Source organism: Delphinapterus leucas, chromosome 4 (assembly GCF_059928025.1).
Source record: "Delphinapterus leucas isolate spDelLeu-1000000601 "Yukka" chromosome 4, BTC_Dleu_Yukka2, whole genome shotgun sequence".
NCBI classification, from domain to species: Eukaryota; Metazoa; Chordata; class Mammalia; order Artiodactyla; family Monodontidae; genus Delphinapterus; species Delphinapterus leucas.
In genome coordinates this window covers 128033427-128142780 of record NC_143132.1, presented here as the reverse complement: position 1 = coordinate 128142780, position 109354 = coordinate 128033427, and the positions used below count along the sequence as shown (strand labels likewise).

General features: G+C 44.3%; 1 protein-coding gene across 9 annotated transcripts; it reads left to right on the top strand.

The window, feature by feature from the left end:
- The first annotated feature begins 44787 nt into the window (after nucleotides 1–44787).
- Nucleotides 44788–100678, top strand: ZBTB38 (zinc finger and BTB domain containing 38). 9 transcript variants are annotated; one of them, XM_022582636.3, is made up of 3 exons: nucleotides 44788–45002; nucleotides 58689–58793; nucleotides 94101–100678. In XM_022582636.3, exon 3 carries the CDS (start codon nucleotides 94101–94103, stop codon nucleotides 97692–97694), a length of 3594 nt encoding a protein of 1197 aa, XP_022438344.2. In that variant the 5' UTR covers nucleotides 44788–45002; nucleotides 58689–58793; the 3' UTR covers nucleotides 97695–100678. The 9 variants fall into 9 exon arrangements, with proteins under 9 accessions (XP_022438344.2, XP_022438343.2, XP_022438345.2 ...); XM_022582635.3 differs by lacking the exon at nucleotides 44788–45002 and adding an exon at nucleotides 57110–57267; XM_022582637.2 differs by lacking the exon at nucleotides 44788–45002 and adding an exon at nucleotides 57384–57915.
- Nucleotides 100679–109354: the final 8676 nt, after the last annotated feature.

Here is a 109354-nt window from a genome sequence, read left to right as displayed (position 1 = left end):
CCTTTTCCCCCTTCTACCCATTTTTATTATAATTACTTAGAATTCATTGTACAGTTGCCTTTTGTTCATCCAAGCTGTTGTTCCATCGCAACAAAGGGGGAGGATGAAAAAAGGCAGTACAGTCTACAGCTTCTTAACGTTTTTATTTCCTCTTGGCTTGAAAGTCTTGCTGAAGGAGCAGAGGGGAGTTGGGGTGAGACGCTCAGACTCAGGGTAAATAGGAAATGAGTCAATGTCCAGTCTGGCCCAGCCTGGTCTGCTCCATGTAGCCAACCATCGACTTTCTAGAAAGCACAGGCCAAGGGCATGTCTCAAACTCTCGGGGTTTCCTTTATGGCGTAGTGCTCAGGTCTGAAGGAGACTAAGGCTCAAGGCTCCTACACATACCCGGTAGATTTCACAATCTCTGAAAGAAGGCACTGTCTACTGTGAATGTTTTATTTTGCTGTCTGCCAGGAGGAAATTAGTGTGGGAAAACAGCCAGCTCAGCACTTCAACTACTAGCTTTTATAAGGGAAGAATCAAAGAATTATTCTTCATTTTTGTTGCAAAGCCTGGGTTTCAGAATATTATTCTTTCATAGTCTCATGACATTTACCGAAGAAGCTTTTTAAAAAAAAATTAATTAATTAATTAATTAATTTTTGGCTGCGTTGGGTCTTTGTTGCTGAGCGTGGGATTTTTCTAGTTGCAATGAGCAGGGGCCCCTCTTCGTTGGGGTGCGCGGGCTTCACAGTGCAGTGGCTTCTCTTGTTGCGGAGCATGGGCTCTAGGCACATGGGCTTCAGTAGTTGTGGCACGCGGGCTCAGTAGTTGTGGCTCACGGGTTCTAGAGCGCAGGCTCAGTAGTTGTGCACAGGCTTAGTTGCTCTGTGGCATGTGGGATCTTCCCGGACCAGGGATCGAGCCCATGCCCCCTGCATTGACAGGTGGATTCTTAACCATTGCGCCACCAGGGAAGCCCCAAGAATCTTAAACTTGGTGGTGCTGGTTTGGAAGTCATACGGTGTGTGCATTCTGTGTGGGTGGGCATTTATGCCATCACGGAAACTGTAGTTGTGCATCTTAGATTATATGCTCCTAGAATTAGGATTAGAGATAAAATGAGAGGAAAGAAATTGTTTCCATGTCCAAAGGCTGGTTGATATGTTTTCTGATTTAAAAAATAAAAGTGTCAATTAATTGGCAATAGTTATTATATTAGCAATAGTTTATGGCTCATTTGAACCTGATCTTAACCCATTAAGATAACTCTGGCTCAACTGGCCAAGACTATGGCTCCAATTTAATCTGAGTGCAAACAGAGCTGCAGAGGTATACACATATATATTCATATTATACACAGACACATATATTTAACCTAAAGAATGTCCATACTATGTATAATGCTATGTACATGTTGCTCGCGTCATGGGCCCATTGGTTTCAGATCCATTCCTTACCTTCCCTTGCTCTGCTCTGTGTCTCAGGGGGACTGGACACTGCGGCTTTTCCAGGCTGCCAGGTCACCTGTGTTCCAGCTGGGCTCAGCCAATGAGAAACACTGGGCTGGGGGAAGGGAAAGGCCAGGGTGTTTCTCTCCCAGGAAGCCTCTGGCCCTTCTATGACATTTCTGACAGTAGCTGTAGCAAGGCTCCAGCTCCGGCCAGGAGGGCTAGCTGTGCTTCCAGCCGACATCAGTGACCCCAGTCGCTGGGCTCTGGTAACAACACCTCCTCTGATTTTCCCTCTGGCCCAAGCTTGGCAGTGACTCCAACGGTCACTAATCTAAACTTCTCAGATTGTCCATCAACTGTGTAACCAATTACCTGCATTAAATTCCCTCTGTTATAAATATGTGTGGTAATTTCTGTTGTTCCAGGTAGACCCTGACTGATAACATATGTCATGGTTAAAAGGTATTTTTAACACAACATTGTAAATCAACTATACTTCAATTAAAAAAAAAGTATTTTTCTTTAACGTAAGTTAGCCACTAGCAAATTCTTTAATTAGAGTTGTGGTTACCAATGTATTATTATCTGTAATTATTTGTTTGAAGAGCAGTTCAGAATCTATTGAAGTTATTATTGCCAGTAATAAGCATTTGCCAGTAATAAGCATTTTAAAATGCTTAAATAAACAAATGGTTGTGAATTCTACCATCTTGAGCTTCAAAGCAGTGACCTAATTTTACTCAGTACATTCATAGGATAAATGTAATGGAAATAGTGTATCATGAGCCCATGAATGATTGTTTTTCAAAATAGAACTACCACTATTTTGTATTTTGCAAAAATAGCTCACATTCATTCTTGAGCTAATGTACATACTGACTTCCAGCAATAATATCACAGAGGAATGATCTGGTAGTAGTCACAGTAAAAGAAATACTCATAATAACTACATTGAAACTGGGAAGTAATTTATATCTCCCTCTCTAAGTGATTTCCGTTTATCACTACTTGCAATATCTTTCCTGAACCTTTGCCTAAAACCCTCTCTGCTGCTGACTGCAAATTCAGATCGACTGTATCATTCCAGGAGGGGAACGCATTAGTAGACTATCTTCTAAGAGCCTTCAACTATAGCAAGTCACTTTGGCTACCACTTCCTGTCTTCCCTCCCTTCTGCATCCTGCCCAAGTTTTTTTTGTTTGGTTGGTTTTTATAAATTTATTTATTTATTTATATTATATTTTTGGCTGTGTTGGGTCTTCATTGCTGTGCACAGGCTTTCTCTAGTTGCAGCAAGCAGGGGCTACTCTCCGTTGCAGTGCACGGGGCTTCTCGTTGCAGTGGCTTCTCTTGTTGCGGAGCACAGGCTCTAGGCGTGCAGGCTTCAGCAGTTATGGCATGCAGGCTCAGTAGCTGTGGCTCGCAGGCTCTAGAGTGCAGGCCCAGTAGTTGCGGCACATGGGCTTAGTTGCTCGGCGGCATGTGGGACCTTCCCGGACCAGGGCTTGAGCCCTTGTCCCCTGCATTGGCAGATGGATTCTTAACCACTGCGCCACCAGAGAAGCCCCTTGCCCAAGTTTAAATGACCCTACAAGTGAAAGAAACGCATGTAAAAGAGCCAGGATTTCAAACACAGAAACTGGCACTGTATCTATCAAGAGCGAGTATGGATGTCTGATTAAAGATGGCAGATGAAGCATGCTTGATTTTATCCTCACCAAAACCCCCACTAAAATGATAATAATGACATTTAAAATAGTGATAAGTACTCAGTAATGGCAAAGGGACTCTCAGCAGATAAGAGATTTCAAAGAATTTCTGGAGGGTAGATAGTTTATAGAGGAGTGATGGCAGAAGAAAGAGAATAGAGGAAGCTAAACTTATATTATGTGAGTGGGAATTTGAAGGCAGATAGAACAGAGAAGGAAATCTTTTGCAAGACAGAACCTGGGATACTAGGCAATTCATAAACAGAAGCTGTAAGAGTGATGGGGCTGAAACTATGGTGACTGATAAAATGGCACAAAGGAGCAGTTGGCCTCTCACCCCACTTGGCAGCCAGATAGGCCGCCCCTGACATATTCCCCCTTCCAATAAAAAACAACAACCTTGTTCTTCTCTCTACAAAATGTAATGGCCTCAGAGATAAGACCCTGACATGCTGGGATTTAGGAGTTCCCTAGCTGGGTCTTTGCCAGGTAATTATAGTAAAAGTAATAGAAGCAGTAAATAATTATATAACAGTGTAATGAATACATTACATATGAATTCATTTAATGTTCACAACAACTCTAGGAGAAACTGAAGAACAGAGTGGTTAGATAACTTGCCTAAGGTCGCACAGCAAGTAACTGGCAGAGCTAGATCACCACAATGTAAACGCGCAACTAATAAGCCCCATCCATGTGCAAAAAAAAAGTACCAATGAGCATCTTATTGCCTCATTCTGAAGTAAAGACAACTGAGGATGTTGTGAAGAGAGGTCACAACATGAAAGCTAGATGGAAATAAACACAGGAGTGATCCAGAGGAAAGAGTAAAGACACGAAACACAAAGGAAGAAAGAAACCTCCAATTAGTGTCCTCAGAGAAATCTGAAAAGATATTTCATCGTAAAAGAACAGGATACAATTAATGAAAAAGAAATAATCAGAGAAGTGTAAATAGCCCCTTCAAATTAAAAACCACATTTATATTAAAAAATTCAACAGAAGCATTAGAATATAAATTCAAAGAAATCTCCCAGAGAAAGGACAAAGGGATCGAAATCGTAAGAGAAAAAAGTCTTAGAGGCTAATCCAGGATGTCCTACATCTGACCAACAGAAGTTGCAGAAAGAAAAATTAGATAATGTGAAATATGTTTCCCAGAGGTGAAGGGCATGAGACTTCTAGACATATAATCATAAATTTTACACATCGAGGATGTAGAAGAGGTCCTCTATGATGTTTATAATCTGTTCTGAGACCAAAACTAAGTCTTTCATGCTCCCTCAATAGTCTAGAAGTTGAAAATGAGTAACAGGGTCTACATTACTGTGACCATGAAAATATTGTGTGCCACTGGGCTAGTAATCACTCTGATTATATGTCTTTTCCTGTATAGCTTTTTGGTTTTTTCCCTCCCTGGAGTTTGTATTTGCCTTTGTGAGAATCTTTGCCATTATTTAATTCTCAAGTCTACCTAATCTCCTTACCTGATCAGGCATTCTTTCAAATCCCCTTCTTTGCTCCTGAGACACTCCTATTTGGACAGTTTGCTCTCCAGTCTCCTACACCAGAATCACTTGGTATCTTCCCTGGATTCAATTGCTTCCTGGACCCCACATCTTGTTCTTTATGGTCTTACTCCCTTGGTTTACTGAAGCAGATCCTCAGGTAACTTCTTTAGAAAGGATGTGTAGGCAATCAATTTTCTTCCACCTTGTATTCAATTTTCACATTTAATTGATACCTTGGCTAGGAGGAGATTTTTACGTTGAAATCTTTTTTCTGGGAATGTTGAAAAATTGCTCCCATGTCTTTTAGCATCCAGTGTTGCTAATGACAGGTCAGATATAATTCAAATTTTTGTTCTGTTGGTAAGCTCACTTCTCTCCTCTACTCTCACCCTCTTAAAATGGGTACATCATGCAATAACAACATAAGCATACTGTTAAAAGATATGGAGATGTCTACCAGAAGAAATGTCTTGGAAGGTAAGAAGTGGTTGCCTCTGCAGAGTGGGACTGGGAAAGACAGAAAACCATGGCTTTTATTTTTTTCTTAACAATGTGCATGATTATTTGGACAAAGCTTTAAAAATTATAAGACATGGGTTGCAAAACTATAAAGAAAAGCAGGTGAAAGATGATCACACAAGTCAGAATTGTGTTACCTTTGGGTCAGGGAGAGAGCTGTGCCCAGGACTCAGGAAGGGGATGCTGGGGGCTCCTGCAGAGCTGACCTCACTGCCATTTGACTTGGGGGGGGACGATTAACCAGTTGCTTGCCTTACACTTATCCTTTATAAGTATAAAGTCTTTGCTTTATATTTACACTTACATGTTTCATGAATCCTTCTGACAAATGAGTCACACTTTTTTTTAAAAAGGCATATGACATACTTTCATTCCAAAGGCCAATTTAAATACATAGTCCAAGTCCAATATACAAAACAAAACAATTAGAAAAAATTATAAATAACATCCATCTCCCTTTTTGTTTCTCTCAGATTCAATATCATAAACTGAAAATATTAAGTATTAAGTGTAATCTTCATCTAACGATTATCTTTATCTGAGTTAAGCTGATACTTTTTGAGGGTTTTAAAAATCTCCATGGAAAAGAAAGAGAAGATGCAGTTTGAGCCTCAGGTTGCTCAAGATTTCAACACAAAGTGAAAGTCTCGTTTTATGAGGTCATATTTCAAGAAGTAGACTTCTAATTCTTTAATTCAGTTCCACATTGACTGTGTACCTGAAACTACCAGGAATTCGTATACTCCTAGGCCTGAGGTACAGATGGGGTCCTTGCCCTCACAGAGCTTACATTCTAGGGGAGCAGGGAAGACAGATATTCAGCAATTTAATAAATCAATGTATAATATATCAGATGATAAAGCAAAATTAAGCAGGAAAATGAGCTGGGGAGTGGGCAGGAGGGCTGCTTTTCCCTGTAAGACCGGAATGCAGTGAGGGAAGAGCCATGTGGTCATCTTGGGGAAGGAGAATCATCCCAGCACCTTGCCTGCTTCTGGGGACACACAAACGTCTATATTTCTGTCCTCAAGGTGTGTACAGGCTATGAAAGAACCAGGTGATCTTTTGACCTCTCAGAATCCAAATTTCATGGAATCCTAGGAGGATTCAAAGTATGTTGTAGAGTGAAGATATATAGATGAGGAGAAGGTCAGTGGAAGGGCTTTGAGTTGAAAGAAAGATGAGGAAGGAAACAGAAGTGGAAGAAACATTCATCAAGGGATGGCTGGCTAGACTGAGCAGAGGGAAGGGATAAAAAAAAAAATGGCAGAAACAACAGTACTGGTGTGTGAGGGGCCTGGGGAAGAACTTCAAGCCATGCTGTCGTCATAAAGGTCATATCTGTAATCATTACAGGCCCACAGGCCAATGGGCTCAGACATCGAACATGCACAGAGAACGCTGAGGAAACTTGACCACATAATTGAAGCAGGAATACCCCCAAATAAGACTGAGCTGCCTTCAGTCTTAGTACTGATTTGCAGCCCCCCCAAAACCCCCCAAACAATAGGAAAACCTTCCTCCCCACCCAAGAGCCTTGAAAAGTAGCCCAGTGCAGGCCACGGTGGGAGCGCAACACAGCATAACACAGCAAAGCTTCCTCCAGAGAGACAGCAGTCCCTTCCCCCACCCTTCTGCTCACTCACCAGGACTACTCAGACCCTCTCTCTCTTCCTCTCCCCACCAAGCTCTCTGTCTCCATCACCCTCACTGTTTCTCATCCTCCCTCCTTCCTCTCCCTCTTTGACTCAACCCTAATCCTCTCTTCTTTCAGGGAGATCTGACCCCGTTCCCCCAAGGGTGATTCCCCCTTCTCCAGCCTGTTCCATTTTGCATCCCTTACCTCAGCTCAGACAAACCAAAGACCCTTCCTCCAACCCACACCCCTTAGAAGGAACAGAGAAGGAAGGAATTCTAGAACCTTCTTGTTGAATGTCTTCACTTATGTTACTAGACAGAAAGCAAGAGTTGACATTGGAACTCATGGAAGAAAACTGGGAACCAATCACCTACCAATACAAGAGCGATTTCAGTTTTCCAGTGGGTGGGGATGGTGAGGAAGGGAGAGGGGGAAGAAGGAAAGAGAGAACAGTGGCTCTGAGCTACCATCATTCCTGTGCATGTCTGTCTCATTCTTGGAGTCTGCACCTTCCATAACGCCTTAGTGCATATAAATACCTAAATGAAGGAGTGCATTTGAGTGAATGAGTGAATGAGCAAGGTCACATGGCAAAATCAGACACTGAGTGCAGTGAGGTTGCTCCCAGGTGCCATTTATTCACCTTTAGCTGGGGTGGTTTCTCGGAAGCTGTGCTGGACTCCAGCAGTTGTCTCCAGGGACACTCTCTTTATTCCTCCTTCAAGTGTGGTCTTGCAGAACAAGATGGTCATCAGCCAACTTCTGCAGTTTCTCATGACCACCTTATGAAGTTAACACTTGGGCACTTGGTCTTAGGCTAGTCCTCAGGTTTCTCCAACCCAGACCCTCCTGATTGGAATTGTTGATTTCCTAAATCAACAATCCCTTTACTCTCCTTTACTAATAGTACGGATTAAGTCACATCAAGGAATAAACCTCTTTAGAAGTTCTATGCACAACACACACAATGCTTGCATCTCAAAGTCAACTTTTTTTTTTGAACACCAGAGGCATCATTACAAAAAAATCGTTACTAACCCAGAGAACCTCTAACACTCGGCATCTCTCATGAGAGCTGCCTGCTAATCCACCTTAAACTCTGCTTTCATCATATACTTCTCGTGCTGGAAACTTAACCACCTCATGTCTGAACTCTGCTGCCCAGCATTGAAAGCCATCCACGATCTCGTCGCACCCTCCAGATCGAACTCCTGTGTTCCCCTGTTACTCCCAACATCACCATCTATCTCACAACCAAGCAGTGAGCATTCTCACCTCTGTCCCTTTTTCAAGTCCCTGGAAACTTCTCCTTCCCTTTCACCTCTCTCTTCCAGCCAATTGAAATCAGGAAACTGGATGGGACAAGGGTTTCCTCCCAGGATGCCTCCTCCAGGGAGACTTCCCTGACTCATCTAGTCTTTGTGGCTTCCCTGGGCTCCCTGTGTTTTACCTATCACCTCGGCCCCATTCTGCATTTCATGGCCCATAGTCTTATATCTCCAGTGAGCTGGTGCTTTCTTCCTGGAAGGACCATATCTTTTACTTCTCTGTATCTGCAGAGCGCGTACCACATTGCCTTTTTGTGCAGTGAGTGTTAATTTAAAACTCTGACTCAAAGGAACTAAATCCCTTTGTGTAGGGACTTGCAGTTCATCCAGTTGTCCCCAGCTGTACCTCCTGGGCAGTGGGAGAGTTACTAGTGTCATCAAGATCTAGGTCTAGGCTGGTGTCCCCAATTCCAGACCCCATTTTCATGATTCTTCTCACTCTCTTTTTATTTTTTTTGACCGAGCTGCGCAGCATGTGGGATTTTAGTTCCTGACCAGGGATAGAACCCAGACCCCCTGCATTGGGAGCATGGAGTCTTACCCAATGGACCACCAGGGAAGTCCCCTGCATGCTGTTTAGACAAGAGAGAATTTCTAAGAGGTGAAGATTATGATCAGAGGAAGGAGTTTAGGAAGCTCTGGTCAAAACATAGGATCCCCTCTCATTCCAAGGGGAAATTCCATAGATTACATTATAGAGAGAAATGCGGGTGACAGGTAAGAATTGCTCCACCATACCCAGGTGCAAAGGATGCTACATTTTTCTATTTCTCTAAAATCAAATTAAACTTGGCTTCAAATTTCTTACTCACCAAGGTTGGGGAAGAGTCCAATATCATGGTTATTGGGTCTCCCTGTCCCTGGCTCCCAGGCTCTCACAGGCCCAGGAAAGAGGGGATAACCTGATTCATAGGCCATGGTGGGCGCCATGGTTACCACTGCTTCTTCTGCTACCCCATGTGCTGGCCTTTTCTGGCTTGGAGGACCATGGAGAGGCTTCTTGTTGCTATGTTCCTCTTGCCACTGGCCACAGGTATCCATGGAAACCCCCATCCAGGTTCTCAAAGCAGGAGTGTGTGGTGTCCAGCCCCCGCTGGCTTTCAGGTAGCCTCTCACCTGAGTTCCTGCAGGGATGGTGGGACACAGACCCCCCTGCCACCCTGGAAACCTGCACCCACTACCTCTACACATGCACACGCACACACACACACACACACACACACACACACACACACAATTCTCCATCTCAGGGAAGCCACCAATAAGCCTGGGCCAAATATCCCTCCTTTCAAAACAGCAACTGTTTCCGCCATCCTGAAAAATTCTTCTTAATATGACTGGTTTCCAACCAAAGATCTGAGTGAAGGACCTTCACCTGGGACCTAGAAATGTCTCTGTTTAAGATTCCGAAGCACAAAGGACTATTTCTTTTCCCCTGAGGAAGACAAGCCCAGAACTTAAAACCGAAGGCCGAGATGAAAATTACCTTATCATTCTTTTTTACTGATAAGGGCACAACAGTAAAAAGGATAAGACACCGATTGACTTCTCCGTCACTCTCTGTTTCATGGGTGAACACTGAGCCTGTGGGGGGGGTGTTTGTGTGTGTGCTGGGGGGAGCCGTGAAGTGGCTAAAAGCATTAACGCAGGAGATTTGGACTCCTAATGAAATCTCAAAGGGCAGCTTAGCAGGAGCAGCCAGGAAAGAAACCTAAGCCACGTGTCTGCAGCATTAACTGTAGCAGGTGCCACTGTGTCCTGTGACCATTCGAAATGAGGAAACGGCAATTTGCAAAGATTTCCTGTGCAGCCGTTGGTCTAGGGCTGGTGTGAGGAAAAGGGCTGCTAGTATAGTGGCCCGGGGATCAGGAGGGCCTGAAGACCCCCTGTGCTCCACTCACAGAGCCCTGCAGCCTGGCAGGGGGCTGTGCCTGAGGGGACACCCTTTTCTAGCTCATCAAATGTGTTATAGGACTGATATGGCCCTATTTAGGAAGGACAGTGGGATAAAGGAATATACCAGGCTCAGGAAAAGTCGGCGTACTTGGTGGACTGTAAAGATTATAAACCTCTTTACTGAGACCCAACCTTATATTAAAGCAGGGAAACCAACAGCAGGGAAATGAAAAGCATCCATACAACTGACCCTTGATCAAGGGAAGCCAGGCAGAAGGAAATTGGGACACAGTAGCTACCCCATCCTCTACTCCCTCTCTTCCCCGGTCCCTCCCCCACCCTTGCCCCTCCCCATAGAGTCAGTCAGTTTGTTGTGCACCATATTAAGAAGCCAGGTAATATGGCTAATATCAGTTCAGGCAAACAAAGGAGAATTTTAAAATTAAATTCTCACTTAAAGAAATAGAGTAGGGCTTTTCAAGACGATTAATCCTGCCAGGTTTCCTTATTCAGTATTGTAAGCAACCTGAAAATTATCTTTAAAAGTGTACTTAGGGGCTTCCCTGGTGGCGCAGCGGTTAAGAATCCGCCTGCCAATGCAGGAGACACGGGTTCGAGCCCTGGTCCAGGAAGATCCCACATGCCGCAAAGCAGCTAAGCCCATGAGCCACAACTACTGAGCCTGCGCTCTAGAGCCTTTGAGCCACAGCTACTGAAGCCCATGCTCCTAGAGCCCGTGCTCTGCAACAAGAGAAGCCACCGCAATGAGAAGCCCGTGCACCACAACGAAGAGTAGCCCCCCCCCCACGCCACAACTAGAGAAAGCCCGCACACAGCAACAGAGACCCAACGCAGAAAGAAAGAAAGAAAGAAAGGGAGAAAGGAAAAAGCGTACTCAGTATAAGCCTCTTAGAATGGGGAAGTTGGGATAGGAAGGATTTGAGATTCCCTTCATTAACCGTCAAGAATGGTTTTTTAAAAGTTGATTTGGGAATTATGAATGTAATACCTGTTCGTGGCGGAAAATAATTAGATCCTACGAAATTGCTCTTTAAAATTTATACATATTAGGGGCTTCCCTAGTGGCGCAGTGGTTGAGAGTCTGCCTGCCGATGCAGGGGACACGGGTTCGTGCCCCGGTCCGGGAAGATCCCACATGCCGCGGAGCGGCTGGGCCCGTGAGCCATGGCCGCTGAGCCTGCGCGTCCGGAGCCTGTGCTCCGCAACGGGAGAGGCCACAACAGTGAGAGGCCTGCGTACCGCAAAAAAATATATATATATATACATATTAAAATATATATGCAACACTACTATATGTTTGATCTTTTCCCCATATGCTTGACAGTTATGGATAGTCTCAATCTTTTCCATGGTGGTCCTTCTGACAAGCAAAAGACCTTCATTGCATTGTCTCCATTTCCCTGATGCTAACGATGTTGAACATCTTTCATACACTGTCATTTCTATTTTTTCTATGAATCACCTGTTCATATTATTTGCCCTTTTTAATGTGTTGTTTTTTAGTTAGTACTGATATTCATCTTTAATTATTATAAGTCTTAAAAATATCTTCTCAGAGTCTGTCATTTGTCCTTTAACTTTGTTTATGGTATATTTTGCCATCCAGAAGGCTTAGGTTTTTTTTTTTTTTTTTTTTTTTTTTGCGGTACGCGGGCCTCTCACTGTCGTGGCCTCTCCCGCTCCGGAGCACAGGCTCCGGACGCGCAGGCTCAGCGGCCATGGCTCACGGCCCAGCCGCTCCGCGGCATGTGGGATCTTCCCGGACCGGGGCACGAACCCGTGTCCCCTGCATTGGCAGGTGGACTCTCAACCACTGCGCCACCAGGGAAACCCAAGGCTTAGGTTTTTATGGAGAGAAATCCATCACTGACTTTTTTTCCCCAATATTTATTTATTATTTATTTATTTTATTTATTTTGACTGCGTCGGGTCTTAGATGTGGCATGCAGGATCTTCATGGAGGCATGCCGGACCTTTCGTTGCAGCATGTGAGCTTCTCTCTAGTTGTGGCCCACAGGCTCCAGGGCACATGGGCTCTGTAGTTGTGGCGTACGGGTTCCAGAGTGCGTGGGCTCTGTAGTTTGTGGCACGCCGGCTCTAGTTGAGGCACGCGAGCTCAGTAGTTGTGGCACACGGGCTTAGCTGCCCCGCAGCATGTGGGATCTTACTTCCCTGACCAGGGATCGAGCCCTTTTCCCCCGCATTGGAAGGCAGATTCTTTACCGCTGGACCACCAGGGAAGCCCCCATCACTGACTTTCTTCATGGCACCTGGGATTTTGTGATTTATTTAGGAAGGTCTCCTCCATCATAGGATTATAAAAAATATTCTCTTTTATTTTTTTAAAGGCTTTAAAAATGTGTGTATAATCAACCTAGCTTTTACTTATGTGGCATATAACACAGGGGTTCATTAACCACCAGACCATTCATTAACACAGACCATTCATTAAAAGCACCTAAGCCCATTTTTCCATGCATCCTGGAGAAAAAGGGAAACGAAGCTCTTTCATCCACCTGAGAGACAGTGGTGAACACTCTGCGAGGGAGGAAAGGATACGTAGCACTAGTCTATGTCTGACAGAGATGGTCCGCTCTCGTGGGAAGACTATTAAGGCAACCGCATAACTTAAACTCTCTGAAATGGTCTTGATTTGCAATATTCTTTCTTCCTGACACATTGTTACCACCCAACTTTTGATTTGGAAACTGTGGAGCTAATACAGTCAATGAGGTTGTGTGTCCATAAGCCTGTAAAAGGGACAGATAAACATGAAGTATGTTGAATTCTGTGAATTCAGAGGAGCAAGGGACAATTCTGCCTCGGAAGATGAGGGAGAACATTTGAACTGGACCTTGAAGGCAAGTTAAATTTTGAGAGACCAAGGTGGTGGGAGAGGTTCTAGGCCTCTAGGCCAAGAGAACATAGCATCAAAGGCAGAGAAGCAGAAAGGCATGGGTTGTATTTCTGGAACCACTCGTGATCTGTTTGATTGTCTGCCTTATAGGGAAGTAGCGAAGGATTAAGTTAGATGGTGGTTTGAGGCTGGAGGATGGTAAGCCTTGAATACCAAGGTAATGAATTCATGCTTTATTCTCTAGGTAATGGATGACCACTGAAGGTTTTATTTTTTTAAATAGCTTTACTGAGATATAATTCATATACCATACACTTTACCCACTTAAAGTATACAGTTCAATGTTTTTTAGTGTATTCACAAATATGTACAACCATCATCACAGTCAATTTTAGAACATTTTCATCACCTCAGAAAGAAATCTTATACCCTTTGTCTGTCGCCCCCTAACCCTCCATTCCCATCCTAGACCTAAGAAACTACTAATCTATTTCTGTCCCTATAGATTTCCCTGTTCTGGACATTTCATATGAAAGGAATCATATAATATGTGGTCTTCTGTAACTAGCTTCTTTTGCTTGGTATAATATTACCAATGATGGTGTAAGCAACAGAATTCTCCAATCAAAGTGGCTCTAGAGAGAATGTTCTAGATGCAGGATGGTGGAAGGGGGCTGGAAGGCCAAGGAGAGCCATTATGAGGCCATAAAAGTAAGTAGCTGTTATGGGGTCATGTGAGTGCTCACTAAGGAAGCTTTGGGCTGCAAGTAAGAAGACACTGAACTATAAATGGCTTAAGTAACGGGGACATATTATCTTACTCACAGGAAATCTGGAGATGGGAGTTTCTAGATTTGATCCACAGCTTACCAGTGTTGCCAAGGACCCACGTTCTTCCATCTTTCTCTCTATCATCTTAGTGTAGTGGCTTTTGTGCTCTGACTTTTCTCCTCATTGTTGCAAGATGCCTTGTTGCTCTTTAAGGTATCACCTCTTCATATAGTTGCTTATAAAATATGCATCTTTGTTTTATAAGAGAGCAAACTTTTTCCCTGTAGCCCACCCAGAAGACTTTCCCTCATGGACCACGGGTCAAGACCACAGCATATACCTGTGCCTTAGCTTAGGTAGGCCGAAGATGTGCCTATGTGACATTATCATCTTCTGTGATGGGTCGTGGTCTCTGCCAGCAAGAAGGAAGGGAGATGGAGGTGCTCTTGGGTAGGCAAACAATGATGTTTGCTATAAGGGCCAAAGAAGAGTCAGGATAGACCAGCATCTTTAGTCCAACAAAGGACAGTGGAGATGGGAGTGACCAGTAGGGTCAAATGCCACAGTGAGGGCAAGAAGGATCAAACCAAGAAAAAGGTGATGGAATTGGTTAGTAGTTGGTTACTGGTAACCTTTAATTACTACCTTCCAGTAACAGGAAAGAGGAAGATAGTAAATTAGAGTTTTGAGAAGACAGGAGATAAATGGCAAAAAAGAATGGGACCTTTTAAAGAGAAAGCAGGAGAGAAATCGGGCAACAGGATCAAATGAAAAGTGTTTTTCAAGATGGGAAGATTCCTGTGGATAACAAGATAACTTATTGAGACGCTAATTTGTGGTTTTTGTTCTCACTACCATAGGTCATGATCATGGAGATTTAAATAGTGGAGTAAAATAAATAATTAAAAATATATTTCCAAATTAGGAGTACATTTGTTTAACATTAAAAGCAAAAGGGATCTTAGGCAAGACATGAAACACAGAAGCCATAAAGGAAAGTGTTTGACTACATACAGATTTAAATGTGTTGTATATGTAAATATATACAACACACAAAGTCAAAACACCAATGATAGGGCTTCCCTGGTGGCACAGTGGTTGAGAGTCTGCCTGCCGATGCAGGGGACACGGGTTCGTGCCCCGGTGCGGGAAGATCCCACATGCCGCGGAGCGGCTGGGCCCGTGAGCCATGGCCACTGAGCCTGCACGTCCAGAGCCTGTGCTCCGCAACGGGAGAGGCCACAACAGTGAGAGGCCCGCGTACTGCAAAAAAAAAAAAAAAAATACCAATGATAGAAAAAAGTGCGTATTTGCAACACACAGCTAATATGTGCCTAAAGATACCTATATTAGGTATCAAAGAGCACCTACAAATTGATAAGAAAATGACAAACAAATCAATAGAAAAATAGGCAAAGCATATGAAAGGCAATTCACAAAAGAGACATAAAATTGGTCAATAAACTTACTATAAATTATTCAAACTCACCCATAATACTAACCCCTATACAGTGCTCATTATAAGCCAGGCACTTTTCAGAGAGCTTTACATATATTTACTCACGTAATCCTCATAGCAACCCTGTAAGGGGGTACTTTGATTATCTCCATTTGACAGATGTGAAAAGTATCTTAAGACTCTTGATTAAGGAAATACAGCCATTAAGTGTCAATATTTGGGCTTCAGACTCTGCTTTCAACCACTATACTTAGAGTCAGGGAAATGCAAATTAAAACAAAAGCAAGATGCCAATTTTTACCCATCAGATTGGTAAAACTTAAAAAGAGTGATAATACACAGTGATGGCAAAGATGTGAGAGAATGTTCAGTCTCATATACTGCTGGTAGGAGTATGACTTGCTTCGGCTTTTTTGAAAACCATCTGGAAATATCTATAAAATTAAAAATACACACAAAAAAATTGAGTCAACAATCTCACTTTGGACAATCTATTCCGTAGGAATAAAATATGAAAGTATAAGTGCAAGGATATTTATTGCAGCATTACTCTAATGGCAAAACAAACAAATGAACAAAAATATCTGGAAAAAAAACCTCTTTGTCTATCAGAATGAGTGAGCAACATATGATTGGCCATACCAAGAGTTAGATCACTGTTTCCCAAACTTGAATCAACCTTATACCATTAAAACATTCTTATTTGAGTTGGCTTCAGAGTTCTCCAGAGGAACGGAACTAAAAGGAGTTATATTATCATATATATATATATATATATATAGAGAGAGAGAGAGAGAGAGAGAGAGAGGCAGAGAGAGAGGCAGAGAGACACAGAGAGAGAGAGAATTTATTATAAGGAATTGGTCACAGAATTATGGGGGCTGAGAAGTCCCATGTTCCACCATCTGCAAGGTGTAGCCCCAGGAAAGCCAGTGGTATAGACCTGAGAACCAGGAAAGCCCATAGTATAGGTCTCAGTCCAAGGGCAGGAGAATATCGATGACCCGGCTCAAGCAGAAAGTCAGAGAGAGGCCAGATTCTCCCTGCCTCTGCCTTTGTGCGCTATTCAGGCCCTCAACAGATTGTCTGACACTCACCCACACTGGGGAAGGCCGTCTGCTTCACTCAGTCTACCAATTCAAATGCTAATGCTCATTTCATCCGGAAACGTTCTCACAGACACACCCAGAAATAATGTTTAGCCAGATATCTGGGCACCCTGTGATCTAGTGAAGCTGACACATAAAATTGACCAGTACGTGGGAATTTGTTATGAAATGAAGTTTTTATAGCACCATAGTCAATAGAAAACCAATATTACTTGCTGTAACTGGAAAGTATCTATAATAATTAATACGACAACAACAAAAGGATGTTATTCATCTCTAGTTAGATAGCATGGCCTACAGAAGGTCTTAATCCTGAGCCAAGCTCTCTACAAAACAGTGAACTCTCAAGTGTCAGAGAGATAGTAAAGACACACACCACGTGATGCAGTGTCATTTAATGCCTTTTTATAGGCCATCTAATCTCCTTGGAGCCCACAGTAGCGAGCAGCCCCAACTTCTGGAAACATACAGGGGATCCTTATCTGAAGGATCTGAAGAGAGATTCACAATTTACTAAATTTAAAAAAAAAAGCAAGTTGTTGTCAATTCCAGCTTTTGTACAACAAGCAAAGTTAAAAGAACCCTCCGCATATGGATTGAAGTTTGTCGTGGTAAGCACATGGAGAAGTGGATGAATATCATTTTTTTAAATATGATTTTTTAAAAGAGCTTTTATTTTTTTATTTATTTTGGCCTCTCAGCATGCGGGATCTTAGTTCCCTGATCAGGGATCAAACCTGTGCCCCCTGCAGTGCCCCCTGTGCCCCTGGAGGCACAGAGTCTTAACCACTGGACCGCCAGGGAAGTCCCATGAATATCTTAAGTATTACCACAGGACATTGCCATTTTTGTAAGTCAAAAATGATCTAAAGTTGGCACTTTAATATAGTCCCACCTAATAAACCACTAAGGATGTTAACATTGATTATGTGCAGTGATGGAAAATCTTTTATTACATTTGCTTTTAATTATAAGCATGTATTGCTTTTGAATTTTTCTCAATTCTAATAAAAACGCTTTAAAAGGAATGAATGAGAGCACTTAGCCTGAGCTGTCAAAAGCTGTGAATAAGCTGCAAGTCTTTGTTTATGTGTCAATTATATCTCAATACAGCTGGGGCGGGGCGGCGGGTGGGGGGAGGAAAAAATGCACGTTCTTGGGAGGGTCACACCATTTCTCTAATCCACCTCAGCACTATTGACATTTGGGGCTGGATAATTCTTTATTGGGGGTATGGGGGAGCTGTCCTGCATATTGTAGGGTGTTTAGCAGCATCCCTGGCTTCTACCTATCCCTGACAGTAACATCCCCCCAGCCCCAACCAAAAAACAGCCAAAAATGTCTACAGACGTTGCCAAATGTCCCCTGGGGGCAGAATGACCCTGGATGAGAATCACTGCTCTAGTCCTCAATTTCTCATCAGTGACGGGAGACCTTGAACCAAGTGCTCTCCACGCTCCCTTGAAGCACCAGCATTCCCTGATGGCATCAACTTGGATGGAATCTAGAAATGTGCTTTCCAGAAGCTGTTTTCCTCCAGAGCCACTAGGGGGAGCACTCTGCAATACAAAGGCCAAAACAGAGCCCTGGGGGAACTTGTTTGCCCCTCCTCCTTGGACTTTGCTGTCGGTTCCCAACGCCCCAGCCTTTAATAAATAGCCTTTGATGTTGAGCGTGATAACCCTTAACCACGAGGCATGAAGAGCTATTTGTCTTGTGATTTGAGCCATAAAAGTCGCTGTTTTAGATATGGTGGAAGAGTGCAAAATGTTCTTTACTTTTTCAACATTCTTTGTAAGGCAGTTAGATGAATCATACCACAAAAAAGAAGCTGTGCCTCTCCATGAGGAGAGTCTGTGGAACAACGAGGCTAAAAGGTGAAAGATCTAGTTCTCTTCCTGGTCCTGCCACTTCCAGGCTGTGTGATGTTGGCCAAGTCTCTTAACCTTTCTGGTTATATATAAGAGAGCTGAGGAGATAGGCTGAGAAGTTACTTACTTAAGGTTAAATACTGAGTTAAATGGTCAAGCATGGATTTGGATCTGACCTGTCGACTTCATGGAATAGTGGTGAGAATCAAATGAGATGGAGTAGGTGAAAGAGTTCTGAAAAATAGAAACCACCATGCAAGTTCAGGGTGTGGATTTGCAGATACTGTCGGAGTGAGAAGAGGTGATAGCTAAGAGATAGCCTGGTGGGGGTGGAGGATGGGGGGAGGGAACTGGGTGAAGGTAGGTCCAAACAGGTTACAGAAGATATTCCTCCATCAAAGTGTTATAAATGACAGGAAAAGGCCTCAATGTCCCCAAATCTTTTACTACTGACAGGACATAAGGTTTCAATCCCCATCAAAATGAACAGGCCACTTGGAGGGGTGTTACTTTACGCTCTTATGAGATATTTAAACACCTTAATGAAAGTGAAAAATCTATTCCAGGGGACTTCCCTGGTGGCGCAGTGGTTAAGAATCCGCCTGCCAATGCAGGGGACACGGGTTCGAGCCCTGGTCCGGGAAGATCCCACATGCCGCGGAGCAACTAAGCCCACGTGCCACAACTACTGAAGCCCGCGCACCTAGAGCCCGTGCTCCACAACAAGAGAAGCCACCACCATGAGAAGCCCGTGAACCACAACAAAGAGTAGCCCCCGCTCCCCGCAACTAGGGAAAGCCCGCGCGCAGCAACAAAGACCCAATGCAGCCAAAAATTACTTAATTAATTAATTAAAAAAGAAATCTACTCCAACACTGATTTTTAAACTTTGTAAAAACCCTGAACCACAGTAAGAAATAGGTTTCACAGAGAGACCCAGCTCACACACGTTATAAAACTGAAACAGAAGTCTTACGTGTAATGCACTTGGAAATTTTCTGTTCTGTTTTGTTTTATTCTGTCACTGGAAACCAATGCTCATTTTGACACAATAGACAGTGGGTCTTGACTTCCAGTTTTAAAAGCATTGTACCAGAAGTTTTCATGGGAGAAGAGGAGGAAACATAGGGTCCTGGTGCTGGGTAAGGGAAGAAATAGAGATATGGCCCCCAAACATGACCCAGGGAGCCTCAAAGATGAACTTTTTACCTTTTTCTAGGGCCTGATTCTTTGAGGAGGAAGAAAAAAGAGCAAAAATCCCAAATTCACCTAAATGAGTGAGGATGGGCCACTGAGCAGTAGCCTCCAGGCTCGATTCTCAGAGGTCCTGATCTAAACCCCACACCATTAACGTAAAGTCTGGATGGGCATGGTGTAATCACCACCACAATAAAAACTAAAAACCCTACCTTTACTGAGCCCTTCTTATACATCAGACATTGCACTAAACACTCTATATAAGTGATGGGACAAAAATTAAGCTTGAGCTCTCCCTGATTTTCCTTTCTTCCTGCTCACTAAGAAGAGTTCTGGCTTTGCCTGTTCAGTTTGTTTTCCTGCCCCATCAGAAGAAGAACTGGACAGAAGTAGAGGGACTGGAAGAACACTGGTTAGGGCTGGAGAAAAAGCTTTGTAGGGAGCTTGGGAGAAAGAAGGGGAGGCTAATGCTGTGGGGTATAAAAGGCTTGGATATGAGGGGGAAAAGGCTGTTAAGAAGAATTGCAAGGGCCTCTGTATGATGTTTGAGAAATGCAAGTATTGAATATAAGTTAACTTGAAGTTACTTTTTGGTGACTGGGCTGGATTTCTCAGACTATAACATCATCCTGACACTGGCCCAGGTGGGTCATGGACTTAATAGGGTTACATAAGCACTATCTTATTTAATCTGCATTACAAACCCATGAGGTGGTGTTGTTTTTTGGTTTTGGGGTTTTTTTTTTTTCAGACTAGAAAAGGAGGCTGGTATAGGCTAAGTAACATTAAACTCATATAGCTAATAAATTTGGGAAAATACTCCCCAAGTTGATCTATAGGTAGAATACGATCTCCATCAAAATCCTAGCTGGATTTTTTGCAGAAATTGAAAAGATAATCCTGAAAATCATATGGAAATGCAAGGGATCCAGAATAGCCAAAACAACTGTGAAAAAGAATAAAGTTGGTAGACTCATACTTCTGAATTTCCAAACTTTTTATGAAGCTACAGTAATCAAAACAGTGTGGTGCTGGTGTAAGAACAGACATCTAGATCAGTGGAACAGAATTAAGAGTCCAGAAATAAACTAATATTTGTGGTCAGTTGAGATTTGACAAAGGGGTCAAGACAATTCATTGGGGGAAAGAATAGACTATATTTAAATAACTTTTAAAATTCTAGATCTGTTTTAGATATACAGAATTCTTGTGAGAATAGTCTTTTCAACAAATGGTTCTGGAACAACTGGATATCCATGTGCAAAGAATGAATTTGGATCCCTACCTTACATAAAAATTAACTTCAAGTGAATCATAGACCTAAATGTAAGAACTAAAACTATAAAACTCTTAGAAGACTCAGGTGTAAATCTTTATGACCTTGGGTTAGACAACAGTTTCTCAGATGTGACACCAAAAGCACAAATGATAAAAGAGAGGATAGATAAGTTGGACTTCATCAAAGTTAAAATTTTTTTCTCCGTCAAAGACTACCATAAAGAAAATGAAATACCTACAGACAGGGAGATGTATTTGTAAAACATATAACTGACAAAGGCTTTGTATCCAGAATATATAAAGAACCCCTACAAGTAAAAAATAAAAAGACAAATAATTAAAAAATTAATAAAGGATTTGAATTGTCTAATTCTCCAAGGAAGGTATACAAATGGCCAATAAGTTCATGGAAAGGTACTCAACATCATTAGTCATTAGGGTAATGCAAATCGAAACCTAAATGAGATACTACATCACACCTAGTAGGATGGCTAGAATCTAAAACACAGACAATAAGATTGTTGGTGAGGATGTGAAGAAATCAGAGCTCTCACACATCACTGATGGGAATGTGAAATGGTACAGCTCTTTGGAAAACAGTTTGACAGTTTTTCAAAATGTTAAACATAGAGTTACCTTGTGACCCAGCAATTCCACTCCTTGGTATCCACCCAAGAGACATGAAAACATATGTCCACACAAAAACTTGTATTCAAATGTTCATGGCAACACTATTTGTAACAGCCAAAAATGAAAACAATGTGTTCATCATTGAACACTGATGTGTGGATAAACAAAATGTGGTTATAGCTACACAATGGAATATCATTTAGGCATAAAAAGGAATGAAGTACTGATATACTCTACAACATGGGCAAACCTTAAGAACATTATGCTGAATGAAAGAAGCCAGACACAAAAGGCCACATATTGCATGATTCCATTTATGCGAAGTGTCCAGAAGAGGCAAATCTACAGAGACAGAAAGAAGATTAATGTTTGCCCAGGACTGCGGGGAGGTGTAGGCAAATGAGGAATGACTGCTGGTGGGCACAAGGGTTCTTTTTGGGGTGATAAAAATGTTCCAACATGAGGTTATGGATCACACACTTCTACAAATAGACTAAAATCCATTGACTTGTACACTGTAAGTAGGTTAACTTTAGGGCATATAAATTATACCATAATAATAAATTGTTTTTTAAAAAGTGATTGAGATGAGAAATATTGGAGGCAGCAAGTACAGACAAGTCTTCTAAGTCTTTCTTGTTGTTTTTTAACTTTCCAGTATATAACTGCATTTGTTGTACCCAAGAGGAGGGTTCTCCAGATGGCGTAGAGGTTAGGGGTGTCACTGTACTTACATCTCTGTGTCCTCAAATAGATGTTTTGCCCAGTTCTCTGATTTTATCCTCACTGTTAGAATCAACCCCAGAGCATACAATGCAAGGAGCTGCATCTCACTTAAGCTTTTTCGTCATTTCTCCTTTGCTTTATCTTTCTCCTCACATTATCCTGGTCCCACAAGGTAGACTGAAAAAGAATCAGACTCCGTTCTTCTAATGAGAGAAATAAATACCCGTGTATATGAAGCAAGCAAGGCCATGGAGCCTTTGGGGAAACAGCAGGGAGGTGCCCAGGGGCATTTTCTGCAGAGAGAAGAAAAGCATCAACGAGCCTTTGCCAGAAATGCCTGGCACTTAAAGCGCTCTCCTCAGCCCAAGGTCAGGCTCTGTGCGGACGTTGACAGTGATCCGGGTTGCTGCTGCCTTGATCCGAAGCACGTGGCTTTCTCTCTTCTGAAAGTCACCTCTGCTAATTCCTCCTGCCTGGGGAGTCAGACCCCACAGCACAAGTGTAAGTCCTCAGAGTGGCAACTGGCAGCAGTTCCAGGAACAGAGTAACGACGTCCCCAATGATCAGAGGGATTGATTTCCTGAGCCCAGGAGAGGGATCCCGTGACCAGACACCCTGCCCCACAGCGGAAAGGAGAGCCGCGGAGTGGCATCACTGAGGAGGCCAGAACCTCTCTGCCCACTGCCACAAGGAGCTGGAAAGTCCTGGCTTTTAACTTCCTCTTGGAATCATGGAAAAGTACAAACCACAGAATCATGAACCATAGGGGGAGAAGGTACCTCCAAGGTCATTCTTATCCAGGGCCCAGATACCCCCATAAATGGCTGTTCTCTTCTTGCCAGCCCTCCTCGCCTTGGCTTGAGTACAGCCGCTGATGGGACTCTCACTCCGTCCCAGAAAGGCAGCTGATTCTTGGTAGGGCGGCGCTCAGGGCAGTGATTGCCGTTGTCAGGTCCAGCTCCGTTTCCTGTCACTTCCAGCCCCTCCTGGTGCTTTGAAACCACATGGCAGTTCCAGCTCTTTCTCCAAGTCTCGGGGTCTTTGAGAACGCTCTCGTGTCTTTCTTCCCCGTTGTCTTCATGTCTGCCGCAGGCTTGTACCTTTAGCTGCACTCACCCTCCCACCCACACCCCTGAGGCCAGGGGGCAATAAAGACAAGTCTGGGCCTGGCTCCTCTGAGCTTCTCTGTCCACTGTGCTCTCAGACACTGCATTCACCACGCACCACCGGACCTCCCTAGCTTTGTCTTCTGGTTCTAGCTCCTAACCGCCGCTTGAACCCGACCAGATTTGCCCGCCCCCTGCTCCATCCCCCTGGCCACTCTGAGTATCCAAGCTTCAGACACCGTGTTGACCCATCAAAAGAGCTTGAGGCCTACTACCCTAAACAGATCATCCCTAATTGCTCCGCTATTTCCTCATAGGATTTGGTTTCAAGCCCCATCATTACCCTCATTTCCCCTCACCTGGACAGGCTACTTCTGGTCAATATTCATTCGTTCGCTCAGCCACTCAGCATCATGGTTGAGAACACAGGATTTGAGATCAGATGATGCAGACTCCGCCACTAACCAGCTATGAGACTTTAGAGAAGTGTCTTAATCTCTCTGAGCACCTCATCTGTAGAACTAGGAATAATAATAGTACCTACCTCATAGCTTTGTCATGATAAAAATAAACGAAATAATCTCTAAAGCACTTAGCACAGAGGCTCCAACATTCACTGCAAGTATTCGATACCTGTTCTTTACTATTTTATTTTAAAATGATCATTCACTTATACATCATGTGTTTACTGTGCCCCGTGGCAGGCACTGGGATATAAATACCCCTCTTAAAGAGAGGGCCCCCCTTCAGTCCAGGATGTGCAAGCTCACACTGCTAGCCAGGGAGCAGAGAGCGGAGGCCCAGGGCCATGGTGCGAAGGCAGAGAATAGACACTGAGCTCTGCTTGCTGCCCAGGGTGGGTGACAAGAGCACTTGCTACCTTTCCAGATCTCTTTGAGTACCACGGCAACTCCCTGCGTAAGGTGGCACCACAGGGAAGCGGGGTGGGGGGGGGATGCTGGAGGGTGAGGTGAGAAATCCCCAGAGAAATACCCTCCCCTGCTTCTTCTTTGGCAGAGAGCGGCCATGCCTCTGCCATGCAGGAGGGCGATGTCCCCTGGGGAGGCCTTGCTGAATCTGCCTGGGATGGTTCCGGAAGTAGGAAGGGCGGCCGGGGGTGGGGAGGCGGCAGGAATGTTCTGGCCTGCTGCTCGTCCAGGCGAGTGTCCCGAGAGGAGGGCCTCTGGACATCAAAGATTCCTTTTGTCCCCTTCCGAGTGGCAGGGCAGACCGGCCACTGGCAGTGACTCAGGCCTGGCCCTGACGTCACCCACGCCCGGCCACTGGCCTCCCTCTGCAGCCAGGAAACTGGCTGGGGAGTGGCACTCGCAGGCTGCAGCAAATCTCAAAATAAGGAGGTAACTGCCTCTCTCCTCCTCCTCTCCATCGCCCCACAGCACACCTTTCTTTTCTTTTCTGCTGCTGCTTTTTTTTTTTTTTTTTTTGAAGCCTCACGGAAGGTTTTACTTATAGATCAACTTTCAAAATGTAGGAAGTCAGAATGGGTGACATCATCAGAAAGATATGTGGAGCTGATCTCGACAAGAAGTGAAGAACCCAGAGCAAGAAGGCGGTTATAACTCCTGAGTCCAGGCAGTTGGCAGCGTCTGGGTTTCAGAGGAGCCAGCGCCTCCGAGTAAGTGAAGGCCACCCCCAGACCCCCTCACTCAGCACCCTTCACTGTGGGGCGCCATCTTGTTCCCTGACACCTGTGTCTGGCAGGCCCCAGCCCGGAGGGGGGGAATGAGGGCTGCATCTGGGAGACCCTCCGAATATGGCACCAAAGGGATCTCTCTGATCTTTTTCTTCTCCACAGGACCAGACAAGAATGCGTTTCCTCTCAGAAAAAAAAAAAAAAAAAAATATATATATATATATATATACACACACACACATATATATATATCTGTGTGTGTGTGTATCTGTGTACACACACACACACACACACACACACACACACACTAAGGCTGAATTCTGGGGAAAATGGCCCACGTCGTGCCTTCCACCCCGTCACTGCTCTTGTTTTGTTTCCTCTTCCTCCTTCTGCCCTAGTGCTCTGTTTTGGACAGCCAGAATGTTTGTTCAGTTCTGAACTATTTGCTTCCTGGATCTTATACCAAGTAATCAGACACAAAAATAAACCCTGTTCTAGGCAAATACGTGCCCTATGCCGTCAAATGGTATTTTCCCACCTAACCTGTTAAAAGATGGCAGCTCTGGTAAGAAAACGACCACAACCAGCTGCCTTTACCCAGCGTGTTTCTGGTTACCTGTGGTTGTTCTGGTGTGTACACCTCCACTGTCTCACTGCCCTGTTTACAGAGAGCTTATTTTCATTCCTAGGTGTGCCATCACATCTGGGATGATATTAAGCACAAAGACAGATTATATTGTATCTTTGGTGTCTGTTTTAATTTCACCTAAAGAAATCTTACGTTTTTGCATAGCCTATAATTTTACAAGCTCTGGAAGTTTCTACCCAAGAGAGTTAAATTCCCGAGAGAAAAGTTTTAACGTGTACATAAGACTGCAGAGCACACAGACATAGGAATCATACCCAGTTCTGGCTTCCAAAGTCATCTCCTGAGTCATTATCTATCTAGTCTTTGTACAGCTTACTTAGCAGAGGAGAATTGTTCTTTATAAATTCAGTTTTATAATGATGGGGTGGGAGGGTATTTTAAAATATGTCTTATGTTATGAATGCAATAGGGAAGCTCGTTGCTTACTGAAAAAGAGTGGCAGATTCCTTTATAAACTGAAAACACTCTTTGGAAATTAACCACGGCACACCAATATATCTGTTTTGTAGGTCTTACATTTTACTTTTTGTTTTATTTTCATATATCAGGTTGTCCTGAAGTGAGGCTCTGCTAAACCACTCTTCTTCTGGCTGTAAGAGCTGAATGCTGTGACCATTAATTTGGTGAGTGTCATTTGTCCCTAATGGCTGCTTAGTTTACTAAATATATTCTTTTGCTTTGCAGTAAGGTTTAAGGAAGGGGGAGAAGGCACAGGGACTTCTGCACACAATGATAACAGCTGTATCAAAGAGGGTAACAGGAATAGTTAAGATAGGCTAATTGCTGTAATAGACCGAAAAATGTATAATGACTCAAACATAATAGTTTATTTCTTGGTCTTGCAACAGTAGAGGTTAGTGGGGCAACTCTCTTTCATGCATTCATTCAGAGACATGGGTTGAGAGAGGCTCCACCTTCTGCAGTATGTGGTTTCCAAGGTCACCTGGGACTGTTTCCACTTCCCAGTGGAGGAAGAAAAAAAGAGTGTGAAAAGGTGCACATGGAGACTTTCATGGCCCCTGCCTAGAAGTGGTGCACAACACTTCTACTCATACTCTATTGGCTAAAATGCCAGTCACATGACCACATCTGACTGCAAAGAGGTCTGGGAAATGTAGTCCCTGGGGTGGGGAGCAGCCACTTGCCAGTGACAGCTCAGGAGAACTTCTGGAGAAAAGAGGTAGTCCTCTCTGGCAGAGCATAATAAGGAACTTAGAGATGCTCAAGGATAGGACAGCAGAATGAAGCAGTGGGAGAAATAAACAGTGATCAGGTATTTAGAATTCTCTAACAGACACTCTTAGGTAAAGAGTGGGCAAGGAGCAGTGGGTGAGATTTTTCAAGATGCCTCGGTCCATTCTGACCCTAAGCATTTACATAAGTACCATCAGGCCACCAGTGGCCAGTGAACCACGAAGCACATTCTTCCCCCCCCCCCCAAGGTCCTCTTGGTCTAGGACCATTCTGGCTCAGTTTCCTGGTCCTGGGTCTAGTCATGGTTGTTCGAATTGTCCAACTGAATTCTGTTCCACCAGTGGTCACTAGGAAAGCTCATGGTTTCTTTAACTCATGGTTCTGTCTGCTCTTGGGGGTGTTGGGAAGCTACCCTCCTCCAGATCTTGGCATACTTTTTAATATTGGGAGGTAGTGGAGGGAATTCCTGACAAGATGGGATCTTCAACTCAAGTTATTAGAGAAACATGTAAAAGCAGACTAAAATGGCTCTGGCTGGGGAGATTAATGCTCCCCAAAGGATTTGATATATAATTCTAGCTTTTTCTTTTCAGGAAAAGTTGCAAAACATTTACTGAAATAATGAGTGGTAAGGTTATAAGCCCTGTCTGAAGAACCCTGAACTAATTTGATATTTTATGTAGCCTTTTCACCACTGTTGGTCTTAGTGCAGTATCCCCCTCACTGGTAAATATCAGAAACCATATGGTGGTGCCTTTATGATGTTCCCAAGGCATCATAAAGACCTCCAATAAAAATAGACTATATGTGCTCACTTCAACAGCACACACACTATAAAAATGGACTCCAGTCCTTGCCTGAGCTGCCTGGTACCTACTTCTCTAGTTTTGTTGTCAATATCTGACTGGACAGTCCGGTTTCTGATTATGTTTTACCCCTGGACTTGACATTTCTGGCACTCACACCCACACCCTGAAGAATATACATTGTCCATTGTGTGGGAAGACCAGCTACTGGCTGGTTTAACACAGCTCTCAGGCTCTCATGCAGCCTAACGTCTGGCCTCATCTCCTATTACTGCTGCCTCGCCTCTGCCCAGCCCCCTCACATCTGGAGCAGGCTAAGGAGGAGTGGAATAGAAAAACAAGTTACGTATTGCAAAAGTGCTTCAACCTTTGAAAGTCCATTTTCTTGGTTTGGTGGGTCCCAGAAGTGTCTACTGAGCAGAGAGAGCTGGCTGGGCCAGCGGAGTAAACTAAAGATAAGACCAGCTTGAACAGGAGAGCACAGTGCCTGTAACAAGGGAGCAGCCAGGAGGAGTAAGTTGAGAACAAGTACCAGGTTTCAAAAGCTGGAGCCAAGTGGGGACGAACTGTTGCTGCATGTACAAGCCTAAAGGAGTCTGCTAGGAAGGGCAGGGCCAAAGGCCATGGTCAAGGAGGAAAAGGAGTCAGGGTCCATTCACTGGGGAGACTCTTTAGTCATCGCTTGTTAATTTCAACTGCCACGTGATAATGACTCCTCAAAGCACTAAGTATGCAGGAATTGACAAACAACCTGCTGATTTTTAATGTCTAGCTGCCTAGCATGGCAGAGAGAGGAGTGCGGCCGCCAAATCAAAATTTCACTGCCGCCAACACGAACCCTCCACAGGGAACTGGTACAGCACACTGGGTGACACCACGGACCCGCCAGCAAGGCAGGGGTAACAAATACACACTTTGTAAATATTTTGATCTTTGACATTTTCAAAAAAGCATCAAAGTAGACATTATGGGGAAAGTTAGACTTTCTTGAGCTTCCTTAACTTATAATTTTATATTTTATTTTATTAAAAAATATTTTTGTTGAAGTATAATTAATTTACAGTGTTGGGTTAGTTTCTGGTGTATAGAAAAGTGATTCAGTTTTATCTATATAAAAATTTTTTTTTTCCGTTCTTAATTCCATTTGAGGGGTAGAATTCAAATCTGGGGCCTCATAGTCTTTTAGGAGCTTAGGTCATCCCTGTTGATTTGTGATACGCAGATGTGGTCTGGGCACAACTGGCTGACGTAGGCAGTGCCTGGACCAGTTGGTTGTTTTTAACCCCAGAGGTTTTATACTTTTCATGGCACAGAAGTACAAGCTCCCCTCTTGCTCTGGGTCAGCACTATGAATGTCCTGTTACTCCCTTTGGAGGATTTTGCAATCAGGCCACGTCACAGACACCAAAGCTAAGAATTCACGGTAATGGGGCTTCGTAATTTCTCATGCTGAAATCCCCTGACTTCTTGTCAAGAACACAGTTGGAAAACACCACACTGAAGACTTCAGGGTTTTGTTTTTAACTCAAGCCTCTGGTTTTCATCAGAACTTTACAGCTTCCTCCCGCTTCCGAAATGGTATTTTTAAAAAATGTAAAACTGAGATTCTGTCAGAATAAGTAAGGTAATATATGTGAAATGGTTTGGGCAACTTAGGAAAATGTGTGGCAAGTCAAGATGTTGATGAAAACAAGTACCATAGTTATGGTCAGCATTGGCGTTTGGCTTTTGATATTGCTATTAATATTGTAAGTATCATCATTTTTATTTATTTATTTTTTTGGTCTCTCTAAACTGACTTTCATCTGAAATCCTTAGCACCACTTCCTTTATATATATATATATATATATATATATATATATATATATATATATGTTATTTATTTATGTTTGGCTGCGTTGGGTCTTCGTTGCTGCACGTGGGCTTTCTCTAGTTGCGGTGAGTGGGGGCTACTCTTCGTTACGGTGTGTGGGCTTCCCATTGCAGTGGCTTCTCTTGTTGCGGAGCACGGGCTCTAGGCTCGCGGGATTCAGTAGTTGTGGCACGCGGGCTCAGCAACTGTGGCTCACAGGCTCTAGAGCGCAGTCTCAGTAATTGTGGCGCACGGGCTTAGTTGCTCCACGGCATGTGGGATCTTCCCAGACCAGGGACCAAACCCATGTCCCTGCACTGGCAGGCAGATTCGGATTCTTAACCACTGCACCACCAGGGAAGTCCCCACACCACTTCCTAACTAGCCAAAGCATGTGGTGTAAAAATTTCAAGGACATTTGAAAAGCTTTGACTCTAGGCCAGAGGCCTAACCGCGAAGCTTCTAATCTTATTCAGAGACATTTGACCTGGGACTCACTAAGATCCATGAGGGAGGGTAGATTTGAGCCATCTCTCTGCCAAAAAAAAAGATGCTTCCTGGCATTCGATGGGGCTCCCAGTGCATTGGCCAGAGGAGATTTTGAAAGCACTCCACAGAAGCACTGGCACTGGGTGGCGTCTCCCAAGCCGGAATAGAGCCCATCATCTGTCCAGAAGCCCCTAAGCAGAGTGCAGTCTCTCTGCTTGGTGTTCTGGGTAGGGGCCAGGGGGATTACACACAGAGGCAACAAGCATGAGATCAACCCAAGAGCAGTAAAGATGTTGTGGACACTGAATTCCCGTCCACGTTCCAGTTCCTATAGTCTGTTATCTTCAAATGCAGCAGGAAAGTAGTATCTAGTGAAAAGGACTTTCTCATTGACCCAAATTCCTTGGCATCGACTATATCAAGGTACTTTGCAAAAGAGAATGTAGCTTAAAATTCACCCCAGCACCGGACTCAGTCTATCTGTCTTCCAAGTCCTCTTGCAGCAGCGAGGCCATGGCTGGGCTGGGCTCCTAAGAGGCCTCTCTTCCCTCTCTTTTCACTCTACATGAGGCAAATTCCTTTTCTTTACTTTTAAAAAATGTGTAAAAAGACCCATAGCATAGTCACTATACAAAATCTAAATCTGGAAAATACAGAAAAATATCAGGAAGCAACCAACAATCTCTAGTAATCCAACAACCAAGCAACAATTCAATATTAACATGTCAATGTATTTCTTTTCAATTTTTCATATATATTCTTTTCTTCTTTTAAACATTACTGAAATGGTATTTTATATGCTTTTTTTCACCCCACTTAACGTTATGTTGTAAACATTTTTTCAAGTCACTAAATGATTTTGAAAATTTGATTTTTTTTTTTTTTTTTTTTGCGTTACGCAGGCCTCTCACTGTTGTGGCCTCTCCTGTTGCGGAGCACAGGCTCCGGACGCGCAGACTCAGCGGCCATGGCTCATGGGTCCAGCTGCTCCGCAGCATGTGGGATCTTCCCGGACCGGGGCACGAACCCATGTCCCCTGCATCGGCAGGCGGACTCTCAACCACTGCGCCACCAGGGAAGCCCGAAAATTTGATTTTTAATGGCTGTGTTTCCATTGCGTGGATATATCTTAATTTATCCATTCTTTTTTTATGTACATTTTTATTGCCTCTAGTGTTCTGCTATTATAAACACAAAAGCATTCTTGTAGATAAATCTTGGTGGACACCTTAGGCAAAATTCCGAGAATTGAATCAGTAAGTCAAATGACCTATTTTTAAAGTTCCTAATGCATATTGATAAATTAGCCTCTAAAAAATTACCAATGTCTATTTCAAAACCTAAGTCCCCTTCAGTTTCTCACATTAAAATGCATGCTCCTAGGCCCCAGTGGCATCAAAAGCTCTGAGGAGGCGGCCTAGGAATATGCATTTTAATATACCCTCCCAATCCTTATGCACATTAAGGCCTGAGAATTATTGTTAATGCTGCATTCAATTCAATAAACATTCATTTTCAGCAACACTTATTAGACAGAAAATAGATAACCCTACCTAAGCTAATATATCTAAACCAGAACTTAACTTAAAGGCTCTTTTTGGCTTCTGAATTTTAATTTCTCCTTAATCGTGGTTTGGTATAGTTGAAAGATTATCAGCTAGGGAGTTAGGAAACCTTACCGTAAATATGAGGTAACTGAGCCCCAGAATGGTTAATTTACTCACTTATGGTTGTTACCCAAAGATTTAGTGGCAAAGGTAGAACTAGAACTTGAATAAACAAAGGGCCCGGATCCACCCAACCTCTGGGTAGTGTTACCAAGTCCAAGCTCAGTAGTAGTAGCAGTAGCTTGCCACACGACAGGCCAGTAAATCGAGAGACGAGGTTCTGGGGCAAAGGGATAGTGACTTTATTCAGAAAGCCAGCAGACTGAGAAGATGGTGGACTAGTGTCCCAAACAACCAGCCTACCAGAGTTAGAATTCAGGCATCTTTTATACTAAAAGGGGAGGAGATGTGGCTAGTTGTTGCAAACTTCTTGGTGCCGCAATCCTTTGGTCCTGCAGCTGTCCACGTAGGTCTGGTCACAATGTTCCCATAAACCTCCAACAAGACAAATGTTATTCTCTGTTCTGCAACTTTTTATCTCTATGTGAATGGAGAAGTGTTATACCTTTAAAGGTCAGAGCCTTGAGAATGGGCTCTCACATATATTCCAGGCTATCGGCAACATTGTTTTACAAAAGGTGCAGAGCCAGCATGACTAAGCGCAGGCCACAGAGCACAAAGGTTAGAGCTAAAGGAATAGATCCACTATGGAGTCAGGTCTGTTCTTCTCTGTTACAATAATAGAGACAAGGCGCCGAGAGAAGACTGACTCCTGAAGTGAGCACCTGCTTCCACCAGGGAATTTTTATCTGCCTTCTGATAGGCAGGGCATACCTCAGGACATGTGTGGGCAGCCCAGATCCTGCAAGGGTCACCTCATGAGACCACTCTGGGCCCTGAACCCTGAGGTGGTAACACTTAGACCAAGGAGGACATAGGATAGCCACACGGATCCAGACCATGAGGGCTGAGTATGAGGTCGGGTCCAGAATCAGAAGCCAAGAGAACAGAGCAGGGGCGGGCAAGGGCAAGACTCATACTGTGGCAAAAGTTAGGTCTCAGCAGTGTGAGTTGAAAAGACCAAGCCAGAGCTGGGGGGAGCTGCTGTGCGTTCAGCCTGGAGGATAGAGTCTCATTACCCAACTTCACAGTCAGGCAAGGTACTGCCCCAGTCTGCTCCTGCCTCATTATATCCGAAAGGTGCTGTGGGCTGGGCTGCCTTCTGACAGCAGATAAGTAAGGGCACCTGGGTGAACGAGGACAATGGGCCACAGAAGAGGTACCCAGGAATGGAAACTTGGAAAATTCTCTGTTACACCAGAGAACATAGTGAACAAACAAAAACCAAATTTAAAATTCTCACCACCTTCTGAGAGGAAGTGTGACCATCCATCCTGTCTGTGTAACTCTGTTCAAAGCCATCAGACCATACCCACTGGTCACCTGATGGTATCTGGCTGCCCTTCCACTCATTTTATCAATACTACGTCAACTTCTGGAGGGCCACTATCGTATCATTTGACTTTTGGGTTCAGCCTCCACAGTCTGCTCAGCCCCCAACAGTCCCCGGTTCACGGGCAGGTTCTATATATCACCATTTAGGTTCTTCCATGCCCAAGTTCACGTCCACGTCCTGTGAATGCACCAGGTAAAGCACAAGAGACAAAAGCCACAGGAGAACCTTCGTTCACGGCACCCACCCTGCACACAGAAGCATGAAGGAATTTGCCTAGGATCACAGAGCTTCCCTGCTTCTGTGCATGATCTCCATTATCTCTTGGCTGTCCCCATGCAGGATCACTGCCCTCCTGATTCTTGGCCTCCTGGTCCAAACCTGTGGAGCCAAGGTCATGATGGGTATGGATTCTGGGAAGGTCCACAGCCTCCCTTGAATCCAGGGTACAGCAGATGGAAGGTGACTTTCCAGACATGGCTGGGCCAACTCGAGTCATCACTATGAGGTCGGCCCTTTACAAAGCCCATTTCCCTGGTGTCCTGAACAACTTCCTTGGCTGAGACACCTTCTGCTATGCACATGGAATTCTAATTGCTGGCAAGACCTGGATCCCTAGGCTAGGTAGATCCATGGGGTGGTGACAGCAGTGCCTCCAGATCTAACTCCCAGGAGGTGGAAGTCAGAGTTCCATGACATCCAGACAAAGTGTCCACATGCTGCTGGAGAGTCTTGAGTGGTCAACAGAGTAGGAGGTCCAAGGGCAAGAAGTATTCAGTGTGGCCTGTGACATCTGACAAGTGCCACTGGTGGCCCCATCCTTACCTGTCTGTGCTAACTCCATGTCCCCCCCGGCCAGCCGGAACAAACACACATCCTGCTAATAAGTTACCAACTTTAGGAATAAAAAGCATTTATACAGTCTCTGGCCAAAGCTGCAGGAGGACGCCAGCCCAGGCAAGGTCCGTCACTGCCCCTTGACCGTCATATCATGGCCTTCATATTACCCCATGGGAGCGAGTATCACTGATCTCAAGTCTGCCTGCTGGGCCAAGAGGTACTGCCTCAAAGAAGCCCAGCATTCCCAGATGGTAATGTCCCACTACTGCCGTCAAGAGGAACCAGACAAACCTGAAACCTCACCCCATATCAAGAGCCCCATTTTCCATCATCGAAATGCCAGACAGCCCACATTGCTGGCATCGAAATGCCAGACAGCCCACCATCAAAAGGAGCCCCTGTGCATCTGTCAGGATGGCTAAAATAAAACATACTGATGTTACCAAATGCTGGCGAGGATGTAGAGAAACCGGATTGCACATACACTGCTGGTGGGAGTATAAATGGTTCAGCCACTCTGGAAAACAGTTTGATCGTTTTTAATAAAGTTACACATACACTTACCATACATTCCCACTCCTGGGTATTTACAGACGAGAAATGAAAACTTAGGTTCACACAAAAACCTGTACATGAATATTCATAGCAGTTTTATTTGTTATAGCTTAAAACTGGACACCTATCAAGTGTCCTTCAGTGGATAACAAACTGTGGTACCTCCATACCATGGATTGCTATTCAGCAGTAAAAAGGCACATCTTCCCATCCAACGTGAATGGATCATAAGGGCATTCTGCTGGGTGAAAGAAAGCCAGTTCCAAAGGGTTACAGACTGCATGATTGCACTTACATAACATTCTTAAAGGGACAAGATTACAGTGTTGGAGAACAGATCAGTGCCAGGGGTTAGGGTTGGTGGAAGGTGTGACTATGGTGCGGTAGCACAGGAGTTTCTTTGTGGTGATGGAATAGTTTTGTATCTTGATTGTGTTGATGGCTTCTCTAATCTCCACATGTGATAAAATTTCATAGAGCTCTAGACACACAGACACACACACACACAGAGAATGCATGTAAAAACTGGTGAAATCTGAAGTAGTAGTCTGTACCTGAGTTAACTGTGTCGTACCAATATTACTTTCTTGGTTTAGAGAATGTACTACAGCAGTATAAGATAATACCATTCTGGGAAGACAGATGACATCATACAGTTACTGTTCTATTTTTGCAACTTCTTGTGAATCTTCAACTCTTTCCCCAAAAATTATTAAAAGCAACTTTTTAAAAGTTTTATTTTAGGTTTAAAAAAAGGGGGAGGTTGTTCCTCACCCCAAGGAAGGGGGATTCAGCCACTCCACTGGCTTCTCTTTCATGAGCAACTCCTATTGTTTATTTTGCCGCTTTCTAATTTATGGTTAGGCGTCTACAGCGGCATCCTGGTGGCTTTGGCCTCACCCTCTGCTTCTCAGAGTTAATCAGAGTCAGCCCATCTCAGACCCAATCACAGCTCGTCTTCCAGCACTGAGTGTGAATATTCTCCCCTCCTCCACCCTGAGACTGTAACTTCAAAGACTCAGATCTAAGAAATGGTCTCACAGTGAAAAATCTAGGACAAATCATCATTCTCACCCTTGCACGGTAATTTCTTCTCTGGAATGGCTCTTTGTCTTGCCTGCTCTTCATACCGATTATTCTCTTCACCTTCACCAAATGGCCCCTCCTCTAATGGAAGGAGATTAACCCTTCTCTGCCCCCTCTCAATCTCATTCCGCTGAGGGCTTTCTCTCACCAGCTCTGCTCTCTCCGGGCCCCATGCTGCAGCTGAACGCTCCAATGTGAGACGGCTGCCTTCCCTTTGAAGCATTTAGGCCTCTGTCAAACACCTTTTTGCCGGACTTGGCCCTGGGAAGACAGTTTTGAAATTAAACGTATCATGAGCCCCCTGGGTTTGCAGTATGGAATCGCACGAGGCCCTGGGCATTTAGGTCGAGGGGTAGCCGCTGTGCTCACTACCTTCAGGGCCTCATCCTAGTGAAATTCTAGCATTATTTATCCCCTTGTTTTGTGGGGGGGTCCCCAGCACCACCTAAGGTTGAGGCTGTGCGCATGGGGCTGCTGTCTATGCGGCATCCTGTCCAGATATGACAAGACACACACACACACACACCACTGTCCCCCAGGACTGGCCTCAGTCCCTAATTTCCTGCCATGCCTTATTCATTAGGGGCAGCCATCTCAAGAGACCATGGTGAGAGGGACATAGGTGTATGTGTCTTAGGCCTGGTTGTGAGCTGTCATCAGGTTGCTGTTCCAGAAAGCGGACTTATTCGAATTGTTGCTCTTCAGTGGGCGTTGGTGAATCTCCTAGTTTTGCACCTTCTGGTTTCAAAACCATACTGAACAACAGAAAATGAAACCTGCAACTTATTTTTAGCCGCTTATGCTAACTCATGAGATTTTTCTTTGCAAACCAAATAGGATAAAAGCCTACTTCAGCCAGCTGAACTTAATCTGATCGACTTAATATAGCAATCAAGCCCATCACCTCTGATACTTCTCAAATAACACTTGGTCCCAGGTGGTATGTTGCCTAATATTTACTATTTTGCTAAAAATTATATTTAGCTGAGCTTTAAAAAAATTAAGTATTCTATAACATTTTCTTCTGAGAGGAACTGGGAAAGAAGTTATAAACCCTCTATACTGGAATCTATTCATTAGTTCACTTATTCTATAACCATTTGTCAGGCATCTATTTAGGTGAAAAGTGGATTTTTCTTTTTTTAATTGAGCCAGTGTGTTGAATCACAAAGAGCAGAATACTAGGAATTGAGGAAGACGGCTTTTATCCTGGTTGCTGAGGTCTTCAGATATCACACTCTCTTTGAATCTGATGTTCTCCTCCCTCAGAGAAAGGGTTCAGGGGCTTCCCTGGTGGCGCAGTGGTTAAGAATCCGCCTGCCAATGCAGGGGACATGGGTTCGAGCCCTGGTCCGGGAAGAAGATCCCACATGCCACGGAGCAACTAAGCCCGTGCGTCACAACTACTGAGCCTGTGCTCTAGAGCGCGCAAGCCACAACTACTGAAGCCCACGTGCCTAAAGCCCATGCTCTGCAACAAGAGAAGCCACCGCAATGAGAAGCCCGCGCACCGCAACGAAGAGTAGCCCCCGCTCACCGCAACTAGAGGAAGCCTGCGTGCAGCAATGAAGACCCAACGCAGCCAAAAATAAATAAATAAATGAAATTTATTTTAAAAAAGAAAAAGAAAGAAGGGGTTCAGATGACATCATCTGAAGTGCCTTGCCTATCCTATGGTTCTGTGAAATGGGCTATGCCATTGAGAGCCCGAGGAAACGTTGAGGCACATTTTAGAGGCAGTGGTGTGGTCGTCGAGCCACCCTTATTTCTGTGTCCCCTTTCCCTGTTCTAGGAGGGACAGATGTAAACAAAGCCTGTGGTCTGCTTGCCAGACAACTTGTCCCCCCACCCCACCCCCCAACTTGGTAAACAAGTGATTAAGAACTTGAAAGACTTCCATAGGTATTTTTAGTCTCCAGATCCGTTCCTTAACTCATGGAACAAGTTCTCTAATTTTAGGAAGTGGTTTCAAAGGACAAAGCTGAAGATTCCACTGGTAGTGGTGGGAGCAGAGAAAGGACCCCTAATCTGGTGTTGGTTAATCAAGATCCTGCCCATATAAGCCCCTCCATTGCACCTGGCAATGCTCTAGGTGCTGTGGGAGATACAGAGATCTCACAGGATGCCAGCCAGAGACGTGAGTAAAGGCAGGTAATTCAACACAACAAAAACATATTGTGCTTTTGTCTTTAGTCCAAAGGAAGTGAAGATTCACTGAGGTTTGTTAGGCTGCTCTGGTGAGAAGAGGTTCATGGTTGTGACCTTTCCGAACTACAAATTCATTCATCTGAGAGAAGAGAAAGCAAATGAATTTGTTCCCAGGTTGTCTTGGAATTATCTGCTGCCCAGGATGAAGAAAGATATGAGGAGAGGATTATGTTCTCACATGGGGTAGATTTTACCCATCTGTAAGAATTCTTCCTTCTCCACTTTCATTGACGTCACCACCTTCCCTCTTCAACCTAGTTGCCTGCTAATCTCTCTAGAAAGAAGAAACTCAGCCTTCTTGCTGAATGTCTTTTGCCAATTCAGGATCTAGAAGACCCTGCTGTTTCATTTGCTCTCCATCTGGGGAGTGGCAAACAGTGATGGCTGCAAATGAACGTGTGACTAGAGATGCAGGAATGCTCTTGATCTCCGTGGGCACGCAAGGTCTTTATTAGTGCCACATTTCCAATGCACTGCAAAATGAAAGCAGGGGCTATTCTGCTGCTAAAGCTGAGGTAGTGACATCGAAAATGGTGGTGAGCCATGCTGAGGATGTTCCCATGGGAGAGTCTGAGCTGAATTAGCTTGGGGTGGGATGTTGTCCACCACAGTCTCCCGGGCAACCCTAAGTCACATACCACTTTTTCTCGGTTGAAAACCACATGGTTCACATTTCCCTTCTCCCTCCAACTCTTTCCTCGAGGGTAACCTCAGTTTGGTCCCCAAGGCTTGCTGCCCGGCCCTTGCCGTCAAGTGTGTACTCCTTGCCCTCATCTTACACAAGTGCTAATGGATGGAAGTGAGAAACCTCATGTCTAAGAATTGGAGCAGGCTTCCTGGAGCTCAAACTCCACACCCATGATCATTCACCCAAGCCTTTGTTCTACTGCCTCAGGGCCACCGAGAGAGATAATCCTCCTCTCATATTCTGAGCAGGGTGGAGCTGATGGAGTTGATTTGAAAGCCCCCTTTGCAAGCCATCTGGCTGGCATTTAAAATTACTGCCAATGAGCGAGACAGTCATCTGGTCACCTAGCCAGGAGGCAGGAGACTTGGAGTCCAGCTCTTGGCCTAACCAACCTAAAAAGCAAGCAAGCGGGGCTGGATTGTTTAGAATCACAAACCTTCAGAGCTGGAAGGGATCTTAAATGGGGGCAGAATGTACAGATGTTCACATAGAGAGGCAATCATTAAAATGATGCATTTGAAACACTAAGCTTGGAAAATCTCTTACTCAAAAGTTAGGCTTTTCAAAAGTCCATTTTTAAAATATGTTGGGGAAGGAACTCATCATACGGACTTAAGTTGTCTGTTCAGGACAGAAATACTATTTGTGAGTGGAAACCAGGTCAGTCTTTTTTTTTTTTAATTTATTTTTTTAACATCTTTATTGGAGTATAATTGCTTTACAATGGTGTGTTAGTTTCTGCTTTATAACAAAGTGAATCAGCTATACATATACATATATCCCCATATCTCCTCCCTCTTGTATCTCCCTCCCTCCCACCCTCCCTATCTCACCCCTCTAGGTGGCCACAAAGCACCCAGCTGATCTCCCTGTGCCATGCGGCTGCTTCCCACTAGCTATCAGTTTTACGTTTGGTAGTGTATATATGTCCATGCCACTCTCTCACTTTGTTCCAGCTTACCCTTCCCCCTCCCCGTGTCCTCAAGTCCATTCTCTAGTAGGTCTGCGTCTTTATTCCCGTCCTGCCCCCAGTTTCTTCATGGCCATTTTTTTTTTAGATTCCATATATATGTTAGCATACAGTACTTGAAGCCAGGTCAGTCTTGATTGTTATACTGAGTTTTCTTTGATTATTTATTTATTTTTTGTTTGTTTATTTATTTATTTTTTGGCCGCACGGCATGTAGGATCTTAGTTCCCCGACCAGGTATCAAACCCGTGCCCCCTGAAATAGTAGCTCAGAGTCTTAACCACTGGACCACCAGGGAAATCCCTCTTTGATAATTTAGATTAGAATAATCTAACAACTGGATAACAAATTTATTCACAAATGCAGGCTTGTAGAAGAATTTTAATACAGCAAATGGGTAAACTCACTAAGTGTGTGATCTTGGGCAAATATCTAGATCTCTCATAGTCTCAAGTTTCCTCATCTGTACCATGAAAAGACTGGACTTCATTAGGTGAAGTAGTTTGCTCAGATGGATGTGTAAGCTTTTCCACTTATTTCGCCTGATAAAACATTTCCAAATTATGACAAATCTCTGACCAAAACTGTTATCCTGCTTTCTATCCTTAACTTTCCAACATGGTCTAGTTAATTCCTCTTCTCTTATTCTTTTCCACCTGCTGGTCCAAACTGTCTCCAGTTGGTACCCACAATTCCCAGGGCTGGGAGAGTTGAGGCCGGTTCATCTAAACAGGGGTAGTCCTGGCTCCAGGGAGTAGGGGTCCCCTCTACCAGGAGTCTGCACAATCAGAAGATTCCTATCGATACATCAGGACAATGTGGATGGAGGAGGTTTTATCCTTTTAGGATTGGTGGAAAGACCCAGACTTTGGAATCAATTGGACTGGGTTTGAATCCTAGCTCTGCTATGTGTGACTGGTAATCTCAGTTAGTTCCTCACTTAAAGTTGATGATAACTAATACCCACCTTGCAGGATTATTGGGTTAGAATTAAATAATATAGCTAAAATATTGAGTACATAGTAGGTTTTCAATAAATGGCAGCTACTATAGACTTAGCTCTGATCAAAGTAGAAAGCAGAAGCCCCTGCCCTGATATCTAGGCAAAATGTAGATGTTCAAAGTAGCATTGGACTTTCCTAAAACTTTAGGCTAAAATATCATTCAGAGGCATTTTTAGTCATTGATAAATTAAGTCACCACATTGTTTCCATGAATATCCTACAAACAAATGTAATAACCAACCTCATAAAAATGTTTAAACTTTTTAAATTCTAAGAACTTAAACAAAAATGTTACATCTGGTAAACACTTTATTTTTAAAAGTTGAGATTAGGAAAAAAAAAAATCAAGATTATAGTAGCCGAACCTGATAACAAATTTTACCCACAAATGTTGAATATCTGTATTAGGTATAAACGGAAACCAGCTGTAGTTTTTAATGCAGTGAATGGAGCAAAGAAATGTGCCAACCAATCCAAATGTTTATAAACCAAGGACTCCTCGGGGACTCAGTGCCCTGACTTTATGTTTTTTTTTAAACAGAGAGTCAAGCTTTGTTCATACTTGAATTATGTACTTTGCATAAGTCATGCAATTTAACTTTAACCCACAGGACTGAAAAGAGAATGAGCTCAGACCGACTGCAGAAGGAGACTGTAAGCAAGTAAGGGCATTAATCAAAGTGAAAGAGGCAGCCCTTACTGCTAGCTCTGTCCTTCTCCAGCCTGCTCCTGCCGATTATTTTGGGCTCCTTGTGCTTGACTCATCAAAGAGGCAAAAACAGGTTAACATTTTCATCGCGGAAAAGGCATCTGTCTGTTAAGCGCAGCTTTGTGCCTATGCCCTGAGGAGGCTGATGAGCATACAATTTTTAAAAATCCTAAGTGAGTGCATACCCTTGCCACTTGTAATCGTGACAAAGCTTAAGTAATTCGGGCATGAGCATGGTTGTTTGTTTGTTTTTTTTTATGTGCAAAACAGGATTTACTAGTCGAGAATGTCTGTCTAAACAAGCTCATCCATCTAAATGCTTTCAGCTACAGCTCAAATTTGTTTAATACAAGCAGGTTCGGTAAACAAGCCACATTGGCTTGTTGAATGTTTTGGAACATCACAGAATAAACCGATACGTGGCTTTCAGGCTCGATTTGACAGACGGTAGACAGAGAACCCCACTGGGAGGTTTGGAAACCACTTGCCCTGGCATCCGGCTTACAAGCACCAGTAAGGGACCTGACCACATTCACCATCCTGCCCCTGTAAAGCGGACATAACACTCTTCACTCATTTTGTGGGAGCCTGATCTGGATTACTGTCCTTGTCACTGTCATTTATTATCTCAGGCAGAGGAGGCAGCGGCTTCATTCTATGTGGTCAGAGTAGATTCCGTATCATGTATATTTAGCTTGCGTGATAATAATTTGTGAGTATTTTAATACGAATGTCTAACTTTCAAGTGTTACTAATGAGGACTATCTGGACAGGCACCAAGGGCATCAAATGTCTAAGTGTTCACTTCAACCTCCTCCAACCCCGCTTTAAGGACCCTGCTTTATAGATGACCGTATATTAAATTGGTACCTTGCAACTGAGCGTTATAGGCTCACTAATTCTCAACCTCCATGGTGAAGGAGGAATTAGCCTAGGGATACTCCATCCTAATTTTCCGTCGCTGTCAATGCTAACCAGAGCTCATAGAGCAATGATGGTGGGGGCGGGGAAGATGGGTCCACCATCAGGGTTAGACCAGGAGCTACTGTTTCCGTTAAAGCCACGTTTATTTCTGGAATAGTTGTGGGAGAGAGATGTGCTCCAAAGCGAAGAGGGCTCGGAGTGGTTCAGGTATGACCGACCATCTGGACAACCCAGCTCAGAGACTCTAAAGTGTACGGGATAGAGGTGGGCTGGATACTTTCCACACATTGAGCTAAAAAATCACTTGGGTTCGGTGGAAGGAGACAGAATGAGAGCTAGAAACAAAAGATCCGGCTATGAAACCTAGTACTTAAGTTCAGATGTTCAAATACATTTTCTCCTTTAAAAAAATTCTGGGCAACTTAAATGTTTTGCTAACCTGATTATTTGCGGCCAGTTCTTATAGAAGAGAGAGGCAACCCCAGAAAAGATTAATTCATTTTTGCACGTGTTAAAGTTAATTAACATTAGCATATTTAGTGATGCAATAGGCAATTAAAGACTTTTGGAGAAATAAGAAGAAGAAAAATGTACGTATTATATATTCAAAATCAGTCTCATAACATTTTCTAAAAATGTTGGCTTATGTCCAGGATCTAAGGCTGGGGGTGGGTACGGTTTCTTTGTAGCTGAAGAAAGAGTAGAAAAGAATCTGTTCCATTTCCTTAAAAATAAAAGACTTCGTGTTTTATACAGCATGGTAAATGAAATGCTTTTCTGATTTTTACCTGCCGGCAGGATCTGGAGGAAATTTTGCTAGCAGGCTATTCTGTTTTCCTCTCTTTGGCAACATGGTGACACTGGTTTTGTAGCAAAACAGTCTTTGCTTATTAGGCATTTCTTCAAAATCCTGAATAAGCAGCTCTTTCCACATTTTTTTGTTCCACATGTTAAACATTTCATTGCAATTTGAGCTTTGTCTGTGTGTGTGTGTGTGTGCATGTGTGTGCGTGTGTGTGTGTGTGTGTGTGTTGATAGGAAAGATTGAAAGGGGATGTATAAGAATTCTTGAAGGTTTTTTGTTTAAAAAATTAATTCCTACGATTATGTATTGGAGCCTCTACAGAAGGTGATTCCAATTTATTACATACAGCCAAAGTAAAGCCCATCCATCTTGAGCAGCGGCAGTAGGGAGGGGATATTGAAGAAGACATGAAATTCGGTGTTTGAGTAGATGAGATTTAATTTTCGGAAAACATTTCACTCATAAAACAGATAGCACCCCAGTGTCAGCCCTGACCTCCGTGATGTCAATGTCGTCGTGGGAGCGTAGCTAAGCCTCAAAGTAAAACAAAGAAACATTGCATGTCAGCTCAACACCATTTCTTCCCTTACACTATGTACAATATATATACACAAAGCCTTATGGTATTCCTGTTAACGGCTTGTTACTTTACGTTCTAGCTTTTGGAGGGGGAGGAAGGAGAAAAATCATTTTGCATTTCCTAGGTTCTGAGCAAGTACAGTATGCTGTTGCAAGACTTAACATTATTTAGGTCAGCGTCCTAAGGACAGCTTTTATTTTATCGTTCGTGATGGTCAGCTATACATCGAAAGGAACTCAGCATCAGTTTATTTTTCTGTAAGTGCTTTTATTCTGCTTTTAAGTTTAAGCAAATTCATTCACATTTTAATACCATTCCGACTGGGGAGGTATCTGCCATTCTGTACCGCAGATACATTTAGCAGAATACATTTACACGGCTTGTGGTTAGAGGTTATAGCACGGATACAGACAGCTGATCATGCATTCTTCTACAAGCCTGCCGGCACCATTTAGGATTCTGAAAAATAATCTAGAAATGCTACACCCTTTATAATATTATTCTTTACTTTGCAGTAGCTTAAAAGGTTTGTGTTTGTCATTGTTGCTAGCCATTCTATGAAATTAACAGTCTATAAAATGCATCCCGAAACAGATACATACTGTATTGAAAGCTTTCTTCAAGAAGAAGATGTGACAGTATTCGTTCCAGCTTATTTTCTTCCTTAGCAAAAGGATTGTCTGATTCTCAGAAGCAGAAGGGCACATTCATTGTGCAGCAGCTCTGCTGAACTGTATGAAATGCCTTCTACTGTCTGGTTGCAGAATTTGGAGTTTGCTAAACAGTGTTTAGTGATTGGGCTCATCTTGCATCACCAGTTGATGACATTTTTCTTTGTTCCCTCCTACCCAGTTGAACCAAGACTCTGAGGCTGATATGCAATGTCACTTACAACATTAATCAGACACTGCATTTAAGGTGAGCTGTCCTTTGCCTCCTCCTTCCCCAGTGCTCGTGTGCTGCCTGCAGTGCGTATCTTGCTTCTGCGAGCCTAAGATGGCAGGCAGGATTAGCCGTGCTTGTGCTGTGTGTGTGCATGCTGTGTATAGAATTCATTACACGTTGCCTAGTATTTCAGATGTGAGTATGTAAATGCTCGGGATGCCATATCATCTGGTAGCGAAGACTTGTTTTTGCCTCATTACAGCCTTAGCTATTTCAGCATCACCTTTCAGCTCCGATTCATTTGCTTCCGGATGTTTGCTTTTCATCACATTCAAAATAGAATTTTACCTTTTTTTTTTTTAACAAAGGCAAAAAAAAAAAAAACCCTAAAAACAAAAACAACAACAAAACTCTGCTACCAGATGGTGTCTCCCCTTTCTTCTTGCATTTGCTGTCTTTTAAATAATGTATGTTGTATTGTTAATTAATGTGAATATCAAATTAAACACTTGAAACTTACATGTTTATTATGCGGGTAGGAGGCAAGGTGGAATCTATTTTTAACTCTTATGCACTCCATGGCGTACAAACAACTTGGTTCTCAAATTTGTATTTTCAGTACTGGTATCAGTGGTTTGATTTTCAGCAGATGTGACAGTGGCCTTTGCAATGGTCAGCTCCAGGCTTTGAACTCTCAGAGGAGGAAGGGAAAAAAATTCAACACGCTACTTCCTTGGTTGCAGCCTCAGAGAAACCTTGGATGAGAAACTTCTTTTTTCAAACCTGTTTTCCTGTTGATAAATTCAGTTCTCGTGATCACAGTACATTCAAGCTGTTCTGCGTATGGTTTTGTGTGTGTGTGACAATTGCATCTAAAACTTGAGAGCAAGAAGACGGAGAAATCAGTTGGTCTCCATCGCTTTACATAAAAATGGCTGAATGTCTTGTGATGCTAGCACTGCATTAAGTGATACATACAGGTAGGTTGAAATTTGCATGTTTTATAGATTTTTTTTGAGCCATGTAGCAAGAACATTAAATAGATTAAAATATGACTTTTAAAACAAATTAAATAAGACAGTTGTGATTGGGAGGGGAGGGTATTCAGTTGGATGGCCTTTCCTATTCAGATACTATACAGATATATAGCTTTTATAAACTTGTAAAATGATTCTGCTATAAAAGTGAGATGATTCCTCCTAAAAAATCATATATATGATAGGTGTGGCGCCATTAGACCACAAAAGAATTTTTTGAAAAGTCTGTGGATTCAGCTCCATTTTAGCTTGAAACTAAAAATAAATGGGTTTCTGGAGATAATTTTGAACAGCGCAAATAAGCTTAATAAGAAACATTTAAAATATTTAAATTTTAAGAAGCGGTCTTTAAACGTGTTATATGAGAGATGAAAATAAAAACTTAGAGGCTTCCAAAATCAATTTTAGATAATGTACAAGAATAAATGTATTATTTGTATATCTATTATTTGGGGAGATGAGGAATCACAATTTTAAAGGGGGAAATATTAAATATAGATGGCTCTGTTAGAAGAAAAATAGCCTCACTGGATGAAACAGAGTCCCTAGAATGGTTCATTGCAAACCATACAGCTGTGGTTCTGTAAGCACCAAATTCTAGCACTTTTCAAAATAAATTCATGGGTCCTTTCCTTTGAGCTTAACTTCTCAAATATATTTTAGTTTCAAATTAACACTGGGCCGGAACCTGTTTCTTTAGTAACCACATCTTATTTTAAAATGCAGTAACAGATATGCAAAAGATAGTCTTTAAAAAAAAATGTTTCATGAAAATTTTGCAGTTCTTTTTCCTCTCATGTAGAGTCTGAACTGGTTTTAGACGTTTATAAATGCGGTCTTCAAGCCTTAAGAATTAAGCCATATTTCTATACATAGAAACCTTGCACAGTAAGAGCCTTTTCTTTTCCCCTTTGTGCTCAGCACTTTCAAAATTAAGGTTTTCTTTGTCATGTGCTCCAGAATGCTGGTCAAGGCTTGTGTGCAAAGGTGTAGTTTCATTATCACGAGTTCACCAGCGCCACTGAAACAATAGATATCTCAGAAATTCTGAGAATCAGGAAATGCTTATGCTATTGTTTTTGCCTGATTCCTCCATTGGTAACCTCCGAGCTCTCAGTAGAGAAGGACCCAAACCCAAGCCCACCCCAGCCCCAACTATAAGTGCACATGGAGCCTCTGTGCAACCATCTTTGTAGGTGTGTTAGGAGGGAGATGCTGCCAAACCCAAAACCTCCCTGAGGTTTGCTCCAGTATGTAGAACACTGAGCTGCAGAACCATCTGTGTAAAAAGTTGCTTTATCTTAGCAGTCTGTCTAATATTCCAAAGCACTGTCTATCAAATCAAACCTCTCATGGACTAAAGATTTGTTGTTGTTGTTGTATTGTTGTTTTGAGGCCAACTTAAATATTTTGCTTGGAGTTTTTTCTCTGGTTCAGTATATTAGAACATGATTCATCTCACAGTGATTTTGTTCTCTGGGCTTGCCATGAAATATCCTTCCTGCAATACCTTTTTTTTTTTTTTTTTTGCTGTTTGGGAGCCATTTTCCTTCTTGCCTGTGACTTAAAAAGACTAAGTACATTTTGCACATAGCATCAATCAGAGGATCGTAAACTGAAGGGAAATGTCGGAACCCTGATTCAGCATTGCCTGTTTATTTCAGTATCAGTAGCATTAACAGTTGCAGTAGGATCAAGCTAATTGTCACTCGTTCTTGAGCAAATAATGAGCCCAGCATTTGTAATTAAAACACTGTTGCTGTTCGGAAAGATTACAACTCAATGTCTTCTATTTTGATAGGCCGGTACAAATTAATCATTTTGAACCCATTTGAATCTTAATCACAAGATTAGATGGATTCAATGGAATTGTTTTACCCTACAATTGAATGCCTGAGAGATTCAACAGTGTATTTCTTCTCTGTAAAATGTCGATCCTTTTGTTTTTAACTCAAGCGTGGTTGTGTTACCTTATAGGTTTTCATACCTCATGATTTTTTGTGGCATTATTCATTTATGTTGCTCTTGGCCTCTCCTAAAAGAATTTTAAACACAAGTCAAGGAGCTTGAAAGCCAAATAAGACTGTTGGGAAGTATACTGTACCACTGTCATTGTAATTAATAGACCAGTGAATGGAAGAATAATTATTATTTATTACTTTGTTGTGTTTCGCCTTAATGCTTTGCCTTCATATTTCACCAGGCACAAAGCTTTTCTAAACTTACCCATTTACAATTATCATTGGATTTCCTGCCGGTTGTAGAGGATGGCACTTATCCCTTCTCATTGTTGGAAAGACAGTGCTTAACCCATTTATACTTTTTGGCTAAGGTGTTTACACTGGGCAGGCCAGAGCAGGTGCGACAGGAAGAACGTGCAAACAACTGCCTTGTTCCCACCAAAACAAAATGGGCAAATCTGTGGTTTTCTGCCTGAATGATTTGTAGTCTAAAATTCTCAACTCTTTTTTCGGAGAATAGGAATTGTTTTTCCAAGCCTTAACTCAGTGAGATTACCAAGATGGCATCTCTTGCTACTAGAGGGATGTTGATCTACCTCAGCAATTTCCATGGATCCCCCATAGAGGAAATGGGTACCCAGACCACATCTTAGGGCTGGTTGATATGGGGAGATGGATCTAGAAAGACGATCTTCTCTTTAATACGCTAAGCCTTTGAGTTCCTTGGTACCATATGGTTCATTCTAGCAGCTCCCTTCCAAGGGAAATGCTGTTCTTAATGGCTTTCTTGGTAATTCAACAAATATATTGAGTACGTACTACATACCAGGCATATTCCAGAGGCTAGAAATATAGTAATGAGCAGGAGAGACCAGGGCCTGCCTCTCATAGACCCACCCTTAGTGTGGTGGAGTGGTAGGGGCCAGGGGCACAAAAATAAATATGTAAACAATTAATTGGAGAAGACAAGTGCAAAGGAGAAAGAAGATACAATTTAAAAAAACACGGGTGTGTTGTTGGGAGGCGAAGAGCCACTTTATTTTATTTTATTTTTTTTGCGGTACGCGGGCCTCTCACCGCTGTGGCCTCTCCCATCGCGGAGCACAGGCTCCGGACGTGCAGGCTCAGCGGCCATGGCTCACGGGCCCAGCCGCTCCGCGGCACGTGGGATCTTCCCGGACCGGGGCACGAACCTGCGTCCCCTGCATCAGCAGGCGGACTCTCAACCACTGCGCCACCAGGGAAGCCCGAAGAGCAACTTTAGAATGGTTGGCCAGGGAACTCCTTCCGGAGGAGTGGTATTTAGGTGGAGACCTGGATGGTGACATGGATGCAGACAGGGGAAGGGCTGATGGAGAGCGTTACCAGGAAGCGGGGTGCTCGTGCTCAGACCACAAACTCCTTTCTACGAGTAACTGCCGTTATATCAGAGCCAGCTCTGAGGACTTGGTGCGTTGAGCCTGACTTAGGTAAGCTGCCCCCGAAGCGAGACGGTGGGCCAGGCCCGCATGGCTGGTTTTAGTCAAATTCCCAGGACTCAGTGCCAGCAGAGTCATTGCCTTTGACCCAGACCCACCGCAACACGGCCTCAGAAGGTACAGTGAAGTTCTGGACTTTGCAGTCCTAGGTGGTATTGAAATTTGGGCACAGATTCAGTGCTAGCCCAAGAAATCCACAGAAGAAAGGAATCCTGGAGCAAGGAAATTTCTGGGAAGCCTGTTGCTTTATTTTTCTTAAGAACTCCAGAACTTCAATTCGTGGCAAAACATTGAGAGAGCGACTTCCTTTAATTTTTGTTTTCAAAGGCAAGAGGTGGAAGGGTCTGTCCCACCTTGCCAGTAAATTGTCTTTGACCTCTGACACCTCAAACGCTTCAGTTTCTGCAGAACTCTGTTGGTGGCTTTCTAAAGACCTCACTGCTTGGAGCGTTCTTGCGCTATTTGAACAAATAATACTAAGGAAATTCTTCAGAACCAGAACTCCTTCATGCCTTTTAGGTTCGTCTGCTAATGAAGCTCCAAGAACAAAGGGATAGGTTTGCTCTACACCTTAGAAACCATAAGACCCTTCAAAGTCTACTCAATGTTTCAGAAGCACCTTCTAACACTGATTCACAATTTAGTGGGCTTTGCTTATCACAAGTTAGAAGTGGCCTGGCTGACTCCCTACACTTTGTTTGGTTTTGACTAGCCATAAAACATTCCGCTGCATGAAGAATGTTCTAGTTCTTTGTAGTAGAATATTGCCCATCAGTGGGGAAGGGCGGTCTTCAACTGTTCAGTTCACTTCTTCAAATATTTGTTGAGCATCTACTGTGTGACAAGCACCACTACAACCCAGGCAGGATGGAAATGTGACACGAAATTCCCTGTGAAGCTCATGTCCACTTTCACAAGGCTAGGGGGTTGTATGGACAGGTACAATTGTATATCCTCTCTGTTCCAGAAAGAGATGAATGGCATGCTGCTCTCTTAGTGGCCTTTTATACTGTTTCCTGAAGGCTAGCCTTCAGTTTGGGGGCATCTCAACCAATGGAAAAGATGGTTCTTCCCTGGGACTCTGGGTCTCATCCTCAATCACCTTCCCAAAATGTCCTGGTTCCTAATAAGCCACCGTATGTCTGGCTGCCCTTCTCCAAGCTGGTCTGCCTGGCCTAGCAGGTGACCTCCAAAACGGTTGCCACTCTTTCGCATTCATGAGCAGATGTTAAGTTGAGAAGGCCTTGAATGCAAAAATTTGAATTCGTGATGCAGGCAAGATGCTTCTGCTTTTTCACCTTCCCTGACAGACAGTGGGGGTCTCCCTGCTGGCTGTTCTGCTTCTGTGGGAAGCAGGTAAATCAAAGACCAATTGCCAAAGCCCTTGTCTTTGTTAGGTGATCCCAGCATGGCACTGCCATGGCCCAAACATCTCATTGACCAGAAAATGGCTCTTTTGATCTTGTCATTCATTTTGCATCTTTTCCTTTAATGACTTTCTTGCTTCTGCAGCTATTCCTGTTCAGGGTTTGAGACTAGCATTTGGCTCTACAGTCACTATATTTGGCCTGTGGAGGAAGTTTGTTTTCTGGTTCGGTTTTGTTTTTAAAATGCCAGTATAAATATTTTTTCTGCGTTCATAGAATGCTGTGAAGACTTTCATGATTTTTTTTTATATGATTAAACAAACCTCTTACTTTACCCCGTGGTTATTGCTGCCAAATAGATATTTTGAAATTCTTTTTTTTTTTTCCCTGCTCAAATCTTCTACCCTGTCTGAGGCCTTACTCTAATTAAGGCCTCACAGTCCTGCCCATCTTCCCCAGCACTGAGCATGACGTAGAGTCCCTGCCCCGAGGGCCTTACAAGTCAGTGAGAGGAGAAAACAAAAGCCACCAGCTGAGAATGTGGTTAAATCCCAGAAGGGCAGTGCCCTTGTAATTTTTTCCCCTTTTCTCTTGTTTCTTGAGCTGTGGAAGGGAAGCGGGGGACCTTTAGTAGGGAAAGAGAGGGGCATCACTGAAAGATCAGAAAATGCAGGATATTCGGGGAACACTGTGGAAGGGCCATCTAGGAGGCAAAGTGGGGAGAGGGCAGCAAGGAGGCAGGGAGGGGTGTGTGGAAAATCAGAAGGAGGGAACAAAGCGGGCAGTCAGGAGGCAGGCTGCTGTGCTGCACCCTGAAGCTGGGGGCGTGGGGTACAAGGGAGGAGTGGGAGGGGTTGCAACGAGTAAAAGGAGGCTGGGAGAGCCCCCAAGATGCAGGCTGCGGGCCTGCTGTGTAGGGACTGGGTGCTCTCATGTTCTGTCTGGTTCGGCCGCAATGTTGGCCTTAGGGCTTAACTGTCCCACGTTGACTGTTATGAAAAGCCCACAGACTGGCATCCTTAAGGGTGATTTATCCCAGAAGCTTATGAAGTCTCTATCCCAAGGCTCCTATTCTACATGCTGAGGATGCCAGAGACCACCCCCCAGCCCTGCTGCCATCACTTGACTAGAACTGGGTTAAACTTTAAATGAGCAGATTTTTACATGGGTTGTGACCAAATGCTTTTGGTTTTCCACAAAGCTCAGCCTGGAGATAGACCCCAAATACCCATTTTAAGCAGCAGACTTTAGAAACTCTTTTGCCCAAAGTCATGTTGCCCTCACAGGTGTGCTGCTCTGCTTTTGGAGCCCCCAAAGCCTGTCTTCCTTGCTCTTCACCCACCTTTCCAGGCCCTGGTCTGAGTGCCCGGCAAACCATCCCCAGTGGATATTCTGATGGTTTGAATTCCTTGGTCTCCAGGAGCACCGCCCCTGCTGGCACACCAGCACGTAATGCCGCCATCATCTGGCACTTCTTTTTTTTTTTTACATCTTTATTGGAGTATAATTGCTTTACAATGGTGTGTTAGTTTCTGCTTTATAACAAAGTGAATCGGTTATACATGTACATATGTTCCCATATCTCTTCCCTCTTGCGTCTCCCTCCCTCCCACCCTCCTTATCCCACCCCTCTAGGTGGTCACAAAGCACCGAGCTGATCTCCCTGTGCTATGCGGCTGCTTCCCACTAGCTATCTATTTTACGTTTGGTAGTGTATATATGTCCATGCCACTCTCTCACTTTGTCACAGCTTACCCTTCCCCCTCCCCATATCCTCAAGTCCATTCTCTACTAGGTCTGTGTCCTTATTCCCGTCTTACCCCTAGGTTCTTCATGCCCTTTTTTTTTTTTCTTAGATTCCATATATTTGTGTCAGCATACGGTATTTGTTTTTCTCTTTCTGATTTACTTCACTCTGTATGACAGACTCTAGGTCCATCCACCTCACTGCAAATAACTCAGTTTCGTTTCTTTTTATGGCTGAGTCACATATATACAATGGAATATTACTCAGCCGGTACTTCTTGCTTGGCTCTTACGGGAACGTGAAGCACAGACTTCAGTTGCTGTGTGAAACTTAGACTCACTTTATTCTGTCATTGAGGGAACTGTGGCCCGGAGAAGTTCTGATTTCTCCAGGTCACTCAGAGAGTTAAGTGGCCACGCCTAACTCCCAGTCCAGTGCACTTTCTGCTAAACCAAGGTGCTTTTAGGTCACGTGGGAAGCCCAGTTCTAAGCCAGAGGTTGGCAGACTTTTTCCGTAAAGGGCCAGATAGTAAATATTTTAGGCTCTGTGGATCAAGGCAAAACTGAGGATGATATGTAGGTATTTATATAACAACAAAGAAAATAAATTTCTATGAACTCTTTATTGATGAAATTAAAAACATACTAATATATAATATGAAGTATAATAATAATTATATATATTTTATATATATACACACATAGTGCCATAGATACAGAAATGATTGGCTGTGCCTGTGTCCCAGTAAAATTTCACTTATGGACAATGAAATTTGAATTTCATTTAATTTTCATGTCATGAAATATTATTTTACTATTGATTTATTTTTTCAGTCATTTAAAGATGTCAAAACCATCCTCAGCTTGAAGGTTGTACAAAAACAGGTGGCAAGCGAAATTGGCCTGTAGGACGTAGTTTGTGGACCCATTTTCTAAGACAAAAGCTGCAAACTGGGGGCCCATTGGTCAGTCCAACCCATATATGTACTTTGACTTCTATCAAGAATTTTAATTGAATCCATTGCCAACTTTCTGTTTTCTATTTTTTGAATTGTATTTTTTACTTCTAATTATAAAAGTAATATATATCTACTTTGAATTAATTTGGAATGTTAACATTTTGGCGTGCATTCCTTCAGTCTTTTATCTATGCCTGGCGATTTTTTTAATAGTTGAGATAATATAGACAATTTTGTATCTTCTTTTTATTTACTTAATATCATATCATAAGCATTTTATATCATTTTAAAGTCTTTCATTAACATAATCTTTTAAAACTTTATCGTGAAAATCTTAAACAGGCGTACAATATGAAAAAGCTAGTCTAATGAACCCCTGTACAGTCCTCGCCCAGCTTCAACAGTTCTCAATGGCTGGCCAATCTTGTTTCATGTAAATCCTCTCCTGTATTATTTTAAAGCAAATCCCAGATCATATCGCTTTATTGCTAAATATTTTAGTATGATTCTCTAAAAGACAAGGATACTAAGAGAAGACGCTTTTTTTTTTTTTTTTGAGGAAATAAATGCTAAAGTATTTAGGTGTGGAAGAGAATGTTTGCAACTTACAAATGATTCAAGAATAAAAATAGCTAAAAAGATATGACTGGAGTGTATATAGTTTTTTGGTACTATTCTTGCAACTCTTCTATAACTTTGAAATAGTTCTAAATAAAAAGTTCTAAAAATATGGAATCCTAAAAAAAATGTTGATTAGTAAGAAAGAAAAATAACCACATGATATCGCTTTACAAATGAACTTATTTACAAAACAGAAACAGACTCACAGAGAACTTACAGTTACCAGGGAGGAAGGGTTGGGGTAGGGAGAGTTACGGAGTTTGGGATTGACATGTACACACTTGCTATATAAAAAAAAAAAAAAAAAGGAAGAAAAAGAAGAAGAACCACAGCATCATTATCACACCAACAAATAACAATAATTCTTTAATAACTTCAAATATCATAGTCAGCATTCAGATTTGTCCAGTTAGGTCATTTAAAAAAAAAAAAAACTAGTTCAAAGCACAATTCCAAATGAGGTCCATACAGTCCAATTAATGTTCCCTTACATTTCACTTAATCTATAGGTTTCCTTCCCTCTCTTTCTTTCATCCTTGCTATTGTCATAAAAATTTTGTTGAAGAAACAATTTGACTCATAGGGTTTCCCCAAATCGGAAATTTCAGATTACATTCCTTGGTGCTGTTTTTTTTGTTTTTAAATTTAATTTTATTTGTTTATTTTTTATACAGCAGGTTCTTATTAGTTATCTATTTTATACATATTAGTGTGTATATGTCAATCCCAATCTGCCATTTCATCCCACCACCCGTCCCCCAACTGCTTTACATGTTCCTCTGTCTCAGAGACTTTCTGTAAAGTGGTCATTACAGCTAGAGACCTGATCAAGACACAGAATATATTTTATATAAAAATCCTGATTTGGGCTTCATTGGAAAATTCTGCAGATCTGGCATTACCACCTGGCAACAATTGGTCTGGGGCTGGGTAGTGACAACCCCATCCCCCATTTAGGTGGGACATGAATGATCCTGTAGGCCCCAGTTCCTACTACTTCCTGCCTGGCTTCCAGGGGCGGGAAGCTGCCACCTGCATTCTACACACTGCCCTGCAAGGCCGTTGGTAGACTTCTCAACACGACATCACAGGAGGCTTTTCAGGAATGTAGTGGAGATTAGAGAAGATGATTTGGACGGGGACTTTCTTAAAATGCTTAAAGGGAAAGAGAGAAGCAGGCATATAAGAGGGAGCCAAGTGACAGAACTTGGTGAGTACCCAGGATGAGGGGAAGAGAGAAGTAAAACAATAAATTAAATTAATAGTGCGTGAAGAATGGGAGGCAGAACGAGTTACAGATTCCTAACCCATGGTGGGAAACAAAGGAAGCAAGTGGGTTTCAAAGGGACACACTTTAGATTTTTTCCTATGTAATGATAACATTGAAACCTTAAAAAAGAGAAAGAAGGGGGGCAGTAAATAAATTGGCCAAGAGTCAAATCAGAAAGCTGAAACAGGCAGTTGTAACATAACAGAAATCATGTGGGGATTAAATGAAATGAGGTACAAATCAAGGACAGCTTCCTAGAAAAGGCCGCTAGAAAAGGATCAGGGGCCATGCTGTGGAGATGTTGAAGAATTAGTAGAAATTTAAGAGAGGAGAGAATCTTAAAAGTCTTAGGATATTTTTTTCTTATTTGCAAATGCATTGAAATGACAAATATTATAAGGATATAAAAATATATCACATTTAGTTGTTTTGAAAGGAATAAATTTTTACAGAAAAGAATAAAATTATGACAAGTTGGGACGTTCTTGGAAATTTCCAGATAATTCCCCATACTAAGAAGAATGATTAAGAGAGAGAATCTGTGACCGGTTATGAGGAAGGGTGGAAAATTTTGAAGGACAGTCTGATTATGTAAGTTTTAGGCTGTGGTGTTTAAAACTGTTGCCGTGATATTTTAGTTATTAATAACAATTTAGGGGAAATCTACTCACTTTTGGAGAAACATTTGGCCCTAGTGAGAAAGAAATGCCACTGTTTATGAATTCCAAAGTGGGTGTAAGGAGCCATTCACTTGCTAAGCCTCTTAGGAGAGCCAGAGCCGATTTCACCCTTAGCAAGCTGTTGACAGCATCTGATCAAGGTACCACCTGAAACATGTTAGCAGCACAGAAAGTGAAGTCAGACCTATATTTAAAATCCCTTTATGTCACTCCCCATGTGACCCTGGCGGCCTACCCATGGAAAATTTCCATGGTATAAAAGTTGCTTTACATATGGGAACTACGGTTCTTACTGCTTGGATGGTAGGAACTTAGAACTCTGAATACTTGACCTCGAGCACCGACAGCCGTATGCAGATGCTTCACACGTGTTATCCCATTTAACTGTCAAAAAGCCCTACGAGGTAAGCGTAATACGAAAATCAGCTCCATTTTGCAGATGAGCAAGCCAAGGCTCAGGGAGGTTAAATAACTTGCCTAAAGTCACACAGTGTGTAGCTTTGTAATTGACGAAGCTGGGCTTTAAACCCAGGCAGGCAGAATCCAAAGGCCAAATTGCCTCACTCTACCACCTCCCACCTTCCAATCGCTGGGCAGCACAGAGAACAGCACCTCATACTGGCACTTCCCAACTAGAAGTTCCTAATCCCCATGCCTTAGTTTTCCCAAAAGCCTCAGTGGAAACACATAAACTTGCAGTCAGACCACAGATTTCCTTAGTTTGGAATCCATGATTAACAACGTGTTCGCTCAGGTTTTGTAGCTGATTGGCAATTACGTATACAAAAACATTGCAGGATTGTTGTTTTTTTTTAAGTACGAAGATGAATCCTCAGTTAATAAGTGCAGTTTAGTGGAATAGCTCTTTCTGAACGTGGCCCATGGAGAAAGAATAAAGGGCACTGGCTTTGAGGAGGTTGTAACCTGCTAGTGTACGTGTGTGTGCAGGTTGCCCAGTCTATCAACCTTCAAAACCCTGTCTTTATTTTTAAATTACATGATGCTTTGACTTTAAGTCAGTATATTTCTCTGTGATTATTAAAATGTTTTAACTGCTTTGTATGCAATATTGGAATCTCCTTTATTCATCAGAATGATCACAATCTTAAAACGTGATCAGGAACTAGGAAGCAGAATTGTGTACGCTGTATTCCAAGCTAAAAACAGGATGTAAGGCGTGCAAAGAACCTACTTCTTATCCTTTATAAATTGTAACCTGGGAATGAATCTTTTCAAAAGAAAATTTTAAAATAAGACTCATACTACCAAAAGGCAGGGAACATGGATGGTTTTGTAGAAAACAAGCAAACAAAACCTGTACATTAGAGCACTAGGCTGTTAGCTCCTCCGCAGGGCGAGTTTGTGGCAGGCCTCAGTAAATACTTTCTCAATGAGCAGTCCCTGAATCTTGGACGAGAGATCCTAGCAGGCAGTCAGTGCGCTTTATTTCAGGAAGAGGCCCGGGTCTTTTGCGTGAACTAGCTTTTATAGCACGTTAGGAAAATCAATCTAGGCCTCTCCTGTCAGCCGTGGGAAAGCGCAGGTGACACTCGATTCCTGAGAATTTAAATTAAAACTGCAGTTGACTTCTCTGAAGCCTGCCTCTTAAATGTGCAAGGGTTGGATGTTCTCTGGGATCTGGGTGCGGAACCCAGGGACCCCCTCTGCGGACCCAGGCCTGGTTCTGATAGTGACTAGGCTCTGTGGCCGTAAAGCCCCTAACTCGGCTGCCCTCGCGGCAGGTTCTGAATTGTGTTCTCCCCCATGAGAGGGAAGCGGAGGCCGCTGCTCCCTTCCTGGCGTCTGGGGCCGTCGTGGGTTCCCCCCACCCCGCCCCCAGTTGCACCCAGGTTGGGCCTGAGGCCTCGCGGGGTCGTAGTGCGTCCCGAGGCCGTGTCCTGGGCGCGTTGACGCTCCGACATCGGGCCCGCGGCTAAGGCCGGGGAGCCCTCTTCCCGGCCAGGCTGCGTCCCCAACCCCACGCCGGGGGCGGGCCGGGCCGGCCGAGCCGAGCCGCCGGCGTCCATTTTCTGGGCGGTGCTGCGAGACGCCGCGGCCTGACTCGCGGGTCCGGAAGCGCCATGGACCCCCGGGGAACGCGCTCGCGGGGCAGCGGCCGAGCCCTGTAAGTGCCACCGCAGGGGCCGTATGCGGGACGGGTGGGCGAGACGCGGCCGGCCCGACCCCTCTTCTCCCACGAGGGAGCCTCGAAACCCGGCAGGGGAACGCTGGCGCAGGGCTGGGAGCTCCGCGGACGTCGGAGAGCCGAGCTGCTACGGCGACCCGGCGCCCGCAGGTGCCGGGACGCCCGGGCCCGCGCCCTGGGGGAGGGGGTCTAGCCGCAGGGTCGGGCACGTTACGCCGCAGCGAGTGGCCCATCTGCGCGGCTCTGCTGGAAGGCGGGGGGCCGGGGACAAATGCGCACCCAAGGGCTGGGGACGTGACGGGCGCCAGTCCAGAAGGCTTGGGAACTGCGCTAACAGCCGCATCTCCCCTCTCCGGGACTGCGACTCGGACCCCGGTCCTGACCCATCGGGAACCTGAGCATTTCCTTGGTCGAACACCAGAGCCCCTGGAATTGAAGGGGACGTGCAAAGGCAGGGCCCTGCCCCCAGGGGTTTGCAATCTCAGCCTTCTACTTCGGCAGTAGTTAGGTCTCCTCTATTGGTACAACACGACCGCCCGCAGTTAGCCACTTCTTTGCAGGGTATATTATAAATCACCTGAGATTTTAGTCTCTCCGCGGTGCCACTTTATAACTCCTCTGCTACAGGTAAGTGACTAATTCCATTCTGGACTTTGGCCCAAATTGAATATCTCTTCTAAGGATCCATTATGGATGATACGTATTACGGTGCTTTATACATATTTTAAAGGTTAAAGAGTTTTCTCGTAATTATCAAGCTCAACTGCTCGGTCAGGTTCTCATGGTTAAAAAGCATAGGATTAAGTCCGCGGTTTCAGAGAAACTTCTGGTGAGGTACTATCTCTGAGTGTAGTGTTTTTCCAACAAGAGTAGAGACCCATTAGAAGATTGTGAAATCAGTTTAGTGGGTTACTACCGGATTTTTTTGAAGATATAGAATATATAATGCAATATAAAAAATAATAGAGTAGACTAGAAAATATCAGAGTGCATTGCACATAATAAGAGTAAGCATTGTTTTTTAGGCTTTGGGGTTTCATTTTATATAATATGATTTTTAAAAACGGTGGGTCACTGTCAAAGTTTCTAAACCCTGACTAACAGGTTAATAACCCAGGGTTTGGAATCAGTTGAACCTGCATTTAAGTCCCAGGTCTAACATAAACTAGCTCTGTGACCTTGAATAGATTCCGTGACCTTTCAGAGCCTCTTTATGTAGCTGTAAAAATGGGGGAATGTCTCCTGTGAGGACTATATGAAGTCGCATGTGTCAATCACTTTGCCCAGTGCTTTACTTACAGTAGGTGTTCAGTACACAGGCTAATTGCAATCACTTTTGTTGCTGATATTTTCAGTCCTGGCACCCAGTTATGGGACACTGCTTTTTTTCTTCTTTTTAGATCTCGATGCGGTGGAGATGGAAGACTCAGAATCAAGGATTTCCAAGTGATTTCTTCCAAAGCACGAGAAACTAACTCTGTTAAGCCTGCTCTGTTCTAACTGAGGTAACTGAATTTACATCTCTCCGTACTCTACGTGAAATAGGAAATGTTTTTTCTGAGGGACTGAACCACTCCCAAGGAGCTTATGATTTGTTGCCAGCGATCCACCAGGTTTGGGGATTACAAAGTGACAATGACATTTAGGCGAGCTGTTGTTAAGGAGACATGAAGGGGGAACTAAGGGCTTCTCATTCCAGTTCTGTCAGTGACTGTCGTGGGAGCTTCTGTAGGTCTCTTCTTCAGGCCGGAAGGACCCACAGACGTCACTGAGGCCCAGAGAGGTTAAATGACTTTTCAGAGAGACCCAGTGGGCTGGGTGGGGAAAGGCCTGGGGCTCGCATCTCGATTGCTCAGTCATACAGTCAGCTTCTGGGCCTGCTGCAGGGTGACCACCGTGCTAGGCGCTGAGGATACAAGCGTGAAGAGCCCGTCCCCAGGACACACACTGTTTGCACAGATGAGTATTGACAGCCCAGAACACTAAACTTCACCTTTGAGGCATAGACAGGGCCCCAGATAGTGATAATAACAACTACCATTTATCAAGCACTTTTGTGTGTGAGTGCAAGGCAGTGTGTTAAGGGCTTTAAGTGCTGTGTTTTTACTCACTCCTCACAATAACCCTGTGAAGTAAGGAAGAAGAGATGTGAAGGATTGAAATGTGAAAATGCAGGCAGGTCGTAGAGGGCTTTGCATCTCAGAGCACACTTAGGATGCACATTCGGTGTGTAAAGCACGATGCTAGCACCGTGAAGTTCAAGGGAAAGTGCTTGCCCTCTAGGAGCTTATAACCTTAACTCCAGAGAGGTGGAGTCAGGTGGGCAATGCCTGACATTAGCTTCTCTCCCGTTCACCTGCTTCCCCGGCGGATCCGGGAGAGACCAGAGTAGTTGATACATCATACTTCTGTTTGTTTTCATACTTCTGAAGTTTTGATACATCAAAACTTCAATGCAAGTTTTCATTTTATTCAAATTTAACATACCTTGCCATCCACTTGTGAATACATACGCTTTCAATTTATAAACAATAGTAAGGGCTTCTCTGAATTCATTTGTTTATTTGTTCATGCAACAAATGTTTATTGAGCTCCTACAAGGCACTTACTTGGGTATTCAAGACCAAACATATGACTGTGTTTTTACAGTCATGATAACGGTCATGCGCATTCTCTTAGCAAGGAATTATCGTTCACCTATTAGAATTTTTCTGTTAACGTGCTAGAATATTGGCTGCAGGGATGTTGGAGATTAACCCATAAATAGGATTCCAACTGGATAAGTAGGAAAATCTTTTTTAAAATCTTCAGAAAGGAATTTCTTTTAATTTTTTGATTCTGCTGTCACTGTCACCTTTACATAGAGGCCTTTTCTTTGTCCACTTAACCTGTCGGCAGAGGAAAAAGCAGTTTGGCGAGGGGGCTTTCTTTGACTTGAAATGCTCTCCTCTTTTAGCTTGTAGGCCGCACAAGACACTGAATGTTCAGAAGTAAAGCAATTTAAGAGCTACTTTAATTTACAAGGTACAAAGTTAGAGGTAGCTCCAGTGATTGCATTAAGTAACAGAAATCAGGTTGTAAGCCTTGAATGCTACTTGTAATAAACTTAAGCTCCAAGTGGAAAACGTTTGAAACTCCAGAAGGAGATGTTGAGTATGAATGTGCTTTGCAAACTTCTAGGAGTTCTATAAACGTTACAGCGAATATTTATCGAGTACCTACTATGAGATCGGAAGGAAAGGCAGGGCAGAAACCAGAGACAGGGAGACCAGTTAAGACAAGGACCACAGTCCACCAAGGAAAAGGCAGGGTTGGGGGGAACTCAGGGAAGACCGGAAATGGGTGATAGCAGTGAAACAGGAAAGGAACAGACACGAAGGGACAAATTGACACAATCTGACATCTGATTTCCAATGTACTCAATTGGAAATCTGAGTAGAGAAGAAATAGCTAAAGTTGACACTGAGATTTCCAAAGCAGCGGCACCCATGAAGATACTTGGAAGGAGGTGAGGGGCTGCATTTTAGAGGGGCTGAGTTTGAAGTGTTGAGGTATGATGTCCCCCAGACGATCAGTGACTTTGTACCCCGGAGGAAGGCCAGGGCTAGTTTGGGAGACACTGGGTTGTGAGAAAAAGTCGAGAGGTGAGAGAAGAGATTTTTCCGGTGGGAGACTGTAGGGAAGCAAAGCTTGAGGGTGGAGCCTTATGAGAAAAGAAGGACCCAGGGAGGACCTAGAGAAAAGTCCGGCAAGAGAGTGAGGAAGAAGGGCTTCCCTGGTGGCTCAGTGGTTGAGAGTCCGCCTGCCGATGCAGGGGACACGGGTTCGTGCCCCGGTCCGGGAAGATCCCACATGCCGCGGAGCGGCTGGGCCCATGAGCCGTGGCCGCTGAGCCTGCGCGTCCAGAGCCTGTGCTCCGCAACGGGAGAGGCCACAGTGGTGAGAGGCCCGCTTACCGCAAAAAAAAAAAGAGAGTGAGGAAGAACAAGAGAACAGGGCTCCAGAAGCCAGAGCAGGGTGTTTCCCAGAGGAGGGAGCCTCGAGTGTTAGACGCAGGAGGAGGAGGGTTGAGGCCCAGGAGGGCCATTGGTTTGACAAGCGCTAGGTCACACATTTGTTGGTGTTCTCCTTTCCTTTGTTGGTGTTTTCCTTGCAGAATGAATATCAAGTGGTTTCATTTGCAAAAAATTCGTAGCTTGCGCAAATGAAGAGTCACTGTTAAATTTGATCCTTGCAAGCCCCAAAACACATTTCTGATTACTAAAATTCAGGCTGTTAAATGTGGTTTTAATGGTAGTCATCCACTTTATTCTGTTGTCAGCAGATTGACCAAAGACGATCCGTTGATAGAAAGCTTTTTAAAAACTACATTTCTGTTGACGCAAAGGTTTCTAATTAATTTTGTAATTAAATTTGTATTTTGCCTTTTACCATATGGCTGTTGTATGACATGAGAGAGAGAGAGAGAGAGAGTGTGTGTGTGTGTGTGTGTGTGAGAGTGTGTGTGTGTTTTCATGGGCATATGAGCTTAGTACAATGGAATGAGAAGGCCGGGGTCAGATAAATCTGGTTTCACAACCTAGCTGGGCCATTTTCCAGGGTTGTGACTTCAGAAAAGTTACTCTCTAAGCCTAACTTTTTCCATCCATAACTCAAATAGGATTATTTTGAAGATTGAGTAATATATAATTTGCTCAGGATCTATACTATAGTAGGCAATTAATAAATGCTGATTCCCTTCCCCTTAAAACTTTTTTTAGGTATATATATTTTTGCATAATATTCATCTATACCCAAAGCCTTATCTTTATGATTTATTTTAGTGTGTTAGTTTTGTCATGGAAAGAGCATACCTGCCGCGATAGCTAACCTATCCTGTGAGAGTTCAAGTGACCGGTAGTTTAGTACGGATAAGAATCCACTTGGGGAATTTATTAAAATGTAGGTTCCCAGGTCCCTAGCACAGAGATTCGAATTCAGTAAATTTCAGGTGGGACCCCTGAGAATCTCCATTTTAAACAAGCACTGCTGTGATGAAGGTTAACAAATGCCAGTTTCTAGGAAGCAGAGGAAGGGTGTAAACCTGAGACTTGATAGGCTGATTTCAATTCCATGAAGATACGCCTGTGCTCGAAATTCTTACATTTGTGTTATTCATGTTCACGGATTATATTTGCAATGAGATAAAAACACATGGATCCCAGATGTGAAGGAACGGTGGTCTTATCGCACCTCACTATTGCCATCCACGGTATATCCACGGCAGTACTGGGTGACATACAGCCCCCAAATCATCTTCTTTTCCCTGCAGAGTAAGTGGTGACACCCTGTCACTATGCCCAGAGTTTGCAAAACCAGCGTAACTTTAAATGTTGTTACCAATAATATATTTAATGGCAGTAACGGTGCACAATCACGCCATTAAAATATTTTGATGCATTTGTCTATCTGACTCTGTGTCTTCTGGTTGATAAACATCTGTGTCATTATATATCCTTTGTTCTCCGCATCTTGGGATCATATAATTTTTAGTTCACGTTGTTCCCAACCTCATTTTATAGATGAGAGAATAATTTATCCTTTTTTCCCCTCCTAGTCCCAGCTCTCTTCTTTGCTTATTCACAGGAAAGGATTGAGACATATAAACATGCTTGGTGTTAAGCTATGTACGGAGAATATAAAACATATTTGACTTGTGTATATTAAATTGCACTTTACGTTCCTTGTACGTAATTTACAAATCAGATGACTCAGTGGGGATATGTTTATTAAAAAACAATACTGAGTCATTTTATAACTGTTGTTGGCATTCCATTGATGGTTTGCTTCTTTTGGAACAGGATGCCAATGTCCTGGAGCCTTGCCTAGAATCAGGGTTTCTCCGTCTATACCCATAGCCCTTGAGGAGAGAAGACAGAACTGAATTTCATGAAGTCCATTCTATACCTTATGTGCATTATCTCAGCCATCTTATTAGAATCTCCAGGTAACCCGGTGTGGTAGAAATTGAGGCAAAGAGGTTCAGTAATGCGGCAGATGTTGTAGAGATGAGATTTTCGAGCCCTGGGCTCTTATCTGGCTCCAAAGTCCAGCCTCCTCTCTCCACACCCCGCGTAGTTTCCCCAGCCACATAGTGAGACTATGAAATAGATCATTGTTCCTGATTGTGGCTTAGAGACCCTTGTCCCTGGTATTACAGTAACCTCAGAATTTTTGACAAGAAGCAAATGGACAAAGGTAATGTGCAAACTTGAGTTAGTTCAACAAATATAAACCATGTGCCAGGTACCAGATCAGGACTCCACCCTCGCGGGCCCTCCCTATCTTTGTCACCTATTCTTATCTACCATCCAAGTGCTGCTGCAGTCTTTTCTTCTAGAGTGAAAACACCAATGGATTTCTGCGCTGATAAGATCAAGATTTGTGTCTTGCTATAGCTGTCCCGGTCCCTGTGTGGGGCTGAGTGTTCCCAGAGTCGCTCTGTCACTTCGAAAGTTTAAAACAGGTCCTTAGGGGATTGCCCGGAGGTGCACAATAAGTGTTTGTTGATTACCCTCTGAGACCCTGAGGAAGTCTACAGGGGGCCAGGGAAGGAGCCCAGAGCCCTGCAGAGGGGGTCTGGGGAGAGGTCAAAAGACCACCGTGTATGAGACAGGACTGGAGGCTTGGCAGTTCTTCCCGTGACCCACTGTGCAACCTTGGGAAAGAAAGTCACGTAACTTTGCTGGCTTGATTTCCTCAGCTGTAACTGGAGAAGGTTTGGCTCAATGATGGCAAAGGCCCCTAAACAGAGGTGCTGAAGCGAGCATATATGGCAACTTCACGTCTGAGGCATGCCAGGGGTCCCGGATTGCAGAGCTTCCTCCGACTGTCGGCGAAGGCATACTAGTACTGGCCAGACCTCAGGTTCTGCCTTTACCCCATACCCTTTTGAGGAAAGTGCATGAATTTAAGAGTGAGAGAGATTGTCTGCTTTGGAGGAAATAAGGATTTTTACTGGCTGGCAATCAATCAAAAGGTGACAGAATGGGAGGTAGGGAATCACGGTTTGAAATTTTATGGCTAGGAAGAACACTAGAAACTAGCCCAACCTCTTTGCATTCCAGATAAGGGAACGGAAGTGCAGGGAAGTCATAGGATTTGCTCAGGGTCACACCGCTAGTGGCAAACTGGGAACAGAAGCCAGTGTCCCTTGCCCGTCCAGAACGCTGTCTGCAGAAACAGGTAGGTCCTGTCCTAAGGCAGATTATCAGGAGAGCAGGAGGTGGCAGTCAGTAAGCAAAGCCTAAGGAGGCACTGGCACTCCACAACTATTCTGTTGGGGAGAGCAGCCTATCATGCCTGCTGGGCTTCTCACAGACATTGCTAAAAGGACACTACAGTGCACACTTTCTGTCCCATCGAAGCCCTGGGCTTCTTGTCAACTAAGATAATGAAGAACATTTCTTTTTAATCTGGGAGAGGCAGAAGGCTGCCTCCTGTTTTTTAAAGCACTTTCCCTCTCTTATTTAAATGAAAATTGCTAAGGTCTACAATAATGTAGTTTCAAGAGGAATGAAACATTTTCTCAGGGAGTATGAAGAGGAAGACGCAGCTCACACACCCCACGTTGCTGGCCACGCCTATGTGCGTGTTCATCGCAGGGTGCCCCGTTGTCACGAGAAATCCAGTGGCTGTACAAATGCTACAGGGACATCCTGGGGTTATTTCAGTAACCCCTGAAGGCCGGCTTTGTGCCAGGTGAGATAGATAGGAGCTGCCACTTCCTGCTTTGTGAGTTGGATGTTGTTTCTAGGTCCCGTTTTGTTTGTGTTATTTTTCCTGTTCGTGTGTTAGAACAACTTCTGACTATTTGCAGAGTTGATTACCACTAGATAATAAGACCAGCGATTCAGTAAAAACAAAGCTGAATTTATTATCTTACCAGACAAGAGAGACTGGCGTTCAGAATCAGTCTCCCCAAACGTATAAGCGTTTTTCATGCAAGCATGGAGAGTTCTGATTAGTTCTGATGGAATGCTGGTTCGCTTCTAGACCAAAGTGAGGATTTTGTGTTTTCAAAACCTACTTGGCATTCTGGTCTGTCCCTGCGTAGGCCTATTTATTCTGGTCTTGTGGTCCTTGACCCGAACTCGGAGAGCAGGGGTGCCGGGGTCTCGGGTGGCCCTTGGTGTTCATGGGGGTAGGCAGTAGCCAGTCGTAGCAGCTGTGTCCCGGGTGCCTGCTGCAGATTCCTCCTGTTGTGTGTTCTGCCCTTTCCTTTGCACTAATGCACGTTCCACCTTTGCTTTAAAACGGGAAGGGGTGGGAGGACCACTTTGAGGAAGCAGAAGGCGCTGGGATACATGGAAAAAGGGATGACGTGGCAGTGAAATGAAGCCCCGAATGGGGTTTCTCTCAGATGTTAGAGAACTGGCCTACCCCGGGTGCTGTGCTAAATCAGGTTTAAAAAAAAAAGAAAAAGAAAAAGCCTGACCTTTAAAGTTTTTCCTGTCAAGGTCTAGCAATTCTGGAGTTCCTTTAGCCCCTGTACCCTGCAAGTTGACTTTTTGCACAGAAAAAGAGTGAAATGTTCTCTCAGAAATTGCCTGGGAGAACATGTTTTTCTCTAAATGAATATGCGCTACGAAGTGAGTTCTTACCCTGTTTTGTTGTCTATTTAATATTCTTAATGTTCATCTTTGTTTTTTGACGTTTTTTCAGGAAACCACTCAGGAGCTTTGTACCATGTTCGAATGATCTGTGTTAAGACTTTCTTTTCTATTTAATGATAGGCGTTTCCAATAAGATGATTTGCGCGTCTCTCTATTTTAGGAAATACTTTTCGAGGCCTTTAATTGTTTCTCTTTTATGAAGCTTAAACGGGAGTCTTACATCCAATCCTAGCAGCTACCTTCCATTAAAAATGACCTATTTTTCCCCCCATGAGGTTTCCTGACTCAGGGAGGAAAATAAAAGTCGGGTGATTAGTCATTGTGGCGTTCAGCAAACAAATACTTCGGAGGCCATGATTTATGTTGCTGGTCGGAAAAAGAGGCTATATCTGCCTCTAGACAATGACTCTTGTGAAAGGTAAGTGTCCTGTGTTCCCAGAAGGTCCCCAGAGTGCCCCTGTTCGTTGCGTTCAGGTTTCTAAAACCCGGTGGCCATTTTCTGTGAGTTTGAATCCCTGTGTTAAACTCCTCCCCCTGTGGAGTCTATGAGCATTTGTTTTCTAAAATGAAAGCACAGGCAGAAACTCGAGCTGTTCCACAGAACAGCCTGTTCTTTAGATGGTTTTTTTTTTTTTTTAGATCAGTGTATCTAAAGCATAATTTTTCTAAACAGTCTATTGTGGGTTTTTATCTACAGTGGGTTTGGGTTTGTTTGGGGAATTCTACTTTTTTTTAAATGCAGACAACATATTTATTGATGTAATTGCTCCCTGTTCCCCTCACCCCCAGATAATTTCACTCTGAAACAGGTGAGCAGGGGAACTATTTGGATATCTACTGCCAGAAACCTTCATTTAGTTTTAATCAGATTTCTTTGGGGGTAAAATTGGCAAAAGCCAACTGGAACTTAGTTCCTTTCGTACTCTTCCCTGCCCCCCCCCGCCCCCCATCCCCACCCAGCAGTTTTCCCCAGTCAGTTTCTTTTGTCTAAACCATCGTGCATCCATTTGTGTGTCTTGCCAGAGTTTTTGTAGCATTTCCGCAGTACAGAAAAGCTTCTTTGCCTCTGATTGTACGTCAGACTGGCCGGTGGGCTTGCCTGACGGCCCTGCCGGTCACCTGCATCTCCTGAATCCTAGTTTGCGGTGACTTTCACAATCCCGTGCTGCCTCAGAGATCTGTGCTGTCATGGCTGGCCTCTTTCCAGGGATTGCGGTATTGCCAGCAGTGGCTTCAAACTGGAAAAGTGGGAGGTGGAAGAGAAGTGATGGAAAACATGGGAGGAGGGATTGTGGAAAACAGAAGAGAAGGAAATGTGTGTGCAAGGAAAGTATGTACATGGACTCAACTAAATATCTGGGAGCCCAGGTCTATAAAAGTGATCTCTGTGCCTTGGCATTTTGTGTCTGGATGCAGGTGGGGAACCACTGTGAATGTGGGGCTGTCTGTTGATGGTGGGGAAGAGGCATGGCAGAGCTGGGCAAGAACACCAGAGGCTCGGGACCTCCCTGGCGCTCCAGTGGTTCAGACTCCTTGCTTCCACTGCAGGGGGCGTGGGTGGGATCCCTGGTCTGGGAACTGAAATCCTGCATGCCGCATGGCGCGGCCAAGAAGGAAATGAAATAAAAGAATAAAGTATAGCTTTAAAAAAAAAAAAAAGCATCAGCAGCCCTTCTCCAGGAGGTCCCCCCAGCATGACAAATGCTTAGACCGCTCCCCAGACCAAGTGGGTCGGCTCTGCACCAGCCCCCTCAACGTCTCCAGAGCGGGGTTTGCTTCCTTGGCTTGACCGCCATTGTTCCATTGAATACTTCTCTGAGATTCCCCGAGGACACTTGTGATCTTGCTGGATATGCTTTATTGTGTTGACCCCATTATTTGACCTCCAGGCTCCATTTCTGTGATCTAGTTTCTAGACTTGTTGTCTCTGTGACGCTGTGATGGAGCCTGATATCAATTCAGAATACCCTGACCCACTGAGCCGCTACGCATTCTCAGCAGTTACTGCTTCCCTTATTACATCACCTGCGTCCGATGACTATGGAACCGAACGCTCATGACAGTGGAGAGCTGGGTGCGTCTGAGAGCGAGCGTCTGATTCTGTGGAGGGCTGACTAGGAGTTATCATCTCTCTCTCGAAGCCTGAGCAGCCTGTATCATTAAAATGATTTTAGGGAATTCCCTGGCAGTCCAGTGGTTAGGACTCGGTGCTTTTACTGCCGGGGCCCAGGTTCAATCCCTGGTCAGGAACTAAGATCCTGCAAGCCGCGCGGCACAGCCAAAATAAATAAATAAATAAATTTTTAAAAAAAATTTGACTTTGAAGCAAAGTGGAGAGTTTGATACCTGCCCCTCTGTCCCCCAGGACTCGGTAGGAAATTTCCCACATGGGAATGAACAAACTGGAGGGATCCTGAAGAAATATTATGTGACCCAAATATATTCTGTGTTAAGGCTTCTCACCACCCCTTCTTCATGAAGATGGAGTACTTTGGTAGTTTTGAAAGCTTGAATACTGATATCTCACCATTTAAATTTTAGGAGGGCTATGAATGTATGGAGGTTGATATATTACAGGCTTAAGTCATCTATCCTTATGTTATAGTTTAGGGTCTAAAATTCAGATACATCCAGGGACAGGAGGGTAATATAAATGTTCGACGTAGGCTGGGTATAGGAAGATAAGAGTGGTTAGATCATGGCAAACTGGAGGGCATTAAAACATTTTAAAATACTCTGGGGTTGAATGAAACGGGTCTGCAGGCCGAGTTCAGCTTCTGGACTGCTGCTCTGCACGGCAGTTACAGAGCTACACCATCTGACTCCATCCACCAGGCTGGGTTTCCTCAATGGCAGCTTGCCCAGTCTTCCTGCAGAGCATTGGGCGTGGAGCTCTCCGAGACCCAGCCCAAGAAAAATTCATGGCTGTTGAACCTTCTCCACGTCACGGCAAATAAAGGAGCTACTCTGGATATGAAGTGTGTCCATGTCATACAGGCAAAGTGATTTGTAGCAGCAGAACACAGCTTGTATGTCGGAGGACATCTGGAGAGGCATCAGACAGAGCAGCCTTGACTAAGCTGCCCAGCGTTCAGTGTGCCCATTTCAGGATGGAACAGGAAGGACCCACCAGTGGAAGCCCCGCCTTACCCGGCCATGTCACTCCCAGGGCAGCTGAATGGAGCCAGGCCTGCAGAGGCTAACCTGGATGGCACTGGGCCATGGGGTGATAGCAGAGGACAGCGGACATATCTTGATATACCTGGTCTCTGATATTGACCTCTTGGCCCAAGGATGCTTTCTGAAATATCAGGCAGTTAGCAACTTCCTAACTCGTCCTAGGCTGGGACAATGTGAGAATTGTCCTCTCTCTCTGTTGACACTCTGTTGACCTTCCGCACATCCTGGAATTTATAACGTCTTCCCTTTTTTCTAAACATCTTTTAATCACTCTCGTTTTCGTCAGCTCTCTTGGCGCTAAGTGAGTCATAATGTCTGCAAAGCACTTAGCACAGGGCCTGGCATGTAGAAAGTGCTCAGTAAACATTAGCTTTTATTGTCACTGGCATCATCACCGCCATTATAACTCTTGTCATTTCCCCAGTGGATACGGAAACTTGGTTTCCTTAAACCTTAGACTTGGTTGTGTACCTCTGCCACCAGCACCCTGACATAAAGGAAGATGGACCACACATACATAACCCACTGTGTCAGAAAATGCACTTCCCATGATCCCCAGCTCACTCCTGTGCACTGATGTTTCGGGAGCACTACCCTAGACACCGCGGTGAAGTACAGACACAGGCTTGCATAGAGATTGGTCCCTGTGGACTTGCTAACTAGGCGGTACTTTGGGACAGTCTCAGGGGTGGACGCTGGGGAGGGATGTGCCTTTGACATTATACGGTAGGGATGTATGATGGGGTGGTTTTGACCACACTAAGAATCTGATTCTGAAGGCTTCAGTCCCCTGGCTGTGACCTTAACCTCAACAAAGTACCTGATTCCTCCCCCCACCCTATTGACCTTCTGGCCATGCAAACCCTGTTGCCAAGAAGGGAAATTCCTATATTAGAGGACAGACAACCCTGGTGCATCAGGGAGCCGACACAAATAGTAAAAATGTAGAACTTTAAAGATAGAACATATATCGGTGTAAAAATGAGGGGCAAGCCAGTCTCAGTGAAGATTTTGGGACCCTGGTAGGTGATGAGAAGGGAGGTATAGCTGAACGTTTTTCTGTTTGTTTGTTTTTTGCGGTACGCGGGCCTCTCACTGTTGTGGCCTCTCCCATTGCGGAGCACAGGCTCCGGATGCGCAGGCTCAGCGGCCATGGCTCACGGGACCAGGCGCTCCGCGGCATGTGGGATCTTCCCGGACGGGGGCACGAACCTGTGTCCCCTGCATCGGCAGGCGGACTCTCAACCACTGCACCACCAGGGAAGCCCACTGAACGTTTTTTAATGTTGGTGACCGAGAGTATTGCCTGCTTCTAAGAAACATTTTGAAAAGTAGAAATAACCGATCCCATGCTGCCATGGTGGCTTATTGTTTGGACAGGAAGCTACTAAGGTGGTGAGGAGAAAATGGCCACAGTACCTTAGAGATGAAATCCTAGCTTCATATCAAATTCATTTAGTTTAGGAAGTGAATTAACTAAAAGCCTTTTCAGCCCCTCAAAGCTCTCGCCTGTATTTTGAGGGTAATGTGGTCTAGTATTTTGTTAATTTATGATTGTGGTGATTTTTTTTCCTTTCTGTACTGTACTTTCAGATGGCCTGAGGCACTGGACACTTAGTGGCCTGGGGTCCTTAGGGCTACATGAGACTCGGAAGTGGAACTGTATACTTAGCAGTTCCTGAAATGGCTCTCTTTTTTTCTTCCACCTCTTCCTGCCACTGTTGGGGAACTTAGCTTGGAGATCTGGCCCCCAGTCCCCTCTCCCATCCACCCAGATGAGTTATTGCTGTGGCGTCTGGTAGCCTCCCAGAAGATATGTCTAAATCCCCAAAGCTACGTCTAAATCCCCAAAGCTACGTCTAAATCCCCAAAGCTACGTCTAAATCCCCAAAGCTGTGAATGTGACCTTTTTTGGAAAAAAAGGTCTTTGCAGATGGAAATTTTGTAAGGCTCTTGAGATGAGTTCATCCTGGGTTATCAGGTGGGCCCTGAATCCAATGACAAGTGTCCTTAGAAGAGACACACAGAAGAGGGACACATAAAGAGGAGAGGGCCATGTGAAGATGAAGGTAGAGATTGGAGTTATGCAGCCACAAGCCAAGGAACCCTGGAACCATCATAAGCTGGAAGAGTCAAGGAAGGACTCTCCTCCCTGGAGCCTTCAGAGAGAGCTCAGCCCTGCCAACACCTTGATTTTGGACCTCTGGACTCCAGAACTGTGAGAGAATAAATTTCTCTTGTGTTAAGTCCCCAGGTTTGTGGTAGTTTGTTACGGCAGTGTTTGGAAATGGATACAGTGTCAAGCCTAGCCTTGATTCAGAAGTGCCTGGGAACTTGTGAAAAATCAGTTCCTCGGGTCTTACCCTGTGGCTGTTCTGATGCAATCAGTCTGGGGTGGCACCAAGAAACTGAATTTTTAGTAAGAGCCTCCAGGTGATCTGATAGATCCATTTACCCTCTCAGTATTGGTAGTCCTCAAGTTCCTCCTTTTGCCCTATTTCCCTTTTACCCGCTTTCCTTGGGCATTATCCATGCTTGTGTGTGCAGCCACCTCCTATGTGTCAGTGCACCGCACAGCTGAATCTTCAGCCCAGCTTCCTTTCATCATCAAAGTCTGTCATGGAGGCCCGTTGTTGGAGAGTGCCAGCTGCGTCTTCCACAGGCTCCTCAGAGGGAAAACAGACCTCATCCTCTTTCCAAACCAGCTCTTTGGTCTGGTTCCTTACCTGTTAATGGCACGTGTAGGCAACAGAACTGGTGTGTCAACCTTCGTTCTTCCCTCTTTCTTTCTCCTCCAAGGTCCAACTAGTTGATGCCTCCATCCAAATAGCTTTCACCCCTTTCTCTCCTTGTCATCCCCACCTGTCTCCTTGCCTTCTTTCTAGATCCCCTCCAGGCATCCTTCTCATCAAACTGTTCCCAGAATGACGTGTCTGCAAATGTGTCAAATGATTCTTGCTTCAAATCTCGTAAATGACTCACCGTTGTGCAGGCTGCACGTTAGAATCACCTGGAGAGTTGTTTGTTTGTTTTTTTTCTTTTTAATCCCAATACCTAGCATCCACCCAAGACCAAACAAACCAGAATCTCGAGTTGGAGCCCGACTGTTGGTATGTTTTCAGGTTCCCATAGGTGATTCCAATGTGCAGGTAAGGGTTGAGAACTACTGGGCTAGAGGATCAGGTCCAAAGTCGATGCTTTCTTCACGACTGGGTCCCTGCCAGTCTCTCGCCCTCCATCTCCCACCCAGCCCTGCCCACACACCCCATGCCACAGACATCCCACCTCCTTGCCCTTCCCCAGATGCGTCATTCCATTTCCTGTTTCTTTGCCGTTGCTTGACCTTTCCCTAGAATAGAATGCCTTTTTCCCTCTTGGATTCCAAAAAAATGCTCCATATCTCTCAAGACTCAGTTCCACCTCACCCTCCCTGACTCGCCTTCCGCAAACCCAACCTAAGGCTGCCTGCTCCAAAACCCTGGGCATGCTCACTAGAGCACTGCCATCATCATGGAGGAGCTGTTTGTCTGCATGTCTTGTCTCCTCCATTGGACTGTGGGCTCCAGGAGGCTGCTGAGAAGGGAAAGAAAGAAAGGATTAAACAAGGCCGAGGGGACAAAATCATTTTTCTGTTTCTCTGAATCATTGTATCCACGCTGCCTTCTGGTTCATCAGGCACTTTTTAGAAAACAAAACTACTTGGTTTTAATGAATGTAATGAAGTTGTAGCAGTAGTGGTGGTAGTAGTAGTATGTAATACCATTAAGTGAGCACTTGCTAGCTGAGGTCTCTATAGTCATTGCCTCGTTGAACTCTCATGGTAATCATCTCAGGTATCATTCCCACTTTACAGAATGAATTAAACAAGATGCTGTGTGGTCAGGTAATGCAGAATGGCAGAGAATATGAAGGGGAACGTGTAGATGACCACTTGGTCAGCAGTATGTCTGGTATATCGACTGATCAGGAAAAACTGGTTTTATTGGTAAAAATAGCTAATGTGTAGTTTTTTGAGTGGCAAGTACACATTCGATGCTGAATTTGGCATAAAAAATACACAACCACTAAAGGTATCAATCATAAATGAGATGGTGGTTTATATTTACTAACATTTGGAATCGCATAATATAGTCTTTTAAGTGTGCTAGAAGGAAGTTGTGACCCAGAGTCACAAGATCAGGGTTGAAAACCCAGCCTTGCCAGTTACAAGCCATGTGGTGTTGGGATTTTGGCTTAATTTTTCTGAGCTTTAGCATTTTCATCTTTGAAATGGAAATATTATTTCACAGCCCACAGGGGTGTTATGAGAAAGGAGAGGAGATGGTGTGTATGAAAGTGATTTGTAAATGACATAGGGCTAAACAGGACTAAGGGGAGGAGTTCTTGTCTCTGTGCTGCGTTTGGGTCCAGAAAGTTGGCGTTTGGGAACAGTCAGGACAGGGAAGGCGGTGTTTTTCTGGGTGAGCGGATATGGGCACTGGAACAGCTGCGGGCTGGCTGAATTCCCCGGTGCGGCAGGGTCTGAGGATGCTGGGATGGGTAAAAACAAGTGGCCCAGGCTAGTTAGGGAGAATGTGGAAGGAGAAGGATGGTTGGAAATTAGAGTCTTGCTGTGCTTATTGATACAATGGAGCTGAGAGAATGTAATGGTCAGGGTTTTGCGTTGGGTCACCTGTAACCAAGGACCAACCCAGAGACCACAGATCAGCTCCAGGGGCTTGATGTCTTGTTCTTTTACTCGTAGGTTATTCCCAGCAATTTCACCCCCAGCAGCTCTGAGGTTTTCTGGGTCTCAGAGCAAAAGCTCACCTACCCTGGGGTCCTAGCATCTCCATTCCAAACATATTAATGTATTGAGACGCCGGAGTTTCTCTTCACAGGGTCAAGGTGACTTCGTGACTGTGTGGCTTCAACCTCCTTCCTCTTTAAAGATGAAGCCGAGGCTTTATCTCTTTTATTCTAATAGACTGAAGAATATTTTTTAAGTCGTCATCAGTATAACAGTTCTGAACTTGAATCCCATTCTGTCACTCTCCAGAGGAGAGCATAGCAAACAGCTTTTTTGTCACAGACGTCACCACCCTAAACTTATCTGAAAGTTCCTGGAGAGGGAGTCAGCATATCATTTTTCAGGAATCAGTAGGCATATTTTATGATGGAATTGTTCTAAAATATTCCAACAGATTAGAGATAATGGACCAAGTGAACACCATTAAATTTGACCAGAATGAGTGAGTTTTTGAGTATCAGTTAAAAAAATTCAGTCTTGGAAGTTGGCAAGCCAAAGAGGAAGAACACGAGGACAGAAAGAAGAACCCCATGCCAAAAAAAAAAAAAATTCTGTATATTATAAATAAAATCAGTTATCGCGCAAGTACCATTTGCTGTTCACTTGCACTGACTGGGTGTTCCTATACTCGTTGAATCCCCCCAGCACCCCAGGAGGTGTGTATGATTTGCTCCACTTTATATGTGAAGAGACTGAGGCTTAGGGAGGTCAGGTATTTTGTAAAGTCCTGCTGTCAGTGAGCGGGTCCCAGCAGCTGCCAGTTGAGGAGTATGGTGCATTTTAAGGCGTGCGGAGCCAGAAGTGTAGAAACCTGTTTTGGTCACACCATGAGACCTTAGGCAAGTCATTCTACTTCTCCGTCCCTCCATTTTCTCATATCTAAAATGGGAGCGTTGGACTAAACAATCTAAAGTTCCTCATCTTATAAAATTCTCTTTGCTAGGGCATAGTTGAAGGAATGGGAGATGCTTAGCCCAGGAAAGGGACATGCAAACCTTCCAAGGGCTGTCGCGTGGCAGAGTTGACAGTTGAGGGCTCTCCTTGGACTGCTCCCCTGAGGAGGAAATTCCCACTGGGTGGAGTGGTCCTTACCCCTGGTCTGCAGAATCTCTAGAATCCATCTGTGGCAAATTAAGAAGGAGTTAGAAGGCACACTCCACTAAGAAGCTTGCTCCCTTTGCTTTTTGTTATCCAGAACGCCCAAGGTCTGTTTATTTTGAAGGGAGGCTCCCTCATCTGACATTTTGAGAAAGGTTTGGGGGACTAGATTCCCAGTTACTCAAGACCCAAGAGCATCTCTTTGTGTGGACTCAGCACCGTCTTGTGGACATGGTTCTGTGAACTGGGGATGGACTCTGATCATCAAATGTAAAGGAACCTCAGGACACAATCCTGAAAGAGTTGCTGCCTGGGAAAGGCTCTGTCTAGGGATCATGTTTTGAAGAGGGGCTGCCTGCTTTCAAAGGTAGGATCTGCCTTGGGGAATTTACTTTTATGACTCTAACCCTATTATTATGCCCATGACACCTGGGAGAGCAGTGGACAGGCTCAGTGACACAGTAAGCCGGACCTTCCCAGAGTTGTGGTACAGTACAGCCAGGGTCCTGTTTCCGGGGCAGGGGATAGAGGGCATCAGTACAGAGGCCTCCTCAAGAGGGGGCCCCAAGCCGCTTCCCCTCTGGCCTCCTTCACCCTGTATCCTGCATCCGGCCTCACGTCTCCAGGTCTAGGACTCTGCCCTGCCCCCTCTTCTTCTTGCTGGTACTGATTGCCACTCAGAGCATAACTTACCTTATGGTGCTTAAAGGCCCCCTTCCCCAAGAGGTGAGGATGGAAGAGATTGAAGGTGTGAAGGGAACAGAGCACTCGAGCTGAAAAATGCTTTGCCTTCCCCCACCCTGTCTCCTAATGCTGGTGAGGCTAGCCACATCCATGTTCTTGCTATTTCTCTGTAGGAAGAAACTGAGTAATAATCTCATCCAGGGCTAAGATGACGGTCGAGGGCAGCCTTGCTCAGTGCCTTTACCAGACTGGAAAGAGCAACCTGTGGCCCTAGAGAGGCCGCTCGAGGGTAGAAGCTCTCTCTGGATGTTCAGAACCCCAGCCTCTTCTTCTCTGCTTATCCTTCACAGTGGGGTTGGTAGGGGGTTGGGGGAATATGTGTAAAGGCATGCATGGCTCCCCCAAATAATAAGAGTCACCGATTTTGCATTTGTTAGTACACAGTTTTTGGCTCTATTGATATTATATTACATCGTGATGCGTGTACCTGTTCTTTATTTTATTTTTTTTTAACATCTTTATTGGGGTATAATTGCTTTACAATGGTGTATTAGTTTCTGCTTTATAACAAAGTGAATCAGTTATAGTACCTGTTCTTTAAAAGTGAGTTATTTGTTCTTTCAATTACATTTCTGTACCCATATTAACATATTCTCCCAAGACCTTAGTATAGGAATGCTTAATGAATTACCCACAGTCCCTTATTTTGCTAAATATTTATTTGTGCACTTACCTTCCATAATTATGTTCTTCTAACTTCCCTCCCTCCTTTTGGGGTCAGCCTGGCCTGAGCCCCATAGCTCCTAACCATCCAGCCTGCCCAGAGCTAAGTTGCCCGGGCTTCCTGGAAGCCCTGGAAGCCGGGGACTCTCCAGGCCACTCATCTCTCCACTTCAGCCCCAGGGAAATCCCCACTTACAAAATGATCCCTGCTTCCAACACCCTTTCAACCAACAAGTGTTAAATTGGTTGCTATTATCATAGTGAGGTGGGCCAGAGAAAAGGGTTGTAGGAATTGTTTTGTTTTCTGGAATTTTCATGGGAAATTATCAGGGCCAAAAAGAGCAATAGAATGAGATACTACGTTTTATCTGGACTGTCTCTTCTAATCCTATTAAGAATTAAGTTGCACTATTATATCCATTTTATAGATTAAAAAAAAACAAGTCTTGAGATGCTAATTAACTTGTTAAAATTCATACAGCTACTAAGTGGCAGAACTGGAGTTTGAACCCAGGAGTATGTAAGCAGGGGCCCTGCTCTACCCTCTGAGGATAAAGATGTCTCTATATCTTTAGGGGGAGAAAGGACGGCCCCGGGAACAGGAAGGGGAAAGCTCGGAACAATTGACTACCTCTGACAGTTGTCAAAAATTTTCATCAGTGGAAGCTTGAACCAGAATCCCAAATCAGCACATAAATGTGCAAAACCCCAGACTGAACCCAAATTTAAAAAAACTTTTTTTACTGAATCAGCCACAACCTAATGAATCCATTAAACTGAGACATAAACTAAAAAGACTTTTAAATCAAAAAACTGAAACATCAGAATGTTCTCTAAAATAAATCATAACCAAACTGACATATCATTAGGTTCCTAGTTTAAAATAAGAGAGAGGAGGTCTCAAGACTTCATCCCCGCAAAACCTTGGTGTGAGGGCAAAGGAGCAAATGTGGTCTGCCAGGAGTCTAAAGAGACAGGAGAGGTGATGAAGCAGGTCACAGGGGAGGCTTTCTTATGAAATAAAAGAATATCGCATATCGAAAATAGGAACGTGACCCCATAAGCAGCCAGCACCTGGCCATGTTTATATAGCCAAATTTGAGTGACCTTCTGACCTAAAAGGACAAGTGCACAGACTGGAAATGTATAGATGATTTAAGTATTTGTTTTAAACATTATTTTAGTTTCCTTTCTATCAAGCTTTTTCCTGGAATTGCTAATAAATTGCAAATAGCCAACATGAATAATTCTTATTTAAAATTTTAATGCCTTCTTCCATAGGCTTAGAAGAAATGCTAACAAATGATGCAACTGAAAAAAGAAAATCATTTCAATGATACTTGTAACTAAATGCCCACATATGACCTAAGGCTCAGACGTAATAACTGCTCTCTGCATTAAAGAAGAATGATAAGTTAATGAGCCCCTCTGGGGTATTAAACACTGGGGTGGGGACTGGGGAATCCTGGGTGCACAGTGAAATAGAATACTTGTCCCTGCCATTGAGGAATTTCACGTTCCCTAGATTTGGGGCCTGGGGGCCAAGACTTGGTAGTATGTGCTCCGGCTGACATTTACCACTAATAATAATTAATTGGTAATAGTAACACTAATAATAGCTAATGTTTATTAAGCTTGATTTCGTGTCAGACATTAAGCCAAGCACTTTATAGGTATTATCATTGAATCCTCACGTTAACCTGGTAGATTCTATTATTAGCTCCATTTTGCAGATGAAGAAGCTGAGGTGCAGAGTTTAAGAAACTTGCCCAAGGTCACAGCCAGAATGTGACGAGAGCCACTTGACACCAGAGTTCAGGCTCTTAGCCATGGTGCCAGACTGGACATGGGCTGCCTTGTCCCAGATTATCCTTCGGGAGAGCCCTGTTTCAGGAGTGGGCTAATACAGTGCTCTGGGGTCCCTCAGCTCTCTTAGTTCAGTAGCTTTAATCTCCCCCCTCCGCCCCTGCTGTGCCCACTGCTCATGGTAGCCCCTATGTTACACTCAGTAACTGGTGGGTGGTAAGGCGTTCAATAAACATTACCTTCAAATGGAAGTGGATCAAAATGATAATATTTACGAGTGCCAGCTATTACTTTGAAGTTTACTTTTCTTGAGAAAATAGAAGTAGAAATTTATGGAAAATCCTGAATTTCCCTGAAGTGTTCACCCCAGGGCCATCTGGTGGTCCATATGGAGTCTTTGTGCATATCGGGGAAATGGCTTCTCCTGGCAGGGGGATGCAGCCCTCACCCAGGGTACATGCCTGGCCAAGCAGAGCGCGGACTGGCTCTCAGCCCCGCCCTTTACCCTCACAATGTACCACAGGACATGACCTGTCCCCCTGCACATGGCAGCCCTGCTCAAGTCCAGGCTACCGATTGCCAAAGCACTCACACACCGGTAGGTAGGCTGGGGTCGTGAGCATAGGAGCCTTTGATACCGAGAAAGAGCTGGAAAAGCTAAGTGCTTTCTTTCTTGGTGCTCCTGAACCTGCAATGAAGAGTGTGGTTTGGGGGCATCCTGCCCGGATTTTAATCCCAGCTCTACCACTCACTGGCTAAATAACCTTGGTGGAGTTACAAGGTCTCTCTGAGTCTCAGTTTTCTCATCTGCAAAATAAGGTTGCTGTGAGGTTTCATCGGGATGGTGTATATGGAGTGTGTAGAGCAGTACCGGGCACAGGGATGCGCTCGTCTGGTGTTGGGGGCATGGCATGTGGCTGGCATATTTAGGTGAACTTCTTCCTTCACAGAATGAGTCGAGTTGGGGATGTTGGCGCATTTGTGGCGGGATGTCGATGTCACTTTAAAGCAGCCCTCAGGAAGGCTGCCCGGAGGGGCTCCAACACAAGCAGGGGACACAGTGACCTGATGCTTCAAAATGTAATTAGAAGTCGTGGACCAGCTCGTGTGCATAACATACCTGGGTAATTTTCAGCAGGATGCAACAAGCCTGCCTGCCCAGACCCTGTTCCCGAAACTGATTCAGTGTCAACAGTGTCACCTGGCACATATTCTTCTTGAGGTTCCACAGGTGAGCCTGAGGTGCGGCTCCACTGAGACCCACCATTATAAGCTCACATTACAATGCCTTTTCCATCTTACTGTTGGTTGCCTGATGGGGGAAGAGGGCTTGTGTATGCCTTTGGAGTGGGTCACAGAGCCGTGTACCAGGAAGCACAAGCATCCACAGTTTGGGGACCCAGAAGCAGCCCACAAGCCCAGCTGCGCTTCACCTAGCCCGGAACCTTCTCCAGGTCCGCTTCTCATGAGAGGAAGCCGAGTGAGGGAAACATTGGAAGGAACTGAAAAGTGGTTACAGAGAGTGGACACCTCTGGGAGTGCTTGAAGGGAGGACAGATACAGAAACAGGGTCCTTACAAACACCCAGCACCAGGGCCTTATGCTATACCCACATGTTGACAACTTTAAATTTTTAGTATTTAAAAAAACAGTTAACTTTTCAAAGGTTTGTTGCTAATTCCGTCCAAGCACTCAGTAGACAAAAGGCCAAATCCCTGGAGCTTAAAGGCAAAAGAACAAAATTCAACTGAGTACATTTTAAAGATCTTACTGGCTTTATATTTAGTGATTCATGAGTCAGGCAGCATGCAGTCTAGCAGATAGAATGGAGCTCCAAAGAGCTATACAAGGTGAGAGATTTTATTGGAGGAAGGGAACAGAACAAGGAAATTATACTAGGCAAAAAGGTGGGTTGATTATTGCAAGGTTCCTTTCCTTATAGGGGATGACGGGGGTTGTCAGGCAGATTACCTAACTAGTCCTGATCAGTCTATTCCTGATTTAAGCTGATACCTAGTTTTGGGTTGTTTTGCCGGAAGAGCCAAAACTTTAAGTTTCCGTTTGGTGACATGGGGCTTAGCATAAGCAACTCCATTTTGGGCCTGTTGTTTTGTCTTTAACAGAACAAAGCATATCATTAGAGCTTAAAGGAGTGTTCTTTTCCTGTCTTTGAGCCAAAGTAATAATAGTAAGCAATTTCAGTGTTTCAAAGCTATGTTTCATTGTTTTAACTTGTGTGAGCAGTAAATACTTTGTAGCAGTGGATGGCCCTGGCTTGTCTTATCCAGCTCAGCTTTAGGCCAGCAGAGTTGATATGTGTGTGTGTGGTTTTTTTTCTTTTTTCCTTTTATAATGTCAGAACAGACTTTTCGATTTTTTTTAATGTTCGACAAAGGTGTTTCTCCCTTTTAGCATAGGTGACAAATAGTAGGGGAGTTCGCGTTGACCTAATGCTGGATCCAGAAAGCTTGGTGATAGTGCCAGGTATGGTGGGCTCTAGAGAGCTTACTGTTTGGGTGGTTTTTGTTTTTGCATTTATTTCATAAAGGTTTATCAGCACTGTTATGTGCCAAGTGTGGTGCTAGGAGCTAGGGGAGACTGTGGTAAACAGCCTCACAGCCCTCACAGAATTTATACTCTTGCGGTAAAGCACACATTTGTCAAATAATAATTACAATAGTAGTAAGTACTGTGAAAGAAGAGTATGCTGCGAGTATAGGACAGATGAACCTGATTGAGGGGGAAGGGATTGTTGGATAGAGATCAGGATAGGCTGCTGCCTAGGCTGCAGAGGCATTCTAGGCTTCAGAAGCAGCATGTGCAAACGCCCTGAGGTGGGAAGATCCTCACACATTTAAGGAACAGAAAGGAGGCCGGTGTGGGTTGGAGTGGCAGGAAGTGAGGTCAAATCACAGAGGACCTTATATGCCTTAGTAAAGATACTGGAATTTGGGCTTAGGGTTTTAATGAGCCTCACTGGCCATGTCTCAGCTCCGTGTCGGCCAGGAGACTCTTTTCTCTGTCATGGAGAAGGCTCGCTCCCAAAGCTGGCCCCACCCTGGAGATTTTCTTCCTCTAGAGCTGCCCTGATGCTTCATACCCACTGGTCTCATGCTTTATCCTGCCTGACAAGTCCCCAGCATGAGCCTTATGATCCCTGAGACCGTATCATCCCCAGGCCCGTAATGAAAGGATTAAATCTAAGTACTCGTGGTGGGTGAGTACCCAAATGAAATGAAAGTGAAAACTCATCTTCCTGATGCATTCGCTTCAGATTAGTAAATCCTGGCAGTGCACATCCTTGGCTTTTGTCTCTCGAGTGCTTGGACTGAATTGGCAACAAACTTTTAAAAATCAACTTTTTTTTAATACTACAGATTTTAAGTTGGCAACGTGTGAGTATAGCGTAAAGGCCTTGGCGCTGGGTGTTTAGCAAATTCTGGGCTGTGGGGCAGACACCATGGCTGACTCCGTGTTCGTCTGGCACCTTGAAAACGCCTTTTTCCCCGTTACTGTACACCCGGCCGGCCGTGATGGGCCCCAAGCCCCTGGCGCGTCATCTGGCTATGCTCAGGTTGCCCCGGGAACCTGCCGCCCGTGGCCAGGGGTCTGATTGCCTGAACTCTGATCCTCAGCTGCCCTTTTTGGGGACCCCTCTGGCAGATCCTGCTTCATGTCAGGCAACATGTCCCAGTGACTTCTCGGCACGGGACCCAGGCAGGCTGCCCCCGATGGCCTTAGCTCTTAAATCTCACCTGGGCCTGTTGCCGGCCGCGGGCTTCTGCAGTGGTGATCCTGGACCGCCGGCCTGCAGCCTGAACTTGGGGCAGAGCCATTGTGTGCTGGAGACAGCGCGTCAGCTGTTCTGACTTCCCTCCTGCTACGTGTGTGCGCACGCTCCTGAGGCAGCAGAGTGCAAGAGGCCGGGCGCGGCGCCGCCCTCAGAAATTACAACTCTGCTGTGAGCGAGGCACTTCTCCGGGTTCAGTTTCCACATCTATACCGTGGGCATGAGAGTAACAGCTTCCATATGGTGAGCCCTGACTCTGTTAATTCATTTAACCCTGTGAGTTCGTAGTAGTATCTCCATTTTCTGCACCTTCCTCGCAGGATTATGAAGGGGATTAAATTAACGTGAAGTGCTTTACAACCTGAAATGTATCAGATGAAAGTAATTTTATTCAAAATGGATTGGGGCAGTTGACACAGATGAAAATTGTAATTCGCAGTACTCACAGTGCCTGTCCGTATATAGTGGTGATTCACAAACGTGTATCTGTTTGTAGTACAGGTCGTTCATTTAGCACATGAATGTGTGCTGAGGGCCTGCGATGTATCATGCACTGTTCTAGGTGCTTAATATACGTCAGTACAGAAAATCAAAGATTGCTGCCCTCGTGATGCTTAAGTTCTAGCAGGCAGATGGATAATGAATAATGAGCACATTGTGTAGTGTATGGGGATGTTATGAGTGCTGTGCACGAGAAACAGGCAGAACAGATAAGGGGGGCCAGGAGTGCAGGTCGCTTTTCTCATCAGGGTGAATCTCTCTGCTTTCAAATATTTCCCGAGTGCCTGCCGTGCCCTGTGGCCTGGAGACACAGCAGTGAATGGGACGAATAAGGTCCTTTCCGTCCTGGAGTTTACTTCCTGGCAGGTACAGTGGACAGTTAACAAGCAGACAAGTACATGTGATAATTGCAGGTTGAGGTGTGTGACATGAAGGAAATAAACCAGGTGATGTGAGAGCAAGTAAAGCCGGGAGCAAATAGAGAGATGGGGTGGGCCTCTGAGTCGACATTTGAGCTGGGCCTGAAGTATGAGTGAGCCAGCCCCGGGGCAGGACCGGAACCAGGGCCAGGAGAGACTCGGAAGGTGGAGTCAGCCCAGGGAGGCCTGAGTGTCAGCACAGAGAGCGGGGCAGAGAGACCGGTGAGTCTGGGGAGGGTGGCTGGGACCCGTGGGCAGTGCAGGGCCTTGCAGGCCACAGCGAGGGGTCTGGATTCTACCCTAACATCTGGGGATGGCCACTGAAGGGCTCTAAGTAGGGCCTGACTTGGATCTCCTTTGTGCTGTTAAAAGGCCGCCCTGCGCACTGTGTGCCTAAGCCGTCCTCTCCGTAGTCACACGTGAGGAGGACACAGTTCTCAAGCTGATTCCCGCCCACATCCATCGAACCCCTGCTGTGTGCCAAGCACTGGGTGTGGTGCTTTTCATGGGCATTTCTTGGTTCACTCCTCTCTGCCCAATTTCTGATTTGTCCAGAAAGAGTCCATGCAAACTGTGATTCATTGTCTTGCAGGAGTCCCCCAAAAGCTGGGGTGCAGGGGGACCCTGGGGTGGAGAACAAGGGTGCGATGGCAGGTGGATTTAGGTGGTTTAACACCAAAGCAGCAGTTGGTCTCTGTCCTTTTTTAGGATAACCCATCCTGTGACTCGCAGGAGGTTCATTGTTGTTCAGAAGCCAGAATGTACAACAGTTCTTCCCTCCACCCTCCCTGACAGGTAGAGGTCAACTGAGAGGAACAGGCCCATTCAGTCAGCTGGCCCTTTAAGAAAATGGTATTTGGCTTTTGAAACCAACTCTAGATGATAAGCTCACCCCTAAAATGAGAAGTTCCAGGGGATAAGACCCCTGTCCCGGTCGTTCTGGTAACTCAGTTCGCACAGCATTCCAATTTAAAATGCCTTTTCACATTAGCATCTCTAAATGTCAGTGGAATTTGGTGGAGACAAGAAAGGCCTCAGAGATAGACTCTCTAAGCCCGTTTGCCAGCTTCCTTAAGCAAGCAGGTGTCCAGGCAAGCTTGATGGTGAGATGACCCCAAGGGCTACCCTAAACATTGCTGTGTTTCAAAAAGAAAAAAAGAAAGCACCTTTTCCCCCTTTCACCTTTCCAAACTAGCAACTGGAAATATTTAACTGGGCACATTGCATCACCCACGAATCTGATAATACTCGTTCTCACAGTCTGTGCACGCAACTGCAAGTCTGGAGACCAAACATTTACCTATTCAAAATAATGTATTCAGTAAAGGTGTTTCAAGCCAATCCCCCTCTCTGTTGGATGGACTCTAGTAGCTTCCTGAAGTTAGTCTTTCCAACCACCTGAATTTCAGATGAAAAACAAACCTCCTTTGTTATACTACACCTTCTTGAATCTGATAGCTTAAATGCATGAAAGTCTGATAAATGCAGCTCTTCTCTTCTCCTTTTGGGCTGCATTTAGAAGGCAAATCAAGAGGATTTTCCTTTTCTTAGACGTAGCTGAACTCTATAAAGGGCTTCTGTTTTGTAATCTGTTTTCGAGATCTGATGCGTGTGTTTCTAACACCCCATCACGTGAGGAGGTCTGACGTAGCCACCCAACATGACTATGAGAAAATGCACTGCAAAGATGTGTGTGGGATGGTGGAGCCAGATCACTGAAGCAGTGTCCTTTGTCAGAACACTTTCTGCAGAGAATAGCAGATCCATGCAGTAGATTCCACTTCAGTATGGGGCCTGCGCTGGCCCAAAATGGACTGTGAGTTTGACTTTTGCAGGATTCCAGGTCAGTATCCTAACATAGTGTGTTCTTTTTTAGTTGGGTTTTATTTCTAAGTGTCTTTTTATAGAAGACTTGTAGTAGAAAGAGGAGAAAGTTGCTCTGTTGATTTAGTTTCGTTATTATGTACGTTAGGAATTAAGCGGCCAAGGTGCTGCAAGAGGGCTCTTGGCTTTTTCTCTGATCAGAAGATACAGAAAAGTGGGAATCAGTCTGGCCCTGGAGAGTGGCCTTGAATAAGTGACTTGAATTCTCACTAAGAATGCAGACTGGACAGGGTTACTTCACTTTCCATCTGTCATGTCTTAAAGATTTGCTAATAAAAGATTTCATTAACAAGGTCTATAAAGTTCTACATAATAGTTACACTGGTTAAACAACTTGAGGTTTATCAATTTTTTTTTTTTTGGTTGACATTGTGAGAGTTAAAATTTTTATGGAAACTATCATTTTTAAGTTTTTTGACTTCTCTGTATTTCAGTAAAATTGCCTTGTCAAATTTTGGGAGAGAAGATTTAATTAAGGTGGAAATACTGGAATTTGTTGGTTGGATCATTGTCAGGAATTGTTTCCTTTGATTTCAAGTTCAAAACCAGGAAGAGTATCCAGGATATAATGGGGAGGGGCTCATTTAGTAGATGAATGGATAGAATTGTAAGGGCAAACGGAATGCTGTGACCAAGCTAACCTTTGAGATTTGGAAGGCAAGGATTCAAGCAGTGATAGATTGTGCAAACAGAATATAGGCAGCAGCCCTGCATACCAAGGAACAATTTTCACCTGAGTGTGTAGTGGGGAAGGCCCACACTAGGCAAATTGGTCCACCTGTTTTTCAGCCCTGTTCAAACTCAAGTGATAGATAGCAATCGCTTCACGCTTGGAAAATTAAAGACAGCTGTAGAGGGTGTGTATATGTGTGACTGTAGGTGTGTCTGTTTCTCTATCCCTTGGATTTTCCTTCTGTCTCCTGGGCGTTTCTGCTTTGTATTTCAACACACTTTCATTTATTTTGTCTTTAGTTCCTTTAGGCTTATATATGATTCATTTTATTGAGTAAAATAATTTCTGAATAGTTTCTTTAAAAATGATTTTGAGCATTGTCTTGTAGGTTAGAGAAGTGGTTCTCAAACTTTTTATTCCCAGGACCCCCTTACACTCTTATAAATCTTTAAGGACCCAAAGAGCTTTTGTTTATCTGAATTATATCTATCAATATTTATCATATTCAAAAATTTAAATGAGAATTTTAAAACTATTAACTTATGAAAATTAACTGTGATAAACCCAGTTACATGATAAAATGATGTATTTTAAAATATATTTTAAAAATAACTATTTTCTAAAGCAAAAAATATAGTGAGAGACTTCTCTGGCGGTCCAGTGGTTAAGACTTCACCTTCCAATGCAGGGGGTGTGGGTTTGATCCCTGGTCAGGGAACTAAGATCCCACATGCCTCTTGGCCAAAAAACCAAAACATAAAAAACAGAAGCGATATTGTAACAAATTCAATAAAGACTTCAAAAATGGTCCACATGAAAAATATCTTATATATATATATCTGTATATAGTGAGAAGAATGGTATTGTTTTATGTTTTTGCAAACACAGTTGACCCTTGAACAGCACAGGGGTTGGGGCGTAGACCTTCCATGTGGTCGAAAATTCGCACAGTCTCCCTTCCTTCATATCCACAGTTCTGCATCTGTGGATTCAGCCAGTCGCGGATCGTGTAGTACTATAGTACGTACTTAGTGCAAACCATGAGCATATAAGTGGATCTGAGTGGTTCAAACCTGTATTGTTCAAGGGTACGCTGTATCTTTCATATCTGACTTCAGAGAAAGACGGTTGGATTTTCACATCTGCTTCTGGATTCAGCTGCAATGTGTTGTTTTAGTTGAGTTATACGAAGAAAATCCAGCCTCACACAACTAGGTAATTGGAAAAGGGAGAAGTTTTTTAATAATCTTTTCAGTTAATTGTGGATATTCTTTGATACTACACCAGAGCTTACCAGTGGGAATTTCTTAAAGGTTAATTGCAACATGGAATCCGTCTCAGTGAACTTTCTGTACTTTGTTACATTTAAATCCACTGGTCTCTCTCACACCTTTTAGCCCCTGCATGATTTTTTTGGTAATACGCATTGGTCATTTGGAAAATGTCGGTTCACTGAGCCATGCATAGTATCCAGAAACCACTTTCATTACATCACCACCAACATCATCAGAAAAATCATTATGTACTGAGGAGTGTTGAGCTCATTGTGGTAGATGCAGGTTTTCCAAAATTCTGTTTCTGCTTCAAAGTCTCTTGTTACTGGCAACAAAATGGCTGCTTCCTTGAAATGACAGACTCACTTAGTTCATTTTCAAGGAAGTGTTTGCCCAAATACCCGTATTTGAATAGCCACGGTTTGTCTTATCATTTTTTTCAAGTAAAACTGGTGTTCCATGAAAAGAAAAATTGGCTAGTTCAACTCAGAACTCAAAGAAACACCCAAGTGCTTTTTCTCAAGGCAGTATGCACCAGAAGTGTACCTCCCATTTTACCACACAACAGTAAGAAGACGTATAGTCAAGGGTCAAGATTTAATAAAATGAATAATTTTTACTCCTTAATCCAAGTGTTACTGGCTTGATGTTTGTTCAGTTGCCGGAAGTTTTCCCCATCTTTGCTTTTGCACCATTAATGCACATGTCAGCATGATAAAAAAGATGACTGACATCTTAGTGTTGTCATGAAAATAGGTTTTTTTTTTAATGTCTTTATTGGAGTATAATTGCTCTACAGTGGTGTGTTAGTTTCTGCTTTATAACAGAGCGAATCAGCTATACATATACACATATCCCCATATCTCCTCCCTCTTGCATCTCCCTCCCTCCCACCCTCCCTATCCCAGCCCTCTAGGTAGGTGGTCACAAAGCACCAAGCTGATCTCCCTGTGCTATGCGGCTGCTTCCCACTAGCTATCGATTTTACGTTTGGTAGTGTATATATTTCCATGCCACTCTCTCACTTGGTCCCAGCTTACCCTTCCTCCTCCCCGTGTCCACAAGTCCATTCTGTACATCTGCGTCTTTATTCCTGTCCTGCCCCTATGAAAACAGTTTTGACCTCAAGAGCTTGCCGATAGGGTCTTGGGAGACCCAGAGGTCCATGAAACATACTTTGAGAACCGCCAGGTTAGAAGGAAGCTAGGGGGGGAAAAAAGAACAGGAATTTATTTTTATTTTCCTGGTAATTTTGCTTTCTCTAGAGTAGCATTTGGGTTCACCTAGGTCTAATTTTTAAAGCTTTAAACCAGAAAGCTTTCTAAGCACAGTATGTTATTTAAGGCCTTTGCTGCCTGGGGTCTGAGGAGCCAGTGCGTTTCTGCTCACTGTCGACATCAACAGTGTGTTGCACCCGCCCTGCGGGCGCAGAGGGTACCAAGATGAGCTCGGTTGTCCCTGCGCTCAAGGAGCAAACAGGGAAAGATAGAGATGTGGACAGACGCACAACATTACATGCGACTATAAAGGTAGGAACCCCAAACTAGAAATCCGTGAGGAAGGAGGCTGACCAGAGGAGGTGTCATCTGAGATGAGTGAATGATAGGAATTGCCCGGCAGCGGAGCTAGGGGCGAGGATAGAAGAAGAACCTCAAGAGGAAATACAGTTTTTCTTCTAAAGCTTCATACGGAGCGTAGAAATCCTCCCGAGTGATGAGGAAAGGACCCGTATAGGGAGTCCCTGTTCTGTGGGTGTACTGAGGAGGCTGGCGTGGGGAGGGGGCCTTCTGCCTTGTACCTTAATCCACCTCTCTACTGTTTGCATGTTTTACCATCAGCATAGATTTATTTTACTTTTCTAAAACGTTAATTCTACAAGTAAGTGAAGAAAAGTCATTTTAATCATCAAAAGCATCTTGTTTAAGTGCCCACCTTTGCATGAGATGAATGTGTATTGTATAAGGCTGGAATATGGCAGGAGACAAAAGGAGCAGCAGATTCTAAATATGCTAATTAAGTAGAATTTCCCAGTGGCATTTATATGAAGTATAATTATAAAGTATGTTTATCATAGATTTATAAAATTCTTAAAAGCATTTACATATTTATAAAGTATACTTTATGTAAATGTACATATATGTAATTATAACTTTAGAATTTTATATTTAATTTATATAGAGATATATATTTTGTTTATATAGTTATGTATATGAAAACAGGATGATCATTCATCCTCATTTCCCAGGGTACAGTCCCAATGTATACCTGTTGCCCTGGCATCGTTATTAGTTGCACCCACTTTCTCTCGCAAGTATCCTGTTTTTTATTTTTTCTCTTTTTAAATTTATATATTTTATTTTTGACTGCATTGGGTCTTCGTTGCTGCACGCAGGCTTTCTCTAGTTGCGGCGAGCGGGGGCTACTCTTCGTTGCGGTGCACAGGCTTCTCATTGCGGTGGCTTCTCTTGTTGTGGAGCACGGGCTCTAGGCGCGCGGGCTTCAGTAGTTGTGGCACGCGGGCTCAGTAGTTGTGGAGCACAGGCTTAGTTGCTCCTCAACATGGGTCTTCCCGGGCCAGGGCTCGAACCTGTGTCCCCTGCGTTGGCAGGTGGATTCTTAACCACTGTGCCACCAGGGAAGTCCAAGTATCCTGTTTTTTAGATGCTGAATTAAAAGTTCATCCTGTTTGATGTGTTTATAAAATATATTTACATACAGCATATGTTCATATAGTTATATAGTCATAGATTTATTGGTATGTGCACGTGGATATATATGTATGTGTATTTATGTGTTTAGAAGGTGTATGTTAAAAGCTATTACAGCTAAAATACCAACTCAGGGAAATAGTAACGTAAGTCAGATGACCACAGTTACCTAATTACAAATTAGTTTATTTTTTTTAATATTGGCTTACCAAAATTTTTGCATCTACATCATTTTTGTTAGCCTTTTTCATGCTTATTTATTCCATCTCAGCAGTACTACTGAAAATAATAAATATACTGCACGAAACTTGCTTTTTTGAACACGTTTTAGAAAATTACTTGTAAATTGAATTTCATCTGCTTTCCAACTTCTGTTTCTTTTTCTGAAGTCTGTTGTGGGCTTTCCATTGGCAGGAACTCCTGAGACTTCTGTTTTCATTTACTCTCAATGAAGAAATATAACAGAAGATCACTTTAATTTTTCTTAAGTCAATGAATACTATTTTTGGTGAGAATGACTGCCTCCCCCCACGAGCTCATTTATGTCTTAATTCTAATTTTAGGGATATCGTTAAGTGTGTCTGTTCAGAACTGTGGGTGCAAAGTGATTCTGCTTAATGTTCTTATCAGTTGCACAAACCAAACTGCCTGAAGGGGCCAGGCTGGGCTTTTTACTGAGAGAAGCCGCTTGGCGGTAAGTACTTGGACAGGTAGCACGTGCGTGCAGGTGACAGTGACACAGGGACACAGCCACGCGGTTGCCAGGCAGCCAACAACCCCTTCGCTGTCCAGTCTTCCTGTTTTTCAAGAAAAGATATGTTGATTTTTATGTTAAATCTTACTTGTTTTCAACGTGAGCTCAGTTTTTCAAAAACATGGTTCCAAAAACCATGGGGGTCAAACACAGTGTGTGGGGACCAGGTGTGCTTGTGGCCTATGGTGGGTCCCCTCTGGCCTACAGACTTCTAGCTTATTTCTTTGTTGCATGTTGGACAGGCAGAATATGGCTTGAAATTGCATCTTCAACAACTTTCACCGCATTTTCACTTCGCATTTGCGGATTTGGATTCTTTTTACTAAACTGTTACACTGGGAATTCCCTGGTGGTCCAGTGGTTAGGACTCCGCGCTCTCACTGCTGAGGGCCCAGGTTCAATACCTGGTCGGGGAGCTAAGATCCTGCAAGCCACATGGTGTGGCAAACAACAAAAAGCAAACAACAGCAACAACAAAATAAAAATAAATAAAGTGTTACACTGACTCCTAGATTACAAGCTTCTTGAGGGCGTAAAACCCTCGACTGTGCCTTTTTCTGACTGAAATTCCTTTTCCTCAGCTTTGTCCATATCTGCAAGGTTTTGCTGGGCTCACACCCGTTCCCAAGCCCCTCTCCCCCCGACTCCTGAAACCTTCTCCCAGCGCTCTTGACCCTTCACCTTCCCTGGGAATCTGTGTTTTACAGCTTTTCATGAGCACATCTTATTTTCCCTGTTGTACCACAGACCTTTGGGGGCGGTATTTTTGTTCCTCTAGCGGCCCTGGCTTTTAGTGTCAGCCCCCAGGCCTGCTTCTGCCTGGTTGATAAAAAACCACCTGAAGAGCCTCTGAGACAATGTGGGAAGGAGGCTTGTCAGTGTTTACTCGGTGTGCCTTTCCAATGTGTTATCATATGAATGTATTACTTATTCACGAAATAAGGTACAAAAGTACATACGGATTCCAGGGTCTCACCCCAGCTGTTCCAAACCAGAATCTCTGCAGGGGCGGAGTAGGGGGAATCTGTAAACCTGTACTATTTTAAAGCTTCCCAGCTGATTTTGATGCCTAGCCAGGTTTGGGAACTACTGTCCCAAAGCATGAAGTAGGTATTCAGTAAACATCTGTTCAACGGAGAGATGAACTCTTATCTTCCTGTAGCACTTAGCCTGATGCCTTGTACTTAGCTGTTGCTCAATAAATATTGGTCGAGGGAATTAAAGTAAATTTTGAGTTCAGATACTAACTCCCCCGGCCTCACTTTCTTAGGTGTAGGTGGAGCCATCACTCCTTCCCAGGTTCCCACTCTGTCTGGGGTGGATGGATTAATTCTTACCTGGACCACTAGGACGGCCTCGCTAGCTGGTTTGCAACCAGCTGGCCTCCCTCTGATCCTTTCCACACACTGCAGCCTAAGTGATCCTGAGTGATTTTTTTTTTAACTCAAATCTGATGATAACTTTTAATGATAACTAGTACTGGCAATATAAAACTTGCTGTGGGGAGTCCTCTAGAGCCCATTATGGTCTGGTCTGACCCTTCCAAACAGGAGAAGGTACGAGTCAGGAGAGAAAGTAGATCCTACAGGGGCCCAGAACAGAGAGACCTCAAGGAAGGCCAAACAAGCACCAGCCAAGCATGTTATTGATCTATAAGCCAGTGAAGGATAGACTGCTGCTATCCATTCAGGGGTGAACCTTTCTCCCTTCAGGGCACAGAGGAAGCCATAAAGATCCCCTTTTTTTAAGTTTATATTCTTTATTTTTTTGGCTGCGTTGGGTCTTAGTTGTGGTATGCGAGATCTTCATTGCGGCACTCGGGCTTCTCTCTAGTTGTGGAGCATGGGCTTCTCTCTAGTTGTGGCGTGCAGGCTTCTCTCAAGTTGTGGCATGCGGGTTCTCTCTTCTCTAGTTATGGCATGCAGGCTCCAGGGTGGGTGGGCTCTGTAGTTGTGGCGCGTGGACTCCAGAGCACGGGGGCTCTGTACTCTAATTGAGACGTGTGAGCTCAGTATTTGTGGCGCTCGGGCTTAGTTGCCCCGTGGCATGTGAAATCTTAGTTCCCCGACCAGGGATCGAACCCAAGTCCCCTACATTGGAAGTTGGATTCTTTGCCCCTGGACCACCGGGGGTGTTCCAGAGATCCCTTTTCATTTAATTTTATTTAAAGATTTAATCCCCCACATCCCTAGAAAAGATTCATGGAAGGTTCCACTTAAAGGCAGGGAAAACAAGAGTAAAAGAGCTATCACTAAATCAAGAAAGTGAGACAGTAGTCACACCAGAAACCCAGGCTCACAGTGGCCACAACAGTCGATGGTAAACATTAGTTCTAAGCATCCTCGTCTCGAGAATTAAGAGAGAATAAATGTGGTGAGTACCTTGTTCTCATTATCTGAATAATGAAGAATTTGTTAGTAGAAATGCTCTTTTTCCAATGGCTGAATGAGATAAAAAGAAGTTATCGAATGGATTCTTGTATAAAGGACTGTCTAAATAACATAATGGGCAGAGCTTATAATCCTTACAAAAAGGTGAAAAGAGATCCTTTATGTGGCCATCTGGTCTTTTCCAACTGAATAAATGCCGTGGGCTAAACATTATACTCCAGTGCTAGGAATACATTGCCACTGGGAGTTAAAGAAATAGCAGCAAGATACATGGCTTTCTGGACATCATGTGATTAGAGATAGACTTGATGAAGAGCTGGGTAGTATATCCTTTAGACCAAAGGGGGTATTTTGGGGGGGGGGGTACAGATTAAGTCCGGGAGTGATCCATTAGTGTGTAGTGGAATTAGTTTGGTGAGTTGCTGTTAGCATTTTTTACGTGAAAGAGAATTAGGACAGAACAGACTGCATCACACGTAGTAAGGGGAAGTTTTAGTTTCGTTTCTGTCTTAAGTCACTGTGTACCATGTATTTTTGACTGTGGGTAACTATGAAAGCCACTGCTTTGGATTGTTCCTCACTAGAATATTAGTGGGTAGGCTCTGGCCATTCTAGGCTCATTATAGAACATAGAGGATAACAAGACCTGAGCTCTGGGAACAGCGGAGGTAGCATCCTCAGACCAGAACAAGAGCCACAGTGCCTTTAAATTGTGCTAATTTAGGAACCTGTGACTAGACACGGTATTGTAAACTCAGAAATATACTTTCCTTGTTTTGTTTTGTCTCCTTTTTGATTGAACACCCCAGTCTACTTTGGCTGTGATAAAAGCGAAATCAGAAGGAACGGGATGGGTCCCCACAAGGAAGGGCCAGAGGGCAGAGTGCCCCTAGTGGTCAGACTTGGTCATGCAGACTGAGACTACACTGAGAAACCCTTCGGAGCCACAAATCAGGAATGGCTCCTCCAGTTCTTGCTTCTTTCCCGAGCAGCCAGTGCCTTTACTCACAGGTACTGCTTACTTAGGGAAAACTTCTAAAAAATCATTTTCCTGCTTCATGAATTACGTTTGGATCAGATCATCAGGGCGATCTTCTGAAATAGATAAGGAGGCTTGTGGTAGGACCATGGCATTGCCCGACTCTAAGAGTTCAGTGCAGCAGCCCTGCGTGATGATGAGACCTTTAACATTTGGCCGGGGAACCTTTCTCCAAGCTACAACTTTGGAGAAAGAAGGAGAAAAAGTTCTGGGAGGATTTCCAACTATAACAACTATTAGCAGTGGTATGAGGAACAGGCTGGGGCAAGATAAAGATTAAACTTCTAAGGTTGACTCCAAGTCTTGGGAGCAGCAACAGAATGAGATTTTTAAAAAAAACAATTATTTTCATACAAAAAACGTTTTTCAAAGAAATTAAAAACAGCCGACAAATAAAGGAGCTCCTTGTGGAAGGGTCTCTGACCATTTCTCTCCTCTTGTTTCAGATGACAGTCATGTCCCTTTCCAGGGACCTCAAGGACGACTTTCACAGCGACACAGTGCTCTCAATCTTGAATGAGCAGCGCATTCGGGGCATTTTATGTGATGTCACTATCATTGTGGAAGACACCAAATTTAAAGCCCACAGCAATGTCCTGGCTGCTTCAAGCCTTTATTTCAAAAATATCTTTTGGAGTCACACCATCTGTATTTCCAGCCACGTCCTGGAGCTGGATGATCTCAAAGCCGAAGTGTTTACAGAAATCCTTAATTATATCTACAGCTCCACAGTCGTCGTCAAGAGACAAGAAACAGTCACTGATCTTGCAGCTGCAGGAAAAAAGCTGGGAATATCCTTCTTGGAAGATCTTACCGATCGCAACTTTTCAAATTCCCCAGGTCCTTATGTATTCTGCATTACCGAAAAGGGAGTGGTTAAAGAAGAAAAAAATGAAAAAAGGCATGAAGAACCAGCCATCACTAATGGGCCAAGGATCACAAATGCATTTTCCATCATCGAAACGGAAAATAGTAATAACATGTTTTCTCCACTGGACTTGAGGGCAAGTTTCAAAAAGGTCTCCGACTCCATGAGAACCACCAGCCTTTGCCTGGAGAGGACTGACGTCTGCCACGAGGTGGAGCCCGTGCACACCCTCGCCGAGCACTCCTACGCAGTGTCTTCCGTGGCTGAGGCTTACAGAAGCCTGCCTGTACGGGAACGGGACAGCAGTTCACCTGGGAGAACAGGTAAAGAAAACTGCGAAGCTGTTGCAGCAAAACCGAAAACATGCCGAAAGCCAAAGACAATCTCCGTACCCCAGGATTCGGATTCACCCCCAGAAAATATACCCCCCCCTCCAGCAACCAACTTGGAAATGAATCAAGAAGGAAGTCCACAGCCAGCTGCAATTCTTTCCCTTTCAAAATCTCCCAACAACAACGAAGGAGAGGTCCATTTTCCCAGGGCAGATGAAAATAAATCCTCTGATGTCCCCACACTGCCAGCCACAGAGGTGCCGCCTCTCATTTACAATTGTAGCTGTTGTTCCAAATCTTTCGACAGTAGCACTTTGCTCAGCGCCCACATGCAGCTTCACAAGCCAACCCAGGAGCCCTTGGTGTGCAAGCATTGCAACAAACAGTTCAGCACCCTCAACAGACTGGATCGGCACGAGCAGATCTGTATGAGGTCAAGCCACATGCCCGTTCCTGGAGGGAATCAGCGCTTCTTAGAAAACTATCCCACCATTGGGCAGAATGGAGGTGCATTCACAGGTCCAGAACCTTTATTATCTGAGAATAGCATTGGTGAATTTTCCAGTCCCGGAAGTACCTTGCCAGAAACAGAACACATGGTGAAATTTGTTAACGGGCAAATGCTCTACAGCTGCGTAGTATGCAAACGTAGTTATGTGACTTTATCCAGCCTCCGAAGACATGCCAATGTTCACTCGTGGAGGAGAACGTATCCTTGCCATTACTGCAACAAAGTATTTGCACTGGCTGAGTATAGGACAAGACATGAGATTTGGCACACAGGAGAAAGGCGGTATCAGTGCATTTTCTGCCTGGAAACGTTCATGACCTACTATATACTCAAAAACCACCAGAAGTCTTTCCATGCCATCGATCATAGACTTTCCATCAGTAAAAAAACAGCAAACGGGGGCTTGAAGCCTAGTGTCTATCCATATAAGCTTTATAGGCTCCTGCCCATGAAATGCAAGAGGGCTCCTTACAAGAGCTACCGACATTCTTCCTATGAAAATACTCGAGAAAACAGTCAGATGAACGAGTCTGCACCTGGTCCCTATGTTATTCAGAATCCACACGGCTCTGAATTGCCTACTCTGAATTTCCAAAACAGTGTAAACACCTTGACCAACAGTCCAGCCATCCCACTGGAAACACCAGCACGTCAGGATGTACCCACTTCCACCAGTGCACAAAACGCAGAGGGTACCAAATGGGGAGAGAGGGGAGAGTTGAAAGTTGATCTGGACAGTAACTTTTATTCAACAGAGGTGTCAGTTTCTTCGGCTGAAAGTGCCGTCAGTCCGGGCCTGCGGGCAGGGGACGCGCCCGTTTTGTCTGTGAGTAATGGCAGTGAAAACTCCACCTCTGTGATCAGCTACAGTGGCTCAGCCCCCTCGGTCATCGTGCACAGCAGCCAGTTTTCGTCGGTGATAATGCACAGCAATGCCGTTGCTGCCACAAGCAGCCACAACCCCGCAGCCCCTTCAGACCTGGCTGGCAGTCAGAGCCCGAAAGACGACGGCAAACCCGAGCCAGACAAAGTGGGGAGGGTTGTCAGCAGACCCAAGAGCATGAAGGAGAAAAAGAAAACCATCCTGTGTAACAGGGGAGAAGTACCAGAGGAGTCCAGATACATTGCTGATCCTGGAGGGTCATTGAGCAAAACCACAAATATCATTAAAGAAACTAGTAAAATTGAAACTTACATCGCAAAGCCTGCTCTCCCGGGAACCTCCACAAACAGCAACGTCGCGCCCCTTTGCCAGATAACGGTGAAAATCGGGAACGAAGCCATTGTGAAAAGGCACATCCTAGGATCTAAATTGTTCTATAAAAGAGGGAGGAGGCCCAAGTACCAAATGCAGGAGGAGACTCCGCCACGAGAGAGTGAACAGGAAACCAACAGAGACAGCCCGATCGGGCTCTGCCAGTCCGAGTGCGTGGAGATGAGTGAGATGTTTGACGATGCCAGTGACCAGGATTCCACGGATAAACCGTGGCGCCCTTACTACAACTACAAACCCAAAAAGAAATCCAGACAGTTGAGAAAAATGAGGAAAGCCAACTGGAGGAAGGAGCATGAAAACAGGAGCCCGAGCAGCAAATGTAAATACCCGGCCGAACTGGACTGCGCAGTGGGGAAGGCTCCCCAGGAGAAGGCCTTCGAGGAAGAAGAAAATAAAGAGATGCCCAAGTTGCAGTGTGAACTCTGTGACGGAGACAAAGCCTCGGGGGCCGGGAATCAAGGGAGGCCCCACCGGCATCTCACGGCCAGGCCTTATGCGTGTGAGCTCTGCTCCAAGCAGTTCCAGAGCCCCTCCACCCTGAAGATGCACATGAGGTGTCACACGGGAGAGAAGCCGTACCAGTGCAAGACCTGCGGACGGTGCTTCTCGGTGCAAGGCAACCTACAGAAACACGAGCGCATCCACCTGGGCGTGAAGGAGTTCGTCTGTCAGTATTGCAACAAGGCCTTCACGTTGAATGAGACCCTCAAAATCCACGAAAGAATCCACACTGGCGAAAAGCGATACCACTGTCAGTTCTGCTTTCAGAGTTTTTTGTATCTCTCCACGAAAAGGAATCACGAGCAGAGGCATATCCGAGAGCATAATGGGAAGGGCTATGCCTGCTTCCAGTGCCCCAAAATTTGCAAAACAGCTGCTGCCCTTGGAATGCACCAGAAGAAACACTTATTCAAAAGCCCAAGTCAGCGGGAGAAAACGGAAGGTGACACGGGCCACGAGAACTCAAATCCCCTGGAGAATCCACATTTCATTGATTCAGAAGACAGTGACCAAAAGGATAATGGACAAACCGTTGTTGATAATGTCCTTTGAATGGTGATACTTAGAAAAATCTTCGAAACTATAAGTTGGTGGGTTTGGGTTTTTCGGGGGTTTTTTGGTTTTTTTTTTTTTTTTTTAAGTTAGCCGTTTTCTCGTTTCTGTTTAATTTTGTTCACATAACAGTCATGAAGGAGTGAAATGTAACAAAGAAAATCTCATTTGTGAAAATTCCAGGAAAAGGATCCTAATATCTACTTTGGGTTTTAGCGTTAACTTCATGCAAAGTACACAAAAACAAAGTAGCTGAATCTTCCAGTATCCCAAGTGACCTGTGAAAGTTTATGAAGTTCTCAGCTATGATATTTCTGCCAGTCGGGGGAAAGAAAAGAGTTTAATTTTAGCGTAATTTAAAACTTTCTAATAAGTGCTAATAGGAACTGGCTGCTGAACTGTCTTTAGTCACTGGAGAAAATAAGGGTCAGATGTCATGAAAATGTCATCTTCATAAATAAGTTCAAAGGTAAATGAGCTATGACAGTCATTATTCCCAACCAGCTTCTATTAAAATTGTTTAAATTAATGGATACATACGAAATAATATAGTTGAAAATATGTGTGAAATGAGTAACCCGAGTAGGACATTCATACATTATCTAGAAGTACTTTTCTGCAACACAAACCTTGTAAAATACATATATAAATCACTCTAACTTTTAACTGTCCATGTCCCCTGTAGTGAATTATAATGATGAGCAATAGATCTGCAAATAATGAGGACTGATGTAAAAATCAGTAGAAAGCATTTTGAATATTACTTAAGAGCATGTGTATGCTTTTAGATGGAATGCTGTTCTCTTGAAGTTATGGCTGAGCTGTTATTAGAACTGGTCTACTCAAGTCACAGAAAACATAGGTCATGCCTTATCCATGGGGGAGAGCCTTCCCAGAAGTTACCTGTGGTTACCTGTGCTGTGCTGTATATTACTTTTTAGTGGCCTCACTTCAGAAAATGAAGAAAGGTCAGATTCTTCTGAAACTCCCTGCAGTCTTCCATCCATCACAAGGCCATGGACATGGAGGTCTTTCCAGATAGATTTAACCAGTCTCAAGGGTTCAAGTAAAACCTGACGCCTTCCATGCCACTGAAGGAGTGTCCAGGAAATTTAGTGCAAAGCATGTGTACGGTGGTGAATTCCCAGGCACTTGAAAGTGACAGAAAGCCCAATCCCTACCATTGTTAGCCTTCTTGGAGATTATGCAGCCCACAAGCACATACTATTTAAAAAAAAAAAAAGGACAAGAGAAACACACACCCCCGCCCCACCCATTAATGACTTGAGGGGGCAGAGGGAGTGATGATCTTCCTTGCCTCGAACAGAGCTTTGTCTTTGGGGGGTGGGGAGATAGAATGTGGAGTGACAAGGTTCCATCACTTACTGATATGACTCAGAAATACATCCACAAACCAGATGCCTTGTCTTAATGTTCGCAGACATCTAGCCCGCTTGCTGAAAACCACTTCCGTTTTTAATGTTCTTTTATGCTGACCCACACCATCAGCACTGCCCTCAAAATCTAACTGCCCTGTAGGATATTCCATCATGTGGACTAGGTTCCTGGGAGGCTGGAAGTCATGATTCTTACTTTTTAAACTGCCAGAATAGGAGAGAGAGAGAAAACATTCTTACCCTTTGATGACCAGTATGAGCAGAATCTGGAACCCGGTTCAAGGATGACCTGCAGCCATTCATGTTCACGGGATGTGATAGCTGGAAACCCAAGATTACCCAAGGTTGCAAGGTTACCATTGTGAAGAAGTAGCTCAAAGGACTCCAGATTCTCTCTCCAAGCGTTGTGACACCTCCATGAAGAAGACTTCATAAGGATTAGGGTGGGCAAGAAAGCATTTAAACACCCAGAAAAGGACATGATCAAAGCTGACCTTTTTATACTGTAGTACTTTGCTGTTAAATAACCCCAGTATTGTATTTGCATTTATCTTTTGTTCATCTGCTTTCACTTACAAACAGTATTATGTAATAGAGGAAAATGGAAAAATGCAAACGAGTCCAACTTTATTTTATACATTGTATATATGTATACCTGCACTATTCATTTGGGTTTTGTTAAAAAGATAGTTGCAAAGGGCCGAAGAAATTTTGAATTGATGATTAGAAAATTGAATAAGCAATCCTGTGATCTACTAATTTGTTTTATCTCAATTAGGCTTATGGATCAAGGAGAATTACTGTGTGTTTCAGTCACTTTGATTTGAGGTAACTCCAAATATAAAATGATTACATGTACTGATGTCTCCCAGCCCTTCCATGTGGATACTTTTTAAGTGGACTTGTATGCTGATAATTCTAGACCAAAGTAAATATGGCAGAATATTTATACATGAAAAAAATAATTTTGCAAATATTTTCTATAATTGTATTATTCGTTGAAAATGTTGATAGCTTGTGTTAGTTTCAGGGAGGGGTGTATATTTTGATAAAAAAAAATACTTGACTTTGTAATCCTGTATATTCTATACAATTTATAGCAGAGCCGTTTTAAGACAGCCTCGTCGCATTTTTTGTTAATTGTGAAGATTTTATTCTAAGTGATGTTTATGCATTGAGTACATAACGACCAACTAGAATTAAAGTAAGTGTGAACAGTGAACATACTGTATGCTGTACAAGATATATTGTAATTTGCTGTTTTAGCATCTGTATTTTCGTTAGAAGATATTATTAAATACAGATGTTAAGGGTTGGAAAAGTCTAATTTTATTTTTAGAACTAATGGATATAAATTTGTTTTGGCTTGATTAAAATAGCTTATTCCTACGTTGTCTCTTTTTAAACGTTTTAGTGTTATTTTGTGCAGCCAAGCAGCTGTTTCATCTGTGTGAGTCACAGCATTGTTTCACATATGAGTCATTCAGTATATTTCTGTTTCCTTTCTTGTTTACATTCCATGGTACCTGCTTACATGCTTAGGACTCAAATGGAATATGACATTAAAAAAAAGCAGAATAAAAGAGACTGAACTCTTGTTATCATTTAGTGCTTTGGATAGGCCTGATCTTACGATAAATCCGAGTGTTGGAAGTATTCTTCTCTGGACATCCACAGAAAACAAAGTACGCTTATTAACTAGCAGGTATTCGGCAACGTTCTTTCCGTGGGCCGTTTCATTCAGTCCTTTCCCGACAACCTTAGGAAGTAGACCTCATTATCTGCATTTTATAGTGACATTGAGCAGATCCCACAGCCAGACAGTGCCAGGATCGCAACCCAGGGCTGCCTGGCTCCAGAGCCCATGTGCTTGTTCCTTCTCAGCATCTTAGAGGGAAATGCTTAATGTAAACTCAATGGAGAGTGAGGAAAAGAGCTTGTGGTGCTAGTTGTCACAGTGACAGCTGTAAAGAGGCTCAGCCTCCCTGGACTCAACTCTCATTTGCTCACTGAGGCCTCAGTACTTCGGGCATTTGGTTTCTCTTATATTTGAGGATATTGCCCTATGACCTCAGTTTGTAAGAGTTTGTCCACTTTTTTTTTTTTTTTTGAATACAGGGTGAAATTTTAATGCTATTACAAACTAGTCATTTTTCACATAAAGAAAAAAATCTGTCCCGTCATCACTTGCAACCTTAGCTGATTATCTGCAAATACAGGCAGTCACAATGGGTGATGTGGCAGGAGGGCCAGTGGCTCAGGCAGCACGGGGAGAATAACTCAAATTTCCAGCCCTAATGGCCGGCCCATAGCATCAATTTTGTATTTGAAGAGCAGCCCAAACTGAATTCTCCAAAAATCCTCTTAACTACTGTATGCTAAAAGGAACTTAATTATCAAAACAACAGAATTAATAGCGAAAGAATTCGTAACAGTTGGGAAACAGCTGGATTAAAAGCATAAAAACATGACGCAGAGCCGTCCTATTTGTACGTATTCTTTGAATGATTTCAGGTCTTTTCGTTCCTATCGCTCACCTTCCTCTTTCTTCATCCCCTATTGACTGATTTGGTTCCACTTCCTGTCTCTTTTATCAGTTCCTTTTTGCAGGGGCAGCTCTTCTTCCATTTCAAGTTCCTCCTTACCTAAGAACTCACCTCCCACACCCCATCCTGGACATCTATCAATCAAGCTCCTTTGACCCCTCCCTCCCTCCCCAGTTTGCATCCTTTGACCCTGATTCTTCAAGCAAGATGGTCAAGGGAGCAGGCAGGTTGACTCGGTGTGCAATTTTTAAAACTTTAAAACTCAGCACTCCAAATTTAGACAACTAAAGAAGAACCGTTTATAACAAACGTGATTAGATTTTTACTATTTCATTCTTGACATCTGAGATATCAAGTAATTCTATTTAGAATATTATACTGAGAAGTCAGAAGCGTATTTTTCAATCATCTTTGATGACTTCTGTGTAATGATGAGTATTTTGTTCCTGTTCCAAGAAACTTTGGTACGTATATTTAAAAGATGTAACATGCTAACTTACAAAGAATTTTATTCATTTACTCAAAATGTGCTGAATTTTAAGTGTCGGGCATTTTGTCAAGCCTACAGAGATAGAAGAGGTAGCCTGTGACTTCAAGGAACTTGAGTCCGGGGAAGGAGGCAATAGATGATTACAAGATAAGCCCTGAGCTCCTGGGGGCTCAGAACCAAAGCTCCTAGCTGGGGCTGGTGGAGCCTGGGCTTCCCAGTCGGGACAGGTCCAGGTAGCTGTGACTAAAACAAAGAAACCACAAGTGAGTGTAGACCCCGCAAGCCTGGGGTGTGGGGTGGTGAGTCAGGAGAGGCATGTTAAGGACACGTCACCAGGGCCTCGGGGGGCCTGCTCTCTAGCCTGAGGGTAGAAGGACCATAGCAGGGGTTGGGGGGAGAGCATGAGGGGCTGAGTGCCAGGAGATGAGGTCAGAGAGGTGTGCCACAGGTCCAAGCAAGGTGAGCCATTGTAGGGCTTAAGCAGAGAGGAAACCATCTGATGTGTTTAAAGGATCACGCTCACTGCAGTGTAGAGACCACAGGACGAGGCAAGGGTGGATGGGGAGATCAGATGGGAGGCTGGGACCGTATAGGTGAGAGATGACAGTGGTTTGGTTAAGAGTGGGCGTAACGAAAGCGGTAAGACTAGGTCACGTTCTGGATAGATGATTTTTAAGTCTTTAAAGAAGTTCAAACATGCAAAAGTAGAATAGTACGATGGACCCCAGTGAACCCGTCATCCAACTTCAACAATCAACCAGTCACAGCCAATTTTGTTTTATCTGTACCCTCACCTGCTTCCCCTCTGTACTGTGTTATTTTGAAGTAGATCTCAGACATCATACCGTTTCATCTGTAAATACGATCATATTTCAGAATGTACCTTTGTTAAAAAGTAAGCGTTTTCCGGGTTCCCTGGTGGCACAGTGGTTGAGAGTCCGCCTGCCGATGCAGGGGACGCGGGTTCGTGCCCCGGTCCGGGAAGATCCCACATGCCGCGGAGCGGCTGGGCCCGTGAGCCATGGCCGCTGAGCCTGCGCGTCCGGAGCCTGTGCTCCGCAACGGGAGAGGCCACAACAGTGAGAGGCCCGCGTATCGCAAAAAAAAAAAGCTAAATAATTAACAACTGCAATAGACGCTGTGAAGAAGAGTTACATGTTGCTATAAGAACATCTCATGGGGGGACCTAACCGAGTCTGGTTGTCCAAGGGACATCCTTGAGGCAGTAACTTCTGAGCTGAGAGCTAAGGGATGAATGGGAGTTGAAAGGGGAGAGGGTTTCCAGGTGGAGGGAATAGCATGTACAAAAAGTCTGCTTCTAGAGGGAATACAGTGCCCTGGAATCAATGGTGCAAGAGAGATAGGTCTGAGATGAGACTGGAGGATAGGAGCCAGGCTATGCCGGCCTCCCAGGTCATGCTAAGGACTTGGATCTTATACTGAGAGCAACAGAAAGCCACTGAACTGTTGTTTCAAGCAGTTTAGGACACAAAGAGGTATTTTCATCAGTTTTGTATTGTGAAAAACCACTGTTGCTGAAATGTAGAGAATGAATTGGAGGACGGTAGTAGCCGGGAGTAGAGCAGTTAGGAAGCTCCTGCAGGCTGGAGATGATGGTGGTGTGGATTGCGTACAGGCAGTGAACATAGAGAGAAGGGAGAGGATTTGAGAGCTATTTTAAAAATCAGCAGGACTTGATGTTGGATTGATATGGGAAGGAGGGCTAGGGAAGGTCCAGGATGACCTTTTGGTTTCAGAATTGTTGAAACTATGGGAATGTAAGATGTCCTCTATGAAGCTTGTATAGGAAAAGAAGACAGAATCCCGGAAAACACCAATTTTTGAAAGATGAGTTAAATAAAAGCCTTTAAAGGCTGAGGCAGAGAAGGGGCCGAGAGGTCAGAGGAAAATGGGGGGCGTGGCAGCCTAGGAAGCCAGAGATGAAGAACCTCTAAGAGAGGAGAGAATGATCAGTTGTGTCGAGTGGAGATACAGCCAAGTAAGGAAAGTCTGGGAAATGCCCTTTCGCCCTCAGCAGCTGGAAGGTGACTGGTAGTGAGGTGCTGGTAAATGGTTAACCCCAGCTCTGTAGGGGGAGAAAGCCTTATTTATAGTGTGTGCCAGTGTCTGTGATGTGAATACTCCCACCCTGGATGATTTTAAGCCACCAACATGGTGTCAGTAAACAGGAAGTTGGGAAGAGAGGCATCCAGTGGGCTCATGAGAGCCGGTATGAGCCTGCTCTAGTGACTCAACTGGTGATCTTGGCACGAGTGGCTCCAGCGTGATGGTGCAGGTGGGAACTGAGGGGTGGATGTGAGAGTGGAGGTGGAGATAGTGAGGGAGACTCTTCTTTCAAGAAGCTTAGCTCTGAAGGGGAGAAGAAAGACAAAGGCAACCAGGGTTTGAAGGTTGGGATTCCACCTGGTGGAACAGGGCGGAACAGAGGATGAGGTGGCAAGGGAGTTGAGAGTACTAGCGAGAGACGGGTTGTAGCCAAGAATTGTGGAGCCTGGGTTTAATTTAAGGAAGTGCAGACCTCAGTCTCTGACAGACACAAATGGAGGGTCAGACATGAGGTGTCTCAGGAAAGGCTAAAGAATCTATGTTCCACATAGTGAAGGCTTAGAATTGCCGCGGTTTCCAGGTTCTAGTATTATCTAGGTGTTTCTTCACTGCTGTGTCTCCAGTGCTTAGAACATGGTCTTAAAAGTTCTCATCACAAGAAAAAAGAAATTATAACTGTGTATGGTGATGGATTGTAACTAGATTTATCGTGGTGATCATTTTGCAATATACACTGCTGGGCTCAGGACAGGCCATCCCAAAATATGCCACAATGGCATATTGATTATTTTGAATTAAAGTTACTTAAGAAGTGACCAGTGCAACCTGTTCTTATATGGCTTCCCATGCAGTTGTAGTCAGATGCTGGTGGGGTGGAGTCAACTAAGGGCTTGACTGCACTGGGCATCAAAGTAGTCACAGCCAGCCCAGATCCAAGAGGGCTGAGGAATGGAGTCCACTTCTCGATAGGGGAGTGGCGGGCACACACGGGGAGGGAAGGGATTGATGGCAGGCATCTTTTTTTTTTTAAATATCTATTTATTTATTTGGCCGCACTGGGTTTTACCTGCGGCACTCAGGATCTTCGTTGCGGCATGAGGGATCTTTAGTTGCGGCATGCATGCGGGATCTAGTTCCCTGACCCGGGATCGAACCCGGGCCCCCTGCATTGGGAGCGCAGAGTTTTAACCACTGGACCACCAGGGAAGTCCCATGGCAGGCATCTTTAGAGACAAGCTACTGCAAGGGATAATTCCCTTGAGAAAACCATGGCACAGAGAAGTTAGATAACTTACCCAAGGTCCTACAGCTTCGCCGCTGTGGAGTTAATCCCAGGCATCTGAGTTCCAGAGCCTGATAGGAGAGGCAAAAGGGTCCTAGAGCCCAAGAGCACAGCACAACCTCTCATAGCAAAGTTGTGGTGGTTAAGAGAACAGCATTATCCATAGTAGAACCAGAGAGTTCCTGGGGTTCTATCAGAAGTCTGGGAGAGAGGAAGAAATTCTAAAAATACTATGAATGGAAAGAAATGAGGAGAGTGCAAATTGGACCAAATTTCAAGGATGATCTAAACAAGGCTCTTTTTATGTTGGGGGTGAAAATACGGCCTTGTGTGCCCCAAGGCAAATGGAAGACTTCATACTTTTGCTTGTCTCTCTCCAATCAGGAAATGGAATTGTGTGTGTGTGCGTGTGCGTGTGCGTGTGTGTGTGTGTGCGCACGTGTGTGTGTGTTGTTTTTCCTATAAGTAATTAAAATCTAAAACTTTTAGACATCTGCTCAAAAGGGTCAGACATGGAGGGAGCCTATAGCTGGACCAGAAGAGGTAGAACTGAGGTGTAGAGCAGCCTCAGAGAGGTTTTTCAAGCTCCTTCAGCGCCCCCTGCTGTACAATGTCATAGCCCTGAAAGTCCGGGTCGTCGCTTACTTTAGGCAGGTCCTGGCCCTCTACGGAAGGACAAGGAAAGGACGTCTCTACTTCAAAAAGCTTACTCACTTCACTGGAGCAATGGGGTGTTGCCAGAGAGAAGCTGACTCCTTCCCAAGGGGCCTGCTTCCCTCACCCTGACAACCTGAGAGAGTATACAGTTTAGGTCCTGTTAATTTCTAGCTTCTCAGTTTTACTGGGTCAAAAGGCCAGGTCCCGCACATTGACTTGGATGTGCCCAGCTCCTCTGTACATGTGGTGAATGGGAAGAATGGCGGACCATTTCCCACGTATTTCCCCTCCTAAAGAGCAAAGGTGAGAATTCGGGGCCACGCTTTCTGTCGTCCCTCATCACAGTGAGAAGCAGCCTCCCGTTCTGCTATTGCTCGTGCTGCTATGACAACGTTCCAGCCACTGGGAACTGCTCACCACTCAGCATCATTCTGACACCAAGTGAGAGGGCCCTGCCCTGGCCTCCTCCAGAGGTCCCCTCCCCTCGGGACAAAGAGTCTGCAGGGCCAGCAGAGATGGGCCCACCCAGAATCTGCGCCATTCCCCAGACCGCAGTCAGAGTACCCAGGACCTGAGAATTCCCCGTCTCCTTCCAGGGCCTGCTCAGGCCTCTTCTCTGCCAGTGTCACTCTGCCAGGTCCCAGGGATGGCAAGGGGCAGCTGTTTGAAGGGGATTTGGACAGAGTTTGGGATATAGTTTCCGGGTCCACATGAGGGCCCCGGCAATGTGGGGAGGAGCAGAGCTGAGGGTAGGAAGGTATGGGAGGAAGACCAGGGGCCAGCCCTTCCTGTGCTGCCTCATTCCAGCCCAGAGCACCAAAGAGATGGGAATTCCACATTCAAACCTGGCCTTTCAGATCGTTATGAAAGTATGTTTGTCAAGGGAAGAGAGTAGAGCGTTTTTGTTTTTTGTTTTTTGTGGGGTTTTTTTGCGGTACGCGGGCCTCTCACTGTTGTGGCCTCTCCCGTTGTGGAGCACAGGCTCCGGATGCGCAGGCTCAGCGGTCATGGCTCACGGGCCCAGCCACTCTGCGGCATGTAGGATCTTCCCGGACCGGGGCACGAACCCATGACCCCTGCATCGGCAGGCGGACTCTCAACCACTGTGCCACCAGGGAAGCCCGAAAGTAGAGCGTATTTAATTAAGAACTTGTTAGCCTGATTTATAATTTTTAAATATTTTGATATATGATATATACGCCTCCGTCTATGTGCTTTTGCCCTCAACCCTGCAAGTGTTTGGGCACTGTTCCTCAAAATGCCTGGCTTCCATCACACTGTCTGTGTACAAGCTCTGGGCCATGTTGAAATGTCCATCCCCACCACCACCACCCCCCTTATCCACAGGCATAATCATTTCTCAATATCTAGGTCAAAAACCCCAGCCCCTCAGACCTCTGCTGGCCTTCGCCTCAGTCCCACACAGCAATCTGAGATCATTCGTTTTCAATTCCAGCCCTGCTATCAGACAACCTGCCCCTCCAGGCTGAGCGCAGAGCTGGCTCATTTAGCTCTACGTTTCCAGCATCAGAACGTTGCTCTCAAAATGAGGAGCGCCAGGTCCCCATTCTAGGGTCCCCATTCTAGGGTGACCCATCCAGGAAGGAGGGTTTTCCCGAGATGCAGGACTCGAAGTGCTCAACCGAGACAGTCTTGGGAAAACCAGGATGATTGGTGACCCTCATGGGGAAGAAGCTGTTCAGAAAGAAACAGGGCATCAGCGGCCAGGACACGAGTGGAACAAAGTGGCAATTTCAGTTTGAAACAATTAATGGGACTGTTGACTTTCCACCGTCCACCCCTCAGCCGTGAGGAAACTTCTAGACCACACGGAAATCTAGCCAGGCTGTGCAGGTCTGGGCTGGGAGAATGGAGGCCCAAGCATGGTTAAAGATGCTTTTATCTTTATTCATTGGAAGAACCTGGAAAGAAGGTGTTGTTTTCACCGTTTAATACTTAAATTATTCATTTAAATGATTTAATTTAAAGAATTAAAGGATTTTAGTAGGGGCAACTCCTACTAAATTTAAGTTTCTAGTCTAGTCTCGTTTCTCTGAAGAAACTTCTGGGGAACCCAGCTCATCACACAGCTTCCAGATGCCCGCACAAGGCATTTCGTGGAGTCCACTCTAAGGGTAAGTGTTCGCCTGTCTCAGTCTTCCCAGCCCTCTCCCCCTCCGCCTCCCACCCCACCCTGAGTCCCCCATCTGTCCTTCCAAGTAGGGTGGATGGGTTTTCCTGCTGAGTCCCTTCTTTGTTTTTCTTTTTCTTTTTCTTTTTTTTTTTTGCGGTACGCAGGCCTCTCACTGTTGTGGCCCCTCCCGTTGCGGAGCACAGGCTCCGGAAGCGTGGGCTCAGCGGCCATGGCTCACGGGCCCAGCCGCTCCCCGGCATGTGGGATCTTCCTGGACCGGGGCACGAACCCGTGTCCCCTGCATCGGCAGGCAGACTCTCAACCACTGCGCCACCAGGGAAGCCCCCCTTTCTATTTTTATCGTTAAAGCACCTGAACTTCCTTTAGAAACCACCCTTCAATCCCTTATTCCTCAACCCTACCTTCAGACCATGTGGGGGGAGCAGCGGGGGCTGGGTGGGTGGGAAATACAAGACTTAGTTTCTAGTACGTTGTGTGTCTACGTCTCAACACAAGAACAAAGAAACTGAGTCAGGATCTTCTCAATTGCCATAGAGAGAATAGTTGGCTTTAAGCAAAACTGGATCCAAGGGCTCAGGCAAAGTTATATTCTCTCTCTCTCTCTCTCTCTCTCTCTCTCTCCCTTTTCTCTCTGCTCTACTTTCCTCTGGCTTCAGTCTCAGGCTGGTTCTCTGCAATTGATGGTAAACATGTCCATTGCTGAATGGAATAAAGTTTTCCTCCCCCCAAAAAAGTCTTCAAAATGAGCAAAGACATTTCTAATAATAACCTCCCCCAACCATCAGAGTCTGGATTCAAACCCAGGACATCCAGCATCATGGTTGACACTCGTAACCTCTACTAGTAGGACACTTTGATGTAAAGCCAGTCATGAGCACCGCAAAACAAACAGCATTCAGCTAAAACTGAGCTAGGCGCTGTGTCAGATGCTTTCATCTCTATTCCTCAGAAGAACCTGAAAAGAAAGTACTGTTTTCACCGTTTAATAGATGCCAAGGTCCAAGTCCAAGGCCTTCACCACTCTGAGCAATGAGAATCGACATAGGAAATGAGAACCCAGTTTCCC